Genomic DNA, 144179 nt, shown 5'->3' with positions numbered 1-144179 from the left:
GACTAAATAGACATAGTATATGTCCTCCTCAAGCCCTCCAAGCCTCCTATTTTCTTGCGCAGTTTTTCTTGGGGTCTAGTGAAGCCACATGTGTGAATTGGCCTCATCACACTCACAAACCTGAAGAAGTAACTACGCAATCCTCAAGGAAAGAATTCCTTCTGCATGCAAGGAATATTCATAATAGAATATTCTAGCAACTGATAGTACATTGCCCCTCCATCTGATCTCAACTGGGTCTCTGTCTGAACTGACATGCATGAGTTATTTATGAGAGAATATTCAGTTATCTGAAATGCAGCAGTTACATGCATGCAAGCATTAACTAACTAAACTTACATTAATTCAACAAATTGTTTTAATTAATCTAACTGGACTTCACTCAGTTAACTAAGCCGACTAATTACAACTCAATATTACAACTCATCCTTATCTCTTTAACTGATGGATAAATTCCTCAATTAATGGAGAAATTGTTGCATGTCCCCACATAGAATTCATGTTTGATTTTCCTTAACTAATTAACTCAATATGAATTAATTAATTATTTTACAAACAGCTGCTAAGATCAAATTCGAATTTTACTTCACTATTCCAGTTTAGGGACTAACTAAAATAGGAAGGTATCCCAAAATTCTATTTATAGAATGTTATTTTTAATACTTCCATTTTTCATTCCTTGTTGCTATGTTCAACACTGGTTGAACTGCTATTTATAGAAGTGTTATTTTTAGCATTTTTATTTTTATCATTTCTTGTTGTTATTTTCAACACTCCCTCTCAACAAGAAAGGGATTATTAGTAACCCCAATCCTGTCTTTGTGGAACTCAAACTTGCATTTTGACAATGCCTTTGTCAAAATATTTGCATCCTATTCCTCGGTCGAAACATACAGCAACAACATGATCCTCTTGACCACACAATCTCGAAGATGGTGATACTGAATATCAATGTGCTTGGACCTGTCATAAAAAACTGGATTCTCAGAGAGTTTGATACAACTCTAGTTATCGTAGTAGATCATTGTAGGATCCATCCTTTGACCAAACAATCCCACTAGAATCTTCTGCATCCAAATGGCCTCACATGTAGCCTGACTAGCAGCCATGTATTCAGCCTCTGCTGAGCTAAGTGCAACTGATCTCTGTTTCCTGTTGTACCAGGAAACTATAACGGAATCAAGGTTGAAGATTCCTCCAGAAGTGCTCTTCCGGTCTGATGGACTCCCTACCTAATCGCATCTGTGAAGTCTTGAAGCTTCACTCCCTCTATTCTTCTATACCACAATCCGAATTGAGATGTGCCTCTAAGGTATCTCAGCACATGCTTCGATGCCTTCCAAAACAGCTTGGTAGGCGGAACCATAGCTTGAATCAGTTGGTTCACTGCAAAGCATAAGTCGGGTCATGTGTTCACCATATACATAAGTGAACCCACCAGCTGCTGATAAACAGTAGTAGCTACTACCTCACCTGAAGTAGCATCCTCCTTCCTCCAGATCCCAGCTAGAGGAGTCTGCATGGGCTTGCACTTCTCCATGTGAAAGCGCCTGAGTATCTCATTGGCATACTTTCCTTGAGACACAAATACTTCACCATCTTTCTGCCACACCTCCATGCCTAGAAATTAGTGCATACGACCCATGTCTTTCATTTTGAACTCTCTTGCAAGGTCCTCCTTGCAAGACTATATCAGTTGATCATCACCTGTCAAAATCAGATCATCGACACAAAGAACAATGATCAATGGTTTACCTTCTACCATGATGTGGTAAAGGTTTGCATCTGCTTCACTCTTGGTGAAGCCCAACCCGGTGAAATAGTTGTCGATCCTGGTGTACCAAACACGTGGTGCTTACTTCAGCCCATACAAAGCCCTCTTGAGTTTGCACACATGTGACTCACAATCAAAGGTCTCGAAACCTTCTGGCTACTCAATGTACACCTCCTCCTCAATCTTCCCATTGAGGAATGTTGTCTTCACATCCATCTAGTGGATCTTCCACCCCATCTGAGCTGATAATGCCAACATCGATCTAATTGATGAGTACCTTACTACGGGAGCAAAGGTCTCATCATAGTCAATCCCCTCGACCCGTGAGAAACCCCGAGAAACAAACCTTGCCTTATGTTTCTCAACACTGCCATCAGCTACCTACTTTACCTTGTAAAGCCATCTGGAACTCACCACTGACTTGCCCTGAGGCCTTGGGACAACATCCCACACACTATTCCGAATGATAGAGTCGTACTCCTCTACCATTGCATCAACCCAGACTAGTTGCTGCACTGCGTCCTCGAATGAAGAAGGTTCGATATCTACACACTCCCCAACCAGGGCCATGTACTGAGTGTACCGCTCGGGCGACCTCCTCTGTCTACGCTGAGAAAATGGCTATCCCACATTCTCCCGCACATCTAGCATCAACCTTTCAACTTCCCTTGAGCGTTTCCGCCCATATTTGGAAGTATCAACATGAGTGGATGTCTCCACTCCCAAATCCTCTGCATGTGGCTGCTCCGCATCAATCTGAGGCTCCTCCTCCTTAGGAACTGAAAGTTCCTCCTCTACATGCAACTTGAGCTCCCTCTCAAGTGGCACTTGCATGGCTTTCTGCTCGTTGAACTTCAGATCCCTGCATACCATAGTCCTCTGAGTGGAAGGCAGGTACACCTGATGTTGTGGCGTGTATCCATGTACCCCACAAGTATTCCCAACTCAGCTGTTGGGTCTAGCTTCTTCCTGGCATCTTTGGTCACATGACAATAAACTGATGATCCAAAGATTCAAAAGTGACTTACGTCAGGTCGCTTCTTGGAATAGGCCTCCATAGATGTCTTCATTCCAAGTATACGGTGCAGGCTTTTGTTCTGCAAGTATATTGTTGTATTGCATGCCTCATCCCACAAATGCAATGGTAGGCTTTGGTCATGCAACATCACTCGAGCTACTCCCACAATCGACCTATTCTTCCTTTCGGCCACCCCATTCTGTTATGGGTTATGGGGTGTCGTCAATTCCCATTTAATACCTTCTGTAGCGCAGAAGTCTTTAAATTGTTGGGAGACATACTCTCCACCATTTTTGCTACACAAGGCTTTTATTTTCTTTCTAGATTCTTTCTCTACTAAGGATTTAAACTCACAAAACCTCAAGAAGTTATGATCCTTCTTTTGCATAAAGTAGATCCAGTGTCTACGAGAAAAATCATCAATAAAAATAACATAGTACCTTTGTTTAGCGATGGAGGCTGTAGAGAAAGGTCCACAAACATCTTAGTGAACTCAATCTAGGATTGCTCCAGCTCTACTGTCTCGATCCGGAAAGGAAGATTTTGTATATTTACCTAAGGTACAACCTTTACATGTAGTCATCTGCTCAATTTTTCCCTTGGGTAATCTGGTAGAAATTTGTTGCATGATCTTAAGGGCTCCATGGTGCAAGTGGCCCAGTCTTCTATGCCATAGGTCACCAACATCTTGGCTCTGCCATCTCTGATTTGGAACTCAAAACAGCGCAGTCATCTACCTCCAGCTTGTAGAGATTCTTAACTCGAATCCCTATTCGCTTTGTCTATCCAGTATTGATATGCCTCAGGAATACCTTTCCTTTACTAAAAGCTACATCATAGCCTTTATCTTCTAGCATAGCAACAGACACAAGATTCTTCTTAAGATCTAGTACATACTTTACATCAGTTAGGGTGAGGGGAGCTCCATGCTCCCTCTGAAACACAACTGTACCTTCACCTGAAACACGGTATTTTCAATCATCACCCATCTCGATCCGCATTTGGAGATCCTTCTCCTCCAAGGTACTGAAAAGATTCTTGTCACCTGACATGTGGAATGAAGCTCCACTATCCAAGTACCACACATATCCCACCATGGATGAAACCATGCATGAGATAAGCGAGAAATCCAGCTCAAACTATGAGGTCAGTGCCTCACCATCAGATCCCTTTGAGGAACCCTTCTTGGATTTCTTCTGCGGACAATTCGTAGCATAATGGCCCACTTCATGACAATGAAAGCATCACACTTTCAATTTGTCAATATTCTTCCCACCATGGGAAGAACTGGATTTGGGATGGGATGCCTTCCCTTTCCCTTTCCTCACCTTACTCGCTAAGGCTAGATTTTCCTCATCATCTTGCTTCAATGAGGATCCATCTCTGGTGCTTCTTCTTATTTCCCCCTGCATTAGATCCGACCAAAGTCGTTCTCAATCTGGAAATTTTTCTCTTCCATTAACCGAGTCTTGGTAGCTATGCTGGCTCTTAGGAAGACCAAGGAGTGCAAGACTCACCATGTCATCATCAGCGGTCTTGATCCCTACACTTCCAATCTCATCCCTGCAGGTGGTGAGCTTGTTTAGATATGTAGAGATCGTGTTGCCCTTTTCACACTTGATCTTATGAACCTTGTCTTTCGGTGCCAGCTTCCTCTGATCGCTGTTGTTCTGATATAGATCTTTCAATGTTTTCCACATCGAAAATGGTGTCTCCTTCCCATGGAGGCTCGAGAAAATGTGGTCTCGAACTCCCTCCAAGAGGATTCTCCTTGCTCTAGCCACACATTTCTTCCATTCTGCCAGTTGAGTAGCATCAATCAGCTTGGGTACTTCTTGATCAATGAAGTCCTTTAGACCGTTATCCTCTAATACTTCCTCCATGCTATCCTTCCAAGCTATATAATTCAAGCTGCCATCAAGGGCATACTCAAGTCTTAAACCATTGAACGCCATTGGTGAAATTAAGATGTGATAAGAACTCGATTTCTATATTCAAGAACCACAACCTTCGAACTCCTCCTTCTTGTATACTATTCTTCACCTTGATCACCTTTGCTCTAATACCATGCAGAAATTCCCACTGTAGATCAACAGATTACGTAATATACTTAAACACAATACGAGATCTACTTCTACAACACTTTGCGGAAGCTTAATCGAATTGAGCAAGATCAAGAGAACACATATAACTGAGAATGAGAAATAAATCACACATAACACAGAATAAATAACTCGGGAAAAGCCTCAGCCTAAAACCCCAATCTCTGTATTATCATACAAGTGGAAATCTTGTTCAAGTTACAAAAAGAATAAACTCTCAAGCTATCATAATCTCTCTGCAATCAGACAATACAACTCACAGACTGAATAGACATAATATAGGTCCTCCTCAAGCCCTCCAAGCCTCATATTTCCTTGCGTAGTTTTTCTTGGGATCTAGTGAAGCCACATGTGTGAATTTGCCTCATCACACTCACAAAACCTGAAGAAGTAACTATGCAATCCTCAAGGAAAGAATTCCTTCTGCATGCAAGGAATATTCATAATGGAATATTCTAGCAACTGATAGTACATTGCTCCCCCATCTGATCTCAATTGGTTCTCTGTCTGAACTAACATGCATGAGTTATTTATGAGAGAATATTCAGTTATCTGAAGTGCAACAGTTACATGCATGCAAGCATTAACTAACTGAACGTACACTAATTCAACAAACTGTTTTAATTAATCTAACTGGACTTGGCTCAGTTAACTGAGCCAACTAATTACAACTCAATATTACAACTCATCCTTATCTCTTTAACTGATGGATAAATTCCTCAATTAATGGAGAAACTGTTGCATGTCCCCACATAGACTTCATGTTTGATTTTCCTTAATTAATTAACTCAATATGAATTAATTAATGATTATACAAACAGCTGCTAAGATCAAATTCGAATTTTACTTCACTATTTCAGTTTAGGGACTGACTAAAATAGTAATGTATCACAAAATGCTATTTATATAATGTTATTTTTAGCACTTCCATTTTTCATTCCTTGTTGCTATGTTCAACACTGGTTGAACTGTTATTTATAGAAGTGCAATTTTTAGCATTTCTTGTTGCTATTTTCAACATCTCATATTATCCCTCAAGCATTTTCCTATTTGGTTTGTAACCTTTCTCTTCCCCCTGATGTAAATCACTCTCCATAATGGGAAAATTCTATAACCTCTTCTAGTTTTAGCATGATATGTGTTGGGATCAATAATTTCATCAATGGAAACCCTCATTCTCTCTGGATCCATCATTATAATATGAATGTGATGTGATTAGCACATTCGCATGTGAAAGATCAAATTATGAAAATTCAATGTGCTCTTCCTACCTGCCTTGAGCTTATAATTCTTCAACCACATTTTCCATCATGCAACTAGAATGAATCCAAGTGGCATATTGCCAGCTTCTCCACTCATACTTGGGAGGATGATCATTTCCATTGGTTTGCACCAGTGCATAGGGACACCCCCATCAAGGAATTAGTATCTTGTTAGAGAATATCCAAGAATTCTTGATGAATATGAAGCTCTAGGGAGGGGGTAATAGGGAACAACTAGTAAGGAAGCTTCTCCAACGCTTTCGAAACTAGCAAGATTGTCTCCAACTTTATTTTTTGATTTATGAACATGAAAGGTGAGGATGAATAGGATGCAAGGAAAGAAGGATTGAATGCATTTGAGATAATTTTCATAGGTTGTTAGATGACAAAAATTATGTTGGCATTTCCTCTGCTAATAAGATGCTTCATTTTGTTGATTAATAGAAGAAAAACCCCCCCTATTATTAATTTGGTGAAGGAGATTTGGATGGCATAGGAGAGGCCCATCTCTAAGGAGAAAAAATTCATTGCATTATTGGTATTGTAGCCCATGAGTTTATAATAAAAGAAGAGAGCATGTCCTTGACCATCTCTAAAAATGCCTGCATATCCATCTTCTCTTAGGTTGTCTTTCAAGGCACCATCAAAGTTGATTTTGATAAAAGCGGAATCAGGGGAATACCACAAAGAGGGAGAGGATTTTTGAGTGATAGGGGAGAGAGAAGAATAAGGGGAAGGTAAAGGAGAGGGGAAGAACTTTCTCAAAATACTTAATTTGGATGAGGGTGAATTCAAGGCGTTCAAGGGCCAAGGAATGGCTATAAGAAGTAGAAAGGTCTAAAAGCTTTCTTAAAGGCAAGCAAAGGTCCGAATATAAGGGAAGAGGCCAGAGATTTGGTTACCAATGTTCAACTTCCCTTTATCTAGGAGACCACTGACAAGATTGCTTGGATTCTTAAGAAGTACAAGGTCTCTTCCACCTTTAGGCCCCTAAACACCATTCAAATCTCTCTAAGATCTGTCAAAGACCTGGTGGATCCTAAAAACATGAAAGGTGTTTATGTAATCCCATGTTCCTATGGGATCCCCTACATTGGAGAAATTGACACTCCATAAAACAAAGGATTCAAGAGCACACAACTAACATCAAACATTATAGGACTCGCTCCTCAGCTTTGGCAGAACATGCTGAGAAGATAAAACACCACATATGTATATAAGAGTTCCAAATCATTGTCAAGATTGATCATTTCCATCACCAAAAGTTCAGGGAGGCCATCGAATTTGAAAGAAGGTCAAGTACTCTGAATAGAGACGATGGATGGAAAATCAACAGTTGTTGGATCCCTGCGCTTTCTTCTTAAGTGTTTTCATTTTTATTTACTTCCCCCTCCTTTCATTTCTTTGATTTGTTCCCTTCCTTTTATTTTATTTTGTGTTTAAATTCAATTGATTTATCACGCCTACTAATTATTTTATATTCTTTTTCACAATTCTTATAATTCATAATTAAATAACTTAGTATTATTCATATATACTATAAAAAGATATAAAATGATACTTATTCATAGTAATATATATATATATATATATATATATATATAATTATAATTATAATTATAATTATAATTCTTATTCTTATTGTTGTAGAGTCATATTTCATATATTGTGTTCTTTCTTACTTCTATCTTGTTTTATTTTTATTATTCTTTATTTTATTTTATTTAAATATAAATATATTTATTTTGGTCCTCTTTCTTATTTTTCATTAATTTTTATTGTAGATTTATTTTATTATTGTTTATTATTATATATAATATTTTTAATATTATTTCTTATTTAAAACTCTTTAATTTCTATTAGATATTTTAGTAATTAATACGTTCTTAGATGTTACATTAGAATAATAAAGTTTTAATACAAATAGAAATATTATTAAATGATATATTTTATTTTCTTTAGGATTTAACAGTTGGAATTCGTTTACCTTCTTTGCATACAAACATTATTTATTTGCATGCTTAGATCATATTCTCCATTTTAGTCATGATGATGAACCATATTGGGTGGTTTGAAACACGTCGACTAAATGTAAATGTGATTTTATCGGAAGAATTGTCTCGAAACAATATGAATCACATAAGCTTGAATTCAAAGCATTAAAAATATTGAACCAAACTATATGTTTAGGGAGATAATTACTTTTAAAAATGCAGTTGCTCCTTTCCTTTCAGATACCCCAAAGCAGAAGACCCCAACACTAAGGTCCAGGCACTATTCAATATGGGATTTTCAAATTGATATGAGCTCCAATTAGTGATGGTATTTTCAATGCTTTCATTATCTCTGTCAAAATGCTCAAAGAGGAGGGTCACTTGATCCTAAATCTCTTTAGAGTAGCTGCAAGTATTAAACAAGTGGCTGGAATCTTTTGAGTTATCATGACATAGATGGCAGAAGGAAGGACCTTTAAATCCATATTTAATTAGTCGATCCTGTGCGAGAGTTCTCTTCCTTATAAGGAGCCAAAGGAAGTGGGCTACTTTCAACCATAGGTTCAAATACCAAATATGCTTCTAGACTTCGTGAGTTGTTAATTCATTATGGCCAACCACAAGGGAGTAATCTTACTTGGTGGTGAACATGCCATTGGTATGATACACCCATCAAAGTTTATCTAGTCCTTCTTAAATCAATTTTTTTCTCTTTTGAAGATCTTCCCAAAATTGATTAAGATTGACTTCTTCTTTCGAGTACGGTCGTAGATCCCTATTTATTCAAGTTCTCCAAGAGGATGGGGGGGAATTATCTTGCCAATAATCAACTACGTTAATAAAATTGTGATCTTTCATGGATTATTTGACAACGGAGAGCAAGTCATATTGATTAGCTTGGGAAGTTTCCACCACAATTCCTCACAGAAGATGGTCTATCTCCATCTCTAATCTCCTAAAATTGTGCATTTGAATGAGATCCTTATTAGAATTAGTGTGGTTCTCTATATATGAGCCCTGAATTAGAGAGGTAGTCCTGATATACTATTGAAATGAGATCCCATGGTTGTTTTGTTTATTCCATATATGTTTCCATAGTTCTTTACCTCCATGTATCCATCTCCACCAAGCTTTTGCTCCAAAAACTCTATTAAGGATTTTTAGATCTCTAAGGCCAAGACCTTCTTTTGGACTTGGGTATGCATAGATTTTCCCAGCAAACTAGGTCCCATTTATTTTCCATGGTGGCACCTCCCCAAAGAAAGGAACGTTGAATATTTTTTATCACTTTTAAGATGCCTTTGGGGGTTTCCATGTCTGAAAAGAGAGATATTGGAAGGGATTGCAACACTTTTTGAGAAGGAAAATGCGTCGCAAAATATTGATGGATCTAAATGTCCAAAATTCAACTTTTCTTTGAGATTATGGAGAAACTTTTTCCAATGTTTGGATTTTAGAGTAGAATCCACCAGGGGAACTCTCAAGTATTTGTCTGGCGGGTGACTAATTCGTTACCCCACGATGCAAGTGATACTTCTATGGATGGCTAGAGGGTTAATTAAAAGGAATATTTTATATTTGGAGAGGTTGATGGAAGTGTCTTAGGCCAACAAAAAGTCTGCAAGAATTATTTTAAGCTTGTTGGTTTCTTTAATAGTTGGAGAACCCATTAGAAGGGTGTCATCCACAAACTATTGAAGCAAAAAAAGAAATCCATATCCCGTAATACTCATCCCCTTGATATATACTTGCAAGACAACTTGGTTTATGGAACTGCTAAGCCCTCTAGTAATTAAGATGAAAAGGAATGGGGAGAGAGGATCACCTTGTCGAATGACTCAAAAGGAGGAAAAAGTGTGTGTTGGGGAGCCATTAAGGAGGATGGAAAGAAGGGGAGGAAACAAGAGATCCCACCCAATTAGATCCAATAATATGATAATCCAAAATCTTGAAAAACTTGTTAAATATAGGACCAACTAAGTCGGTCAAAATATTTTGATAAGTTGAGTTTGATCAACATACCTAGTTTTTTTAACCTTTTCAAGGAGTGATTGACTTCATGGGCGACCACAATACCATCCAAGATTTGCATCCCTTCGACATAGCCTATTTTCTATGGAGAAGTTAACACAGGAAGGATGGGATTGAGATGATTGGTTATGACCTTTTTTTATTATTTTTTAGATGGCATTATAGAGAGAAATAGGACTTAAACCAAATGGATCATTAACTTTTTCTGACTTCGAGATTAGAGCGAGGAAAGTGACATTGAAGGCTGGAAGAATGGAAGAGGTCACTCTAGATTCTTCCAAGAGGGCATGCATTTCATGCTTTATGAATGGCCAACATAACTACAAGAACTCTAGTAAAGCCATCTGGGCCTGGGGCCTTGTTTTTTTGCATGCTCAGGACTGCTTCTTCCACTTCCTCTAGGGATATGTCTCACATTAGGGCTCCATTGCACTCATCCTTGATAGAGACAGGAATTGTGTTAGTTATTCATCTAATGGTGTTTGTCTTATAATCCTCGAGTTCTATAAGAAGATTTCATAGAATCTGATGAGTTCCCCTCCCAAGTCCTCATGATTTGTGAGCTTTCTGCTTATTTCATGTTGAAGAGAGAAAATCATGATATGATGGTGGTGTTTGATCATATATTTATGGAAGAATATGTTTTTTTTTTCCCTCCTTTAACCATAAAATTTGTTGTTTTTGTCTCCATAGGATTTCCTCCTAGGCTCAATGTTCTTCAAGTTAAGTGAGTATTTCCCCTTCGTCCTCAATCAGTTTGTTTGAGCACCCTTCGAAAAGAATGTGTTGTTGAAATTGTTCCATACATTCCTCCAGATCCTGTTTGGATTTATGGATGTTTCCAAAGTCATCTCAGTTCCATTTTTTTTATTTTTTCTTTTAGATCTTTAGCTTCTACTAAAATTTGTACATGATTGATCTTGGGTGATGGGTTGGTTCTTGCCACTAGTTCTTATCTTTTTGCAATAATAATGAGTCTTGAAGCTATAATATTTGACAGTGAAAGGGGTTATTTTTTGGGACATATTTGATATCATATTCCAAGAACATAAGCGATTGATAAGATCCACAATATGGGAGGATTGAGGCCTCTACAAATATGTCCTTATCCCAAAATGATTCCAATACTAAGATGTCTAATCTGGAGACGATTTTATGAAGACCTCCTCTCTGATTGTTCTAAGTGAATAAACCACTTGTAGAATCCACATTCATGACATGTATATTTATCATGAGATCTAGGAAGAGCCAAGCATCTGCATCAAGTCTTCTTAGGCCTCGTTTTTTGTCCTCCAAAGAGTTGATTAAGTTAAAATCTCCTCCAATAATCCAATTATCTTCATGATGAAGAGAATGGATATGTGCAAGATCTTGAAGAAAATTTATTTTTTCATTTAAGATAGTTGGGCCATAAATTGTGGCAATTATGCTTATGGTGTTGTATCCAATGAGCGAAAACTGACCTAAGAGAATGTGGGAAGTTGTGATCAAATCAATTATGTTGATTTCTATAGGGGTTCAATTTAGTGCAAGGCCTCCTGCTTATCTTGTTGTGTCCAAAGTTGTTGAGCCACATCCCTTCCAACACTTGCTAGCTAGTTCCTCCAATTGCCCACTTGAGCATTTTGTCTCTTAAAACATGATTATCGTATGGTTTTCCCTTTGTATTATGTCTTGTAATAGCCTTTGTTTTCCGCACGGGGGCTTCACTCAATGAACCTCTGACCTATCACATGCATTCGTGGCATATTAAACAATACCCCTAATTTGACTACATATTGGAAAATACCCCTAACAATCACATTATTTAACCCCCTACCAATACAAACCCAATACACCTTCCCAATTTAAAAAACCCCTACTTCCACTAGATATTGTGGGTATCCATTTTTTCATTAACATTTTTTATACCCCTTTATATTTTTTCATTGACTTTGAGCTCCATTTTTTATACCTACCAATATAAAAACCCTTTACCCCCTATATATCCCCCAATATATTATGCCATTTTTTCCTCAATATATATCCCCCAATATGAACCCACGTGGTATGGTATTGCTCCCCCAGTGAAGCCCCCATGGTTTTCTGTTGCAATTAAGGCCCCTAATATTCCATGTAATTAGTTTCAATGAGAGGGATGGGGAATGGAAGGACATATCTTCATCGTGAGAGTCACTTTACCTAATGTGGCTAACACTTCTCCCACTTCCTGAATGAAATTTTTGTTGGTATTCCTACCCTTCTTCTTTCCTTTCATGCAATTCTTTGTGGGTTCCTTGAAGTTATGTGTTTGAATGCCATAGCTTGACAATCTTGAACCTCGTGAGGTTGAACCCTTGCAATTATAGATATTCATATAGGCTTAATCAAGCATGTGTACCTTTTGTTCCATAATTGTTTGTGGGTCTTTTCCTTTCAACTCTTCTACCATGCTTGATAAGGTAGCTTCTTCCACATCCATTTATTCTGGTTCGTCTTGCTTGTCCTGAAGAGAAGCTTCCTTTGCTTCTCGGTTATCCTTCTACTGTTCCTCTTGGTTAGTTTTCGATCACGATTTTATTTTGATGGAGCCCCTTTCTAAGTTAGGATATCCAGATTGAGCTTTATGTTCTGGATTATCTGGCATTTCTTTGTCTTCATCAAGGGAGGTATTTTTTTTTTGGATTTTTAGTTTTCTTTTGGCTGAGGGGCCTCTCGTTTTCATTGATTCCTTCTACATGATGTAACTTTCTCAAAACTCTCTACATATTTTTGTTGTGCCTGCTCCTAGGGGATTTCTTTCCTATTCAAAGGGAAATCTCTAAATAAAGGGCCATATTCATAGCATCTCCAACAATGGAATGGGACATGCTCATAGTCTAGGGTTTCTCGTTGGAGCTCATCATGATAATACTTGTTTATGGAAGCTGGAAGTGATTCTAAAATGTTCATATATATGTAGATGTGAGCATATGATGTATATCTTCATCTCTTGGCTGCTTCAAAAACTTTGACAAAGATACCTATTGTATTTTTAATCCCTTCCATGAATTTCTTATTCTAGAATTCCCTAGGATGTAAACAAAGTTGAACCCATATAAGGGTCGCCAGGAAGTCTTCCCTTTCTAGGTTATATCGCTCCTTCCAAAAGCACTTATACAAGCTTGAGTTGTTGAAGAAGTACGGGCCATTTTCAAAAATCTTTGTTATGTCCTCCAAATTTCTAAAAATCACTGTGAAAAAGCCTTTAGCCTCAAGCTCAAGGTTTATTTGTCCCATAGTCTGCCATTTGTTTTAGATCCAAGTGATCAAGGTTTTTTTGGTTGGCCACATGTCTCTTTCATTAAAATACAAATTCTAACTTAAAAAATGTAAAAATATAAATAAAATAGTCAATAAAACTAAACCCATAATATCTCTATATCTTTGCCAATCTAAATCATATTTAAAATAATAATTTAAAACTAAATTATAATTAAATTTAAAAAAAATGATAAAATAATTTTATTCATAAAATAATAATAATAATAATAATAAAATTAATTAAACTAATTTTTACTAATAAATTTTAGCAATAAAAATCAATATAAATAAACAAATTAATTATTATAACTCTATTTACATGTCAGATTTACCAAATTTAAGTTATGTATTACCAAATTCTTTTTACTTATAATTAATGATGCCCGCACTATACTGTCTCATCACATATTTAAAGTTTTTCACCTTTCACATTACCAAATTCGTGCAAGGTCTTAAACTTTTGACTTTTTATTTAATTTTTGACCAAGCTATTCTCCACTCTGTGTATGAATATGTATCCAAATGAAATCAATACGTTCAAATGATTTAATCTAATTACCTTTCCTAACTATGAACTGTATTGAACATGAACCATGTGCAAAGGAATTGCCTAATGGTTTTTGGGTTTCGCTTTGTTCTTGTTCGCTTTTTTATTTTTTGCCGTTGTTTTGAACAACACCTGTCATTATTTTTCACCGTTGATTTGACTCCATTTAATGAATACATGGGCGGCCAGAATATTATGCAATCGACATCTGTCCATGATTGTTGAAGCTTCGTCGTTCCTGCCAGATGTCGGAGTCTAGGATATTGATCACCACATCAGAACCGTAATTGGATTCCGCCCATAGGCCTCTTCCATTCGGCATGTCAATGTCGAGGAAGCTTGGCGACTGCATTGTGTGCAGCTGGTGTGTACGATCTGAGATGAAGGTGAGAATGCCCGACGTTTTTTTCATATTAGAGATTCCCTGCTCTGTTAGCCTTGTCGAGAAGCGATGCAACACCGAGTTATAAACCTACAACAATGCGCAGTCTCCTTCTGCATCCATCTCAGTGCCCGATTTTGCGTCAAGAGTGTCCTTGGTAGCAACCGAAACTGTTGATTTGTACCAGTGGTCGGGAATCGAACTGTAATGAATGTCTTGCAGCCATTGCTAGGAGATCCCACCACTAATTCTTGACACAAACACAACACCAATAACAACAAGGACCTTGAGATTGCCCTTGAAACCATTACAGCATTCCTTTTTACTCAATGTAAAAATGGAAAATAATACAAATAATATTTAAGAAAATCCCACAGTAAAATTTCGCGTGTTAATATAAAAGTGTTGAAACTTCAGCCAAATCAAAAATGATACTTCCATATTGGACGAAATAACTAATCCTCATCCAAATTTGAATTAAATGTAATCTTTATAGCCGTTGGATTCTATCAGTTCTTTTATCTAAAGATTGAAGTTGAATTTTCTTGATCAAATTTGTATTGAATGTAATTTTATTGATCAGTGCTTTAGAATCTGAGGTGCAACATAATATTCCATCTATAAATTGATTGTCAAACTGACAAGAAATGTTATGGGTTGTTTTGGTTCAACATCTGCATGTCCTTTGTTATTTCTCTTTTCACAGCAGCGTGGACTTCATTGGCATTGTTTGTTATCTGTGCATGTTATTCTTTTTGTCATTAATTGTATGTGGTAATGTATGTTTATATGTTTGTGTGTGTCTCTCTGTGGGTGTGTATATGTTTGAGAGATGATCAGAGAAGTGGGAATGAAGGAGAGGAATATGTATATGTATACTTGGATGAGCAAACTCATGGAAAGGAAAGAAGAGTTCCTCATTTTGTTATCTTGGAATTATATGTGATTTACTTTCTCAAGATTTGAACCCACTTACCATCTAGAGCATCCATCTAAATCTACAGTAAGTTTTCCATATAAAACTGTGTTTCTGGAGGGTTGTAGATAAATCTGTAAATTGCATAAGGATGTTTTTATTTGGTTTTATCTCGAACTTAGTATGATATGAGATATGTGTCCTCAGATTTGAACATGCCCAAATTGCTTCTTCAAAACATATAGATTAAGCATCTATCTGAGGCTTGCCCATCAAAATCTACGGTATATGTTGTCTTTATAACTTTTCTTTTTCACCATCGTTCCGCTAGATCTATTTGTTTCCTTCTATTCACTTTTTCATAGAGTTTGTGCAATATTCGTTATTCCTCCATTGATCATAACGATTTTTTATGTTCATTAATTTTGGCAAGATCCAAAGGAATAATCTACCAGTAAGTGGGTATATCAAACATGGCGGAAGAACAAGAGAAGAATCTAGCTCAGGCATTTCTTCACGATGAACAGGTAGGTTTCTTCTCTTTTTCTAATTTAATTAATTCCGGAATAATCAATCTAGAATTGGTAGATTAGATTACCATGTTTGATTGTCTGTAAGAGCCTTCATAAATACATATCACAAAAGTTGTAAGGCAATAAGGTTTCATATCAATTTGGTTTTATATGAAATGTATCTGGTAAGAATTTGAACTTGCCCAAATCGTCGATGCGGGATGAATGGTTTTATATGAAATGTATCTCGTCAAAATTTGAACTTGCCCAAATCACTCAAGCAAGATGAATAGATTAGGCATCTACAAAGGTTTGCAAGTAATTAGATTTCTCAGTGCCCATCAAAATTTGTCGTATGTTTAGTATTTATACATTTTCTTTTTCATTCATCGATCTGCTGGATTTATTTTTTTCCTGGCCTTTCTTTTATTTATGTATGGTGTATGATGCAATATTTTTCATTCTTCCATTGTGGGACAGATATTTGATAATCAATTTTGGTTGGTTACTAGCATGCACAGTTATCACCCCAAGAAACTCTCCTAGGTTGTATCTCAGAGATGCTCGGGAACATTACAAACTCAACATAAATGTTGGAAATAGGTGGATGAATGGAAGGAATGATGCATATTCAAGCCAGATAACCACTTCTACTATGCTTAATCCCAGACATGAGTGAACACCCCCAGACTACAAGGCTTTAGACCACCAATCACTCATAGTTTCAGGAATAAGTGAAGATGGAGAATACTAACCACACCAGCAGATGCACAAGACCATGTGATGGCCGACTGCAACCAGTAAAGAGGTCTGCAAATATATTTCCTAATGCACAGACAGGATGACAGCTCTCTGGCACCAAGCAAACAGAAACCTGCATAGCATATTCAAAGATACATACTAGATTCTAACACAGAGGTGGGATGACAGCCCCTCTAATGCTAAACATCAATAGCACATGAAACATGCATAACAGGCACAACCTGGAACAAAGAAGAAGTGAAAAGGGAGAAATTAACAACAAAAGAAGCTTGTGTTAGCTAAAATGAAGACCAGACGTTGCAGGTATCACAGTGGTTACAGTCTCCAGAAGTTGAACTTTACATCAAAACAAATATCCATCAACCCTAATTACATCTGTGTTATGGGTATATATAGATTTTGATTACAAAAACACTCTGCTATGCTACACGAGGAGGGGTCATAATGGACCACCAACCACATTAATTCTTTGGAATGGACCTCTGCTATGATCTGCTACTTTAATGGATGAATTTGACATTCACTGGTGCTCTGTAGTCCTCCTTTGAGCAGGTGGCGTGAAATATGAATGAAACCCATAACCATTGAATGCTTTTAACTGCTCGAGAGTGGTCCTTTCCTTCTCGGCCATGTTGTTCCTTGAATGTGGTGGTTGAAGATTGAATGTGTCGGGTATAGGTAGTTGATCGTTGTTGTCCTTCAGGAGCTCAAGATAGTCAAAGGAGTTAAGATTTCATGGCGGAAGCATGAGTAGGCCAGGGATTATACATCAGCCGTTGGATCAAGTGAATGGGTGGCAGAGATCTATCGTCGAGAGGAAACAGGCGGAGACAATCGTCAGCCGTTGGATCACGAGCGGGTAGATCCGACGGTTATCGGGTGGAGGAGATGCGCTGTCGTTAACGAGCAGGGAACGGCAGGACAAGCGGTAAGCGGTTTCCCCGCGCCACTTACGGGAGGCAAGTGGTATCCGTATGTGGGGGCGTGATCCAATCTAACTGCGACACGTGGCTTCCACGACTGACGGGAAACCACTTTCCCCGCGCGTTAATGAGCGGGCAACTCACGTGATCGAGGCTTGTGACTACCGTCCAATCGTGCGATGAACGGTTGGATGGAGGGGAACGTGCACGCAGTTTAACGTGCGGTAAAAACAATGGAGACCGTCAGATCGGGTAATGTGCGATCGACGGTGGGGATGTGATTGTTATATCGCATTGGAGATAGACAGGGGGGCGGCTTATAATGATTTATACGATTTGTCGATTTGCGATGAGGGGAAAGGGGCTTAAGAAAGGCGCACGGTCACATGATCACAGTCATATGACCGTTTGAACTCGGCGCCTGGGGGCTAAGGAAATATGGTCTTTAATGAATTTCAGGGAGCTTTAAACGGGAAATGGAGAGGTTTTATGGAAGAAACATAGATAGCGGGGCTAGGAGAGTATGAGGAAATTGAAGGAGAATAAGGTAGATGACTGCTGCGAGCTCCCTTTCAGCATAAAACAACACGGCCAAGCTGTCTTTGACCTTCAAATGTCGAAATTTGTAGCATAGCTAACACTGGCTCCTTCTAGGGATGGGATCCTCCCTGTGAGGTCTCAAGAACTGCAGACCAATGCCTTCATACAAAACCCTGCTTAAAAACATTTCCTAGTATCCATTGGGCATGGAGTCAAACCAAGTCTTCACTAAAACCTGTAAAAGAAAATGCTTACAATCATTAAGGCCTGAGGACCTTAAACAACATAAATATTCAAAAAACTAGCCAACTGATGGGCCATCAAAACTGTTTCTCCTCCTTTCGACCGGTTCATCATAGATCAACAAAATTGGGTTGATTTGATCCTCTACCTCAAAGAGTTTAAGGCATTTGACCTTATCTGGTAGATATGGATCAAATTTCATCCCCTTTCTGTGTGTTCCCTTCCTTGGATGCTCTTCATGGGAGCCTTTGTACACCTGTTGAATAACCATTGTTGTTGTGTACTTATCTTTGTCACCTGTGGCCTGCACAATTAATATGAATGGTGTACCAATGTGTTCATGTGTGGAGGACACAAAGACATGATCTGCTCCTTTATTTTTCTTAGAACAGTCCACATCCAAGGAGGAGTTCCAAGACTGTGCACCCTCTTCCTTTGTCATCTGACAAGCTGCCCTTTCAAGCTGTGTGGAGGCCATCTGAGTAGGCAACAGGATATCAATATTGAGATGATCAGTCTCAGCCTTGGGCTTTGAATCATGGCCTACCTCAGTGTTCAAGGGGTAAATTTGAGGGATTGTCTTTTGAGCAAACAGAGAAACAAAAGATGATGGGGAGATTTCTTCTCCCTTATTGATCACTGGGCTAGGGACAAAAGCAGGCTGGTGAACTTGCAGATTTTCATAGTCATTAGAATACGAGCTAGCCTTGGGCTCATATTCTTCGAGGATGATGGGACCAGGTGCTGGTTTCTTCTGTTGATCAGCTTGTTGTTCTGCAGCTACAACAAACTCACAAGAGGTGCCATTGGATAATGCTTCTTCATAGGCAGCTTTGGTTAGGAAAGGGGAACTGCCCTTGTCTTCCAAACCATGGACCTCCTCCTCTTCTTCGGGCTGCTCTTCTTCCATGAATATATTCTGAAAAAGGGTCTTCACCCTTTGGTCTTCGTTTGCATCTTGATTTCTCTACAAAATCTGTAATTTCTCCTGTGCTCCTCTATATGGATTGGCTTTGGAAGAGAAAATTCACAAGAAACTCCTGCTTCTTTAGAATACTGCTTAGCTTGTAGTCTGGAAACTTCAGAGGCTAATGCCTCAATCATCCTGGCTAATATATCGATCTTAAGATCTGAGGATGATGAGGACTCACCTCCCTGTCTTCTCCTTTCAGCATCACCTTCGAGTGCTTCTGCAGCAATGATGTTTGCTTTTACTTCAAAGGCTGCATTTTGCATATCAGCCAAAGAAGCACATCTTCTTTCTCTTAACAGCAGGTAGAACTGAGAATCGAAGGCATTGGCATAAGTGATCATAGCAGAAGTAGGGGAAGGTTTTATTTTAATTGGTATTCTTCTGTACATATGGTTTAATCTCTTGTTGAAATTAGATAGCAGCTCACCATCTTCTCTCTGCAAGTCCCCAAACTCAATATAATAATAGAGCAGATCTTTATTATTCCCCCAGTGCTTTAGGAACACATCATCTAAAGCCTCAATGTCTGCAATAGACCTAGGGGGTAATTCTCTAAACCATTTTCTAGCTTCCCCATCTAGGCTTTGGACAAAAACCCTCATCCAGACATCCTCTTCATTGATATCCAGGTTATCAGCATAGCTATAAAAGGCCTCTAAATGCTCTTCAGCTATTACTCCTTCTGCACCAGTAAACTTAGGCATATATTCTTGATAATATCCTACATGCATGGCATTCAAAGGGACAGGCAAGACCAGGGGTCCATACCTAGCAACAACTATTCTTTCTATCTTTGTAAGAGCTTGTTGACCTGCCATGACTGGGGTATATGAAAGGATATTGGTAGACTGAGTGGTATGAATCAATGAAAAGAATGGTAGAGACAGAGGAATATGATGGACAGCATGGATGCTTCTTTGAACTAAGGTCCGAAAGGGAAATGAATGACTAAGGAGCTTTATGAATCTCTGAAGGTGACTTTCACTAGCAGAGATACATGGAATTTATAAGGCCTACCTGGTCCTGATGCTCCTTTCTACGATACTTTCTTCTGATTAACGATCTTCTCAGGATCAGGCACTGGTTTAGCTGGTGATTTCTGAAGATTTCTCCGAGCATACCTCACAAACTGAGCTAGGAATGCAATGTGGAGTCGCCAAAGGTTGGTCTTCCTCCAGTAGAGTCGCCAGATAGATGATTACAACTAGAATATGTGCCCAGACCTTGTCTATCATCAAAATCTAGAACTATGTCGTTCTCCCAGGGAAACTGAGCTTCAATCTCCTCTCCCCGGCAACGGCGCCAATTAATGTTATCACCCTAAGAAACTCTCCTAGGTTATATCTCAGAGATGCTCAGGAACATTACAAACTCAACAGAAATGTTGGAAATAGGTCGATGAATGGAAGGAATGATGCATATTCAAGCCAGATAACCACTTCTACTATGCTTAACCCCAGACATGGGTGAACACCCCCAGACTACAAGGCTTTAGACCACCAATCACTCACAGTTTCAGGAATAAGTGAAGATGAAGAATACTGACCACACCAGCAGATGCACAAGACCATGTGATGGCCGACTGCAACCAGTAAAGAGGTCTGCAAATCTATTTCCTAATGCACAGACAGGATGACAACTCTCTGGCACCAAGCAAACAAAACCTACATAGCATATTCAAAGATACATACTAGATTCTAACACAAAGGTGGGATGACAACCCCTCTAATGCTAAACATCAAGAGCACATGAAACATGCATAACAGGCACAACCTGGAACAAAGAAGAAGTGGAAAGTGAGCAATTAACAGCAAAAGAAGCTTGTATTAGCTGAAAATGAAGACCAGACGCTGCAGGTATCACAGTAGTTACAATCTCCAGAAGTTGAACTTTACATCAAAACAATATCCATCAACCCTGATTACATCTGTGTTCTGGGTATATATAGAGTTTGATTACAAAAACACTCTACTATGCTACACGAGGAGGGGTCATAATGGACGACCAACCACATTAATTCTTTGGAATGGACCTATGTTGTGATCTGCTACTTTAATGGATGAATTTGACATTCACTGGTGCTTTGCAGTCTTCCTCTGAGCAGGTGGCGTGAAATATGAATGAAACCCATAACCATTGAATGCTTTTAACTGCTCAAGAGTGGTCCTTTCCTTCTCGGCCATGTTGTTCCTTGAATGCGGTGGTTGAAGATTGAATGTGTTGGGTATAGGTAGCTGATCGTTGTTGTCCTTCGGGAGCTCAAGACAGTCAAAGGAGTTAAGATTTCATGGCGGAAGCATGAGCAAGCTGGGATTATACATCAGCCATTGGATCAAGTGAATGGGCAGCAGAGATCTATCGGCGGGAGGCGTCGGGAGGAAACGGGCGGAGACAATCGTCAGCCATCGGATCGCGGGCGGGCAGATCCAACGGCTATCGGGCGGAGGAGATGTGCTGTCATTAACGAGTGGGGAACGGCGGGACAGGTGGTAAGCGGTTTCCCCGCACCGCTTATGGGAGGCAGGTGGTATCCATATGCGGGGGCGCGATCCAATCTAACTGCGACGTGTGGCTTCCGCGACCGGCGGGAAACCACTTTCCCCACACGTTAACGAGCGGGCAACTCGTGCGATCGGGGCTTGCGACTACCGTCCAATCACACGACGGACGGTCGGATGGAGGGGAACGTGCACGCGGTTTAACGTGCGATAAAAACAACAGAGACCGTCAGATCAAGTAATGTGCGATCGACGGTGGGGATGTGATCGCGATATCGTGTCGGCGGTAGACAGGGGGTGGCTTATAACGATTTATGCGATTTGTCGATTTGAAATGAGGGAAAAAGGGCTTAAGAAAGGTGCATGGTCACACGATCACGGTTATATGACCATTTGAACTCAACACCCGAGGGCTAAGGAAATATGGTCTTTAATGAATTTCGGGGAGTTTTAAATGGGAAATGGAGAGGTTTTATGGAAGAAACAGAGATAACGGGGCTAGGAGAGTATGAGGAAATTGAAGGAGAAGAAGGTAGATGACTGCTGCGAGCTCCCTTTCAGCATAAAACAACACGGCCAAGCTGTCTTTGGCCTTCAAATGTCGAAATTTGTAGCAGAGCTAACACCCATCAAAATTTGTCGTATGTTTAATCTTTATACATTTTCTTTTTCATTCATCGATCTGCTAGATTTATTTTTTTCCTTGCCTTTCTTTTATTTATGTATGGTGTATGATGCAATATTTGTCATTCTTCCATTGTGGGATAGATATCTGATAATTAATTTTGGTTGGTTACTAGCATGCACAGTTAATATGGAAGAATAAAAAGAGAAAAACCACTTAAATTCAAAATTTTAATGAACATGTAATTTATTTATTTATTTTTTTAAATAACTAAAGTTCAACCCGATAGAAATGTAGATTCATATTTTTAATGAGCACGTAGGTTTTTTTTTCTAAAATAACTCAAGTTGAACGGGATAGAAATCTAAGTCTCTTTGTTTTATTTTCAAATTATTTGACCTTTAATAAAATAGAAAAAAATAAATGATACTTAGTTTATGATTGTTTGTAATAAATTTAGTAGCTTCTTTCCTCTTCAACAAAATACATAGTACAAAAGTCATAATAAGGTTACGACAATATTGTTCTCATATAGCCATCTTCATAGGAAATCTTGAATAGGTATCCTCTGCCATTTCTATATATAAATTGTATTGGATTACAATATTGTTCTCATATAACCATCCTCGTACGAAATCCTAAATGGGTATCCTCTTCCATTCCTATACATAAATCCTCATAAGAAATCTTGAATGGGTATCCTCTAGCATTCCTATACATAAACAGTATAAGATTGTTAATTATGGTAAGTAATCATAGAATAAGATTTCTAATGTTAACCCTATAGGCTAATTTCGAAGGAAGGACTCGATCCACGAGGTCCAATATCTTCATATGACTCTCATGACACTTTCAACTTGGGTTAAGGACCGACTTATGTCAACAGCCACAATAATTAATACGAGTAGAAATGCGAATATAAGGTACTGAGTATTAAGGTTAGGTAACCAATATTTAGCAGGTATAGGTCTATTAGCGGTTCGGATGTATATGTTTATTCGGTCATAGGTCCATTAATCTGGTCGAGTTGTATACCTTAAACTCTATATTTTGAATGTAAGATTTAGAATTTTTTTTATTACAAATTTTTACGCTAAAAATAAATATTTTTTTAAATCATTACTTTGAATGTAATTAAATTTATTGAGTTGTAAAATTTAAAAATAAAAATTTATGAGTATTTGTGTTATTAAAAGGATTTTTGAAATTATGTCACTGATTTCCAATCCTTCTTATGAACTTCGAATTTAGTTATGAACTTAAAATTTAGTTATGAGCATGCATTCAACAATGGGCTTTATTTTTTACAAGATGATCTTCCCAAATCTTCTATACCTTCGGTGTATCTTTGCACCTTTAGGGGCAATTACTGGTCTATGACTTGCAATTGGAACAAAGGAAACGACGAAGAATGCTAAGTATCATCGGGCAATCTAAACTAAATAGAATAGGATGGACTGGACTGGACTAGACTATCTATTTTTTCTCACACAAATGCTTAATACCATGGATTGCATATGTGGGTCATCGAGATAGACGTTTGTTCCTTCTCCCACATACTTAATCAGTGACAACATTTCTACCATACTTCTGGTTTTAGCGATTCAAACTGCATTAGAAATTAGATTATAAGGGGTGCAGATTTGGATGACCTACTACTGCTTGCTAAATTTGCAGAAAAATTGAATGAAAAAGATGTGAAAGACATCCCAAATTATCAGGTTAGGTTTTCTCTTTGTAATACTTATTTTCGAAGCAAGGGAATAAATGAATTAGAGTTCTTTATAGTGTTGTTTTGGTGTTCAAACTAAGGATTTCAAGGTGGTTTCTAAGGAAGATAAAAAAAAGTTAAAAATGAGGTCGTAGTAGAAATAAGGCACTAATCCAAGAAAAAGTAAACAACTAGTTAACTCGGGGAAAATCATGTAAGTGTTAGAAGCATTCTGCTTTTGATATCTTGAATCTTTAAGGAGTTTCTATGTAGTCATAATTATTGTAGTGAGTTACTAATTGTTTGTTATTGGGAGGTAGCTTGTTAGTCTCAAGAATTTCTTGGATTTTAATCCTTTTTTGGAAATTCAAGTTATATCATTTTTTTCTTATTAATGAAAGGATCTTTTACCTCACTTAAAAAAAGTAATATTTTTGTAATATTAGGGAGAGAATCAAAAGACTACATATAGAAAAAATTTCATTGAAAAATATTATATTTAAAAATAAAAATACCATATTTGCAAAAGAAGAAAAAAATTGCACTTAACATATTATGACAAAAAAATCCTAACAATTTGTATTTAAAAATTAGTGTGTTTAACACTATTGTCTACTAAACTATAAAATTGATTGCAAATGCTAAAATAAAATACTCCTTAAAAACATCTATAAAGAACAAAATTAATTTATTCGGTCACACTAAACAAATTTGATTGAAGAAATAAGGAAACCTTACTCTTATTGGATCTGCTCCAATTCTTATTGGATTTGAAATTACAATGATTTACTCTGATTCTCTCATGCTAGCACAGGAATCAAACTCACTATGAAATCCTTTGGGCTTACTTTGATGGAGCATGTGATGGACAAGGAAGATGTGGTGGAGGGATAGTTCCTCATCTCAACTGGTCACATCATCTCAAATCAACTATTGGTTTGGGAAGGGGGACCAACAACTATGCAGAAACTACTTATGTGTTGGGCTCTAGAGAAGGTTCCTTTTCTTTACAATTTTTTGGACATTCTCCAAATGTGATAAAATGGTTCAATGTTGTCTAGAGGTGTCACAATCATATTTTATTGCCTATTTTAGAAGAAATAATTCAATTAAAATCAGCCTTTAATTTTGATTCGTGCTGTCACATATATAGGGAACACAATGCAGATGCAGACACCCTATCTAAGGAGGGTGTTCGACACAATCAGGGCATTTGGAAGACAAGCGAATCCCTAGAAGAAACAATTCACCTTTATCAACATTGGTCTTTCCTAGACTTTTGATGGTTATGCACATTTCCTAGATCGGGTTTTTGTTGTTGGTCTGTTGTTTGCGCATTGGGGGACTTTTGTTGTTGTTGTTAGAATGGGTGACGCACAATACAAATTTCAATCCACCCATTCTAAAAAATTGGAGGAATAGGATGGGGTGCTAAAGACAATATTCTGAGAAATATATTTTTAACACATATATAGGGAATAGAATTGGATAGTAGACATGCTATTAAAGAGAGGGATGAAGAAACCAACTGGGAAATTTTTCTTCTCAGCATATGAACAAAGACAAATGATCAACTCAGAAAACATCAGTTATGCATAGTGTTAAAGCCAAAATGTGACTTCCACCCAAGAAAGAGAGGCATAAAGAGGATAGTGAATTTTTTTTTTTAATGATAATAATAATCTATTTTGTTTTCAGTTAATACTAGTATGTGGAATATGTAATTTTAATGTTACCAGTTACAGGTAACATAGATGATTAAGATAAAAAATGACTAAACAATCTTTTACTAAACAATTAATTACAAGCAACATAGATGATGAAGATCAAAAATGACTAAACAATCTTTTACTGAACAATTAATAACTGAGACCAATCAAATCAGTTTTTTTTGTACGTAAATGGAGAAAAAAAACCTATAACAATGTACTACTTTTTTTCTTAATACTTGTTTTGATTTATCATAATAAACTTACTTTGATTTATGATAATAAACGTATTTTGATTACACTTAAGAGGATCGCGATATCCCCCAAACCATGTAAATATTTTAATTACTGCAGTTTGAACAAACTATTTATTTTTTTAATTTAAAAAATACAATTTTGGAAGTTAACTCTTTTTTGAATGAAGATAGCAGTTATCAGTAAATATTATTTTACTTAATAATCAGTTAGTGAAATAGTTACATGTTCCTAACTAAGTTCTTGAAACTAATTTCTTGAGGATTTATTCAAGAGATCAAGAGGATAGAGGTATCTGAGATCAAGGAAAAGAAAAGAAAAAGTTACTAAGGAACATGTGCTGAAATGTCAGGCAGTCTTATAAGGCCATGTCTAGTTTGGACCAGAGGGCGGTGAGACTGTAAGTCTCAAGAAAAATAGAGAGTTCCTGTGATCAGGAACAACTCGGGGGGAGACTACTGAAGTAGTCTCAAGGTTGGGAGGAAAAGATACAGAGAATTTCAGGTCTGGTTGCAAGACTGAAATAGGGAAATTTCAAGCTAGACAACGGTTCAGATAAGTGATATTACCTGTTGCTTATTAGAATAGATTCTGCTCTGTTTATGATGAAAATACAATGATCATTCTCAGTGATTTAGGATGAGATAGCTTGATTAATGATGGTAAACTGTTATGTTAAATTTATTATGATAGTATGTGTATAGATAAATTCATGCAAAGGACAAATATACTAATATTAGTGAATCTCATGGTTTTCATAGAAACCGAACAAGTTATGCTATAAAGCTAAACATAGATATGAATATGAACATAATTATGAACCAGAGAACAAAACTTCATTTCATAGTCGAATTTTCTCAATAGAATTTACTAGCATGTTAAGACCAGATTACTAAACCCTCTGTTAGGAAAACAACGAAGAGATTTTTCACTATAAAGAAATCTATTTTGATAGATACTGCTTAAAATATACAACTGAGAAAACCTTTCAGAAACTCAGAGGAAAAGAGGGATATCCAAGCCACGGACATGCCCTAAATTGTAACTCATACTAAGAGCCTGGAAAGATAGAAATGAGGTTCCATTTCAAAATATTTAGGAATTAGTTAAATAAGTGAGGAAAGTTTTACAACAAGAACTTCCAATCGAGAGCGAAAACGAAGAGCTCGACTAAGATTCCCCAATATACATATAAGACATGAAATATAATCTCTGAGTTCTCTTAAAAACATTAAATTACATTGCAAAATAGAAACTGAGGTCTTATCCTTTCTAAACTTCAAAACCTTACCGCTGGAGGAAACAAAGTATATATATAAATCCTCTAAACAGTTAAATACACAGTAATGTGGAACCACTCGACCATTGAACGCAAGCAGAAAGCTAGCAAAAACAAACAGAAATGTTGTAGGGATAAATTCCATAAGAAAAACAAATAACATTGACGAATATTGCATCCCTTCTTAAAGACGTAAACAAGAGTATATATATTCATTCAAAAATCTTAGAACCAAAATTATAACCATTCCAGCCAAGGTTTGAATCGCTTCACCCTCGGCCTTAATTTTAAATATACAAATAACTAAACCTTATAAACAAGCCGGTATAACCTTGAAGGATGTTCATGGCCGAAAGGCTTCATAAACTTAAACTAAATTCAAATTAAAAAGGGTATTCGATATTGCAGTCACAACAAAAATAAGTGCCAAGCTCCCTATGAAGTCATAACCTTAACTTCTAGAATCAAGCCAGAAACCTTACATACCTGGAATGTAAATAAATCGGTTTTCAAGTCAACCAGGGAGCCGAACAACGGGCTTGACCAGCACCTTGTCCATTGTGCTGTCTCTGCAAAACCCTCCACCCCAATCGAGTGGGGAAAATAAGGATTAATAAGCTTCTCTAGCAATTTATATCGACAGAGAACGAAATAACAAACAAAATCTCGATTAAATTACCTTGTTAACTCAAAGGGGAGAATCGTCTGTTGATAAATTCACACCATGTATGCCAGCAGAACCCAATGGTCGAATAGTGAAACCCGGACATTCAAGTATTCCTAGCAACGAAAACAAGTAGTAAGAAGTCTCAGAGCTTAGTAAACATCTAGCAAGGGGTTCTCAAACCCTGAATACAAACCATCCCAGAAGATACCAGAAATATTAACTAAAGAGGAAAAATGAATGGCAAGCATACCCATTCGGAGGTTAGAAATCCCAAGAACCCTCTCCTTCATTCAATCCAATGGAGAAATTGATGTCGTTGATCTAGTGTGGATCCCAAAGTTATAATGAACAAGGTACTGCAGTAATGACTCCAGCGAACGCCACCTCCACCTAGGCCGAGCAATGGTTAGCCAAAGTTAATGTAGGATGGAGAACCATGAGGTAAGAATTAAATGCATGATAGAACCCAGACCTCCATCAATGGCGGTGTTAACATATAGTACCAGGTTCATTTAATTAGAAAAATTGCGAAAGGAACAAGTGGACTTGGTAAGCTGAGCCACCACAAGAGTCGAACAACAGTCCTCATCTTGACTTCATAATATTTGTGTAAATCTTTAGATTAAAGCTAGAGAGGTAACATTAATATAATTCTGGATTATAGATCTTATTCATAATACAGTTCGATATGCATTAATTTATGTGTAAAGGATTTCCTTGGAATGTTAATGCTCATGAGCTAAATAGGAATTCTAAGGTTGTCTTAGGGAATAAGATACTTTATATATATATGTAAATTGACTAATAGATGTGTGACATATGGTATCAGAGTGCTCAGGTTGCTAAACTGAGGCCTCTGGGATAACGAAATAACAACTTTGGTGATATGCATGTAGGAAGCAGGTAGCAGTCAACATGAGGAGAGCTGGGAACCCTCCACACTGGACAGTGATGGGAACAGGACCAACATCATTTCAAGAAGGTAATCCTGAAGTATGGGTACAGTTAGGAGATGAGCCACGAAATACTAATACAACTATCCTGGAAACTGTACAAGAACTAAAAGACGAGATGGCCCAGCTACAGGCAGATAATGAATGATTAATGCAGGAGCAAGAGAAAATTATGAAAAGTCTATCAGATAGACAGAACCATCGGCCACTAGCCCCTAGCCCTGAACACGGAAATATGACAAGAGAACAAGAGTATCGAACTGAGAATATGGAGACAGAAGGAGGTGAAGAAAATCATGAAGAAGAATCAGATAATGTGTCAAATCACAAGACACAAAAAAGACAGAAATCAGAACTTCAAGGAGAATTTCAAAAAATAAAACCTCCTCTCTACGATGGTGAATAGGAAGAGGCAGCAGAGGCATGGCTCATCAACATGAACAAGTATTTCCAGCTATACGAGTATGACCATAATCTAAAGGCTCAATTAGCCATTTTTCAACTACAAGGAAAAGCCACATTATGGTGGGAGGAAGTAAAAACAGTCTGAGGAGTTAATGAACAAAACATAACCTGGGAAAATTTTCAGAGATATTTTAAGGAGAAATATCTAACAGAAAGATTTTATGATGAAAAAGTGAAGGAGTTTCACGATCTCCAATTGGGTCAAATGACCATGGATGAATTCATAACCAAGTTCACATCACTACTTTGGTATGTCCCTTACATACACGAAGAAAAAGCAAAAGTGCAGTGGTTCATCAGCAGTCTTCCACTATTCATGAAAGAACAGCTGGAGTTTGACAACCCAAAAACCATGGACAAAGTTATTCATAAGGCACAGATCTGTTACCAGCAAAACAAACCAAAGGAAGATTTGAGCAAGAGGTGGGCTGATAAAAAGGGGAGTAAATTTGTTCCCAGCCACAAAGGGAACAAGGGTACAGGCAACAAAGGATCATTTAAAGGTCAAATTAACCGGAAACGAATGGAAATCAACCTAGATTTAAGGTACCAGGTGAAAACAGGATGAATGAACAAGCTGGTAGATATGAAATAGAATTAAATAACAGACCACATGTACAGTGTTGGGGGTGCGGAGGCCCGCATTATGTCAAAAACTCAATTAAATTACCTGGTTAACTCGAAGGGGCGAATCGTCTATTGATAAATTCACACCATGTATGCCAGTACGCCCTAATGGCCGAATAGTGAAACCCAGAAATTCAAGTATTCCTAGCAACGAACATGGGTAGTAAGAAGTCTCAGAGCTCAGTAAACATCTAGCAGGGGGTTCTCAAACCATGAATACAAACCATCCCAGAAGATACCAGAAACATTAACCGAAGAGGAAAAATGAATGGCGAGCATACCCATTCGGAGGTTAGAAACCCCAAGAACCCTCTCCTCCATCCGATCCAGTGGAGAAACTGATGTCGTTGATCTGGAGTGGATCCCAAAGTTACAGTGAACAAGGTACTACAGTAATGACTCCAGCGAAGCGCCACCTCCACCTAGGCTGAGCAACGGTCAGCCAGAGTTAATGCAGGATGGAGAACCATGAGGTAAGAATTAAATGCAAGACGAAACTCGAACATCCATCAACAATAGTGTTAACATATAGTACCAAGTTCATTTAATTAGAAAAACCACGAAAGGAACAAGTGGACTTGGTAAGCTGAGCCACCACGAGAGTCGGACAATTGTCCTCATCTCGACTTCATAATCTTTGTGTAAATATTTAGATTAAAGCTAGAGAGGTAACATTAATGTAATTCCAGATAATAGATCTTATTCATAATAAAGTTCGATATGCATTAATTTATGTGTAAAGGATTTCCTTGGAATGTTAATGCTCATGAGCTAAATAGGAATTCTAAGGTTGTCTTAGGGAATAAGATAATATATATATATATATATATATATATATATATATATATATATATATATATATATATGTAAATTGACTAATAGATGTGTGACATATGGTATCAGAGTTGGCCTGGTATGAAGAAGGAGGTAGTGGAATACCTAGTCAGATGTCTGAAATGCCAGAAAATAAAATATGAGCACCAACACCAACCAGGCTTACTCCACCCCTTACCTATTCTTGAATGGAAATGGGAAACCATATCCATCGATTTCATTACTGGATTGCCTAATCCAAAAAGGAAAAATGACTCTACCATGGTAGTGGTAGACAAACTGAGCAAATCTGCTCATTTCATACCAGTCCTATCAACTTATGAAGTGGTGCAAGTTGCTAACATTTTTATGCAACACATTTTCAAGCTACATGGAATACCCAAAATGATCATCTCAGATCGCGATGTGAAATTTACATCAGCCTTCTGGAAGGCCCTATTTGAAGGATTGGGCACACAACTACACTTCATCACTACCCATCATCCTCAAACTGATGGAAAGACGAAGCGAGTAAATCAAGTGGTTGAAGACATGTTGCGAACTTATGTTATGCAGTAGCCATTGAAATGGGAGGACTACCTACACTTGGTAGAATTTGCTTATAACAATGGATACCATACATCTCTACAAATGAGCCCTTTTGAAGTGTTATACGGACGTAAGTGCAGAACACCCTTGAGTTGGAGTGGACCAGAGGACAAGTTGATGTTAGGACCAGATATGTTGGAGGAAATGGAGGAAATGGTAAAAAGAGTACAAACCAACTTAAAAGCTGCTCAAGACCGGCAAAAGAACTTTGTTGATCGGAAAAGGAGCTTTCGGGAATTTCAAGTAGGGGACCATGTTTACATTAGAGTACGAGCTAAGAAAAGTACACTGCAATGGACCGGATGTGCTAAGCTAGCACCTCGGTTTTGCGGGCCATTTCAAATCGTATCTCGGATCGAGCTAGTGGCTTACCAACTTGCCTTACCCAGTCACATTCGTGTGAACAATGTCTTCCACATTAAGAAATACATTTATGATCCTAAACACATAATCAATTGGCAAAACATTCAGGTAAAATATTCAAGAACATTTTTCTTTAAATACAGATTTATTAAACAAGTTGGTTGATGACTTAAGTCGTTTTGTTGCTATGTAGGTTGAACCAGAAGGCGAGTTCTTGGTCGAACCTCTGGGTATACTAGATCAGAGAGAAGTAACGCTGTGGAAATGAGTTATCACCCAAGTTAAAGTGCAATGGCAGCACTATGAGCCGGAAGAGGCCACTTGGGAAGATGAGCAGGTTATGAAGGAGACCTTTACGAATTTGTTTTTAGAAGGAAAACATCGGGACGATGTTACATCTTGGGGGGGGAAGATGTGATATCCCCTAGACCATGTAAATATTTTAATTACTGCAGTTTGAACAAACTATTTATTTTCTTAATTTAAAAAATACTATTTTGGAAGTTAATTCTTTTTTGAATGAAGACAATAGTTATCAGTAAATATTATTTTACTTAATAATCAGTTAGTGAAACAATTACCTGTTCCTAACTAAGTTCTTGAAACTAATTTCTTGAGGATTTATTCAAGAGATCAAGAGGATAGAGGTATCGGAGATCAAGGAAAAGAAAAGAAAAAGTTACTAAGGAACATGTGCTGAAATGTCAGGCAGTCTTATCAGGCCATGTATGGTTTGGACTAGAGGGTGGTGAGACTGTAAGTCTCAGGAAAAATAGAGAGTTCTTGTGATCAGGAACATCTTGGGGGGAGACTACTGAAGTAGTCTCAAGATTGGGAGGCAAAGATACATAGAATTTCAGATCTGTTTGCAAGACTAAAATAGGGAAATTTCAAGCTTTACAACGGTTCAGATAAGTGATATTACATGTTGCTTATTTGAATATATTATTCTCTGTTTATGATGAAAATACAATGATCATTCTCAGTGATTTAGGATGAGATAGCTTAATTAATCATGGTAATCTGTTATGTTAAATTTATTATGATAGTATGTGTATATATAAATTCATGCAAAGGGAAGACACACTAATATTAGTGAATCTCATGGTTTTCATAGAAACCGAACAAGTTATGCTATAAAGCTAAACATAGATATGAATTTGAACATAATTATGAACTAGAGAACAAAACTTCATTTCATAGTCGGAATTTTCTCAATAGAATTTACCAGCATGTTAAGACTAGATTACTAAACCCTCTGTTAGGAAAACAACGAAGAGATTTTTCACTATAAAGAAATCTGTTTTGATAGGTACTGCTTAAAATATACAACTGAGCAAACCTTTCAGAAACTCAGAGGAAAAGAGGGATATTCGAGCCATGGACATGCCCTAAACCGTAACTCATACTAAGAGCCCGAAAAGATAGAAATGAGGTTCCATTTCGAAATATTTAGGAATTAGTTAAATAAGTAAGGAAAATTTTACAACAAGAACTTCCAATCGAGAGTGAAAACGAAGAGCTCGACTAAGATTCCCCAATATACATATAAGACATGAAATATAATCTCTGAGTTCTCTTAAAAACATTAAATTACATTGCAAAATAGAAACTGAGGTCTTATCCTTTCTAAACTTCAAACCCTTACTGCTGGAGACGACATAGTATATATATAAATCCTCTAAACAGTTAAATACACAGTAATGTGGAACCACTCGACCATTGAACGCAAGCAGAAAGATAGCAAAAACACACAAAAATGTTGTAGGGATAAATTCCATAAGAAAAACAAATAACAGTGACGAATATTGCATTCCAAAAATTGCTTAAAGACGTAAACATGAGTATATATATTCATTCAACAATCTTAGAACCAAAATTATAACCATTCCAGCCAGGGTTCGAATCGCTTCACCCTTGGCCTTAAGTATAAATATACAAATAACTAAACCCGGTCGACAAGCCGGTATAACCTTGAAGGATGTTCATGGCCGAAAGGCTTCATAAACTTAAACTAAATTCAAATTACAGAGGGTATTCGATATTGCAGTCATGGAAAAAATAAGTGCCAAGCTCCCTACGGAGTCATAACCTTAACTTCTAGAATCAAGCCAGAAACCTTGCATACCCGAAATGTAAATAAACCGGTTTTCAAGTCGACCAAGGAGCCGAACAATGGGCTTGACCAACATCTTGTCCATCGCGTTGTCTCTGCAAAACCCTCCACCCCGACTGGGTGGGGAAAACAAGGATTAATAAGCTTCTCTAGCAATTTATATCGACAGAGAATGAAACAACAAACAAAAACTCAATTAAATTACCTGGTTAACTCGAAGGGGCGAATCGTCTGTTGATAAATTCACACCATGTATGCCAGCAGACCCCAATGGCTGAATAGTGAAACCCAGACATTCAAGTATTCCTAGCAACGAACATGGGTAGTAAGAAGTCTCAGAGTTCAGTGAACATCTACCAGGGGGTTCTCAAACCCTGAATACAAACCATCCGAGAAGATACTAGAAACATTAACCGAAGAGGAAAGATGAATGGTGAGCATACCCTTTTGGAGGTTAGAAACCCCAAGAACCCTCTCCTCCGTTCGATCCAGTGGAGAAACTGATGTCCTTAATCCAGAGTGGATCCCAAAGTTACAGTGAACAAGGTACTGCAGTAATGATTCCAGCGAAATACCACCTCCACCTAGGCTGAGCAGCAGTGAGCCAGAGTTAATGCAGGATGGAGAACCATGAGGTAAGAATTAAATGCAGGATAGAACCCGGACCTCCATCAACGATGACGTTAACATATAGTACTAGGTTCATTTAATTAGAAAAATCGCAAAAAGAACAAGTGGACTTGGTAAGCTGAGCCACCACGAGAATCGGACAACTGTCCTCATCTCGACTTCATAATTTCTATGTAAATCTTTAGATTAAAGCTAGAGAGGTAACATTAATGTAATTCCAGATAATAGATGTTATTCATAATAAAGTTCGATATGCATTAATTTTTGTGTAAAGGATTTCTTTGGAATGTTAATGCTCGTGAGCTAAATAGGAATTCTAAAGCGAGTTGTCTTTAGTGTGACTTTTTGGAATCTTTTCTGGTGGGTTTTTTCGGTCTAATTTCTCTAAAATCAGGTAGAAATTTATTGAAATCACAAGTTTGATGGGTAATCCTAGATAATCGAAGTGCTCTAGGGGTTTTTGAGGGTGTTGAATCCATATATACAATCAAAAAACCAGTTTAAATAACACAAATCAAGATTTTACCTCAAAATTTTCTGCTAAATTCCAGCACCGAAAAGTCCAAAAAATCACACTAATGACAATTCCATTCTAAAATTGTTGTAAAGAATAAAAGATATATATAATAGATGTGTGATAAAGATAAAAGAGAGAAAGGTCGAGCATCAAATGCATAGCAAATTTTTATACCTTACACATGGATAAAACTAAAATATAACGCAAGAACACGGAATCTCGGCAGAAGGTTAATTATATAATTATATTTTGGATTACTTTATTTCCATAGCTTTTGTTTTTCATTTCCAGTGTTTTGACAATTAACTTGTGATTTCTTTTACGAAAACCAATTTATGAGTTCTTTAACTTTAAGATTATAAATTTATAGATGGTATAGAAGGTATCAACAGCGAAGCCGTAATATATATTTATATTATTTATATACACCCTATATATATATAATATGAAAGTTAAATATATCTCTGAATCTTGAAAGTTTTGCGTTTACAACTGTAATTTAAAAAACATTTATAAAAGTTTTATAATTAATAACATTAATAAATATTTAATACATAATTAATTAATAAATATTTGAAATATATTAATAATATTAAAGTTTAAAATATAATTTGTTAATAAACATTAATAAAATTTAATACATAATTTTAATATATTAATCTATTAATATTTAATAAATTATTAATATTTAATTATGTTTATATTTCGGGCATATATCAATCATATTTATTAATGTGGTTGTGCTAGTTGTCTAGCGCTTTACAATTTAATATAAGAGAGATGTGTAAATATTAGATGTAATGTAAGAAAGATTGCATGTCAACAATTTTTAAATAATTTAATTTTATAATATTTTTTAAATTAAATCTAAAAGCAAAAAGGTATTTGGGAGATGTAGTGGTGTAAAACAATGATTTCTATAGCCATATTTAATTTTAGTTAATAAGCCCCCGGATGCGGGTGACCATCGAGGCATTTAATGGAGAATCGACTGATCGACAGCGTTTGGACGAGCCAGATGGTGGCCAGCGCACCATCCTATGCTCACCTAAAACGAACTCAGGCGCGCCTGCAAGCTGCATTTAATGGTCGCTCAAGCCGAGACCTGGACATCATCTGCCTTGATATGGAGCCTCCCAACCCCTCAGTCTTCCCTCCTTCCCTCAGTATCTGCCCACCCCAAGCTGAAAATCCCTACAGTCGGACAGTTACCGGGAGCCGCTACTGGCTTCTGTGTTGTATTGACTTTGGAAACGGGCATCACTATTCCCACTCCAGGCTTTGCCCTCTGAATCCTGACCAGACGCCCTCTGTTCATCCTTTGCTCTCCTACCCGGCCTTTTGTCCTACTGAATTCCCTTCCCACCATATTAACATGGTTCGTCATCGAATGAGGAGTCACAGAGGTGGTATTCGTGGTGGCAACGCTCGCCCACAGGCAGTGCAAAGCTCCGAACCTGCCTCACCTTCTCCTCCCCATGAAAATCCTCCCCCTCCTAGCTTGCCTCACAGGCATTATCCTCACGCTCGCAGCAAATGGGGTCGTTTGTAGGCTTCATTTACTGAGCATAGCAATTTCAAGTTCCATACTGCTACTTTTCCTTTGGCCCCCAATTCGACCCTTCACTCGACGCAATTCAGGTTCTGGAGCAACCTTAACAGACCTATCATCACTTCCAACATAACCGTTGTATTCTCTGAAGAAAGTGAGTAACATGGGGCTCCATTGGGACGCTCTGAAATGCAGTATCAGGAGGAGTGCAGTCATGGAATAGGTCGTGACTCTGGGATGCTCCCGGAGGAAGAAGGCAGGGGAATACAGAGTGGCGGTCTGCGTGCAGAAGGTGGACGCACTGATGATAGTTAGCAACCAGGTGGCAGCGTAGCTGGAGCGTCTATTTTAACGGCTATGGTTGGCAGTACAAGTGGCACTCTTCCTACGAGGGAGCCACAAGGTGGCGTGGCAAAAGGCGGCGTGGCGGAAGCAGATGAGGTTTGGTATCATTATGCATGTCGCATAGTTGAGGAGACTCCAGGCCAGGATGAACCCAAATGAAGCCACGTGGCATCCGCTGCCACCCACGCGTCAACTAAGGTCTCAGCTGCTAATTGGTTTGGTCAAGTCACTTGCTGTGTCTATTTTTTGTCTATACAAAAGGCTATTCTGTCATTACTTCACCTGTGTCATTTTGTGTTATGTCAAAACTTCTTCTGAAGCTCTTCTGTTTTGGGTCAAGGTCACATGTTTGGTTTTTTCGCTATGGCAAACTGGTTTCCTCAAATATGGGGCAGTTTAGATACTCTTGATGAGCAATGTACAAAACGGCTAAGGTTGGGGCCTTATTGTAACTGTATTTTTTGCATCTTCTAATAGAATTAGTCTTACTTAAAAAATAAATAAATAAATTAGTTAATAAGCACATAAAAAAACCTAATTCTTACAGTAAATTTATAATATAACAAGATTCTTAACAATTATATTCACGCTCATTTTTACTATGCATATTATTAACTTGCAAATAGAATTTTTTACAATACCATGGGCCAATGTCATGGCTTATTAATACCACATGCCCAAAAACTATATCTCGTTTCAAAATCAAAATATTTTATTTTATTTTTATCTTATATCTTCTAAATTAAATCTTAAAACAAACATGTATGGGGGAGATGTTGGAATGTCCCTAAACATTTTGACTTGATCAAAATAAAATAAGATAAAAGTTAAATTAAATTTAAAAAAAAAAACAAAATAAAATAAAAAAAATTGATAATTATAATTATCAAGACAACATCTTGGCTCCACCAAAATAAAAAATGAATGAAAAAAAAAAAAGATTAACCAGTGTGGAAGAGATGGTATAATGTAATGTTTAACATTTTGACCAAGTCAAATTAGGTAAAAAAATAAAAATTAAATAAAATGATTAATATAATGTAATGTAAACATTTCAATTAGGTCAAAATAAAATTAAAAATAAAAATAAAAATGGCTCATGGTATTGAGAACCCATGTTTGGTAGATCCAAAGTTAAGATAGATCTAGATTAATTATATGTAAAACAAAAAAAATAAAAAGCTATATTTAATAAAATTAATAAAAAAATAATAACCCTTTCTTCACGCTAAAATAAACTACAACTCATTTCTATATATAGAATCCTATAAATATATAAGACTTAACTACCTAATTTTTATTAAAAAAGAATAATGCAACTCACCTCTTTCACAATAAAGTGAATGAAATAATGATCACTAAAATCACTAACTCCAAATAGCAAGAAATATTAGCATTTGATGATTTTAGAAATTGGAACTTTTAATTTATGAAAAAAAATGGCGTTGAAAGTTCTGAGTAGGTTCACACTGAGTTCACCACTGGTTCACCAGGAGTTGGCTATCAGAGATAATCGAAGAGACGCAGCAAGTAGCAAGCTTGTGACGGAAGCCCCTACTTAAAATTGGTATCAAAGCCAGTAACATCTGGTTCTTGAGGTCGGTATTCGATTCTTAAAACTCATATAGAATGGATACATTCCAGAAATCTGCCTCATTTCGTGAATTAGAAGAGAGAGAATCCATGGCTGAAGAAAATCCTTTAAGAGATATGTTTGCATCTAGTTCAAGTCGTGTCTTAAACCAAGCCGAGCTTGAATATGAAGAAACTCAGCCATCTACCCGTTGGGAATTACCTGTTATAGCTCCCTCAGAAGTATATAATGATATATCTATGTTTCATTTAAAAGCTGTTACTAGAATTAACATAAAAGAGTCAGTGAGCCAAATTCAAGAAAATTATGATGTAATCCAGACTATCCCCCTGTTGAATCCTAAGGCCTTACAAGCAAAGGCCAAGAGATTGAATACTAAATACCTACATTTAGGATGCATAAGAGTAGGAATCAGTGCTTTAGTCCACCAAGGACTAAATACTTTTGTGCTAGCTGCTGTTAGAGATCTTACGCACAATAAATATACTGATTCTTTGATTGGCAGAATTGTTGCTCCACTTTCTAATGGCCCAGTCTATTTTGACTGTTTTCCAAATTTCTCTATCTATGTTTTTGATGAAACCATTGACCAGATCCTCCAGCTTCATATTCAAATCACGGGTTTCAATATGCATCAAAAGAGAAATAATATAGCCATTCATAACAAAGGTTGTTTTCGCCATACTAATACACTATGGCCAACCATCCGCCATACACCCAGTCGAGACTCTAAGTCAAGTGTTGATGTTTTGATTGATGCTAAAAATAAGAAAATTGAGCATCAAACAATCAAATGGGAAGACTTGACATTTCCAGAACACTGGGTAGTACAAAACCCAAAGCCTCTGATTCCAAAAAGAATTACCTAAGCTGACATTAAAGAAACCCAATCATCTGCAATCTTATCCTTCCCCAGAAGATCTACTATCAACCGTCGAGGTATTGAACAAGCCTATAAAAGTTCTAAATATTACAGGGATCCTTCTACTGTAGATATTGCATGTTCCAGTTCTTCCTCTTGTAAACATATTTCTCTTTTTGAATTTGCACAGATTGTTAACTTTGCTTCCTCAGAAGTCAAATGCCTAGAGTGCCATAATCATGTCAATTTACTCACTCTTGTTGAAACTGCAATGCATGCAAATCATAATCCCAGATCTGGCATAGCTCCTCCATCTACCTCTGTAAATCCATGCCCAAATCCTAAATGCTCAGACATTCCTTTTCCTCATGATGAAGAATATGATCATGTCCTCATGATGCATGAGATAGTTACTTTAGAAGATGAAGATCCGAGATTCATTGAGATAATGAGTCCTATGAGACCAGCCAAGCCTAGACATGGTCTAGGTTATCTAGAGTAAGAAAAAGGCCTTATACCACCATGTAGATTTGATCCAGTTCCTGATGATTGCAAAAAGCCTGCTGTAATGGAGATGCACACATTCTTTTCTCTCATGGATGGGGTTTTGAAATCTGAGATCAGTGCTAAATGGATGAAAGCAATGCTTAATTGGGATTTGTTTACTAATCCCCAAGAAAAAGAATTTGATCAAACTTATACTCCTCAAGAGAAAAGGCAATTAGCTGAAGATTGGAAGCATTATATGGAAGTTAATAATACATGGATATCCTTTTACTCCTGGAAGGATAAAATTGCCCCCATAAATGTTTTGACTGGTTCATCATCAACCACTTCAGTTAATAAACATGCTTGGACTGCATTGGATGGAAACAAAGTAGAAACTCCATCAACTTTTCCTCCATTTAAAGGAATTGTTATTGGAGAAAATCAAAACATAGCCAAAGCAATCCCATTAGTACAGAAAGATGACAATGCCTTAGGCATTGATGGCAGAATACAAAAGGCAAGTGAGCAGATAAATTGGACAAACACAGCAATCAAAGGTTTAGAGATCAATACAACAAAGGCCACAGAAGTCAAAGAACAGATTGATACTATTCAAGTATCAATAAATGATGTAAATAAATGTTTGAATAATGTACAATATGATTCTTCTATCATCAGATCATATACTAGAGAATCTCTGTCAAAAATAGAAGGAGTGGAAGAAAAACTAATTGATCACTTAGATTCCACTGAAAATCTTATAACTAATTTGAAAAATAAAGTAGAAAGAATAAATTTGTCAAAAACAGAAAAACTAGTTCCAAACTCCTTTCTTTCCAAAAGAAGTATTAAAATGCAGGATCCTGTCAAACCTGTCAATAGGTTCCCTGCACTTTTCCCAAAGGAAGTAGCCACGTATTTAGAATCTAAGGCTACTGAGAAGATAACTATAGCATCCTTATTCAAGGGTGAAGAAGAAGAGAAAAAGGAAGAAAAAGATTCTGACACACAAATCTTCCCCATTTATGAACCTCTTTAGCATAGGTTCAGTAAATATCCAGCACCTAACATTGAAGGCAAAGGTAAGCTCCCTGAAGCTCATACCTTTTTCCCAGATTCTCACAGCAAATGGAATATAGACAACATGAGCGTTGGTCAAATCAGACAGCTCATAGACATGATGTATACTGAATACAAACTTATGTGTCTAAGGGGAAAGAGTGAGATTGATGCTTGCAGAACAATCATAAAATGCTTTACAGGCACACTTCTCAAGTGGTGGGAAACAGAGTCGAATCCAAAACTCATCGCAAAGATGGAAGAAGATGTTCTAAAAGATGAGAATGGAGATGTCATACACAATTCAAATGGTTCTACTACCAGTAATATGATAGGAGCATTAACATCAATGATCCTTGAACACTGGTGTGGTAGTGAGACAGAAATTGCAGATAGGAATGAAGTCATTCTTATGAATTTAAATTGTCATGAAATGTCTCAATTTGAAGACTTCCACAGAGATTGGATGCAAAGAATATATGAAGTCAAAGACTCAAAGAACTTGTTATGGAAACAAGTTTATCTTGCAGCACTGCCATCCAGGTTTGTAGACTATATCAGATTACAAGAAGTTTTTCAATTTCCATTTGAGTCTTATACATGGGGAGAAATATATGCTCATATCACAAAGACTCTGGTTAGTCTTTGTACCAGCTCCATAGTCAATAAATTTCTGGAAAAAATTTCCAGATTTCCAGACAAAAAGTCCATTTGTAGCAAATATGGACTTACAACAGATGATCCTCTAGTAAAAGGGAGAAAAGCAAAGAAGAGGGAAAAAAGAGAATACAAAGAAAAATTCTATAAAGACCGCAGAAAATATCCAAAGGATAGAAGAAAATATTCTAAAAAATCTAGAGGTCAATCCTCCAGAGGTAAGAAGGGATATTATAAATATGTTCCTCGAACACATTACTATAATCCCTCAGATATTCATCTGCACACTACAAAGCAAGAAAAGTGGAATAGCCTTACATGTTGGCTATGTGGAAAAACTGGACATACTTCTTCCAGATGTCCAGAAGGTGAAGATTCAAGAAGAAACAGAGGCAAGAAATCTCAAGCCTTTGTTCAAAGAGGCAAGCAAGTAAAACAAGAAGGAAGGGGAACAATGCAATGCATGAAATGTGGTTCCCATACTCATAAGACAGAACGTTGCCCCAATGTTGTGATCAGAGAAATAGCTCAGCAACATCAGATTGAAGAATCATCCTATGATTCTTTTAGTTCTTCTGCTACAGAAGAAATACATGCTCACATACAACAATGTTCAGATTTTGATTCTTCAAAATGCCCTTGCTTTGAATCAGAAGAATGTGCTTGCCAAGTTTACTATGACTCTGATTCAGAATTCTACAGTGAATTGAGCGGAGCAGAAGAAACTCTCAAGCCACAAAAAGAGAAGGTCATGATGGCTGCTACTGAAGAAGATGAGTTAAAAATTTTAGCTCAGATTTGCAGCATGGAAGAAGGAGAGATGAAGAACTGCCTGACTAAAGCATTCATGGACCAGCTCAAGTCCAGGACTGCAAAAGATTCAGGGAAGAAATCTTTGTTTATTGATGCTTCATTTGAAAGGAACACTAAATCATATCAAAAGCATCAAGAAAAACTTGATAGGGTCAGATCTCTCACTCTGGGAGAAGTAAGCAGTGAGATACACAATCTCAAAACAGAAATCTCTGCAATAAAGTCTCAGATTGCAGAAATGAAAAAAGGAAAGCAAGTGGCTAATAAAGAACAAGAAGAAAAATAAGATAAGCCCCGGGATATTGCTCAATACAACAGTAATAATCAAATTGAAATTGTTGAAGGATTCAAGGATCCAAATTTTGGCTTCAAAGAAATGAGGCTTATGACCATTTCTTACCAGCAACACCATATTAAGATAAATATATGTATTAAAGGTGAAGTGTTTGAGCTAATTTCACTTCTTGATTCAAGAGCAGATATTAATATTCTTAATATAAAGACCATCCCAGCAAAATATTGGGTTGCCGCAGAAAGAAAAGTGGTGGGCTTAGGCAACAAAAAGCTTAGTTATGAAGTACCCAAAGCATCTTTATGTTTTGAACACCATTGTATTAACTTAAAATTTGCAGTTGTAGACATTCTTTTTTATTGCATCCTTGGAAATGTCTTTTTGGCAGCAGTAGAGCCTCATGGCTCTATAAGATTGAAAAATGGAAAAGCCGGATATTTCATATCAGTTCCTACATCAAAAGGGACTAGAAAGAAAATTGAATTGCCATATATCTCAAACCAGAGAATATCCACAATGGTCCAGACTGTGCAGAATCTGGAGAAAGCTGAAGAAAGATTGTCAGATCTGAAAGATCTGAAATCTACTCTCAGAATTGAAGAACAACTCAAACAACCTCAGGTTAAAAGAAGGATTGAGGATTTGAGAAAAGAAATTGAAGAAGAATGCTGCTCTGAGGAACCTAATGCATTTTGGCATAGGAAGCAACATACAGTTGAGCTCCCTTACAAAGAAGGCTATGCTGGTAAGCCCTATAAGAGCAAAGCCATTCTGATGAATAAAGAGTACAGAGATCTCTGCGAGAAAGAGATCCAGCAGCTCCTTAACAGGAAATCTGACAGTCCTTGGAACTGTTATGGTTTCTATGTAAATAAGAGAGCTGAACAAATCAGAGGAATACCAAGATTGGTCATAAATTATAAGCCTCTGAATTCAGTCCTGGTTGATGACACCTATCCTATACCTCACAAAGGTGATCTGATCAAAAAAATAGCAGGTACCAAGATTTTTTCCAAATTTGACTTGAAGGCAGGATTGTAGAGAAAATACTTTAAGCTTGTCTTTCGATGATTAAATTTTATTTCCATGCTCTAACTTATATTTTTCTTATTCAAATTCTAGTAGGACCTTCCTTCGCCATTGCAAACTAAACATAGGTCAAAATGAAACTTTACCTCTTTGAATAATGGTTAAAGAATTGGATGGGAGTAAAGTTTAAATTACGTAAGGCAGGCATACACACCCCTATCATATGTCGTGAGCTTTATTAGTGTGTTCATGATGCTAAATCCCACTTTGGATCACCAAGTATCCTCTCAATAGAATTTTTACTTTACAAAGCTTAATAAAAGATTTATTAGCAATATATATAGAAGTTGTGATATACAGGATGTTGGTGAAAATTGAATTGAAATGAAATGATATTTTAATGTTCACGAGACTAATAATAGTTTATGGGATTATTAGTTCCTTGTTTTTAGTCTTCTGCAATTCAATTTTTTTCTTGTTCAAATTGATGGTGAGCTCGCCCAACTTTCCAACAATCCCCTCACTGAAAAGGCAATGCCAAGAAACCAATGCTAGCATATTCCCATAACTTTCTCTGAAGTCTTTAAATGCATCACATTCCAAAATGAATTATTTTTCCAATTCCAACCCAGATGTGCAAAATGTACACACCCGTTCTTCTCAAGCTTCTTTAGGCCTTTTCCACTGTCATGTTTCACACCGAAGTTGATGCAAGTTGATTCTTAATTGAGCAATAAGAACCTTTGCCCTCCACGGAATGCTAGCTCCATATTATGTATAAATTTATGTACAAAATGGTATGCATAATTAGAGATATCGACATAAATATAAATTTAAAAAAATTGTAATTAAAATATTTATATAAATTAAATGGTTGACAAATGTACATAAGCATGAAACTATATATTATTATTATTATTATTAAAATACTAATATATAAATTAAACATATATAAAGTAAAACTATGTTTTTAGATAAATCGTAATCTTTGATATGTTACTATATGTCTATAAATAAGAATATTCTAAAATATTTTGAGATTAAATTTTTACCATCCACTTAATAATGATTGATAATTAAATTAAAATTTTGGATTTTTATAAATATATCAGAGAGTTTTTTTCCTCAATTTTATTGAGAGTACTCTAATTTAATGTTTAAAAGTATGTGTTTTTTCTTACAAAAATATAAATTTTATGTAAATCTTTACAAATCCAAGTGAATCTCTAATCTCATAAGCAAAAAATGTGATCCACAAATTTAATATCTTAACTTTGCTATAACCTTAAAATAGTTTTTAAATGAAACATATTGTTTTAAGAAATATGTATTTGTTAGTTCGAGAGTTTTAGTAAAGATTGTAACTCCGATTTATTGGAGGTGATCAATGATTAACTTTGTTGATGACGTTTCCATTGGGGTAACACAATGTCTAGGTTGTCAATTGGGTGTATCTTAAGATCTTGCAAGGGTTTAATGATGATCTTCCCACCCAGGTTCAAGTCTTATTGACATGATGCTCTTTTGGGAGCCCTCTTTGTAATGCTTCCATTGGGAGTCATCTATATAATGTTTATATTAACTATTGGGAGTCGACTATGTTGAGATGTTTTTCCGACATTAAAGTTAGCCACATAGAATTTATATAGTGACTTTTAAAGCTAGTAGGGAACCACTATCTATGTAATGTTTATCTTGACTATATAGCTCGTCCTTGATTCTTGCTAACCAACCTAGATCCATCTTAACTTTGGATCTACCAAGCCCTAAGAGGGATCAAATATTTTTATTGGGAGTCTTCTATATAATGTTTATCTTAACTATTGGGAGTTGACTATGTTGAGATGTTTTTCGAACATTGAAGTTGGCCACATAGAATTTATATAGTGACTTTTAAAGCTAGTAGGAAACCACTATCTATGTAATGTTTATCTTTATGTAACTTGTCCTTGATTCTTGCTAACCAACCTAGATCCATCTTAACTTTGGATCTACCAAGCCCTAAGAAGGATCAAATATTTTTATTGGGAGTCATCTATATAATGTTTATCTTAACTATTGGGAGTTGACTATATTGAGATGTTTTTCCAACACTAAAGTTGGACACATAGAATTTATATAGTGACATTTAAAGCTAGTAGGAAACCACTATCTATGTAATGTTTATCTTGACTATGTAACTTGTCTTTGATTCTTGCTAACCAACATAGATCCATCTTAACTTTGGATCTACCAAGCCCTAAGAGGATCAAATATTTTTGCACTCTAAAAGAGGTTTGCAACTCAAGAGATCTGATCTCTCTCGGAGCTTTGTAGATCCAGAGTTAAGATGGATCTAGGTTGGTTTATATAAACAAATAAGATTGTTAGTTTTTAGTTTTATCATAAATACATAAACACATTAAAAAAAGATAACCAAGTTAAATGTTATTTATTCCAACTTTGAAGTTGCTTATAATTTACCACTAAATCATTCATCATATACACTATTGTGCACTCGCAACATGATTAACTAGCATCATAAACCTAATTTTCTATGTACATGTGTGTGAACATTACTATGTGTCCATGTAGTCTTTGTACAACTCTTGCTAGTGGTAATCATGTCACTTCACTTGAGGCTTGGATTGCTTAAGGCTCAAATAAATATATACTTTACATATTAAATTATCCTCTCTCTTCCCCCTTGTTATCACTCTAATAATTCCTTTGAAGTAATAAGAAGGAAAAACCAAAGGTAACCACTATCCGCTTTTGGAGACCACGACCTAGCCTTCCTGATGCTCAAAGAAGGCTCTCTTTAAATTTTAACTTTGTTTTAGTTAAGATGTTTTAGGCTAGCTATGATTGTCCAAGGGGTATTTGATTTTGTTTGAAATTGGGTGGTGGGATCTCTTAAACATATGGATAAATTTATGTCTTTTAGACCATTGGGCTATGGATTCAATTGATAAGGAACCAAGGCTAGATAAACTCACTAAAGGGGATGTTCCAAGGGCAAGATAGCAGAGTGTATTTCAGATGTTTGAGACAGAGGGGTGAAAGGGTTTCACTCGGGGTGAGAGAGCCGTTAAGAGTTCTCATACCTAGATAATGAATGAGGAAGGCAAGGGTAATCAAAATCAAAGGGCAATTAAGAATCCTTTAACCTGGATTATTTATTAAATCAATCCAAACCAAAGAGAAATTAAGAATTCTTTAATTTAAATATTATAAGAAAGCATTCAAATGCTTAACTGTTAAAACAGAGTGTGATTTAAACAAGCTCTGAAATATTATTCCAATTATATCATTTAGATTGAAACACATATAAGATTATGAATAACTTTGAGAAAATGACAAAAACACATGAAAATACTTGTCTGAAATTCGCTCAACACATGAATATTTGGAACAATATGATCTTTATTAATCAATCTAGATTGCTAGCTCATCAACCGATACAATAAACTTTTGGGTCCTCTTGATCAAAAAGTCTATAGAAATGTCTAATAGAATCCACACTAAATACTTCGAATTGTGAAGTATTTATACAAAAATTTATTACAAAATATCTCAAACTAATCTGAGATTTAATCTAGGAAATAAAAATATCTTCTTGCAAGAAGATAGAGACAACTATTGAATTGTTTCATGTTGTCCCTTTTATTTTGGTATTGCTGGCTTTTATGGTTTGATTTTAGCCCTTTATGCTACTTTGTTGTTTGATCTTTCATGATGGAAGCTTCATTTACTTCAGGCTTTCATCTGATACACTTTGACACTTATACACTTTGAATCTGTTGATCTGTCTTCATCCTTTTACCTAGTTGTTTTAGTTTTACTGTACTTTAACTTTTTTACCACACATTTCTTACCGTAAATCAGTTAATTTCTCCCTTGCTTCAGCATCAAGTAATTGGATTTTTAGCATCCTCCTATATATTTCATCTGCCTCGGTGTATTTGGCAAAATAGGCTTATTGATAAACAAGTGTTTTACCTCATGCTAGAGGTAAAACAAGTTTTCAAATGTCTGGTAGAGTACTTTGCCTGTTGGAAATGCCTTGATTGATGACGTATTGACTTGTTCTTTTGCTAGCTCTCTAATTTTGCTGTTGTAATCCTCCTGTGTCATGAGTTTGTCATTTATCACTAAGGGACTGGGTAACCCTTTTTCTCTCAAAATCTGAAACTTAGCCATAAATCTGTCAATGGCTACATGCATATTGTGACACTTGTCCTCCAAGTTTAACATTAAGTTTCTCTTAGAGAGGACCTTTCTCACCTCAAAAATTGTCTCTGTTCTGTCCTCTATTTCCAATTCTTGAAACTCATACTTATTCTTACTATTGAGGAACTGGATAATTCTGGTAGCTTCTTCTGGCATTTCTCCTAATTCTTCTTTTACTCTTTGGATGGCTTCTGCAACCATCTTTATCAAATCTATTTGCTAAAAAAGCACCTAAATAAATGGCCAAATATCATTGACAGAGTCAATGATATTGGCCCATAATAGTTCCTTAGCCTTCCCAAGGGGTTCCTTTAGTGTTAGGTCCTTCTCCATGGCTTTCAATCTCTCACTCATCCTGGCAGCTTTCTGCACTTCTTCTTTGTGCATGATTTTTGCAAGCTTGTAATCATTTTCCATGATTGTCACCTTTTCTTTGAGCTTATTCATCTATGTTTCTTGTATGGACATCTCTTCCATATCTTTAACCAACTTTGTTGCTTCTTCACTTGATGTACCTGCTGCTGATGTAGACTCTGTAGAAACTGGTTGTACTGTGGCCATAAGAGCTGTGGAAGCTAATGAGGTTTCCAATGTAGAAGGAACAATGGTGGTGACTGATGGGATGAGATTCACTGATGTAGTGGAAATATCAGTTTGCTTTAATTTGATCAAGCTATCCAATTCCTTTTCTATCTCCCTTAATTGATCATTTAGTTTAAGGACTAGGTCCATCAACTCTTCATGCCTTGTTTGATTTTCAAATACTTCCTGTGTCTGGGGATGTTGCAGTTGAGGTATCTTCAATTGCTTTTTGAGTGCTGCAATGTCATCATTATTTTTCTTGATTAGTTGTTCAATAGCTTTGATGTCTTTGGGATCATGTCCCAATTCAATCACTAAGTCTTCCAAAGACTTGATTCTGGTTTCTTTGGCCTGTGAGGAGGCCTTTTCCAATTGATACTGGGCTAAAATGTTGTTCACTGAATTCTGGAACTGATAGGAAGCTATGGCTTTTCTTATAAGGGTGGAGTAAATAATTTCTCCAGCCTGTTTGTGAAATTCAATTTGGTCAATGGGATGAATATCCCTTGCCAATACCTCAAAATCAATTTTCTTGAAATCTGCCTATGTTCTTGGTTGTTGCACAATTGTCTTTATGAAGGACATTTGCATCTTTCCTTCCTTGATGTCAAAAGCTTACATCAGCCTGGTTTGATTGGTAGGTGTAAGCTTGAGATACTGTGCATAAGATTGTGCCTTCAATTTCTCATTTCTCATTTTGATTTCTTTGAAACTGTCCTTAATATCTCCATCTTTATCAGTAGGCCTACTAAATGAGGAGACTTCTACATTGAGTTGCCTTTCTAACATTTGAGTCTGTGATGCAGATGGGTCCTGTGTTTCTCCAGATGGAGTTGTGCCCTTGCTCATGTCTAACTCAATATTAGTTATTTCTACTGAGCCTTATGTGTCTTCCTATTTTGAAACATGATTGAGCCTTGGCCTTTTGCTATGGTTGGCTTCATACTGCACATTTGAAGTGTCCATACCTGATCTGGAGGCTCCCTCTCTGTTCCTCTTGGGATTCTTTTCCTCATTCTGAGGAGTATGCAAAACAGCAGGGGTACTCATGGTTCCTTCTTGCTCTCATACCTGCAGGAATGAGTTTTCATTAAGTTGTCTCTCTAGATCAAACAAGGTATTTTCAACATCTACCTTTGTACTATCCCTGTCTATGAGGGTGTTTTCCAACCACTTAGATTGATTGGCATATCTCTCTGTCTCTGGTATGGGGTGATGAATGTAAGGTCCCAATTTGACCTTTTGTCTTAGCTTGGTCATGAACCCTTGGGAGTCATACCTCCACATGAAACTATTTTGGAACTTCATTTGTTGTAGAATCTTATCTGCTTCCTGCCCTACTTCTCTAGAATTGCAAATGAAAGGGCCTAACTGATTTTTGACTTTGAACTGAGTTCCTTTCTTGGCTGAGACAAAGTTGACTTCATCAGAGATCATTATTTGCCTATAATACTCTAGAGAAAATAACCTCATGGGGAGGTATTTGGGCAGTTTGTATGGTGCAAGCTGACAACCATAGATTCTTATTTCAGTGTGGTTTTGGTAAAAGTACCAATCTCCCACCTTAATTTGCTTAGACAATTGGAGAACTCTTTTGATTTCTTGAATTATTCTAGGTGGAGGGCTTCCTGTCAACATGGTCATGACTGGATGGACAAAAGAGTTAATGAAGTTTGTATAGGTGTATGGTGATTAATACTTGTGGAAAAGTGGTGTCCAAAATATAATAGACCTGAGATGGCCTTTGGTATCCAACTTCTGGAGGGTGAAGGAAAATCTGTCTGACTGATAATAGAAAAACATATGGTAAAGTACAGATGAGTATTTGAATACTCTTTCATTGTGCATTCTGGTAAACTGTTCATGCATCCTCTCAGCTATGAACTGGGCATAATTGTACAAAGTAGTAGGAAACTTTCTTGGGGTGAAAATGGACATGAAGGTCAGGATGAGTTCATCAACAAATTCATCGGTGGTACAACCCAAAATACATGATATCATAGTCACAATATGCTTTCCCCTTTCATAGAAAATGGCAGAAACATATGGAGGGGCATCTTTAGGAATGTGCTTCTCTTCTACAATGAAAGTTTGAAATATTTGGGCCAATTTTGATGGAATCAATTTGGTGTACATGTCTAACAAATCCCCAATGGAGAGTGGGATCAGGTTTGGACCTGGTTGGACTTGCAACATCTCATTGATTGACTCAACTGTGATGGTAAACAAGAATTTTTGGTTAGGGAACATTATAGTTCTCTGGCTGGGAATGTAACATGCATGGCACATATGGACAATTTCAGGAAAGATATGTACTTGGGGAAACTGGTATTTGGGAAAATTGGAGTCCCAAAGGCCAATGTCATCAGAATGGTTCAGATATTTGTCTTTACTCAAACAATGAATTTTGAGCAGGACTTCATATGCACTTGTGTCTCTGATTTGAAAATCCCTGTCCACCAGGGGGAGGTGGTCAAGGTCCAAATGGGGAGTTGTGATAGGTCTAACATCCATGGCGACGGGGGCAGCCATAATTCAGTTCTTGTGGATTTGAATTTGGAAATACAGGTTTATTCAGAGGTTTTGAAGGAAACTGGAAGCTTTTAGAAGGGTTTGGACACACAATTTATTTTTAAAGTAATTTCAATTAATTTTACTTAATTAAAACACTTTAAAGACTGAATTTTTTCAAATTTGAAAGAGTGTCTGGTAATTTGTATTCAAATACCTGGAATTTGGATGAATTGACTTCAAATTTTAGAGTTCACGACAACTGCAAAAGTTTGAATGGCTCTGGGAAGGTTTGAGAGCTTGAATGGGGTCTCTGCAACTTCTTCAGGAATGGAATTTGAGGCCAATTAGTGAATTCAACATTGCAGGTGTCACAATGGTTTGCAAAGGTTTGCAAAGAAAATGAGTGAAAAAAGACGAAATAGGGCTTCTCGACCTTTTTATTGAGTAACAATCATTTTTTGGCAGGAATTTTACACATGAGCAGTGGGCGATTTTTCAGGTTAAGCGGGGAGGCGGTTTCCCAAGCCATCGCACTTCTTTTATGGAGGAGGCGGTATTTAGGAGGGGTCACCCGATCTATGCTAGCGCTTGACACGTAGCAGAGATGGGCCCAGGCAAAACCACTTTATCGGGCGGGTAACTGTTGGACATCGGGTGAACCCGATATGGCTGTGGACCGTTGGATGTGGGCACTGATGATCGAACGACAGTTAGGCGAGGGATGTGCGCGGGTGTTATGAGCATAGGTTTCGGGGGGCCCAGGGCTTTAATTCTTGGTAGTTTGGGATTATTTAGGATTTAATCATGGGATTAAATGATCAGGAGGGGCTTAATGACAGGATTAGTTTAGTTTTACCACGCAGTGGTGTATTAAGTGGGTTTTGTCGGGAATATGGGGAAAGGTATAGTTTATAGCTAAACTGAGGGTTGGGCTATTATATAGGGTATTTAATTAAATACGGGAAAAGGTATATTGGGAGCTATAGTATTATGTTAAAAAATCAATATGAAATGAGCGGAGTGAACATACCCTTAAGTATAAATGTAATATTTGTACACTTTATTTACATACGCTTCATACTTAGGATAAAATCTTTTGTGGGTATTTTGAATGAAATGGAATTCAACATGGGGTTGTTTACTTTTCATAGGCAAATGAAGTTTAATCTTAGGAAAATGGGTTTTATTAGGGTAATGAAGGGAAATGAATTTTATGATGGAGAATTCTAACACTTAATGTCCATAAGTCATTAAGCCGAGGGTCTGGTCCCACCAAAAGTCAGAGAAATGCTCTGAGCCTTTATGACTTGAAAGATTTTTAGTACTAGAACTTACTTGTGGATGAGGAAATTAGTAAGTATAAAGATGAAATGAATGAAAGAGAGTGAATTAAATGAACTTGTAAACCATTGTTTTTGCTTTGCTAACTGTTCATGCACCTTGAAACATATAATTAAGCATAATAAATGTTATTTTATCCAATCAACTTTATACTTCAGCAACCTTTCTTCTACTTCCCCATTACTTACCCTACCATTTTTTCTTCATTTTATTTGGGTGCATTCAGGCTAGCAAACCTTTATCATTCATTTTTCTTTTGAAAAGTAAACTATCTAATTGTAACCTTATATCATCCAAAGGCTTAGATTAAACCGATGAGCTCCTTTTATTTTCTCTACCTATTTAATGATCTGCCAAGATTAAACTGTTTGGTTAGATTTCATTATCTAACTATAAACATAAAATTTAAAGTATGAAATAGTCAAGATTAAGCAGTTTGACTATCATGGGTTGTGGCATATATGACAAACTGCACACAACTATTATTTAAGACAATAAAGCAGTAAAATAGTAGTAGCATTTAGACTTGCACACTTTCATGATTTGTTTTTGTTTTTGGGGTTCATATATTTTCATTTTTTGATATTTTCTTATTCTTTTTGTCCTTTGATATTTCTTTTAGAACATACCCTCTTTACATTTTTTAAATTTTTAATATGGAAAACATTTGCAGAAAGCAAATGTATGTATAATATTACAAGGCTTAACCTTAGCCAATTCAAAATTATGAATCCTATCACTATAGGACTTTAACACCCTTCACTCTTTCTCCTTCTCTCTCACAAGTCGTCTCTCGCTTCCTTCCTCTTTCTTCTTTTTTGTCCCACCTCCACCCTCCCATCTCTCTCTCTCCATAGTAGTGACGAGGAAAAAGGGTTTAAGATATATGTCAAAAGTAACTTTTAGATTTAATTTTTAAAAATGTTTTAGAATTAAATTATTTTGATTGTGAAATGAGTTATGGATTTTTGGCATTTTGTATTGATAAGCCATGGTATTGGCCCTTGGTACTGTAACAAAGCCTATTTACAAGTGAATAATATCCATTGTAAAGTGAAGGTAAATATCCATGGTTAAATTTTTTGTTAAATAGTAATTTTAAGATTTTATGTGTTTATTAATTAAATTTAAATATAATATGAGCATCTAATATTGATAAACCATAATATTATAACAAAACCTATTTACAACTTAATAATATCTATTATAAAGCTAAGTGAATATACATAGTTAAAAATCTTACTTATTATAAGTATGTATAAATATTAAATTTTTATATACTTATTAATTAAATTTAAATATAATTAAAAAAATCATTATTTTAATTTATATAAATTTTACATTTTATATTTTAATTTTTACTTTCTTCCATTTATATATTTTGTGTTTTTTTCCATTTTATGTGTTTTTTATATATTTAATAAACTTACATTACACACCTCCCTGCACGGGGCTGAGGACGGCCTCTCCTCGATAACGGGAGAGGTAAAACATTTAAAAAAAACCATGGTGTCGAGGAGAGGTAAAACATTTTAAAAAACCATGGTGTCGAGGTCCAATTAGGATAGTCGTCACTCGTCCATGACGAGACTGAAGTTGGTCACAGACAACTTACATAGTGACTTGTAAAGCTGGGGAGAGCAGGAAGCCACTAGATTTTATAAAACTCTCGTCAGGTAGGTAAGTTAGTTGGTCTGAATTCTACTGACTTCATTCAGAGTAGTTAAACAATACGCCCGATACCGATTTTACCTGTTTTTTTTTTTGAACAAGCAGCTTTGTTTTTCTTCAATTTCTTCAAACTGAGACAGATTTCTTTGACTATTTTTCTTCAAGATTATGTATTCGATGAAATTGAGGCAGATTTCCTGAGTATTCTAAGCGATGAGACATGCTCCTTCCTTTAACGCTCCTTTCAACTGAATTATGGCGTGTCCCCACCCAGCAAAATAATTGTAGGGATGTCCTACTACCTGCCCATCATCAGCTGATTGCACTAACTAGTTGGGCGAGTATGTGTCAAAGAATGCCAATTTCATTCATGTCGTTCTGTGGAATTCCTGTGGTGCTTCTCCATTGCCTCCTGGCATTACTAATATGTTGTTGTGCATCGAGTAGAAAAGAATACTCATATGTAGAGAGAACAAGCAACAATAGCTTACACCCTGTTGTTATCGTGCCAGGCACAGGAGGAAGTCAGCTTGAAGCTAAACTCACAGACAAGTACAATGCCAGTAGCGCCCTGTGCAAGAGCTGGAGTTGGGAAAGAGATTGGTTCAGAATATGGTTTGATGTATCTGTCCTTGTGGCTCCACTCACCGAATGTTTTGCAGAGAGAGTTAGCCTAGTTTATGATCCCCATACAGATGAATTCCACAATGCTCCTGGGGTGGAAACTAGAGTGCCTTATTTCGGCACAACCAAAGGCATGCAGTACCTGGACCCTTCTCTCAAGTATGTTTAAATTCCTCATACCTTAATTTGTGTCAAAAAGACCATCCTAGGTTAGCAGTTGAAAAAATTTGTTATGCTTGGTTCAATTTTTCTGCATCACTACCAACGCTGTGAAAGGTTATCTTGTTTGTAGAATGCTTGGAATAATTGGAGTTTGGTCGATACAGTAGGTTATTGATTATATCCTCAAAATACTAGTTATTCGGTTCAGTCCTCATCGAGCTACCTAGGTTTAGGACGCTTCTCTCATGCAGGTAGGAGTCAGAGTCACAGGATACCGATCATCATGTCATTCTCCTACATGGTACTGTCTTTTCTTGTGAGATCACCTTGAATTTTTGGTCACAAAGAGTGAGCCATATTCTTCTTAATTCATTTGGTCCTTGTGATAAGGCTGGAGTAAGCTTCCCCACCCTTGTGGAGTCTCAGCTTTTGCTAGGTCATAAATTCCTGGTATATAATATCAAGCTTATGGGCTGTTGGATATACTCTTGTTGTTATAGTGGTAGCTACTAGGTTTCATCTTGGCCTAGCCCAGATTACTCCAATAAGTTATTAATTCACAATGGTTTAAAAAAGATAATTAAAGTTATGCTGGTGAAATCCTCTATAAAGCTCCAATTTTGATGGTGATATCTACCGTTTACCCACAATTTCTTTATGGTTTTAGAATTAGTATCCAAGCAATTAATCTAATGTAGAAGTAAAGAAGCATCTCGGGGGTTGCTCAAATAAAAAGCAAAGAGGTGATAGGAGAAACTGAGGAACTGAGAACACGCTCCCCCTGACTTTGGAGGTAGAGCAATAGAGCCTGTTTGTCATGTTCATTCAAGCTGGCTGTTTTAATCACTTCTTCACTGCTGATCATCCATCCTTGGCTAAAAGGAAACAGTAAGGGGAAGCTGAAGGATCGGTATTTTGTCCTTTATTTCAAGCTTATCACAAATCTTGGCTATGTCTACTTCTTGTGTGCTAGGTTATAACTGGGAAGTTAAATGTCTCTCTATTGATTAATCTCAAAGAGATTGTTATAGATATCTATAAATACAGTTTAGACACAAGAAACAGGGAAAATTGGGCTAGTTGATTACTGATGCATGGATCATGATACACTTGTATTGTCATTTTCTAGTATTTTGGCTTCACCAACGAGAACCCTTTTCTTCCTGGACATCTATACTGGATTCATATCTCGTATTTGAGGGCAGCTTTTAGTGATGGACAGGAAATTATTCTTTCAATTACGTTGGTGTCTTCCCTTTGACTTAGAAGAATGTCTGGTCGTAATGCACCTGTACCCAACAAGACATTAACACTGCAACCATAAGAGTAATTGAAACGAACAATAGAAGATACGATATTAGTAGAGCTGCAAAAACACAGTTTTGGGGCACCTACAAGCAACGGTTGAGTGCACCTGCAAATCCAGATTATGAAGGGAAACTTCTCTAAGAAACTTTGTTGATTGTATTTTTGAGATGATAAGAGTTAAGAAAGAGAATGGGGGACCCTGATTTATACAAAAAGAGAGAAAAACCTTTGCTTAAAGCCTATGTTACTCATAAAAATGATTAGGCCCATATTACATTAAATTGACATTTTAAAAATATTGAAATCTGAAAACATAAAGATCCAACACTTGAACATTATTACAAAACTATGAGATTCCATACAAGATAGACGGCTAGTGGTAAAAAAAATTCGAAATAACTGAAAGACAGATTCGCACTACAGTCCAATAAATATGCAGTATATTAGCTCAAAGAAGTGAAAATATGTCTCTCGATCTAAAGAAAACACTGGATTTGCAAAATTTGACAGTAAAATCAACCATTTGGATTTCAGAATGATTTTCAAGGTGACGTTGTGAAAGAAAGTATTGTCCCACTTAATAATTGGTTATTGCAGCAAAAGGGCACAAACTTTGAACCCAAAACTACTTTGTTGGCCAGAGTAGTATGTCATCTATTTATACTAAAGTCAATGATATATCTAAACTATGAAAAGAGAATTGGTACCTTTAGTATCAAGATTCATAAAGGAGTGAAAGGATTGAATGGAATTAACCTGCAAACCATGATTCATGCAATATACGAGAAGAAAAGAAGCATTCAAGGTCGGGAAACATAAGACCTAATAAGTGCACTAGAGTTGATTCACAAGTGTAATGCCCCACTCCACATTTACCCACTTTTACAAGCTCTGCAGGTGAAACATGAGTTGAGTGTCACTATGATATGACCCAACCTCCAAGTTACAATTATGGAAATGGGGCCGACTAATCGGAAGCAAACTGCCATCCGTCAGGGATTACAGACCACTCATGAGCCTGACAGCTACCCCAGGTAATCAATCCCTGAGTTGGAACTCAGTTTCACTAGCTTAATTCCACAACCGCACCCATAACACAACATCCATGCGGTTGGGAGGCTATAACCACACCCATAAGCCTGTCTCCATGCAGTTATGACCCAAAATCCTTCGTTCTGTGCCAGCGGTTGCGAGATCTATGCCACTTTTTCAGGCTAGCCTCTAGACCACTACCCAAAACTGCCTATAACTTTCTAGAAACATAACTACAATGATAACAATGCCAACCATTCAGAACTTGAGCAAGATCTTGACTTAGGCATGCCCAATACATGATATTCATTTCGTCAAACATATGATGAACATAGAAGCTGCAGGTCATGAATGCATATCTGATAATAAACTTCTGAACTTCATCTGAGAGTCACCAAGACGGCTATATGTCCTCTCAAGCTAGCTGCAACAACACTTGTTAGCCCATGCATTCATTAACCATTTGACAACTTAGCAAATCATGAACAAGATCCATAGCTAGAGCACATCATAGAACCATGCATATAACTAGAATAGAAACCATGACAAATCAGCTATAAGATCAACATAATGACTAGTACATGTGCTCATAGATCACAATAGAAAAATATCTTATATTAACATATGCAAAAACCAACCAAGTTAAGGACTTCCACGTATCACCCACCCATAGATTGGTTGAAGAAAAATCTCTCTTTCAACCAATCACCCCACACCATATTCCAAGCATGAATGTGGGATCATATGGGTTAAACCAAAACAAAACCAACCAGGGCTTCCAGAGGCCAAACCACCTCAACCCTCAACCACAATGATCTCACCTATATGGTCTCACCTATATGGTCTAGAAATCACTAATACCAACCAGATTGGTCTCTTCCCAAGTTGTCCAGAGCTCCAGGGTTCTATCTTCGCCCACAGCCTCCAGGGAACCCAAATTGTTTAAGGTCTCCAAAGATTCTATCCCAACCCACAACCATTAGGGAACCTGAGAACAAATAGAAAATCCAGATAGAGAACCCACTACATCATGGATATTCAGGAAATGGCAAGGCAAGGTTGAAACCACTGTCAGTCCAAGAAAATCTCCATGCTAATGACAACACACAACCAAGGAACCACATGCATATATCATGCATCCATAAACTAGCAAGGAGATCACACATGCAACTTGTTACCTGCAAAATAATCTTGTTGTAGTTGTTGATCCAACCGTCTCCTTGCGCTCCCTTACTTTCCTTTGGTTGCCCCTTTGCTTTCTTGCTTGCCTTCCTCCAAATCCAAGTGAATGCTAGAGTGCTCCACGAATTCTCTAAGTGTGAAAGAGCGTATGACAGAATGAGAGTGTGGAAGGAGAGAACCAAAGTTGAACTGACAAAAATTGCGAACTGTTTCTCTGATGCCTTTTCATTGTTGATGTCTAGTCTCTTCCTTTCCTTTTTCCTTTTTCTTTCATTTTCCTTCATTTTTTCTCTAATTTCCCTTGCATGCATATTCGTGTCTCTTCATCTCCCTTTTTTCCTATTTCCCTTTATTTCTCATAATTAAATGTCATTTATTGCCCCTTGCCTTTGCCAATGTCTTTGTTAATTTCCATAGCCATTATTAAACCACAAGTGATGCCCACTATAATGTTTTCCCATCATTCAGTTTGGAATACGTGTCCGTGACCTTGGTTTTATTTTATTTACATGGAAAATGAACCAGGGTTGTACTACAAGTGCACCAAAAAGAAGAATCATAAGTGCACTAGAGAGAAGATGCAAACCAGGAACAAAAGAGCGATCAAAAAGTTAATTGTGTTGGTAGGTTAAATCACTTGTGTTAGAGAGATCAGGAAGATCACATGTTGAACCTTACAAATGAGAATTGAGTGCGTATATATACACAACTCAAGAGGTAAGGCAACTTGGCAATGGTTAATTGCGAAAATTGAAAAAGGCTAAAGGTGTGGAGCTTCAGATGGTTGTCAAGAGAAGGTAGATTGGTCCTCATTAAATCAGTGTTGGAGACCATCCTGGTATATTGAGTGTCCTTATCATGGATTCCAAAAGGTCTTCTAAATAATATGCGCATACTCTACTCTCATTTTTTATGGGCAAGTTCAAAATATGAATATGTGCTTCCATGTGTGCAATGGGAAAAAATTGTAGTGCCCAAAGCTTTGGGTGGTTGGGGCATAAAAAACATTCCTTTATTTGTGAAAGCTCTTGCTACAAAGGTGGGTTGGAGGTTGATTTCTACAAGGAGCCTTTGGTCTTCGGTTGTACACAGAAAGTATATATATCCTAGTTCTGTTGAAGAATGGATCCATTCTCCAGATAAGAAAAAATCAAATATATTATTCATTTGGAAAGTTGTTTTGTCATCTTTCTCCGTGATTGAAGGAGGACTTGCTTGGAAGGTTGGTAGTGTTGAAAATATGAGGATTGATGTGGATCTGTGGGTTCGTTGTGGGGAAAATTTTTGTCTCCCTCGTGACTTGGTAAACTTTCTAAATACCAATGGAAGAGTAACTCTTAACCAGGTGGCAAACAATCTGCACACATCCATTTGGTCTAAAGTTTGGGATGATGCATTCTAGTTGAATCTTCTAGAAGCTTTTGTGGAACAATGGAAAAAATATATAGCTGGCCTAAATTTATTGCATGTGTGGCTCAGAGATAGAGAGGATACATTATGTTGGATCCACTCTCCCTTTGGGGAATACACACCCAAAACTGGTTATATTTATTTAATCAATGCTAACAAGTCAAAGGCCCAGGCATGGTGATGGAAGAAAATATGGAAACTAAGATGTCCAACAAAGGCTTGGGTTTTTATGTGGTGCCTTCTTGAAAACAAAATTTCAAACAATTTATAAAAGTGGCAGAAGGAAGGGCCTAGCTGGTGCACTCTCTGTAAAAATGTTGAAGAATCTGTGGCCCACCTTTTTTTGACATGCCCATTCACATTAGGGGTGTTATTTTTTGTAGCATCAGATGTGTTCTAGTCACGAAATTTTGTGGAGAGGCTAGAATACATGAGATCTCCAAAACCCAGAAATCTTTTATAGAAATTCCGCCTAGAAATGACGTAGATTATTAACCAGTTTTTAAATATTTCCTAAGTCTAAACTTAGGGAATATGGTTAATTAATTAGAATTAATTAAGTCAAGCCGTGAATGATCTAGAAACTCACACGGATCGACTTCAAGTTAATCCTAGGCATCGATTAAGGTTTAATCTTTGTCGTTGGAGTCCCAACATAGGATTATAAGATGAAGTCAATGGGCACTTGGAGAAGACACTTGAGCAGTTTGATCTCATGGTAGATCAATTTCCTGAGTAGTAGCGGTCAGTTGCCAGAGAGAGACTCAGAGATCGAAGCAGTGAAATAGGGGCATGGACAGTGAAGCCAGAGGAAGGATTCCAGTTCCAGTCAGTGCATTTGCTGAGAGGCAAGTGAGCCACAGTGAGGCTAACACAGAGTAGCTTAGTAGCCTCTAGAGGCAATTTCAAATCTGTTGGGGAAAAGCAGAGTTTCAGTGCCGAAAACCAGGCAAAGATTCCAGAGGCTAGGAGAGACATTTTCTCAGACAACAACAGACTAAACAACTTGGTTCGAGTTGAGTGCAGTAGTGATTGCGCTAGGGTGACGTAGTAGCTGCGCAGAGCCAGTTTGGACGACTCAATTTGAGTTGAGGTCAGAGCTTGGATTTGACTATGGAGTGAGGATATTTCCTCACTAGATTTTTCTTGCCAGTATTTCTCTGTAGGATTTCCAGTTACGGAATCCAGTTGTACTCTGATTATTTCACTGTTGCTTAATATTAAAACCCTCAACTGTTGCATTAGTTTTCCCAAGTTGAGTTTTTTCGGGGACATTTGTCCAAAAATAACTGTGTTATTTATGTCTGTGTCTAGCATTTCTTCCAGCGTTTATTCTTCCATAGTTTTATTTGTATAGGTTGTAGTGTGAGTTATTTAGTATTTACTGTAGGAAATAGTAAATAAATTGTTAAATTTAATTAACAATTGGGAGAATAATTTCCTGTTGCTACAATAGGATTCTTGTTGTGGAATTTTCACATGGTATCAGAGAGCAGTTGATTAGCCGGAGAGCTCAGTAGCGAAGAAATAAGGAATTTTGTTGTTCAAGTGTGGGCAGCAGATCGAAACCCCAGAGGTAGCGTAGTCACTTTATCAAAATGCCGAGTTACTTGAAGAGCTTCGATTTTTCTAAGTGAGCGACAAAAAAAATTGATCTGTCCAGATCGACTGATTCTAGAGGTAGAGGGAGAAGCAGAGTATTTTCGTAGAGAAGATCTCTATTTGGACACAGTAGTTTTGCAACAGTTTGCTAGAGCAGTGCTAGCGTCTATTGGAAGAAGAGCACACACTGAGGGAAAAATTTCCTTAGGGAACTTCTAGTCTCAAGAAGTTCATTTTCCCTTGCAGATCCACATTCGTTGTGAGCAGAGTTTCTCACTCCAGAAGGGAGTGCGAATAGCTAAGCAATAGTTGAGCAGAAGGGAAGAGGAGATTTTCGACATTTATTGAGATGGCCACCGTTGGGCTTCGTGATCAGGACATGTTGGATGGAGCTTCCAACTATGTCATCTCGAAGGCAAGGATGTCCTTCCTTCTAGATGAATATGCCCTGAAACCATATATTGATGCAATGGTAGCAGTACCCCAGGATGCATGTCAGCTGAAGGAGTATAGAAAGGAGATGGTGCGGACAAAGAGATTGATCCTAGATGGTGTTCGGGATCATGTTCTATCACATATAGTGGCCAAGGGTACGACCAAAGAGATGTGGGATACACTTTCCACGATGTACCAGGGAACTTCCTAGCAATGGAAGATGTACTTGAGGAGAAGCTGAGATGCATCAGGATGCAGAATGGGGAAAGCATAGATCCCTTCCACACTAGGATTTAGGAGGTTTGAGACCTGTTATCAGCGATTGGGGCAGTGCCTCAACCCACAGAGCTAGTGTGATTGGCACTAAACAGTGTCTCCGAGGAGTGGCAGGCATTCGTTCAAAGTATCTTGGGCAGAGATACCTTGCCAAGGTGGGACAGGATGTGGGTCGATTTGCAGTAGAGGAGTTGAGATGAGCTCTATTGAAGAGCTCCATCAGTGGCAGCAGTAGTGGATTGAAGCAGGTGAAGGAGGAGGAGAATGTGGCCCTCGCATCTAAGGGTCCCAGTCAGGGGGAGTAGAGAAAGAAGAACAAGGACCTGTTAAAGGTCAAATGCTTCAGATGTTGTGAGTTTGGTCATTACAGTACAAGGAAGAAGGACAAGGAGGAGAAGCAGGACGAGTAGGCAACTTCAACAGAGGTAGATAGGTTTTCCTCCAAGTTGGAGGAAGACTTCGCCATGTTTGTTGATATACCTCCAGGAGTGAGGTGGGGTGACTTGGTGCTGTAGCCCCAGAGTGCTACAGATGGGTAGGATCCTTGAGGATTCCGCTTCTTGGATCAATACCTTGCTACGGGGGCCCACAGCATTCAGTAGCAGGATGGATCAGTGATAGTTGATGCAATCAGATGCCCGAGTGACAGTTGCAGAGACCAGTAGCAGTCAGATGCCTGGGAGCGCAATGTAGAGTTGGCAGTAGTGCAGAGTCCACAGTAGCACAGGTTCTTCAGTGACAGTGCAGATACTAGCAGCAATTAGAGACTCGGTTGACATATGCATCATACTGATCATAGTTCATTCAATATTTAGGATGCTTCTCAGTGGCAGCTGTTGCAGTTGCAGCAACAATAGATGAGAGGGGGTTGCAGTGCAGATGCAGTTTTTTGGCAGCAGTACAGCAAGGTCACCAGCAGCACAGATGCAACATATATCAGAGCAGCCAAACATCAGCAGCGTGACAGGAGATGATGCAAAAACAGGGTGTTGCTACAAGATGTGCAGTAGAGCACTAGACACATTCCTCGCTAAGAGGGAGTGTTAGTTTTTGTAGCATCGAATGTGTTCTAGCCACGAAATTTTGTGGAGAGGCTAGAATACATGAGATCTCCAAAACTCAGAAATCGTTTCTAGAAATTCCGCCTAGAAATGACTTAATTAGATTATTAGCCATTTTTTAAATATTTCCTAAGTCTAAACTTAGGGAATATGGTTAATTAATCATAATTAGTTAATTCAAGGCGTTAATGATCTAGAAACTACTCAGATCGAATTCAAGTTAATACTAGCCATCAATTAAGATTTAATCTTGGTTGTCGGAGTTCTAAAAAAGGATTATAAGAAGAAGTCGATGGGCACTTGGAGAAGACACTTGAGCAGTTCGATTTCTTAGCAGATCGGTTTCCTAAGTAGCAGTAGTCAATTGTCAGAGAGAGAGTCAGAGATCGAAGTAGTGACAGAGGGGCAGGGACAATTAAGCCGGAGGAAGGATTCCAATCTAGGGAGTGCATTTGCAGAGAGGCAAGTGAGCCACAGTGAGGCTGACGCAGAGCAGTGCAGTAACCTCTAGAGGCAATTTTGAATATGCCGGGGAAAAGCAGAGTTTCAGTGCCAGAATTTGGGCAGATATTCTAGAGGCCAGGAGAGACATTTTCCCAAACAACAGCAGACCAGACAGCTTGAGGAGAAGTTGGTTCAAGCTGAGTGCAGAAGTGACTGTGCTAAGGTGATGCAGTAGCTGTGCAGAGCAAGTTTGGACTACTCAATTTTAGTTGAGGTAAGAGCTTGCATTTGCCTGTGGAGTGAGGAGATTTCCTCACTAGATTTTTCTTGCTAGTATTTCTCTGTAGGATTTCCAATTACGACATCCAGTTTACTCAGATTATTTCACTTCTACTTAATATTAAAACTCTTAGTTGTTGCACCAATTTTCCCAAGTTGGGTTTTTTTCGGGGACATTTGTTCAAAAATAATTGTTATTTTATGTTTGTGTGCTAGCATTTCTTCTAGCGTTTATTCTTCTGCAATTTTGTTTGTGTACGTTGCAGTGTGAGTTATTCAGTATTTACCATAGGAAACAGTAAATAAATTGTTAAATTTATTTAACTATTAGGAGAATAATTTCTAGTTGCTGCAATAGGATTCTTGTGGAATTTTCACAAGGGGTATGGGTGGCTTTCAGAAATAAGATTAGCTTTGGAAAAATCCAGCAAGGGGGGTATTTTCTTGAAGCATGGAGGCTCTAGTGGGAGTAGTTAAGTGTAACGCAGTACAAGAACATCCCCCCACTTATCTGTTGGGGAGTGTGGATTGCCATAAACAAATATATTCCAGGATGAGTTATCATCCCTCAATAGGGTAGTTGCTCAGGGCCTTTCCATTTTCTCCCTTCAACCTTCTTTAGAAGTTGCACATGCTCCTTGAATTATAACAGCTGAAGCAATCAATACTTCCTCTCCTTGGGCTTATTTTATTGGGGTATCCCTCGCTAGTGGAGAATGTGGGAAAGGGGCAGTGCTTTATCTTTAGGAACATCACACTTTCAAACTTCTGATTGGTCTGGGAAGAGGATCAAACAACTATGCAGAGTTGTTAGCTCTAAAGTGCCTCCTATTGTTTGTTATTGAAAAAGAATGTTGATCCTTACAGATTTTTGGAGACTCCATGGTTGTCATTAACTAGTTCTATGAGACTCAGAGAATCACAGTCACACATTGTTGCCTATATTAGAAGAGATTCTACACACAAAAAATGTGTTTTTTTCTCATGTTTCTTGTTATCACATTTATAGGGAGCACAACACAGCCACAGAGACTTTACCTAAGGTGTTGCTCAGTGTAATGATGCTAAGTAGGAATACAAGTGATATTAAGCAGATAAACTTTGCAACAAATTACAAAAACGAGATACACATTAAACATTCTCAGAAATGCTGCAAATATGGAAATGCCAAGTCATTTTATTAATTTTATGAAGGTCAAATACAATGGATGACAAGATGGTGCACCTGGGCTTGTCTCAATGGACAAGCATGATCAAACCTAGGTGGGAAAATGGTTGAACTGAAGGTTGTCCAACTGCTGCACCAATCTGCACTGCGCTGCCTAGAAAACTACACTGTTGCCTAGAAAGGGACTGCAAGAAACTCCACCTCTGATGCTTAGAAAATGCTGCAAATTTAACTTTAAGCTCCTTGACCAAAACCCACAAAAACCCAAAAAGGGTTTGGCCTATCTTCGAGCCAAAGTCGAACCCACAAAATGGTGAGAATTCCCCTATTATAATAATTAGGATTTAAAGCCCTAATAGCGTCCGGAAAATTTTGAAATTTTAACCATGAACTTCTCTCGGAAAATCCAGAAAAACCCACGAAGGAATTTAGCTGGTTTAGACTTCTAATATTCGACCCCCCTTGGAGCCTAGCTTCAGCTGCAACTGCAAAACTCGGCCTGCTGGAATCTGCTTGTAAATCCTCCCGAAAATGGACCCAAAGTGCTGGGCTGACCTCTGCTATCAATCCCCTCACTTCCCTAATGGACTTCCGGCCTATGGCACCTACTCCTTAGCTCCCTGAAATCGCTGGACTGGCCCTCTGTGTTGTCCCCAAGCCAAGTAATTCGAACTGCTGCAATGTTGGCTCTGCTGGCTCCAAAACTCACAAGAAAGACTGGCCCTTTGCTGCTCTCCCAATCCTCCAACTCTCCTGATAGCTCCAAACTCCCCCTGCGTATTCTCTAGCTAGCCAGAAATACGCACTCCTTGTTGTGGCTAAATGGTATTGTTGTAACACACTCTTGAAACTCCTAAAATACTTATGGAATTGCCTCTCTAGGGCGGACACGGATGGTCCCCCGAAGTAGAGGTTGAATCTCTCGCTTGAGAGATTAGTGGCTAAATAGATGGTTGACTCGGCTAAACAACAGAGCGAATAGTCAAGTAATTTTGATTGCAAGTTGTATGAATGAATCCAAATGAGAGCTCTCTCCTCCTTTTATCTTTGTGGGCCTTCCTTGCCTCATGTGGGCCCCTCCATCCAGCACTTCGAATTCCCTCCAAGCCATTCGAGTGGCCTAGTTCGAATTCCCACATGGGTGGTCTCCACCTTCGGCTAGCAACCAAATTAAGTCGAATTTCCTCCTAAGTCCCTAAGTCAAAAATGTTGGGTTCTTTCCCTTAGCCAAAATTGTGCAAAAATGTGTGGAAACACCTTGTTACAAATGTGTTTGAGAAGGGACATGACAATCCTCCCCTCCCAAATGTTGCTTGCCCTCAAGCAACCTCAAAGTTGGGTGCTCCAAAATGTGCTCACCCTCCCAGGTCGTATCCTCACCCGACAAGCTCCTCTAATGCACCAAAAATCGCTTGTCCTCAAGAAATGCCTGAGCAAGCATCCTATCTAGCTGTTGCTCCCCACTGTCACTGCAAAATGTGCCAGGGTCCCAGATGTGCCAATGGATCGTGCTTGACCTTTGCACTATCCTGATATGAAAGAATCCTTCAATACTAGGATCCCAGGCAATCCTGTCCAACATGAAGCTCCCCTCGCTCCATTCACTATCTTGCCCGGTGAAAGTACCGGAAGTCCCCTACTCGATTAGTGACTCGCTAAAGCCCAATGGAAGATCTATATGATCTCCCCCTAAAGTAGCCAATGCATCCCTAAAGGTTATTGAGTCGTGATGCCCCAGTTCCCTGCTAGTCCCAGAGTGGTGCCACCATGCTGATGTTGTGCTACTCTGACTATGTCATACTCCCCATCGTGCGCAGTCAGTATCCTCCTCTCCTGGAACTCGATGGCGGAATACTGTAAGAGGCGAGACACATCCTGCCTGGGAATCTCCATGGCACCAAGGCCTACCCATCCAAATCTAACTCCGAACCTGTGCAACAACAGAGAATGTTTGTCTCCCCATATGATGAAACCCTCTGTGAACCCCGATGTGTCATCCCAAGAGCGAACAATATCACTCTCTTCCACAACTCTGCTCATCACGAGTGATCTATCGATCAACTGAATCCCTACATCCCATAGCCAGACCTGTTGTGGTATCGCCCTGTCAATCGATGGAATCCCTCTGGCCCTCATCTCTAGTCCATGCATGTGATCACTATATAGGCTCCATATATCGTGGGCTAATCTGATGCATGCTAATTTTCCCTGTGCCTGCCACTGTGTAGTCCCGATGATCGTTGGAAGCCACGTGTTTCAAAGAGCTACCCCCTGAATGAAACGAAAAGATGGGTATCTGATACTCGTAATCAACTCAAGGTATGTGGATCCCTCCTGTCCTTGCCAACCATCTCCCCTGGGTTTGCCATCCGCCCTCTCGATAATGTGCCAATATAAGGTCTGAAGTCTGGACACATATTGGGAAACTACCTCAGTCGTAACTGCTATCCTCTGCTCATGCTCGATCCCGACATGCCCTGAGAAAAGAATGACACATCTCTCCCTCGGGACTAGCTCCCTAGACATAGGCTCGGTGATGAATGATATGCCATCCCTGTAGATGATCATCTCATTCCCCAACCTGTGGTTGTCAACTGACGCACCACTCTAATGCCACTGCTGAAAAGTCTCCCCCTAGTGCGCTAAGTGTCACCCAAATATCTCGGGTGAGCTCCTCATCCCCTGCTGCTCATGCATAGAGTGCAAGAAGTCAATAGAAAAATCAACTGCGCCCGGGAGGGATGTAGAAGATGGTCAAGCGTGCGAGTCCCCGCGGATACCATCAAGTATTCGCTCATCTGTGCCCCCGTCGATCCTAGGTGAACTATGCCCAAAGGTATGCCTAGTGTTTCCGTCCAACGGTCTCCCTGGAGGCAACACTCCAAGACCTCGCTGTAGTACTATACACCCCTGCATACCACCGATCATCCCAATACTCCTGGACATGCCACTGTACACCACGGCCTACCCCGTTGGATACCCTCAGCTACGGCTATGCCATCCTGTATCGTCTTGTGTCCCGCCTGTGTCACTGTACTTGTCACTCCCGCATGTACTCAATGCGATGTGAGGCACTCCCACTCCACAGCGCAGTCCAACATACTACGACACACCCCCATGCGTCTCCATGCCCATCTGCAGACCACTACTCTACGCTAGATGCTCCTACCCATCCTTGAATGAGATGGCCTAAAGCTGTGTCCATATGCGTCGGCCCACATCCAACCCAGATCATCACCTCCATTGTCGCATCACCATGCTCTCCGATGAGGGGACCTCCCCTCCAAGTCCTCCCTAAGGGATCCAAGAAGTGAACCTCCCCAGGTGTCAGCAACGATGCCACCATTGCTTTGCTCCTCTGTGTCTCACACAAATGTGAAGAATCCCCAGCTCCATACAAGGCACTATCTGGTGGCCTGCCAATGCCACCTCCTCCAACAAACTCCTGCCAGAGTATGTTGATCATCATGAGACCCCGTGTACAATTATCATACCAAGACAACCCAAGGAGTCTGCCCAAAAACTGGTTGGCCACTGGTGTTGATCGAAACTCTCCTAGCGGAGGTGCACGCTCGACTGCTAAGTCAACTATACCCTCTAGGTCGTAGTCAACAGGTATACCTAGAAAATGATGGGTGGTCCCTCCCGGATCCCAATGCCAGTCAAGGCTTCCAGCATCCCTTGTGCTTGGAAACTCCTGCTAAGTTCCACCTAGGTCCACTACCATCATCTCCATAGTCCACTCCACCGGGTACTAACTCAGAATCGCTCGCCATCCAAACCCAAGAGAGGGATCAAATGCACGAACTCCTACACATAGAACAACCCCAACATTCGAGTGTTGCACCATGTGCAACTTAGGTCGTCTCATCTCACTATCCTGATGAATACATGAAATCTGACTAGGTAGCTTTGTCTCTCTCTGTCTAATGGGCCAAGGTAACCTAACAGTGCTGCCAACCCCATCTCTCACGCCCCAACGTGCACTCTAGATGCACCAGTATGGAATCCAACCGCTCCCCAATGTGAGTCAATTTGGCCGTGGACTCGGCACAAACTGCTCTCATGCCCTCCAGCTCCTCGTTCTACTGCAGAATAGCCTCACGTACTAACACGACCTTCCTTTGTAATGCTAGAAGTTCAGCCTGAAACTGGTGGAACTATCGTGGGCATCTATCACATGTAAACTCAGTCACAGCTCCAGATACCTCAGCAATTGTTGGAATCTCATCCATGGGTGGCACCCCCTCAACAGATGGTTCTATGTGTGTAGGCTCTATCCTCTCCACCAAGGTTTCAACTGAGGCTATCAAAGAGGTCCCTAATAAAGGTGACTCCCGTGCCACACCGAGTATATCGATGTGCTCCTCACCATCCTATGGGCTCTCCTCACCATCCTGTGGGCTCTCTGCATCATGTTCAACCTCCTCCTCAGGCTACTGATATCTAAATCTAGGTCTCCACCAGCAAAAGCGCCCGCTGTTCTCACCCTCTAACCGTCTCTGTCCTACCTGATCCTTTTCAGGAGATTTGGTGCCCTTATCTAGTCGACTTTCCCCACATGATGCAGATGGTTGCACCCCCACGGCTTGCTCACCTCTAACGTCTCTGTTGTAAGGGTGAGGATGGGTTTGGTTTGTCACCCTCCTCAACTGAGCCAACCTCTCATCGCCCCAATGAATTCTACCCCAAAATTTCTGCATACTAGATTTCCCTTGAGCCATGGGTTTGTCTCCGGTTTCACTTGTCACTGTGCACTTATACCCAAAGCTTCCATAATCTTCTGGCTAATTTCCCATGGTTGGGCCAAGATCATGCTCTGATACCACTGTAATGATCCTAAATAGGAATACAAGTGATATTAAGCAAATAAATTGTGTAGCAAATTACAAAAACGAAATACACATTAAACATTCTCAGAAATGCTGCAAATATGGCACTGTTGAGCCATTTTATTAATTTTCTGAAGGCCAAATACAATGGATGACAAGATGGTGCACCCGGGCTTGTCTCAATGGACAAGCATGACCAAACCCAGGTGGGAAAATGGCTGAATTGAAGGTTGTCCAACTGCTGCACCAATCTTCACTGGGTTGCCCAGAAAACTACACTGCTGGCTGGAAAGGGGCTGCAAGAAACTCCATCTCCGATGCTCAGAAAATGCTGCAAATTTAACCTCAAGCTCCTTGACCAAAACCCACAAAAACCCATAAAGTGTTTGGCCTATCTCCAAGCCAAAGTTGAACCACAAAATGGTGCGAATTCCCCCAGCTAGCTAGCAATTTGCCCTATTATAAGAATTAGGATTTCATGCTCGAATAGCGTCTGGAAAATTCTGAAATTTCAATCACGAACTCCTCTCAGAAAACCCACGAAGGAATTTGGTTGGTTTAGACTTCTAAAATTCGACCCGCCTTGGAGCCCAGCTTCGACTGCAACTACAAAACTCGGCCTGTTGGAATCTACCTGTAAATCCTCTTGGAAATGGACCCAAAGTGTTGCGCTGACCTCTGTTATCAATCCCCTGACTTCCCGGATATTTGTAGCTTACAAATTAGGATAATGTTGCAACTCACGGTGCTACAACTCTGTGATTAACATTATAGTACTCTAATATGCAGGTTTAACTAATTGATCTATTTTCAAATTTAATCTTCGCCTTGCCTTGTTTCCAAAAATTGCGATTTCCTTTGTGGTGTGATTCTTTCTAGCACAATTTGTGTTGAATCTCTCACAATTGTCACTTGCTATATATTGGTTAGCTATTGCATTTCATGTGCATTTCTATTACAGAATTCAAGATCATCTAAAACACTTGAACAAGTCCCCTTCTACTTCCATTGTGTTTACTTTTCTACAAGTGTGTTTACTTTCTTGCAAGTGTGTTTAATTTTCTACGAAGCTTCCTCTTTACTTTCCTGCAAGATTGGTTTTGATTGCAAATGTGGTGTGGATTTCTTTTGGTGACTTGTAAAAGCATCTCAATATCTTGACCTGTGACATTCATTTGGAATACTACAACTACATATTGTACAATTCAAATTCCATACAAACAATATACGATGCACGACAATTCAAATTCCATATAAACCTTGGTTGATTATTAAATGCACAGACTTTTGGTTGCCTTTCTGAACAATTAGAAAGATAAGTAAAAGGGCCATCACATATAATATCAAATTTTGGGATTTAACTTTAGATAACAAACGTGCAGGAAAAGAAGGAAAAAAAGGGTAATAAAAGACCCGTGGTTGCTCAGGCATGTGTAGAACAACTTATTATGCTCAAAGATCAAGGGAAATTGGCTCAAAACTAAATTAAAGCAGAAATAAAGGACATGACGACAATTTGAAAAAAGGATAACAGGATGGAAATGAAAAGAGAGTGAAACAAAATGGTAATAAATGATGAAACCTACCCTACAAGACCCCCAAAACTCACTTTTTTATTTTTTATTTTTTAAACTTTTTCTTGCTTTTTTTATTTTTTATTTTACTTTAACTTGGCATGAACCCAAAGCTTCTACTAAAATTTTTTCAAATCTGCCATGATCTATCAACATACCCAAATGACCAATACAACCATTCAGAAAAGTGATTTATCTTGTGGGAAAGATCAACATAATGAACCCTCTAGTGCAATGTATCATGAAATCTCTTAAGACGGAAAGATATATTCATGTGTTTGTTGGTTGGTCACTGGATGAATCTTGGAGGATGATCCCTTACCAATGATCAAGAAGAAATTAGAAGAGCCAAAATTCTTCAACTTTGCGTATTGAAACACCTCCATCTTTCTCAACTCAAATGGATCATGACTAATTTGATATTCAACCAATGATCAGCTTGAGAATATCCCTGAAGAACTAAATTTGATTGCGGCATCATTGGAAAACTACGAGGAAGATCATCTTCTGGTTTAACCAAAAGTTGCTCCCCTTACTACAAAAGTATCTCATTGAACTGTTCTTGGATGACCATTGGGATATGCATAGACAAACTCTCATACTGATTCAATTCTACATGGCTGATTTGTTGCGCTTCTTTTTGAAATTTATCATGATTATTGGAAGGAATCAATGAACCCACTTATAACCTCGGCCCTTCATCTTCATCTTTATGACGCTTTGCATATGGCTCAAGTGGTGCAACTATTGGTTCAAGATCATTCAAGCATGAGTTATCTTCATTCCCTTCATCACTAGCAACTATATCACATGCACGGTTTCTAGTATTATGTTCCTTTTCAATAGTAATAAATTCTTGCACTCTTAGGGTAGCATAAAAAGCCTTCCCTAAATTTGTTGGGTTCTCAGTCCATAGGAGGGAATGAAACTATGAATCACAGGAAAAGGCATAATCCACTAAAATGTTTCTTGGTTGAAATGAGGTTATATCTTATGCAATGCTTTTACAATTCTGCCATGAAACTCAATAATAGTTTCATCTTCTTCCTTCTTAATGTGAGAAAATTTGTAAACTAGGGAGAAATTATTATGCACCCATCGTATCTATTCAACATCCATGATCAATCGCGAACCTTCTGCAATGGGGTTGCCAAGGGACGTTTGGGAGGTGATCTGTTGAAGTTTCTAAGTCTAATTAGTTAGAAACCCTCCATGCACTTTATCTGATTTATTCCTACCTACTTGTTCCGTTACTTAACAAGTTATTTACAATGTAAATACTAAAAATAAACACTAGTGCATGCTCAACATATTATAGATCAACAACTGAAGGAAACAGAAACAATCACACCAAATGACATCGTTATTTTTGGACCAATGTCCCCGGAAAAACCCAATGTGGGAAAATCGGTGCAGCTATTTGAGGATTTTCTTAATAAGCAATATCAGAGTACAATCTGGGTGCCCAAACTGGCCTACCCAACAGAGAATTTCCTTGGCAGTAATACCTCTCAGTTTGAGACAAATTTCCCGGTTAAAACCCTGGATAATCCTTCCAGCAGCTCCTCAGCTACAATCTGCCCCAGAAACCCCAACGTCTGCCTTTCTGAACTGCGTCAGCCCCTCTCTGCCCAGTGTTGGCCCTGCGTCACCCTAGATGGGTCTACATCAGCCTTAGGAGGCAACGCATCAGCCTTCTGGTCCTCTGTGTCAGCAACGCTGGCCTCTCTAAGGCTCTGCGCAACTCCCGGCTATCTTTGCGTGGCCTTGCGTGAGCTCTGGCTGCTACTGGTCACTCTCCCTGACTACTGCACTGCTCTCCTGGCACTATCTATGCTTCTCTATCTCTTTGTACTCAATGCCCCTCAGTTGCAACTCCGATATCTCTCTTAACAAACCCGGCTCTAGAGAATAGAATGACTGATCACTCTGGTGTACTCTCCAAGTAACCCTCAAGCCTCCTCTTATACTTTTCTCGTTGACATATCAACGGCCGAGATTAAGTCCCTAATCAACGGCTAAGATTAGATCTGACTTGGTCCATGTCTTTTGGACCATTCTAACACAATTTCATATTAATTCACATTAATATTTTAATTTCCCTAAGTTTAGACTTAGGGACTCCATTAAAAATATTAATTATTTTAATATCTCCTGAACTGTTTAGAATCTGCCCAAACCCTTTCTGGGTATTGGAGATCTCATGTGCCCCAACCTCTCCACCAAATTTTGTGGCTAGATCCGATGCTACCCCAAATCAGCACTCCCTCTTAGCGAGGACTGTGCTCTAGCAATACTCCTCACTGAGTATTACTCTGATCATCCAGAATCAGTCCTTGTGCTGATGCTAAGCCTGCTGCCCACCATCTTCTGCACTACTGTATCCTGTACTGCTGCCCATGATTTTGCCACTGCCATTGTTGCATCTATATGACAACTCCCTCTACATTCGTGTTGTTGTTGGTCCTTTCTCCCAGCACTGCATCTGCATTGCACCTCCTCTCATCATGTTGCATCGTGCTGCCCACTGCTGCACTGCAACTCAGTTACTGAGAAGTAAGTAACTGATCTCCCAACTCTGACCTCTCTGTTGGGCTAGAGACCCTCCTGATGCTGAAGCTCCCTCTGCCACTGACAAGTGCTCCCTCTCTGACCTCTGTGTTGTTGCAACAACTCCCTGCATCTCGCACCATTGCACACCTCTCTGTGCCATCCTGCATTGGTGCAACACTCCTGTGCCTCTCGCACTGCTGCAGCCTGCTAGCCTCACACTGTCTCGGGACTCCTACACTGTAGCTCTCTCTGCTGCTCCATCCGCATCCATCTCTACCCGACTCAGCCAGTCCTGCTACTCCTCTTCGGGGCTCCCGTAGCAAGGTCTAATCCAAGAGGCTGGGTACCTCGAGGATCCTGCCCCTCATCACCTGTAGTTTGCCTGAGTATAGTTCGATGTCTCCCCACTTCCCCTCAAGTGGTGTGTGTGCACTCATGGTACAATCATCATCTGTCAACACTTCCTTCTCTACCCTTGCTGGCATTGCCTTAGTCTCGGAAGACTCTCCCTTACTCTTCTTCCTTGGACACTGGGTCGCATAATGACCCAGCTCCCCACAGTGGAAGCACTTGATCTTGGAGAGATCCTTCTTCTTCCGCTTTTCTTGCTTTCCCTCAAATGCTAGGGCAACATCTTCCTCCTCCTGCTTAACTTCGATCCCCTTGCTACTGCTACCCGTCTTTGACTGCCGTCTGATCTCTTCTTGGCGAAGAGCTGCCCACATCTCATCCCAAGGTGGAAGTGTCCCTCTGCCCAGTGTACTCTAGACAAATACCTCCCAATCTTCTGAGACAACATTCAGGGCTATCCTCACCATCAATTCTTGATCCAGCTTGGCTTCTATAGCAGTCAACTGATCTCGGATCTCATTCAGTCCTTCGAGGAAGGTGTCAATCGGTTCTCCCTTCTTCATCTGATACAACCTCAACTGATTCTCTAGTAACATTCTTCTCTGCACAGAAGTATGCTAGTACAATTTCTTGAGGGCCTCCCACATCTCATATGTTGTTTCCTTCTTGGCAATGTGTGGTACTACATGGTCCTTGACCCCATCAAGGATGGTGCTCTTGGCCCTCGCCATTGCCTTCTCGTACTTGTCGTTATCATTTGGGTCGACTAGGATAACTATAACCTTCAAGGTGAAGTTCTTGACACGATTTTTGTCCAATACGGATAAGATTCTGGCCTTCCAGACTGCGAAGTTCGACACTTTGTCCAGTCTGTCCTAGTCTCTTACTCCGTGTAGTGCCATGATTCTCTTCTACTTCCCTCTTGGAAGTTCTCGATCTGACTCTCTCTGAGTCCCGATTTCCCTCTTGGAAATCCTTCTGCTGATGTCGAGATGCCCCCTACTTTGATCGTATGTGCAACCGCACCATTGATCCGGGTTTCTCGGCTAGAAACCCTCGGTAACAACTCCCTCCTCTTGGCCTTGCTCTGTCAGGTATTGTTCTGACTACAGTACCTCACCAGCTCCACTATGCAATGTTCCCACAGCCTTCTAAACCCCAGCAACCTGAAAGTGTGAGCTCTTAGGCTCTGCGCAATCCTAACACCAGCAACTCGGCCTCCTCAGCCAACTGCGTTAGACCTCCTAGCTTCTGCGTGGCTCTGCGTGAGGCTCCCTTTACCTTCCTTAGCCTCTGCACTGCCTCTTCCTGGCTCACCCTTGATGATGCAGGCACTGTGTCACCCTTCCCTTGTTGCTACTCTGCCAGAAACAACTTCTGTCACCTCGAGACAACTGTTTTCTGCTGCCATTGCTCCGCTTGGCTAATGTCCTCAGTCCTCCTGTGATCTGCAATCACGCTCTGATACCATGTTGAAGTTTATAAGTCTACTTAGTTAGAAACCCTCCATGCACTTTATCTGATTTATTCCTCCCTACTTGTTCCGTTACTTAACAAGTTATTTACAATGTAAATACTGAAAATAAACACTAGTGCATGCTCAACATATTATAGATCAACAACTTAAGGAAACAAAAACAATCACACCAAATGACACTGTTATATTTGGACCAATGTCCCCGAAAAAACCCAATGTGGGAAAAACGATGCAGCTATCTGAGGGTTTTCTTATTAAGCAATATCAGAGTACAATCTGGGTGCTGAAACCGGCCTACCCAACAGATAATTTCCTTGGCAGTAATACCTCTCAGTTTGAGACAAATTTCCAAGCTGAAACCCCAGATAATACTTCCAGTAGCTCAGCTACAATCTGCCCCAGAAACCCCAGCCTGCCTTTCTGGACTGTGTCAACCCCTCTCTGCCCAGTGTTGGCCCTGCGTCACCCTTAGGAGGCCGCGCGTCAGCCTTCTGACCCTCTGCGTCAGCAACGTTGGCCTCTCTAAGGCTCTGCGTGGCCCTGCGTGAACTCTGGCTGCTACTGCATCACTCTCCCCGGCTACTGCGTTGCTCTCCCAACACTATCTCTGCCTCTTTGTCTCTTTGTACTCAATGCCCCTCAGCTGCAACTCTGATCACTAATTCTGCCTCTCTTAGCAAACCCCGCTCTAGAGAATAGAATGACTGATGATTCTGGTGTACTCTCCAAGTGACCATCAAGCCTCATCTTATACTTTTCTCGTTGACATATCAACAACCGAGATTAAGTCCCTAATCAACGGTTAAGATTAGATCTGGCTTGATCCATGTCTTTTGGACCATTCTAACACAGTTTCATATTAATTCACATTAATATTTTAATTTTCCTAAGTTTAGACTTAGGGACTCCATTAAAAATATTAATTATTTTAATATCTCCTGAACTATATAGAATCTGCCCAAACCCTTTCTGGGTATTGGAGATCTCATGTGCCCCAACCTCTCCACCAAATTTTGTGGCTAGAGCACATCCAATGCTACCCCAAATCAACATGATCTACCCTTGTGTTTTAGAATATATGTTCAGGGTCACTAAGGCTCAGAATTGTGCCTTGTGTAGGGTTAAAACAAGATTTCTTAGGTTGTCTAGTGTGATAAAGACCTATGCCAATGAAGTCGCTAGGTGAGATGGAAAATATAAAATAAATAAAGAAACCCTCACTTATGTTGTTATAAATATTCAAGGATTGATGAATTTCCCTACAATGGTGCCAATTTGTTATCACACAAATATGTAACGAAAGACCTGCCTAATAATTATATACAGCCAACCTTGTCACCGTTGGAAGCCTCTCTGTTTGGAGTCTGGACTGGTGCTTTTCCAATCTCAAAGGGGTGCGCCCTAGGGTTTCTATGTTGCTTTTAACTCAATGAATCTACGTTAACAATCCAATAAGTCAGAACACAAGAAACTTGCCCTTGAGGTGCCCATAAGTAGTCAAGAGTAGGGAAGAAGTCTGGTTAAATCAAGATGGTTGAGATCAGATGCCTAATATTACAACAGTAAAATGAAAGAAATATTTTAATGAAGAGAATGTGTGCCTTGAGTGACTAAGAATTCAAAAAAAGTGCATGAAAACTAAACGCAATGCTACAATGCTATTAAACTACTACCCAACCAAGAGATTCCAAGAGCTAGAGACAAAGCATAGTTAAACCAAATGAACGTGCTAATCAAGGGATCAGATTATATCATAGTGACAACACATAGCAAGCTTCTGTAGGTCCAGTAGCTTACTGTGGTGGAAGTGGTTTGTGGAATCCTGAAGGTGGAACAATGATGACTCAACTGTTGTGATCTGCTCAAAGAATATTATCTAGTTCCCTAAACTCCTCTGAAGCCTGTATATGTAGAAGCCACCACTAAAGGAATCAATTTGCCCTAACTTCTTGTGGTGGAAAGCAAGGAAAACAATGCCAATATCTGTCATACTCTGGATGGCTTCCAACTGCATGATTTGTTGTTTATGTGAGCTTTCAATGGCATAGGAAAGTCAATATTTTATGTCAAATTTCCAAGAAAAAAGATGCTATAAAGCAGTCACTTCAATACTGACCTTGATCACCCTACTCCAACAGGAATATGGCTGCTAGAAGGCAGATAGTCAAGGCAATAAAGACCCCATGAATCAGACTTTGAAAGCAATATTTCCAGGTCTGTCCAAGACTGCTGTAATATCACCCTCTTGCTGTTCTGGAAACTCTGAGATCTATGATTGAAAATGCTATGTTTGTCTGGGCATGTTTCCTGTAGCTGCAATATTCAAACTTGCTGTTTACAAACCCTACTACTGTTAGCTGAGGTAACAACCATATGCTGCATGGAATACATGCTACTACAGTGATCCTGCAAAACTAAAAGCGTGCACTGATCCTTTTAGCATTATTTCCAGAATCATGCCACAGTTTTTTGCTGTTACTGGCAGGTTTGTACCTTTCTTTCCTGAATAATGAGGTTGAACTCATTTTTTTATTTTTCAAAATCAACATAGATTTTCTGTTTGGCACACTTAGCAACAACAGTTATGATTTGATGCATGCACTGATCCTTTTAGCATTTTTTTTGTCAAGTTGTTTGTGTTCCTCCAGGCTTAACCTGTGGCTTGAGAAACCGCGACCCAGGGGCATCTAAGTTGTCAAAATCACCCGGGGATCGCACCTGGCCTGGGCCACACCAGCCCTAAGCTAACTGGATTTTAGCGTGTCTCCTCCCCCTAGCACGGGCACAACAACCTCTGTGAGGTTTGATCCTGGGTTGCCTTGCTAATGAGGCCCATCCTCAACCGGTTATGCTAGTGGGACTTGCCGATCCTTTTAGCATTATTTCCATAATCATGCCACTGTTTTTTGATGTTGCTGGCAGGCTTGTATCTTTCTTTCCTGAATAATGAGGTTGAAATCATGTTTTTATTTCACAAAATCAACATAGATTTTCTGTTTGGCACACTTAGCAACAACAGTTATGATATGATGCGTATTTAGAAAGACTAATCACTCCTTTAAACCTGCCAAGCTACCCCTCTAGAGAATTCTCTATTGGAGGATAAAGCTACCAAACTTATCTCATACTATTATTAAACAAGGAGGTTGAACTAGCCTGTAAGGCTATTCACGCAAGGATTGTAAACCCAGTTCATGGCCTTTAAAGCTTGATAGACTCAGCAAACTTGCTAATTACTAAAAAGAATCGAATTAGTTCTTGTTTGATATACTTGGCGACGAGAAACCTGCTTCAAGGCTTTTCTAGCTCGGTGAATTAGCAATGTTACCAAGTATGGATGCCCATATGAACTATGGTTTTGGCTTGGTCAAAATTGGCAACTTAAACTAAGGCTTTGTAAATTCAAACTAAGCAAAAATGGCAGCTAAGAAAAAGACTTCAAATTAGGGTTTCTGAAAGAAAATATGGTAAGGTGCATTAGGTTTTTGAAAAGTCAAACTAGCACACATTAGGGTCTCAGGATTAGACGCCCTTTGGAATCTGATGTTATGGATACCCTCCAACATAACTACCACGTGTTATATTGGGAGAATAATTAACCTGCTAAACATTTCTCATGACTCATCATTCTTCACTCACTAGTTTCGATGATCTATCTCCAGCATCACATGTTACTAGATTTATGGTATCTCATCATGTGTTGTCACTATGATGTAATCAATGTCTCTTGATCAGTACATTGATTTGGTTTGATTATGCCTTCTCTTTGGCTTCTAGAATCTCTTGGTTGGACATTAATTTGATAGTATTCAGTGATTTGTTTTGCTTTTTCATGCACTTACTTTGATTTCTTTGTCACTTAAGGTGCATATTGTCGTGATCTTTTTCATTTTGTTCACTGTTGCAGTTGGTTTAGAAATCTGATCTGAACCACCTTGATTTATTGAGAATTTACCCTTGCTCTTGACTGCCTACGTGCATCTCAATAGTGAGTTTTATGTGTGCTTATCAGTTGGATTACTTTATGTAGATCTATTAGATTAATGACAACATACAACCCCTAGGGACACCACCTTGGGACTGCAGTAGTGAGTTTTATGTATGCTGAGCAGTTGGATTACTTTATGCAGATCTATTAGTTTAATGACAACATACAACCCCTAGGGACACCTTCTTGAGACTAGAAAAGTACCAGTCTGGATGGAGAGGCATCTAACAGTGATAGGGCTAGATGGCCTATAATTATTAGGTAGGTCTTTTGGTGCAACTTTGTGTTATAACAATCTGTAGGGGGGAAAGGAGCAGTTTGACTCTATGGAGGTTGATGTGGTAGCCTCGGCACCACCTTCTACATAAATTGATACACCTACACCCTCTAGTGGTTGTTATATGGATGATTGAGGACCTTCTAGTGGCAAATGAGCTATGGTAAAAGGAGAGACTCGAGAGGGAATTAATAGCTAGCTGCTAGATTTGTCATTGTAGAAACCAGATGACTCACTGTGTTGATATATATATATATATATATTTGATGTCATTTTGTATTGGTTGTCAACTTTTGAGTCTTTGATTGGATAGCTATCAAGATTCAGTATCACCTTTGATGTATCATTTTTTATTTGGAAACCAAGATATATATATATATATATAAGTGTTGAAAATATCGGTGTCGGCAAAATATCGGCGAGGGTCCTGAAAACATCTTATTGGCAATGTCGGCGAAAATATCAGCAAACATAAAAAATCACTATTTTCAGATTTTTAAACATAGCCGATATTTTCAAAATATGGCGATATTTAGCCGATATTTACTCGGAAATATATCGTTTTGCTGAAAATATTGCAATATTTTCAAATATCGGCGATATTATCAACACTAATATATGTCTGTGTATGTGGGTTTTTTTTCATATTATGTGCCATTGTGTTTATTTGATGTTGCTGTTGGTTTATATGTTTGAAAAATTAGACAATTAGAATTTATTTTGTATTTTTTTAGTGCTTCTTGTGATTTGCAGATTTTTGTAAATTTTTTCAGTGATTTTTCCGATGTCCTTACCCTCCACAATTTTTTTCCGATATGGATGTTTTCATCAAGGGTTTAAACTTTAAGACAAACCCTAGGAACACCCTAAAAAGAAGGTGCTGACCTAAAAAAATTGTGCCATTTGCAAATGATCTCAGACCTTGGTCCTGCAGTCACAAAATAGCAGTGATGCCACAAACCAAAAGCCTCAAATTAGCTGCTAAAAAAGGAGTTAAAGAAGACGATATGAAATCCTGGTTCCGCAGTCACATCAACAATGATACCACCAGCCAAAAACCTCAAAGAAGCCACAAAAAAATGACTGAAATAAATCACCTAATAAACCCTCAAGCTTCGTGCTCCAACCCTATGCACGGGATCTCCAAATAGGTGCATAAAATAGGCTTGAAGAGCCTCAACAAGTTTCCCTTTTGTAGCTAATAACACCATGAAAAAACAGGCCCCAAAACTCCTCAATGTAGGCACACTGCATGCAAAGTCTGATCACAACTAATATCAGTGCAAACAGCTAAGAAGAAAGCCCTAACCAGCAACAAAATGAGTAAGGGAGGTTCACACCTGCTCTAACATGAGATTGAGATTCATAAGAGAGTGAAAGAATCAGATGGAACCAACTTGCAAACCCTCAATCCTGCGATAAATGAGAAAACAGCACTGGAGAAGCACAACATAAAACCCTAATAATTGTGTTAGAGTTGATTTGTAAATGTGCTAGAGAGAAGATGCAAACCAAGATCAAGAGAGCAAACAAAGATTTTATCGTGCTTGTAGACTAAATCACATGTTATGTACTAAATAAATGCGTTAAAATATCATAAGCACCACTTATCTTTTTAAAGGAATCACCGAGTGGTTCTAGACCTCAGTGGTTCCACCCAACTGTAGACCACACTGCATTAAAATATTAAAACAGTGGGAAGGCATTCAAGGTAGGAGTCTAAGTTTGGTTGCACTTGAACAAAGAAAGATTACAGTGCCCTAGTAAGAAGATTAAGGCTCTATTGCATGGTCATTTTCAAGTGTGGAGCAGAGCAAACAAATGATAATTTCCTAAAACTCAGTGTACCTTTGTATATGTGCATTTACTTAGTAGTGAATGTGGAAAACCTAAAACTCTATGAGCCTTCCATGTTAAATTAGGAAAATGATGGGCAAGACTTATCTACCATAGAGGACTTAGACTGGAAGCTCAAGGAGAGTTAGCAAAGGATATAGTTTTGGAGAAGTCTACAACAACTAAATGGGAGCAGCAAGAACTCTGGCAGATTGGGTTAAAAGGACAATTTTTGGGTAAGGCTAAATTGTACTCCGAGGAGAAATTAGAGGAAAACTTTCCTCCTCCCCTTTAGTAAATACTTTTGGGGACCAAAAGCCTCCCAATTGGGAAGGTGTGATCCAAAGTGGATCATTATATGATTTGCATCTATTTTGGTACCTTTAGCCATGTACTTTAGAGACCATTTTAAGGCAAGTCCTAATTTGGTGATTTAGAGTCCTGAAACTTTCAAAACTTGATTGTGTCATTAAATGACCTTTTTCCTAGGAAAAATGTTACAAAAAAAGTTTGGCATGTCAATAGCTTTCCAATGGCACAAAGATCACCTCAATTAGAGTCCATATGAGGAAATTATGCTTCTTGCAAATTGACCTATGCATTGACGATTGACCACCAGAGTATCAAGGGGATGTAATGTAGCTCCTATTACTTGACCCATTTGGAGCTAGTCATCTATGGATTTTCAAAAATATTCAAGAGGGTTTGTTACCCACCCCCTGTGGGTGAAACCCATAGGATAATTTTTTTCTCCTAGACAGTCTTCAGCCAACAGCCCTTTGCAGCCACTAGATAGCTCAATGTGCCATCATCTCCACCACTTGAGCTAGCCATTATGCACCCTCGCCCATCCGTCATGATCGTATGTATGAAGATGGTTCTTCCAACCCCGAAGGTATGGTTTTCATTATGTAGTTGGATATTTTTGCTTGCTTATCATGGACACTTTTGGGCATGGATTAGTGGGGAGATTCAGCATAAAGGATGGGCTTGGTTTTTACTCTTGTCCCCCCTTATCCAACTTGGTGGTTAACCTTGTATCCTAGCCCCGTTGGATCTCCTTTATTGGCCACCAGCTTTACGAGTGGCACTACATGGGAAATCCTGATTTTGGTTGCATGGTCCCGCTTCCTGACACCACATACATCACTCCCCTCTGCTCATTATAACCCATTTTCACATGTTTCCCATCCGGGTCCACATTTTTCCATCGGGTCCACAAGGAATTAGCCTCCTCCACCCCTTGTCCACACTTTGGGTCGGGCTTGGAACAATGCCCCGGAGGTTGATGTAACTAAAAAGAAAGTAAAAAAGCATAATTTGGCCACTCTCAATAGGAAATGTACTATAAAATGCAAAATATGGCGGAGACATACAAATTTAGCACTTGGGCAAAACCCACCATGAGCCCTACCCCCTATCATTATAGCCATCACTCTTGTTCCTAAGGACATTACATTGGCCCCCTACATCATTAAGGAACCCATGATTGTCCCAAACCTTGGTGGGCAATGAACTGCCCAACCTTAAGGGGGTATTCACTACTATATCATTCACATCATGCTCTCATCCCCTAGAGCCCTGAGCAGTTATAAAAGAAAAATCAACAAAAAGGCAAAACACATATGAAGAAGGGTGGAAAAACAAAGTTCAGACTCACTCATGTACCACGATTGCTCCCTCCTACATCTATACACCCAAGTGTGGGCTTCCCTCATCATAGCTATCCTTGTACCATGGAATGTCGCTTGGAGCCTTCCCCTGATGCTCCATTCTGTTCCATCATTATATCACATGACACCTGCCACATGATGGATGTACCATGGACCTGTCACTCCCTTATAGGTTGAAACTACCTAATATTGTCCTTGATTAACGTCCTTCTTGAACTTGGAGACACCTGTACACCCTAAAGCTCATTATGGAAGGGTATGCCACTATGAAGTGCCCACTTGGTTCCATGATTTGTAAGCTCGTTTGCTCAATTACACTAATGATTTGTTGTACCGGAAGGTGACGGGACGCATTTGATCTTATACAAGATTGCAAGTGGGTCTTCATCTTGGAATTTGGTCTCCCAATACGGGATCCAAGCCCTCCAGAGAATCATATTAGCATTTGTAGGGTGTGCATTGAGAGCCATGGGTCTCCACTATTGCAGGCAACAGATAGCCATGTCATGGGTTTCTTTAGCAACATCCATTGCTTGCTCGTGTCCCACTTATTTGATGATGATGATGCACCTGGCCCACCTTGCCTAGTCGGCCACACACTTGGTAGTTGATCCAAGGCCCATATGGGGTTGTGTCTTACCATAAGAGACATAGGGAAGGCTTGCATCATAATTCTAGCCCTTGCAGATGGGATACATGCTTGTTTGATTCAGTTGGAGACCCATGAGGATGTTTTTGTGCCCCCACAGCCACTTGGGGGCACCACGGGTCATTTGCTTAGTGGCCATCCCCTTCATCACTATTTTTGGAGCCCTTCCACTCATTTTGGCACATGAGGGACTTCACTAGGCCTTTCAATGGCCCTCCTAGCTATTATATTACCATTTTGACCCTCTCAGGAGGCTTATTTTATATATCATGGAGCTATTTGGTGGGTTTGTCGCCAAAAGGATGTTATTTTGCACATTATTTTTATTGTGGGGGCATCATTAGGCATGATTATGCCATTTGAATCCCTTGGAGGATCATATAAATATAAGAGAGGTTCAATTGATCTCTCATCATCACTTGGATTTGGGATATATCTTTCTAAATATTTTGGATCTACACTTTGTGGAATGATTTAGATGATTAAATGCATTTTGATGCGTGGAATATTTTCGCTATCTCTCTTGGAGCTTCTATTTGGCAAGTTTAGGGATGGATATACTATTTTTCTCATGTAAGTGCTATTTCATGCAAATTTCATAATGTTTCATGTCTAATGTATGGAATTCTATGTCATAATTTTACTTGTGCCCTAAAAATTAATGTGAATCCATGAAACACTTGTAATCTTGGCTAGTTGCGTATGTTATTCATCTTGGCAAGAAGAACGAATTTTCCTAGAGGTAGGTTGTGCACCTTTTACATTGAAACTCCATCAAATCTTGTATATCGAATTATAAAAGTCTAAAGTTGTTGTGAAGTTGCATCCATAGAGAGCGTAGCTGCTTCTTTAGGCCTCCTTGAAGAGTGAAGTTCCTAAATGTTGATCATTTTGACTACAATCTTCCCAATAGGCAGGCATTGGTCCTAGATCCTTGGTGATCACATTAACTTAACGAAATATCATTCTTTCACCTCTTTTCTTCGTCCCCTAAGGATAAAGAGATTTTTTAGGGCTTGGTGCAAAATTTTAGGGAGGAGAAATTTTAGGATTCTGTTTGGACAAGTTTCTTCTTTTATGTCTCCTCTAGGCATCCTCCAGTTTTGAATGAATTCCGACAGTGGAATTTCAAATAAATTGATGCCCTAGCTATCACACCAAGAGGGAACCATTGAAGCTGCTTTGACTTGGGAATTTATTGAAGGTTTGCACTTTGTAGCTCATCATTCAAAACCTTTTCTCTCAACTATAGGTGATGATTGGATGAGCCTTTACCACGGTATATCTCTCAACCTTTGGTCTCTTATAATATTTCTCTCAAGGGGCTTTTCATGGAATGTCACCCTAGCTTCTCCCAAAGCTCACACTTTAATTGAATCTTTCCATTGAATGAGCCATTCTTGCCTCACTTGGAACCCTAGTATAAATGCATCAATCACAAGTGAGGGATTTTGGAAGTTTGGATCTTAAGCATTCATCATTTTTAATACTCCTAAGCCTGAGGTCATCCCTTGAGCCTTTCTTAGAGAGTCCTTCACTTTGCTTCTAAAGCGAATAGGACCTATTATTTGAGTCTCTCTTGTGAATGGGCCCTTGAAATCTCTACCGATCTTATCATTGATTCATCATTCCTAGGGATTTCGTTATACCGAGACTCCTCCCATTGGTGAAAGTCTGTAAAGAGCAGGGGACATCAAGTGGGGTGACAGTGGGTCTTGTCACTTGGTTTAGTAATAGTCCCTTTGGAACCCCTGCTAGATTGAGCAGTAACATTTTTGGTGTTGTTGTCGAGGACACGAGACATGTGTCTCATTCTCTTTTGAAATCATTGATATATCTTTTGGTGACTCCATTGGAAAAATGAAGCCCTAGTTCTTCATTGAAATTTAATGTCAATGCTTGTAGGGTAAAGAAAGCATCTCTCTAGGCATCTCTAATTTCACCATGGCAACTCCTACATGATTTACATGTGTATCCTAATAGGATGTCTTTCTTTGATGATTTCCCTGCTTTGGACATCATTCGCATTCTTGGATGCCCTAAGCATCTCACCTAGACTATCATATGTGGGGTCCCCAAGTTTGATGGTGATCCACAATTTGCAATTGATCATGTGTCAAGATTTTCCACATATGCCTCAAAAGCTGAATTGGTTTGTCATAATGTCCTAATGATGTTGTTCATGAGATCCCTCCATGGTGATAATTCATGGTTGCGTAATCACGAACCTAGGAGCATCTCATCTATTGAGGAATTCTTTGATGGATTTCTTAGACATTTTCAAGTATGCCCTGCACTAAACATTCAAGAGGAAGCCTTCATTAAGCATCATGATGACCTTGGGAATCTAGATGATGAGCAGGGAGGAGGATCCTCCCTGGGTCCACATGACAAAAAAGGTGATGAAGATAATTTTCAGAACATGTGTGATAGGGAGGATGAGTCTATGGAAAGTGAAGTTGAGGTTAACCCTACCTTTTCCAAGGATACTATTTCCAATAATCCACTCTTTGAAGACCTTGGAGAAGGTGATCCCGTAACCCCTTAAAACATTGACATCAGTGATTACTTACATGTTGAAGAGGGAAAATGGGAAGTTCATGAGCATCGTTTTGACTAGGACCCTATCTATGACACCGATGATGATGACATCAATAGGACCCTTGTCTTTCCTCACAATCCTAGGAGTGTAATTGAGTCGTATGTGGACCCTTTCCTCAACCCTTCGTACACTATCAATGAAACCTTTCTCTCGTGTGAATATGATCATCATGAGCAACTTGCTTGTGTCTCCCCATGTCATCTGTCTCACTTTCCTTCCAATCATGACCCTAGGTTGGCCATAAAGCGCGATATGAATGATAAGAACCATGATGGGGATGGCATGCCTGAGGTTGCCATCCATCGAAGGTTTATGAGCTTGATTGTTAAGATCTCTATCTTTTGGTTGGAAGAAAGGAGCCTATGGAGTAGATTACATCCCTTTGTTCCCTCTTCCCCCGTGATTCTACGTGTTTGTTCATCTTATTTTCCCACCTCCCACCCTTGTGACCTTCCATGTATCCTTTCTTGCCCTTGCATTTGGATCTATTGCATGAGTAAACAAAGGGGCATTCATTCTCATATTGACTGGATGATATGTTGGTTGCATTGGCTCTATGACTACACTACTTGTATTATACATGCATGTTAGAGTAGGGTGCATTGCATATTGTTTTTTGCATTAGAACTAACATCATCTTATGTTATCATGCTAGGTTAGGTGCATTTAGATTGGGATTGCATCTAGAATAAATTTTATTTCTTGTTGATTTTTACAGCCTAATATAAGCATGGGCAATCATGAGATGCCACAAAAACATGCTACCGTGTGTGCTTAGTCTTTGATGTGCAAGTAATAGGTCTACAATCCCAAGAGATTGTTGGTGTTCTCATGACCTCCCCGCTTGAGTATGTTTGCGCACTCTATTGAGAGATCATGTGCCAGTTGGAGCCAGAGGATGTTACCCACCACCTGTGGGTGACATCCATAGGAGAATTTTTTTCTCCTAGACGGCCCTTAACCGGCAGCCAGCAACCCCTTGCATCCACCAGATAGCTCAATGTGCCATCATCTCCGCCACCTGAGCCAGCCATTATGCACACTCATCCATTCATCATGATTGTATGTTTGAAGATGCACCTTCCAACCCCGAAGGCATGGTTTTCATTATGTAGTCGGATATTTTTGCTTGCTTATCATGGACACTTATGGGCATGGATTAGTGGGGGGATTCGATAGAAAGGAGGGGCTTGATTTGTAGTCTTGTCTCCTTGTCCAACTTGGTCGTTAACCTTGTATCCTAGTCCATGGGATATCCTTTATTGGCCACCAGCTTTACGAGTGGCACTACATGGGAAATCTCGATCTTGGTCAAGTGGTCCCTCTTCCCGACACCACATACATCACTCCCCTTTGCTCATTATAACCCCTTTCCACATGTTTCCCATTCGGGTCCACATTTGTCCATCGGGTCCACAAGGAGTTAGCCTCCCCCCCACCTTGTCCACACTTTGGGTTGGGCTTGGAACAATGCCTCGGAAGTTGATGCAGCTAAAACGAAAGTAAAAATCATAATTTGGCCACTCTCAATAGGAAATGTACCATAAAATGCAAAAGATGGCCAGAACATACAAATTTAGCATGTGGGCAAAAGCCAACATGAGCTCTACCCCTTATCATTATGGCCATCACCCTGGTTCCTAGGGCCCTTACATTGGCCCCCTGCATCATTAAGGAACCCATGATTGTTCCAATCACTAGTGGGCAATGAACTGCCCAACCTTAATTGAGTATTCACTTCTATATCATTCACATCATGCTCTCATCCCTTGGAGGCCCAAGCAGTTATAAAAAAAAAAACAACAAAAGGCAAAAGGCATATGAAGAAGGGTGGAAAAACAAAGGTTGGGGTAACTCATGTACCATGATTGCTTCCTCCTACATCTATACACCCAAGTGTGGGATTTCATCATTGTAGCTACCCTTGTACCATGGCATGTGGCTTGGAGCCTTCCCCTGATGCCCCAAACTGTTCCATCATTATAAATTTATATCACATGACACCTACGACGTGACAGATGTACCATGGACCTGTCACTCCCTTAGAGGTTGAAACCACCTAATAGGGTCCTTGATTAACCTTTTTCTTGAAATTGGAGACACCTATACATCTAAAGCTTATTATGGAAGGGCATGCCACTATGAAGTGCCCACTTGGTTCCTAGATTTGTAAGCTCATTTGCTAAATTACACTAATGATTTGTTGTACTAAAAGGTGACGAGACACATTGGATCTTATACAGGATTGTAGGTGGGTCTTCATCTTGGGGTTTGGTCTCCCTATACAGGATCCAAGCCCTCCAGAAGATCATATTGGCATTTGTAGGGTGTGCATTGAGAGCCATGGGCATCCACTATAGCACGTAGTAGAGGTATGTCATGGAACCCTTCAACACCATCCATTTCTCGTTCGTGTCCCACTTATTTGATGATGATGATGCACCTTGACCACCTTGCCCAGAAGGCCACACACTTGCACCACAAACTTGGCAGTTGATCTAGGGCCCAGATGGGGTTGTGTCTTACCATGGGAGACATAGGGAGGATTTGCATTGCCCTTCCAGCCCTTGCAGATGGGATACACACTTGTTCGATTCAGTTGGAGACCCATGATGATGCTTTTGTGCCCCCACATCCACTTGGGGGCACCACAGGTCATTTGCTTGGAGATCAAGGGGCCATCCCCTTTGTTGTTGCATAGAATGTCTAGGCACCATGACAACGACTCAGATCAGGGGCTGTCACCCTGATCCCTAATCTCTCTGTTTAAGTTGTCTCCCTACAATAGGCTAAGTGGGGTAGACCTTACGAAAATAGAATGACGGAGAACTAGTTGGAAACCAGCCAGTTTGGGAGACACAGTGAAGCGACCAAGTACTTGATTTAGATTTAGCAAGATTTATAGGATTTGATTAGCTTTCAAGTAATTGATGCCAGTTCCTTATGGAGTCAACTATCTTGTTAGGAAATTTAGGACCAAGTAATTGATTTGCAATTGCTGCTTGGATGAATGACTATCTTATATGAAATGCAGATCCTAAAGCTAATATGAGATGCAAGAATCTTGGTTAATTTTAGTTAAATGTCTATCTAAGTTTTAACCCTTCGATCATTTCTATATTGAGCCTGATTTCGTAATAATTGGCAGAAAGAAGATAAGATGAAGTACACTAAGGTGTGATTAATGATACCTCTCCTGAAAATATAACATACCCGGGGCCTCCGGCGCTGTAGAGAGTTGTGGCTCTGATGACTGCAAGGTCACTGTTTTAAGTACTATTAAAAGCAGGCTTCTCAAGCAAAGATGGATGGATACCTATCTCTCTATCGACCAAGCTTATGCTTGGAAGTAAATTTTAGTTACGCAGAACTAACTTAATATGCAAATGCACAAGATGATTAGAAGATGAGATGTAGTTAGATTCAAAGATGAAAAGTGCTTATGCTACAATCTGATTCAGAGTTATATATCAAATCCCTTAATTGTCAAAATGAATGTTCACTTCACTAGACAAAGATTGAAAGATAAACTTCTTAGCAATATCATAATTAGACCACAAGCTTACTTCAAATCTTCTAGATTCTTTCAAATAGAATTATAGCTCAAAGAGAACAAAAGCATCTTGACAAATTAATATGAGATGCTCGAAAAATACTCAGTTTATGAGAGTACTTAATTTTCAGAAATTAGTTTTTAGGACAGCAGTAAGAAAAACTTTATGACAGCAGTAATATGACAATGAAAACAGTAAGCTATCAATGATATCTTTATGCCAAAAATTTACCGAAATTTTTCCAAACTTGCCCACATGAATTATCAAAAATTTTCAGTCTGTTATGATGTGATTTCCATAATTATATCAGATTTGATATACTTATTACAGCCAGCAATTAAAACATGAAATAAACCTAATGATGAATGCCCAACTCAAGAAATTAATTCCTTAATATATTAGACAACTTAAGAACTGATTTTAGGCTAACCCACATGAAATTTTGCCACTGTTATATTTCAGACTTCAGAAACAGAATTATTCAGAGATAACAGTCACCCAAAATGTAGATCTAGGCCAAATTTTTGATACACATCAAACATAAATGACTTATTAATGTATTTAGCAATTTTTTTAGTTAATTTCAAACCACTTAGATGTGTTTTTCACCACTATTAGAAATGTATATGATTGTTGTAGCAAACAGTGATGAAAAAGATGGTTTAAAGATCAAACCACTAGGCCTTAGGCCTTGAAGATCACTTGTCCAAGTTGCCAAAATAATTTCAACACCTGAAACAAATTTTTTTACTAAATTTTCTGCAAAAAACCACCAATGATTAACTTCAAAAAATCAAATATTCAAATCAGAAATGGAGCAAGGAGAATCTAGGGCCAATGAGAACTAGCACTAGGCCCAATAGAACTAGCATTGGGCTAGGAGAAGGCAAATCTGGGCTTAGGAGCCCCAAAACTTGAAACCTTTGTTCTGAAAAAAAAATTATTTTGCTTCAGATCTTCAGATCTATTGCAAAATCTTTAATGGCTGGCCTTGCAAAAATATTTGGGATAAGATATTGCCTTCCAAGGCCTAGATCTGTCTCAAAATCCCTAGATTTGCTTGAAAAAATCTCAAATCTGAAGATTTACTTGGCTAAACTCCCAAATCTATTCCTACAAATAATCTTTGAGCTTAGATCTTGCCCTCCAGGGTTTAGAATTAGCTCAAATCTGAAGGTTTTCTTGGCTGATTTCTCAGATCTATTCTTGCAAACAATCTTTGAGCCCAGATGTTGCCCTCCAAGGTTTAGATCTAGCTCAGATCTGAAGATTTTCTTGGCTAATTTCTCATATCTATTCCTGCATGAGTGAAAAGAGAAAACCCAATACCCAATATGTACAAAAATAGAGAAAATCCCAAAAACCCAAATGTTAACATTCAAAATTATGTTACAAAATTTTAGATGTACACAAGTAAATAACAGATCTAAACAAATAATTTACAGATCTATCAGATCTGAAGAGTGAGTCCCACTCTGCTCCCAGATCTGATAATCTAAGGCTCTTAATAGCTAGATCTATCAAAATTTCCACGAAATATTCAAAAGATTTTGAAATTTTAGAGAGGTACTAGCCCAAAAACACCCCGTAGAAAAAAGATTATCGTTAGATAAATCTTGAGGCTTATATGAAGTAGGCTCTTTAGAAAATATATGTTGAGAGTTGGTTGGTCCAACCGAAGACTATCCCCATATGCTCAATGAGAACCTGAGAGATCTTCTGCAAACACTAGATCAACCATCAAATCAAGTAGAGAAATAGAACAACAATAAAATTTTGAAGAAATAGAGATACATGCTACTTCAATCAAAATTAAAAATGTTACCCTAGATCCAACAAACTGAATAAAATACCTGTATTTAGATTATTCTAAGAGAGCTATTGTTTGATAGTTTTCACATAATATTAAGTAGAAATAAAAAAAAAGTTACCATAAATTCATGAAGAGAACACTACAACACGTTGAAACCCCAAATACTTTTGCATTAATTCAAAAAAAGTATACAAGAGAGTTTGAGAGCTTAGTACACGATCCAAAGACCAGATGAATTGACTAACAAATGACTTCCTATTTAAAGATAAATCTTCCAACGACTAGTTCGAATGATCCTCGTCAAAGCAATTTTGATCGTTGATGAGGATCAAAATTTCTTTTAATCTCATCCGTTGAAATTTTAAATTCTTGGGGAAATTCAAAATTTTCAATTAAATGCATTTTAATTAATTCAAAAATTAAATTTTTGAATTAATTTCCTCAAAATTTTGACTTTGACTTAACCCTAGGGACCAAAGGCTTAAAATATAGCAAAATAATTAATTTACATTAGTCCTGGGAGTTTCAAAAATTTGATTTTTTAAGGACCGACGAATTTTACCTTTAAAGAATTTAAATTTATCTAGGACCTAGAAATAATTAAATTTCTGGCTTAGGATTTTAATTAAATTTTGGCCAAAAAATTTAACTAATTAACTTGAGGGGATAAATAAATTTTCCAACGCTCAAGGCACTTTACATCATGATTTTCATATTTTTTACATCTCAAGGGGGAAATCCCATTTGTAAAAGACCCTCACAGACTACCCATTTCTGCGACACAAATATAATCCAGTAGATCAAGCAATTTGTAATAAAATAACTTAACCAAATAGTCAGGATTATTCTCAAATCACTTTTACATAGACTCGATCTAGAACACTAGGACTCGCCTAAGATCCTAGTGACAAAATCCATTATGCCTTTGGGGTAAGGTTGAAGGAAAACTCTGCCGACCATTCGAGAATGGATCAGTGAGACAAAAAACCTCCCAGAATGTAGATCATCACCAGAAAAGTAGGTTTACCTAGGCAATTACATATACGTTACGGATGTGTTGCGATTATTTACACTATACACATGCAGAATGGGTTTACATTATAACATGATAATTAGGCTAATGATGATAGCTGAACGACACAGACATGTCGATCAAGCGCTATCCATTTTGCGAAAAAAGGGGGTGTACTGCTATGGGTGTTGACACTAGTGGTCAACATCTGGCTCTACTTGGGGACACGCTGCTGCACCAAAGGAATGTGAGAATCCAGAATCTGCATCCATGCAACACACAACATAACATAAGTAGCATCCATCCAAAAATCATCATATAACGTTAAACACATAAAAGATATAAACTCTTCATTTATTAACTATCCTAATAACATGAAAAATACAAATCTAACTACAAAATGAAATACTGAAATAACAGGGTATAAGGTTAGAAATACAATACAAAGATGCCCCATGGCATCAGGTGCATTCAGTATAGTGCATACTGAGCATTTGCCTGCTTTCAGGAAAACCTGTTTGTTGTTTCTCAGATGTGCCATGTGCAATCCTGCATACGATAGGACCTTTTCTTATCTGAAAATCAAGCTACTCGCGACCATCTGATGCATCAAACCGCTTTCTCATTCTCTTTCTCTCACTTTTTCTTTGTGGCAGACTGTATCACTAATGATGTGGAATATTCTTCTTCAAAACTCTTAGATGAAGTATGTAAGATATGCATGACATGTCTTTCTTCATTCTACATCTTCTTTGTCAAGAATGATGGATCAGTCTCACAGGTGTCATGAGTTATAACTTGATCTTTTATGGCCGGTGGATCAAACATGCAAGCATCAATCTGATTCTTATTAATTTCCATTTTATCTGAGTCACCTTCAGTTAGCCACTTTTCAATGGAACAAATGATCTCATAATAAGATGGAGCTTGCTGCAGCAAATAGGGAGGCTTATGATCTGTTGACGTTTCCTTGTTTCTTTCATCCTCTGACTGATGATGAAGTTTTTGTACCTGTATTGTTATGGCATCCATCTGGGTACAGTGTTCATCCTTCATAGCACTGACTTCCTTGGCATGGTTTTCCTTCATGGTCAATAACTTAATCTGAAGACATATGTGACCAGCTTCCATATTTTTTATTACTTTGTCATTATCTGCTTTTATGGTCATCAAACAATGTTGCATAGAGTTTATCTCTTTCTCATGATTTTCTTGTATGATATCTAACTGATTATTATAATCGAATCTCATAATGGTCATTTCTTCATCCATAGTTGACAATTTGTTCTGAATCAAACTTATTTCTTCTTGATAACTTGTTTCCCATGGCAGTCACGTGATTTGAATGATTAAATTCCATGATCGTCATATTTTCCTCTAGGGCTAATAACTTTCTTTGCATAGAATTAATTTCCCTATCATGATTAGCTTTCATGGTTTCCATTTCCTTAGCATGCTGACTCTGCATGTCAGTCCCCATATCCTCTATATTCTGAACACACTTTTCTACTACGGTGGCTACGTGATCGGAGTGTTTAATTTTCATGGTTTCCATCTCCTCGTCACGTTTTTTCAATTGAGTGTACAAAGTTCTCATATCCTTGACATAATCAATTATAAATTTTTCTTGATTAAGCTCCATATTTTTTACCAGTTGTGTTTGACTGAATTGCATGTCTTTAACCAACTGCTTTAGTTCTTCTATAAGATGTTATCATTCTCCCTTTCATTGTTGACACTGATTTGATAACTTGTTCCTACTTTTTCACTATCATGGATTTGTCTTGCAACAGTGCAAGTGGATGGCACATTCTGATATGGAGAATTGTCTTGAAATCTTTCATTGACAGTTGGATCCTTTACAAGATCAATTTTATTCTGTTGCATAATGTTAGGGGCACAAGGCGAGCTACCTTGATCACCATATCTATGTGAAATCATTGACGATGTCTTGTAAAGAAGCGAAAGAATCTTCAGGACAATTATGAAACCAATTCAAAGCATCACCCTCTAAAGAAAAGGCAAATAGATGCATTTTGACATCTTCATGTTTATATTGGGGAGAACCACAATATTTGATTATGGTATGAGTAAACCTGCATATATGCTTTCTAACAGCGATTGAATCACCACCCTAGAACAAAGGCAATTTATGAATGGCCTCTTCTGGCATATCATGGAGAAAAGTAGTAAAATGACACAGGGTAAACAAGTCATCCATGATGACTTGCTTATGAGGATGGACCAAATGGATGCTAGAGAGAGACCCCTGCTCAAGAAAATCAAGAGATCCACAAGAAGCGAGCTTCTAATAGAAATTTTTGTAAGAAATGAAAGAAGTGGATTCGCCACTTGAACATGAATCTAGCTCTAAGATTCAAAAGGAAAAAACAACTGGATATAAGGGAGGGCTTTTTGTCTGAGAAATAATGGATGAATAAGTGGAGTCGCCACCCAAACAAGAAACGAACAGAAATGTCCAGGTGCTAAAAGTGCAGATGAAACGATTAATGAGATGACAAAAAATAAGGCGATGAAAAGATCAAATGACGCTAGGAAATGTTGTGCCGCTTGACAGGCTAATGAATGGCGGAAAAGATGAGATGATTAAAATGATGTCGAGGAAACCAAGGACAGAAAAACTCTATCCCCAGCAACGGCGCCAAAAAATGTTGTCGTTGCCAGCTCAAATGAAAAGATGAGAAATGAGAAGAATGATGAGGAAATGTCGTTGAAACACCAAGAATAAAATGTCCCTGGCAACGACGCCAAAAAATGTTAGCGTTGTCGGTAAAAATGATAAAGATGATATGAGGAGAATGAAGATAAAATGTCATTGAAGCGTCGAGAATAAATATCCCTAGTAACGGCACCAAAAATTGTTGGCGTTTCTGGCTAAAATGAATGATAAAAAGATGAAAGATGAATGTCATAGAGCGAAGGCCCAATAAATCGGTCCTCGGCAATGGCGCCAAAAATGTTGGCGTTGCTGGTAAAAATGATAAAGATGATATGAGGGCAATGAAGATAACATGTTGTTGAAGCGCCGAGAATAAAATGTCCCCGGCAATGGTGCCAAAAAATGTTGTTGCACAGAATGTCTAGGAACCACGACAATGGCTCAAATCAGGGCTATCACCCTGATCCCGAATCTCTCCATTTAAGTTGTCTCCCTACAGCAAGCTAAGGGGGGTAGACCTTACGAAAATGGAATGACGGAGAACTAGTTGGAAACCAGCCAGTTTAGGAGACATAGTGAAGCGACCAAGTATTTGGTTTAGGTTTAGCAAGATTTATAAGATTTAATTAGATTTTAAGAAATTGATGCCAGTGCCTTATGGAGTCAACTATCTTGCTAGGAAATTTAGGACCAAGTAATTGATTTGCAACTGCTGCTTGGATGAATGACTATCTTATATGGAGTGCAGATCCTAAAGCTAATATGAAATGCAAGAATCTTGGTTAATTTTAGTTAAATGCCTATCTAAGTTTTAACCCTTCGATCCTTTTTATATTGAGTCTAATTTCGTAGCAATTGGCAAAAAGAAGATAAGGTGAAGCACACTAAGGTGTGATTAATGATACTTCTCTTGAAAATCTAACATACCTGGGGCCTCTGGCGCTGCAGAGAGCTGTGGCTCTGGCGACTACAAGGTCACCGTTTTAAGTACTATTAAAGGCAGGCTTCTCAAGCAAAGATGGATGGATACCTATCTCTTTATCGACCAAGCTTATGCTTGGAAATAAATTTTAGTTATGCAGAACTAATTTAATATGCAAACGCACGAGATGATTAGAAGATGAGATGAAGTTAGATTTAAGGATGAAAAGTGTTTATGCTACAATTTGATTCAAAGTTATATATCAAAGCCCTTAATTGTCAAAATGAATGTTCACTTCACTAGACAAAGATTGAAAGATAAACTTCTTAGCAATATCATAATTAGACCACAAGCTTACTTCAAATTTTCTAGATTCTTTCAAATGCAATTATAGCTCAAAGAGAACAAAAGCGTCTTCACAAATTAATATCAGATGCTTGAAAAATACTTAGTTTATGAAACAAAAGATATGCATTTTATCACAATTCCATGACAGAGTACTTAATTTTCAAAAATTAGTTTTTAGGATAGCAATAAGAAAAACTTTATGACAACAACAATATGACAATGAAAATAGTAAGCTATCAATGATATTTTTATGCCAAAAATTTACCGAAATTTTTCCAAACTTGCCCACATGAATTATCAAAAAAATTTAGCTTGTTATGATGTGATTTCCAGAATTATATCAGATCTGATATACTTATTACAGCCATTAATTAAAACATGAAATAAGCCTAATGATGAATGCCCAACTCAATAAATTAATTCCTTAATGTATTAGACAACTTAGGAACTGATTTTGGGCTAACCCACATGAAATTTTGCCACTGTTATATTTCAGACTTCAGAAACAGAATTATTTAGAGATAACAGTCACCTAAAATGTAGACCTAGGCCAAATTTTTGATACACATCAAACATAAATGACTTACTAATGTATTTATCAATTTTTTTTTAATTAATTTCAAACCACTTAGATGTGTTTTTCATCACTATTAGAAAGGTATATGATTGTTGTAGCAAACAGTGAGGAAAAAGATGGTTTAAAGATCAAACCCTTAGGTCGTAGGCCTTGAAGATCACTTGCCCAAGTTGCCAAAAAAAATTCAATACCTGAAACACAATTTTGTACCAAATTTTTTTCAAAAGCCCACCAATGATTAGCTTCAGAAAAATCAAATATTCAAATAAGAAATGGAGCAAGGGGAATCTAAGGCCAATGAAAGCTAGCACTAGGCCCAATAGAACTAGCGTTGGGCTAGGAGAAGGCAGACCTGGGCTTAGGAGCCCCAAAACTTAAAACCCTTGTTCTGAAAAAATATTATTTTGCTTCAGATCTTCAGATTTATTGCAAAATCTTTAATGGCTGGCCTTGCAAAAATATTTGGGACAAGATATTGCTCTCTAGGGCCTAGATCTGTCTCAAAACCCTCAGATCTGCTTGAAAAAATCTCAGGTTTAAAGATTTACTTGGCTGATTTCCCAGATTTATTCCTGCAAACAATCTTTGAGCCCAGATCTTGCCCTCCAAGTTCTAGAATTAGCTCAGATCTGAAGATTTTCTTGGCTAATTTCTCAGATCTATTCTTGCAAACAATCTTTGAGCCCAGATGTTGCCCTCCAGGGTCTAGATCTAGCTCAGGTCTGAAGATTTTCTTGGCTGATTTCTCAGATCTATTTCTGCACAAGTGAAGAGAAATACCCAATACCCAATATGTAAAAAAATAGAGAAAATCCCAAAAACCCAAGTGTTAAAATTCAAATTATGTTACAAAATTTCAGATCTACACAAGTAAATAACAGATCTATACAAATAATTTACAAACCCATGCAAATAATTTATAGATCTCTACAAATAATTTATAGATCTATCAGATCTGAAGAGTGTGAGTCCAACTGTGCTCCCAGATCTGATAATCTAAGGCTCATAATAGCCAGATCTATCAAAATTTCCACAAAATATTAAAAGATTTTGATATTTTAGAGAGGTACTAGCCGAAAAACACCCTGCAAGAAAAAGATTATTATTAGATAAATCCTGAGGCTTATATGAAGTAGGCTTTTCAGAAAATATATGTTGAGAATTGGCTGGTCCAACCGAAGATTATCCCCAAACGCTCAATGAGAACCTGAGAGATCTTCTGCAAACACTAGATCAACCATCAAATCAAGTAGAGAAATAGAACAACAATAAAATTATGAAGAAATAGAGATGCCTGTTACTTCAATCAAAATTAAAAATGTTACCCTAGATCCAACAAACTGAATAAGATACCTGTATTCAGATTATTCTAAGAGAGCTATTGATTGATAGTTTTCACATAATATTAAGCAGAAATTAAAACAATGTTACCATAAATTCATGAAGAGGAACACTACAACACGTTGAAACCCCAAAGACTTTTGCATTAATTCAAAAAAGTATACGAGAGAGCTTGAGAGCTTAGTACATGATCTAAAGATCAGATGAATTGACTGACAAATGACTTCCTATTTAAAGAAAAATCTTCCAATGGCTAGTTCAAGTGATCCTTGTCAAAGCAATCTCGATCGTTGATGAGGATCAAAATTTCTTTTAATCTCATCGGTCGAAATTTTAAATTCTTGAGGAAATTCGAATTTTTCAATTAAATGCATTTTAATTAATTCTAAAATTAAAAGTTTGAATTAATTTCCACAAAATTTGGACTTTGACTTAACCCCAGGGACCAAAGGCTTAAAATTTAGTAAAATAATTAATTCACCTTAGTCCCGGGACCTTCAAAAATTTGATTTTTTAAGGACCGACGAATTTTATCTTTGGAGAATTTAAATTTATCTAGGACCTAGAAATAATTAAATTTCTGGCATAAGATTTTAATTAAATTTTGGCCAAAAAATTTAATTAATTAACCTATGAGGGGATAAATTAATTTTCCAACCCTCAAGGCACTCTACATCTTGATTTTCATATTTTTACATTTCAAGGGGGAAAACCCATTTGTAAAAGACCCTCACAGACTACCCATTTCTGCGACACAAATATAATCCAGAAGACCAAGCAATTTGTAATAAAATAACCTAACCAAATAGTCAAGATCATTCCCAAATCACTTTTACATAGACTTGATCTAGAACACTAGGACTCGCCTAAGATCCTAGTGACAAAATCCATTCCGGCTTTGGGGTAAGGCTGAAGGAAAACTTTGCCGACCATTCGAGAATGGATCGATGAAACAAAAAACCTCCCAGAATGTAGATCATCACCAGAAAAGTAGGTTTACCTAGGCAATTGCATACACAACACGGATCTGTTGAGATTGCTTACATTATACTCATGCAGAATGGGTTTACATTATAACATGATAATCAGGCTGATGATGATAGCTGAATGTCACGGACACGTTGATCAGGCGTTATCCCTTTTGCGAAAAAAGAGGGTGTACTACTATGGGTCGTTGACACGTAGTGGTCAACACCCTTCATCACTATTTTTGGAGTCCTTCCACTCATTTTGGCACATGGACTTCACTAGGCCTTCCAATGGCCCTACTGGCTATTGTATTACCATTTCGGCCCCCTTGAGAAGATTATTTTTCATATTATGTGTCTATTTGGTGGGCTTTTCCCCAAAAGGATGTTATTTTGAAAATTATTTTTATTGTAGGGGCATTATTAGGCATAATTAGGCCATTAGAATCCCTTGGAGGATCATATAAATATAGGAGGTTCATTCGATCTCTCATCATCGCTTGGAATTAGGATATATCTTTCTAGAGATTTCGGACCCGTAATTTGTGGAATGATTTGGATGATTAAATGCATTTTGATGTGTGGAAATTTTCGCTATCTCTCTTGGAGCTTCTATTTGGCAAGTTTATGGATGGATATACTCTTTTTGTCATGTAAGTGCTCTTTCATGCGAATTTCATAATGTTTCATGTCTAATGTATGGAATGCTATGTCAAGATTTTACTTGTGTCCTAAAAATTAACACAAATCTATGAAACACTTGTAAAGTTGGCTCGTTCCATATGTTACTCATCTTGGCAAGAAGAACGAATTTTCCTAGGGGTAGGTTGTGCACCTTTTACCCTGAAAATCCATCAAATCTTGCATATCGGAGTATAAAAGTCTAAAGTTGTTGTGAAGCTGCATCCATAAAGAGTGTAGCTGCTTTTTTAGGTCTCCTTCAAGAGCAAATGTAATATCCCCATTTCTGATTTTTTATTTGAGGGGATTAATGGAGTTTATTGGGGAGGTGATAAGCATAGCACAATTTTGTAATTTGGGCATTGGAGGCATTTTTGGCATATGGTACTTAGGAGAAATAGAAAATTATAGCTCTAGTGGAATGTGGGGACCAATGGAGCAATTCGCACTAGTGTGAAGAGAGAGAGAAAGGAAAGGATGTGAATTAGTGGAAGGTGGGGACCACCAAGGGAGAGAGGGCCAACAATTATAAATAGATCTTGGAGGTCTCCATTTGGTACTTTTGATAATTTGACAATTTAACATTAGTTCTCTTGAGCTACTTAACCAAGACAACCGTGTTGTTCAGCACAAGGAATTCTCGAGCGGGAATTCCACCCTCATTTCGGAGAACTTTGAGTGTCTCCCTAGTGAGGAAATTGGGGAGCTCAGTTCAGAGTTTCCATTGGGCACATTTATGGTCATTTCCTTTAGTTGGAGCAAGTTTCCCTTGGATGCAGAAGAGAAATTGTGGCTCTTGGGAGGGCCAGAAAAGAGGGGAATTTGGGCTAGCCAATTAGCAAAGAATCTTTCCACAAAGAGGGCTGGAGTTTCTTGTAAATTTGCAGGTTTTTTGGTGAGGCGTTTGGGAGAGCTGAGTTGCTCCAATTCTTGCCCTACGTAGGGGCTCACTGGGCATTGTTATGCAATCACTTGGGCAAGGAGAGTCTATGGTGTGGCTATAGAGGAATAAGGGAAAATTTGGGAAGGAGATTTTCTAGGAGAGATTTGGAGCATTTTGTAGCAGATTTCATCTACAACCAATTTTGCTAGCCAGTTAGAGGTCCATGCACAAATTGGGGTCACCGGGGCACGTTGGACTTAGCCCAAACCCTTTCTGGTTTTTTGGATGTTTTATGAAAGGAGGTTAGGATTAATTTTGTAGAATTTTCTGAGCACTCCTAAGGGAAAAATTCCTAGTTGCATTCAGCAGTCAGCCGCAGAAATTATTGGAGGACATAGTTATTTCGGGGACCATTTCTACCACTTACGTTCATGAGATATTTTTGGGTTTTGTTGAGCTTGTGGAGTAGTGCTTGTGGCTAATTTCTAAGAATTTTTGGAGTAGTTTGGAGGGCTAAATCAACAGTTCCTTTCCATAGGTAGCAATAGTTTTCTGGGTGGACGTAGATTTGGTAGTAGAGTCATTTATAGCATTTGGGTATGATCATATTCACCTGGAATCTTCCCTTGCTTGTTGTAGCAAGCCCGGGTTCTTTTGTTCCTACTCATTGTACTCCATCTGATTAATTTAATATAAAGGCTCAACATTTTGGGTGTTATTTCTGGTGTAACCTGGTATTTCTGCTTGTGTACAATTTTTTATTGTATGTTTATGATTTCACCACTGTTATCACTTAATATTTCCATTAGGAATATTACAGCAAAGTTCCTAAATCTTGAGCATTTTGACTCCAATCCTCTCAATAGCCAGGCACTAGTCCTAAATCCTTGGTGATCAAATTAACTAAACAAAATATTAGTCTTTAACCTCTTTTCTTCCTCTTTTCTTCGTCCATAAGGATAAGGATATTTTCTAGGGCTTGGTGCGAAATTTTAGGGAGGAATTTTAAGATTTCATCCAAACAAGTTTCTTCATTTATGTCTCCTCTGGGTATCCTCCAGTTTTGAACAAATTCCCACAGTGGAGTTTCAAATAAATTGATGCCCTAGCTATCCAACCAAGAGGGAAACCTTGAAGCTGCTTTGACTTGGGGATCTCTTGAAGGTCTACACTTTGTAGTTCATCATTCAAAACCTTTTCTCTTAACTATAGGTGATCAATGGATGAGCCTTTACCATGGTATATGTCTCAACTCTTGGTCTCTTATAGTATTTCTCTCAAGGGACTTTTCGTGGAAAGTCACCCTAGCTTCTCCCAAAGCTCACACTTTAATTGAATCTTTCTATTGAATGAGCCATCCTTGCCTCACTTGGAACCCTAGTATAAACGCATAAATCACAAGTGAGGGATTTTGGAACTTTTGATCTTAGGCATTCATCATTTTTGAATATTCCTAAGCCCGAGGTCATCCCTTGAGCCTTTCTTAGAGAACCCTTCACTTTGCTTCTAAAGCCAGCAAGCCCTATTATTTGAGTCTCTCTTGTGAATGGGCCCTTGAAATATCTACCCATCTTATCATTGAATCATCATTCCTAGGGATTTCCTTATACCGAGACTCCTCCCATCGGTGAAATTTTGTAAAGAGCAGGGAACATCGACTGAGGTGACAGTGGGTCCTTGTCCCATTGTTGTCACTAGGTCTAGTAGTAGTCCCTTTGGAACCCCACCTAGGACCCCTGCTAGATTGAGCGGTAACATGGTCCAAAACCTTAACCCTAACTAGGAGTCTAGGCATGCCAAAACACTAAAACTAACCCTGGACAACTATCAAAACATGTTAAACATTGGGCTTCTAGGAGAGGAAGGGGTTTTGTTTCTTTTGTATTGATTTGTTGTTCCATAGATGAGCAAAGCAATGGAATACTTTGAGTAGAGCAAAGGAAGTAAAAGACCCTATAGCAAACTTTCAGGTCCTAGTATCTATTGTAACTCCATAGTATGTCCATCTTTCTTTGTAATTTTATTTGACAGTTGAGAAGAAAAGAGCCAGCCATAGTCATCACCTTATGGCTGGGTTTTTTGTTATTGGGTTTCCTAGGGTACAACTTGTGTTCAATGTGTGGATGGTGTGAAATTTGTTGTTTTAGCTTCTTTTATTATGTTATCATTTTATCTTAGTCATTTGTGCACTGCACTTGTAATATTAACTTATAACAATACGTAAGCATTGCATAATAGAGATTTTATAGAAACTTGTAAGCTCAATTGCGATGAATTATTCTAGTGCAATAGCCATGCTTGTATAGATCTTGTGTGAGGCCATGTTTATGGCCAAAGAAGCTATGAAATCTCTCTATGAGAAAAGATACCCTAGGATGATGGATTTGACAAACAAGTGATGCTCTAGGAGATAACAAATGGAATGGGACATTCCATCATCACATTCAAGTAGCAACACTTGTCCTCAACCCCACCTTTTCTTCCTTGTGTAAATTTAAATTTCAATGGCAATTTCGTGGTAGGGTTTGATAAATGTCTTCAGAGTATGGTACCCCTTGCAAATGACTACATGATATTAATAGAGAGATGGGGTTGTATAGGAATGCCACTGGACTATTTGGCTTTGAATGTGCTATCTAAAAAGGGAATACTTTAATGCCAAGTAAGCAATCCTAACTTTGAATTTTTGTTACAACTTCTATTTGTTTTATCACTTGTGTTTGCATTTTACTGGATTGAAATGCAATTCAAGTTCTTTTCTCTCTTTTTTCTTTTTCTTTTTTTCAGATATCTATTGGAGAAATTATTGTGGAAAAACATTAAATTTATAGAAATTTGGCATTTGTATGCTTAACCAGTTGTGGCACTTCAGACTGTGAGTGCAATTAAAGTGTAATTGGAAAAATACATACAAAGGCACAACATGTTAACAATTATGATTTTAATAACTTATGACCCTCTAACTTCTGTCATGTCCTTCGAGAGGTAAGATTCATTAAATTTATTATGACACCCTCTTGCAAGTTAAGTATCAACACTAGCCGGATTTGGTGTATGCCCACTATAATTTCTGGCTATGGGTGAAGTAGATTGATCACCCCCTTGTCATGGACAACAATTCCTTAGAAAACATTGACATCTTGATTGATTGGAGGGTGGAGTTTGAAAGGCCTATTTTTTGGTTAGAGCTAGAGGAGCAACCCAAGCATGTGCATGGGGCAGGTGAGGATCTGACCCTCCCCTGTTGAAGGAGTTGGTCTAGTAGGACATTGGGACCAAGGAGACTTATGAGACAGCCTCATCACCAGCCTAAGTTGCATGAAACATGGAAACATGTACAAGTTTCTGAAAAGGGAATGCTTTAAAACATGCCCCCCCCATAATGGGGATGTAGGAGAAACACAGTTAATAAAAAATAAAAAAATAAAAATATACTGCTGCTTTTTTTTAAATATCACATTATCTTGCATGAAAATAAGCGAGAAAACAAGAATGATATGCAAAACTGACATTTTAGAGGGAGACCCATGTCCATATTAACTCTCATAGATGATTACATGATGCAAAATCCCATAGCTTGGTGTTCTTGACTAATGCCAATCCCATGCCCTCATACATGATAGAATCCTGTGGAGACATTGCAATCCCGCAAATCCAAAATCCTAAAAGAATCCAGTGGAAACACTGCAATCCTGCAAAGCCAAAATCCTAAAAGAATCTAGTGGAAACAATGCAATCCTGCAAAATCCAAAATCTTGAAATTGCAAAGTTAGTCGAATTTTGAATGGGATATGAAATTATACTTTCTACGTAGGAAGTCCAATGAGATTGGAGACACTCTCAAACATCCTGAAACAATAAGCTAAAAATTCAAGAAAAAGGGGAATGCCAACTTTTACTTTAAGAATTTAATATTACCATTAATTACCAAGGTCACAAAGTCCTCTAAGTTTAACCCCCTCTCTTTCTTTTGTCTTAAAAGGTCATTGTCATGGACAGAGCGATATTTTCCTATGGGTGCCACACCCTTCTTGAGCACTTAGGTTAGCCTGGGAGCTTCCACAACATTGCCCAAATGTCATTGGAAATGGATGAAATGCCACGCGCCGTAGTGTATGGGGTTTCCAGATTTAGCAACATTGTACAATACAATTGGTGACATTTCCAAGGCATTGTTCTAGGCATTTCAGGAGCTGATATGTGGCCAAACTATGCATTTTCTGCAACTTAGTCACCAACGTATACATAGGTTCATACTCAGGCATCCACCAATGATCATTAGACTAATGCTGTAGGGCTCTCTAATGGCAAATGAGCCCTTACCTTTTTGGGTAAAGGGGAAGAGCGAATAACTAGCTCGCTGCTAGATTATGTTTGCCGATGTTTGATTGTGACGAGGTAAATATTTTATATATTTGATGCCATTTTGTATTGGTTATTCAATTTTGTGTCCTTTAGGTTTAGTGTGGACTTTGATGTATCATTTGGCAGTTAGAAAGAAAAAAGAAAGAAATTATTTTAATGTCCACGAGGCTAAAGATAGCATATGGGACAGATTTCTTCTTCATTTGCTTGATGTATTCGGCCCTTTTTCTGTGAAGCTTCAAAATAAATGCTCCCAACTTCTCGACAAACCCCTCGCTAAATAGATTATCCAAAGAGCTAGTTGTCAACATATCTGCATAACTTTCCCTGTTGTCTTTGAAGGCCTCACATTCTAAAATGAAATGTTTTTCTGTTTCCACTTTTCCAGAAGAACAAAAAATGCATACCCTTTCCTCCCACACTTCCTTTGGCCTTTTCCAGTGCCTTGTTTCATAACGGAGTTGATGAGAATTAGTCCTTAACTAAGCAATAAGAATTTTGGCTCTCCAAGAGATATTGGCCTCTATGTATGCTTTTGGTTGATGATTATGAGTGGGATTAAACACTTCAATATAGTAATTTTTCTTTCTTTCTAGCTCCTTATCCCAAGTATGTTTGTGGAACTTTTCCATAACAAAAGGTTTTATCTCTTTGTTGTTTATGGGACATGCGTTCAAGCAAATACCCCATTTACTAAACCATTTGTTATTTTGTTGCATCCAAGTTTTTTTCTCTTGCACAATCTATCATTAAAGACAACCTTTGGCCATCTACCCTCTTCCATTTGCTAATTTTTTTTAAATACCTTATGACTTGCACCATAGCAATTGCTTCAATAGGAGCAACCCCTGTTTCACTTAACAAGATATCATAAGGCACTGCACTTTTAATATTAAATTTGTTTGCAATCAAATGCTTCTGAATTTTCTCAATTTGTCTCCACTGCACATCGGAGGTACTGCTAGCTCACAGTTCACAACCATAGAGAATCACCGGAATCACTAGAAGCCCAAAAAGAGTTTGAGTGATTTTCCAGTCCCAAAACTTTGCCTCTCTACACCTATTTTGAAAAGCACAAAATGCTTTCCAACCCCCCAAAATTCTTTTCTTTCTACAACCATTCTAGCTTAGATTTTTGTTGAAGTCAATTCCGAGGTATTTGTAATCCGCAACTTCTTCTAGAATGTTGCCTTCAAAGTAGAACTTATGTTGGTTATGTTTTCTTTTCTTAGAGAAGACCACTACTTTCATTTCGCTAATATTGACTTGCATCCCCACACTTCTACAAAAATGCTTAAGGGATAGTAGGTGCTCTTGCAAACCAAGAGCCGATTTAGCAATCAGAATAAGGTCATCTGCATACAAAAGAAACCTTATAACAAACTTGCACAAATAGATACCATCACCCCGTTACGAATTTAACGACTCCTCAAGCTTATCGATATACAAACCAAAAAGGGTAGGAGACAGTGGGCAACCTTGCTTGACCCCGATATCGCTTCTAAAACTTTCAGAAATGCCTGCTGAAGTTCTAATTTTGACTTTTACCTCTTCATATAGCGGATGCACAACTGCTCTCAAATTTTTAGGAACCCCAAGTTCCTCCATTCTGTGCCAAAGTTTATCCCTAGGAACTGAGTCAAACGCTTTTCTGAAATCAACAAAGCAACAAAAGATTTCTTCCTTTTTCTTCCAAACTTTTTCAATGATGTGCCTTAAAGTTATGCAATGATGAACTGTGGAATGTTTAGGTCTAAAACCTGCTTGCCCTTTAGCACGCTTATCTCTTTCTTTTGCCCACTTGCTAATTTTGTTTTCTAGCATGCTTCCAAATAGCTTTGCAAACAAAGGGTTTATCATGATGGTCCTATAATTGGAGGGATTATTGACGTCACCGCTCTTGAAAAGAGGTATTGCCAGACTAGTTGTCCAATCTGTGGGGAGCCCTTGTTGTATGATGTTGTTGAAAATTTTTGTAATGTGAGGTGCAAAAATCTTTGAGCCCCACTTTAGATATTCTGCTTGGAGTTCAGCTAAGTCTTTTGCTTTTCCAACACCCAACTTCTTGATACCAATCTCTACCTCTTGTACCATGAAGAGTTCAGTGTCAGTGCTAACCAAGGGGGGAGGGTCAACCTTGGGAACCTGCTCATAGAGTTGTCTTGCATAGTCAAACCATTTAGAAGCTGTAATATTATTTCCAATTTGTATCTTTTTCGGTTGGAGCTCCTTCCAAAATAATTTGGAATTATTTTTCCCAAGGAAGATTAGTTCTTCCCTCCTTGAAACCATGAAATCGACATTTTTCTTGTTTAATAACTGGCAACTGCTTGTAAGATTTGAGTTTTATGTTATCCTTGTTTAACTCTTTCCACATTCTCCTTGCCTTTTTGCATTCCTCGTCAAACCAAGCATTAACCAGAAAGCAATTTGTTTCAGACTTCTTAATTTTTGTTCTTTTGGACTTTGCAAGTGCGCATTGAATTAAATGTGTTAATTCATGACTATGAATGCTGTGAATTGTAATTTTCTCCTTCTCGAAGAGCCTCTCTAACGTCATTTTGAAGGTATTACAATTTTTTGGGGTCAAAAGAATTCTGCCCAGTGGGAGATTTTGTTGGACATGCTGAATTTTTGAGTCTAATTGTTTCTTTCCAATCCAAGAGAAACATAAATAAATTGTCTTGTGATCTGATTTCAAATCCCACAGTTGATCTCCAACCAAAACTTCTTCCATTTTCTCACACAAACCATGCGAGCAAATTACATAATATACCACACTTGCTCCATTGTAAGTATTGCAAGTGAAATTACCGGACTTTGCCCATCTAGTCAAGCCAATACAAATGACTAAATCAAAGGCCCCACATAGAGTAAGCAATTGTTCACCAAAGAGATTGCAGCCCTTGTCCTTTAAAATTCTTTCCCACTGATGATTACTTTCTTCTGTAAGCCAAATAAGGTCAACATCATCTTTACAACAAAGAATGTTGGCTTGCTCACTTGCAGTCCTAGCATTGAAATCCCCCACTATAAGGACTTCAACTAGCTGCGAATATGTTGCAATATCTGCTTTTAAAGCCGCAAATGGATCTTTGTGGTCAAGCCCTCTACTTTTGTAGATTTTTGAAACATGCAGCGCAAAATAGCATGCTGCAATTCTGATGTGGTTTCCATTTTCTGATATTTTAAACCAAATGAATTACTTATTTGAGTCTTCTTTTTCTAACTGAATGAGACGACCTTCTTTCTCCCTTACTAAAACCATGATACCCCTGTGCCCTTTGCCATTCCCTACTGCCTTGTTCACAACTGTCATCTTCCAGTATCCTTCAAACAAAGGTGTTTTGCACCCTTCATGCTCATGTGTTTCTATGAGGCAAATTATGTCTCTATTTTCCGCAATAGGCCCTAACCCAGGTCCTCATCTCTATGGGTAACGTTTGCAGTTCCAACAAACTAATCTTAAGGAAACCTGGGTATGACTTGATTGCTATTTATTTTGACATGCAAGACTCACATTTGAGTCTTTGTCCGTGTTTTCCCATACGGACCTTGCTTTCTGATTTCTTGTTGAAGAGTTTGTTGCCTCTTCTTTATTACCATCTGGCCGCTTTGTTTTGGAAGGAGGTCCAAATCACGCTATCACAGCTTTGCCTTTATAAATCCATGCTCTCTTTCCTTCATCTCTTACTGCCCTAACCTTTAAAATTTGCTCCCTTCTTTCTTCCTGTTGTTTTACAGTTAAATCTTCTTCTAGGAAAAAACGAGAACCCATCAAGAGATGTTTCTTACTTAGAATGATATATTTATCACGTAAGCTAGGCATAATGATTTTTATGGGCCTGGCTCTCTCCCCGTTAAACTTACCCACTCTCCATGCTTGGCATATTTGTCCTTGCCATAGCAAATTGTCTTTCAAGAAGTCTCTTGCAAGGTCAAGAGTACATTCATTTTTCCCATAGTCTTTCACCTCTTCAATAATTATGTTTGTTGCCCTATTTTGTTTTTCCTTGCCTTCACTATCTTGCATGTCATCAACTTGAATATTTGTTTCTCCTTCCTTATTAGCAGAATTGCTAATAACTTGAGCCCAAGTTTTGGAAACTTTGGGAGAATCTCCTTTTGTTTATTCTCTTGCATTCTCTTCATGGTTGTTTATTTGGGCAATCATTTTTCCTTTGTCCTGGGATGATTTCACATTCACCACCTCTGTACTTTCCACTACAAATTTCTTTATGTTTTGCACATCCGCCTTCATGCGTTGCCATTCTGTCTTCCCTATCAAGAGAGCTTCATGTAGCAATGCCACTTGTTCTTTTAAAATTTTATTGCTTTTTGCTAACACCTTGTTCTCCGTTATTATTATATGAATTTTATGATCTCTTTCCTGCGCTTTAGCTTCTAAAATCTCCAACCTTTGTTTTGCATTTAACAATTCTTTCACATAAAGATTAGATGACTAGGTGAGAGGTGTGGATGTGGGACTATATAAGGCAGAATCATCAATGACTTTTCCTTTGGACTTCTTGTTGTCACGTGCTTGTGGAGGAGACTTGATTGAGTGCTTTTTGCGAAGGGCTTGATTACTTTTCTTTTTAGACCGTTTCTTCTTTGTTTGCTCTCATTTTAGATGGGTTATTCTTCGTTTTAAAATGCCCCAATATTGTTTGGCATTGACCCAAACCCACTTCCTAGCTTTGGTGGATGAGGCAATTTTCACTTGTCCTAAATCATTTGTCTCCACATGTTTTGAAATTTCTAGTTCATTTGTCATGTTTGAATGCATTTGTTGCTGCTTGTTCACTGCTCGATACTTCTGCTGCATAAAAACTCCCTGCTCTCACACTGTTCACTGTTCATTGCTCGCTGCTCACACTGCGGCCCACACTGCTCAGCGCATACTGCTGACCACACTGCTCACCACGCTGCTGTGCTCATAAATGCCCTGAAAATTTCAACTGCATTTTTTTGCTTCTGTGCCAGCGTCTCCCTTTGAAAGCTGCTGCGAGATCTGCTTCACTGTTTTAAAAATCACTGAATCATGAAAGTATCTGATTTCTGCCCCGATTCTAAGTTCTACTTCAAAGAGTCCAAGAAAATAACCGGGGCGGCAGCGAACTCCCTCAAGACCTTCGAGCTGGTAAATTTAACAAAAAAGGCCGCGTAGGTATTTTACTACAGACATTTCTTAAAATATTTATCCTGGAAAGAGCAGATATGGTCCCTTGCTCTTCAGACTCTGTAATCTAATATTACATCTTTTAATCTAATATTGATGTTGGTTTATATTTAAAAATTGATAAAAATAAATATTTTTGTATATTTTAATGCCTGAACCTTGCTAATTACCCATTCTGATTATTTCACCTATGATTGCATGTGTCAAATTTCAATACTAGTTCAGTGTTTTTCTCACATTTCTCGTTTTTTCCCACATTTTTTATATGTTTGGTTTTGTAGGTCTGCTACTGCCTATATGTCATCCTTGGTGATGTCTATTGAGGAAATGGGGTACGTTGATGGAAAATCTCTATTTGGTGCACCCTATGATTTCCGTTATGGTCCTGGCAAAAAACTATTTTCGGTTGGTAGCAGATTTGTGAAAGCCCTGAGAGAACTAGTTGAGAAGGCTTACATGTTGAATGGAGACAAGCAAGTCATTATTGTTTCCCATAGTTTAGGAGGATTGTGGGTTCTGTATTTCCTGAATCAGCAACCTCTGACATGGCGGCAGAAATACATCAAGCACTTCATTCCCATTGCCACACCATGGGGAGGAACATTGCAAAGCATGAGATCATTTTCATCTGGGTATTCTTTGGGGATTCCTCTAGTAAATCCCATAAGAATTAGAAGCCAACAGAGGACCTCTCAGAGTAGCATATGGCTTTTACCAGTGCCCGAAGTGTTTGGAAATAGGACTCTTGTTGTTACCCCTCATAAAAACTATTCAGCTTCAGATATAGCACCGTTTCTCAGGGACATTGGTTTTCCTAAAGCTATTGCTCCCTATCAGTCTCGAATTCGTCCTTTGACGAAACATCTAATGGCTCCAATGGTGCCTGTAACATTAATATTCAGCTCAGGAATTTTGACCCCCGAGACTCTCATTTATGGAGAGCATGGGTTCGATGAACAGCCTGAAATTATTGAAGGTGATGGTGATGGAACCGTCAACTTATGCAGCCTCACAGCTGTTATAACAGATTGGACTGCAATACCAGGTCAACATGTGAAGCTTGTTATGATTCCTCAGATGACACATAACGCCATTCTCAGCAATGATGTTTCAATTAAAATGATTGTGGACGAGATTTTGAGGGCAAGTTCACACAATTGAGTATTCTTTGCGGTAATGACCAAGGACTCGAACCCAAATATTTTAATTCTTATGTAGTATGTGCGTAAGCGACTGTGATTTCAAAATCTAAGATATTTTGTAAAGAGAGAAAGACAGGCTTAAAATTACACTTGCTATTTGCTAAGGTGTCATGTATAAATTTGTACATGGTCTTTTAGGTATGCTTGTGAGTTTAAATTTAATATAAGTGTATAGAATTAAGTTACATATAAATTTGCTTTGAGCTCCATATAAGTTAGCACGTGTCATTTGATGGACTTTGTTTTGATTCGTACATGGTTTGCTTTGGTTTTATTTTAAGAATGAAAAAGATGTCAATATTTTAAAATGTGTGGGAAGGCTGTGTAAATATTAATAATGTGGAGGATGCGTTTTTTATAAATATTTGGGATCTGTTTTGATTTGTATATGGTTTGGGTTGGCTTTATTTTAAGAATGAAAAAGATTTCACTATTTTAAAATGTGTGGGAAGGGGTGAATATTAATAATTTGGAGAATGTGATTTTATAAATATTAGGGATTTGATATTCATTGTAAGTTAAATGAAATTATAATATTGAAAAATGATATAGGGTAGAAAGTTAATTATTTAAATATGATTTTGAAAGTAAATGTAAATTAGTGGAATTTTAGTTATATACGTGAAAACTTTGTTTTTGAGGTTTCTATTATATTTATTATATGGGTGTAAAATTTGGATATGCAATATTTTTAAAGAATTTTGGAAAAAGATTAAGTAAATTCAAAAGATTTTTATAATCCATGATCTAAATTAAAAGTAATATACTTTATCCTTTCCTCTTTATAGAAATGAGTCTCTTCCATTAAGAGTATGGAAATGATTTAGTACTTGATGTACAAAAACACAAGAAATAATATGGATAACAAGAGGTTCCTTCAAACTCTAGTAGAAACCACATGTGGTTCAAGCTAGGATGGCATAAAGATGCTAAGTCTTGAATAAATCGCTTGGAAGTAAAGAAGTCATTTTGCAGATAATATTTAGATGCTATTACATATAAATTGGTGAGTTAAAGAATTAGAGGATAAAGGAAATTAAGATATTATAAGGAGGTGGTAAAATATATCTTTATTTTGATTGGCATAAAGAAGATAAACAACATTGCTAAAATAAGAATAAACTCTTGTGATGTGTATAGTGAAGTTGGGTATTAAACAACTCCCAAAACATTATTGGATAAAGTAATTTACCATATTTATGACATCAAGAGAATTGAATATGAAAAGTACTTTCTCTTAAAGTATATACCCATATTAAATCATAATTTTAATGTATTTATCAATAAACACCTTACTCACATTCTAAATAATAAAATTATACTAATTTTGGAACATTTTTCTAAATATCTTTTAAACAAAAAAATAATTAATTAATTAAAAATTCCAAATAATCCATTACCTTAAATTAATATCATCATCATATTTATTATAAAGAAAATAATTATTTAAACGAAATACATTTATAATATATTTTCTATTAAATTTTGTCTACACCTTATAATTTTTATAAGATTTTGTATACATGTTATAAGAATTTCTATCATGAATCTTATACATTTTGTATAAGATTTTTTTAAGGAAATTATTTACACTGTAATATATAAATTATATTTTTGAATTAAATGTATTTATAATATAATATTTATTTTAATAGTTTTTAATGTTAAAAGTTTAGATTTTGTTATATATATATATATATATATATATATATAATTGTGAGACATTGTGGTTTTTATGTATATTAGTATTCATTTTATTGAAAAATTATATTTTTCTCTCTTATGTCGTGGTTTACAATTATTGTCTTCTTACTTCCATGAATATTGTAACATAGTACTGAAACCACAATAAACAAGTGTTCAAGAAAGAAGTACATGAAATGCATAAACACAAGGCAATGTTAATATTGGATAGAAGAAGGCACACTCACATATGTTAAATTTCGATTAGATATATATGAGATAAGTTGTGATAATTTTAAAGGTTGAATTAATACTTGTATGTTTATAAAGTCTAGAAATTTCCATAAACATATAATATATGTTCGATTTATAAAAGCAGAAAGAATGCAAACTAGGTAGGAATTCAAAATGGTAGTTTGTTAATGAGGCCTTACGAATCAAACCACATAGATGCATTTCGCATGTATTTATTTTATCACACAATAGACGGGAGAAAATGTTATAGGTGCACACATTATTTATGCAAACTCAAGCATGTGAGGTGATTGTGTGCTTATGAGAAGAGAGTTTCTACATTAAGATGTTGTGAGGGGAACAATTGACGAGTGTAGGAGTTTGTAGTAGGTTCCACACACATAAGAAAAATGGATTGATGGTGAAATGTAAATCATCCTTCCCTGTGAGGTACAAATTGAATTAGGATACACAACAATTAACCAATCTATGCACAAAATTGCAGTTATTTATTCCTTCCCACCATTGTCTCAATAGTCATTTATTAACACACTAAGCTATAATTTCACTAACGATTATTCAAAACTCATTTTGATAAACCCAATTTCCCTTGTTAGTCATATCAGTTTCTTACATTTCTCCAACATTTGCAGAATTGCTCAGTGATAGCAAACTTTCAAATTACGCAGTCGACCATCCCTATCAGTCAGCAAGTTATTGGGTATTTTTAAATTCCCTATTCTCTTTTTATTTTCGAAATGGCTAGACAGAAAGGGAAATCTAAGATATCTGTTAAAAATCATATGCTATCCTTAATTTAGATGAATTCCCCCTTCTAGACACCCAGTTCAAAATCATAGAAAATAAGTGTGAATTTGACCTGTATGAGTTACATAATTGGGCATTTTAGAAGTTTGAAGATGCTAGTGATGAACTCAACCTCTGGGAATCCATGTTACCCCAATTCATCTTCCCCCAAACTCATCATTTCCCTGAATTCATTACCTAGTGTCAAAGTGGGTATCTACCAAGTCAAAGAGCCATAGTTTCCCGAAATAATGAAGTTTTGTTGTCCATAAATCCATAATCCATTTGTTAGGCCCTGCAGATAAGCCCTCAAGATTCTCTTCACCCCTTCTCAGTTGATTCCCTGATGGAAATTTATCAAAAACTTACTTTTTAACAGCAAGCCCATATCTTTGAGTTATTTTTGCCTGAAGGTTCAAAATTTGCTTGAAGCAATCCACCATATTCTTCAGCAATCTTTCCTGAAATGTCAAGACAGAACATTTCTATGGTTTTTTGTCTCTTGGGTTACCAAAGTGATCAATGGGTTGATTAAATTCATCCTAGGATTTATGTCAGTATTTTCATTTGGTAAAAAACCCTCTGTCATTTTTAATTTTAGCCAATTTATTTCAGATATTATCCATGAACAATTCCTAAAATTTAGTGCAGAGGGGTCTTTCAAGCATCAATCAGTATTGGTGTATTTATTTTTGTACCAATAGTCTGAAAGATTCAAAATGCCTCTCCAAAAGCTTGATTCACAAGGAAAGTCACAGTCTGTCATCCACTGGGCTTCATTGGTTAGGAAAAATTCAGAAGAATATTCTTTTAGTGATTTTGTAGACCAGTTTTTATATCTGTCGTTGTGTCTCCTTAGTAGTGACGTAGTTCCAAGAATATATGCAAACATTAAAAGGATTTTGTATCTTAGTGAAATGATATATTCCTCTTTAACTTATATATATCAGTGACAAACTGGAGAAATGATATATTCCTCTTTAACAAGTTCTGTTATGTCAGCCTCAAAGCTGCAGGTTTCTCTAAATAATATTCATTCTCAACTTAAATTAAAAAAGATGTCATCATTAGCTAAAGATACAAAGATAAAGTTCTTAGAAGATATTGTAATCAAGTTAGGATTAGATCCTAGTGATATTAATGATGTTGAAGAAATTATTAAGAGTAGGAATGAAGGTATTCAAGCATTAAGAAAATAGCTAAAGTTACCAACAACAAAGCATCTTCAAGCGCAAGAAGTTGGGAAATTAGAGAAAGAGAAGGAAAATATGCCACATATGATTGTTGAGCATAACATTCAGATACAAAATATGGAAGAAGATATGGAAAAACACTTAAAAGATAAAGAACAACAAATTATTCCAGGAACTTCTATAGTAGAGATAGAATCAGCCAACCAAGAAGTCACTGAATAGTTGTTAAAAACTATGGGAGATTTGTCATTAATAAATGTTGAAATTGAGAAATTAAAGGCATCACTGCAAAGAATGGAAGACAATAAAATTAAGGCAGATAATGCATACATCTCATAAGTACAGAAGAATTTCAAGCTTACTAAACAACTTGAAAAATATATGGATGAGTCAATCAGTGCACAGACATTATCAGAAGCCAAGGAGAAAATTTGGATTGATATCAATTCAACCATTTCAGAATTGTGGACATCTATTGAAATTATTTTTGAACAAGAACAATTGGTACATAAAGAAAAAGCAACCATAGCAAAGATTAAAGAATAACTGGACCACAAACTTGGAGAGGTAACAAGGATCATCAAAGTGTTAAACTCAAAAACTAAAGATGAGTTTGAATACGTGGGGATTGAAGACAAATCATATGCAGTCCTAGAAGTCATAAAGGTGTTAACAAAAGGAATTTGATTTTGCAACTAGAAAACAAATGCCAGAACTTAGAATCTCAAATCAAAAAGTTCCATAGAAAGTTTTCTATCCTTCAGCAAAAAGGACTCCCATCCTTTAGATATTCTTGTGGTCAATTGATTCCACGGGAAAATTACAAGTAGAAGTTACATGACATAGCAAAACCACTTCAACCCTCAACCATTGATTCCACCTCACGGTGGGACATCACTAACATCAACCAGATCGATCTCTACCCAAGTTGTTTAGGGCTCCAGGTACTAGTAACTGAACTCACAAGCTTTCAGTGCTCTAGATCGTTTGTCCAACCCGGCTCCAGGGATTAGTAACTCAACCCGCCAAGGTTCTAGAGTGTTTTTCCCAACCTAGGCTCCAAGACTGGTAACTCAACACAAGTTGTTATAGGGCTTCTAGAGTGTTTGTTCCAACCCACAGTCATAAGGAATTATGAGCATTAATCATAAAACAACCAAGTGGAAAAACCACAACACCATGGCTCTCCAGGAAATGGAAAGGAAAAACTAAAACCATTGGCAATCCAAGCAAATATTCATGCTAATGACAACACATAACTAGAAAATCACATGCATATACCATGCATCCATAAATTAGCAAGGAAATCACACATGCAACCTATTACCTGCCATATATCCCTACTGAATTTGTTGATCCAACCTTTTCCTTTGCTTGGTTATCCAAGTGATTTCTCCTCATGGTGCTCTTTTCTCTTTGAAACTAATTCCAAAACCAAACTAACAAAAGGATGTTAATTGATCCTTAGAATCCTTTTTATCATTGAGGCCTCTATTTTCTTCATTAATTGGAAAATATGTGTCTTTTCATCTCCCTTTTCTATTGTTTTCCTTTATTTTCATAAATAAATTCCAATTAATGCCCCTTTGCCTTTTCCAAAGCCTTTGCAATTTCCTTATCCATAAATAAACTAAAAGTGATACCCACTAGGATGTTTTTCCAACCATTCATCTTGGAATACATGTCCCATGACCTTGATCTTATATTTTTTACATGGAAAATCAACTAGGGGTTGTTACAAACCCCTTCCCCTTGGGGGAACACCATCCTCGGTGTTCTATGACACATATGACCAAAAAACCGTTGAAAATAAAATATATTTCCCATGGATCTTTATAACTTAGCTCGATGTATTATTTACAATGACCGTGGCTGAAAATAGGATAAACATACTGCTTACTAGATCTTTATAACACAACTCGTTATGATATTTACAATAACAACCACATATATAATCATGCACATTTCCTTCAACCAACAAATAACCATATTGTTTATGGAGCTTTATAAATCTAGCTTGATACAATATTTACAATAAAATACACATAGATACACATATGCACATTTTCTTAACCAACAAATAGAAGGACACGATGCCCACATCAGCAAGAAGGGAATCCAAAGGCTCACACCTCCATCCTCAAAATTAGTGACAAGATTCACCTCCTTCCCAGGAAGTCCATAATCCACTGCCAAAGTCAAACCTATGTCCAATGCCTAACACTATGATCATTGTGTTACTTGTTCTCTTAGTGAACAGTTATCGACTTATTGTTTAGGGGCACACTCCCAATGTGCTTCTGGTTCTGTCTGGAAATTATAATGACCAAAACAAATTCATTATTCGACCTTCCCTTATCTGCTACGCAGTCCCTCGAGAAATCCACCCACCCCCTTTTGTGTAGTCACTCACCTTCCAAGTTCCCCGACATCCCCTTCTTTGCTACACAGTCCCTTGAGCGATCCATCCCTTAGCAAGGTCTCCTCGCATTGGAAGGTCCAAAAACCAAGGCATATCCTTGCCTCAAAACCATCATAGGGATCATAGCATGCTCATGGAAATCAATGGACACTATTGGGTACTAGTGTCCCACAATGGCCCTACTCCCGAAGTTCTTTACCAGCATATTGTTGCATATTCCAATTCCTTTCATTGTTGCTACTAACATTCTTGCAGCCAGTTCAACCACCCAAACCAATAATTTTCCATGCTTTCATGTACCAAGCACATAATTGTCATTAGATTTAAAACGAATTTAAATAAATTCAAATCATATCTCACTAGTGACCCATCAATAAGGTGCCCTTTCAATTATGTTTACTTCATGTCACAACAAGTCAAAATAGTTGTCTGATCAAATCATCATGTATAGACATATCACATCTAGTTAGCTCAAAACACAACCATCATAAATCAGAATCATAGATCACATGTAACCATCATAAATCAGAGTCATAGATCACATGTAACCATCATAAAGCAGAGTCATAGATCACATGGATAATTAATACTAAAATAAAATATTGATACTTATATTCCAATCAGTTCTTTGCTTCTAACTTTGTTCTTTTCCTTTCCGTGCACACACTGGATTGGTGGCCACACCCGAAAACCACCTAATTCCTTCTCTTCTCTTCATCATGTACACATACACATAGTATACATCACACGCATACATCCACACATGATGTACCACAAAATACATACACCTACATCCGGTGTACAACACAACACATGAACTTACCCCTAATGTACAACACAACACATATACCTACACCCAGTATACAACACAACACATACATTTGCACCCAATGTATAACACAACACAAATACATACATAGAGTACAAAACAATGAGTACACATTTCATGATACAACAACTACACAATACATGTAACGCATTACCACATGTACGCAACACAACCTATACACAACACCACCTATACAATGTGTACACAACACCACCTGCACACTGTGTACACAACACCACATGTACATAGAACCACCTGCACAATGTGCACATAGCACCACATTTACATAGAACCACCTGCACAATGTGCACACAGCACCACATGTACACAGTACCGCATGTAAAACATGTACACAACACCGCCTATACATTATGTACACAACATTGTATATGAAACATGCAAACAACACCATATGTACATAGTACTGCATATGAAACATGTACACAACACCAATACTGCACATCTAGAGACCACAATGTCTCTACCAAGCCACCTTGCTTCTAGTTTCTTTTTACTGTCCATGTGTGTCCCAACATGTCGTAGATTGCATTGCTTTCATTCCGTTGATGTATCCTTCAGCATTACCTGTCCATAACATAAACATATTCATATTTATAAGCACATAATATCAATTCATATCCACGTGATACTAACCTCATAAATCTGTCAAGGCTACTCTGGCCACTTGATTTTGCATAAACTAGGAATCTCTTCATGCCATTCACCTACAAAAAACAATCATTCCTCCACAAGAATGATTCATGATGACCCTATCAGACAAAAACATACATACATACATACATATATAAAGATCAACATAATCATTGTCACAAAATAATTACTAGATATCATAAGGTCAATGTTAAGAGAATTCCCTTTATCTTTGAACGACATGCACAACATTGAAAACAATAGTTCCCAACATAGCCAAGCTATCTGACACCTCAAATCCATTTACTTTACCGTTCATGTTACATTTCTCATGACTATCCTGCCATCGTCCATTTATCCCAGTGGACCCAACCAATCCAACTGACTGTCATATTCTTTCCTTCAGCTTCCCTTTACATGTACCAACTTCATCCAGGTCTTATATTACTTGTTAGGTTTCATCTAGCTCTCTCGAGCTCCATTAAATCTCCTCTTTCCCAACCAATTCCCAAGACCCTCAAAACATAAAAGGCAAGAAAAAGAAACAAACAAGAAGAAAACCATGAAACCCCAATAGTGATACGGCACCCTAAACAAAGTGGCATGGTCGTGCACCAAACGTAAACAAAACCACAAGTCAAACACAAACAAATCACAAAAGACCAAAAGCATAAAACTAGCAATAGACACCATGGTTCCCCAATGCTTCCAAGGGAAAGCTCAACCTGAGCCTTCTTCAATATTTCATGACAGTCTCTTTTCCCATTTGATCCCCTACATCATACTACCATAAACACATAATTGTCAGTGCATAAATAAATGTAACAATATACAAGTTACCTTACCTTGTTGTACCCAACACATTGACTTGTAATTGAACGTGTACATATATCATCTCTTAAGGGACCCCAATTCCTTGACGATTCTAACCATAACTGGAAATCAGTTGTTATACATGTCAAATACATGTTCATGAATATAGCACATATAATTTCAGACAAATCAAGGTTAAGAAGACTTCATGTATGCAAAGCACTCATTCATTTTGAATTTTGGTTTCCAAACATAGCTAAAGGAATCCTCACCCAATTCCTTTATTTTACTTTTTATGTTACTGCAATTGAGTCTTATTAGGTGTTATCACATCACCCAACTATTAGTTATATAAACAAATCAACTGTTACCTTCTCACACTAATGCTAAGAATGTTTCCCTGTAACTATTCACACATGTCAGTCACATGTTCCAAAGATCGAGACATCATGTATATTAATTTGAAATCAGCATTTACCAGGACTAACAGCCCTATCATAATCAACAGTCAACTTACAGTCATTAGTCATAATCCTACAACTAGCACCCTCGTGCATTCAAGTACATATCAGTTGTCTCAACACAAATTGTGTTAGTACAACCATCTTAAAACAAGATCATTCCTTCATGCAATCTTATAGACACATACTCATATCATGCAATTAATTAAACATTCAGACAACCTGTAAACATACCATGTTAAATAAACCAAATAGACAACATAATCAAACTCATACCTCAATGTATCTCAAGGGAGGCTATCAAATCTGCACAAGTCAGTCTCGATTACTACAATGCAATATCACAAATATATTGAATCATACCTTAATATCATAACCATAACCATCTGCACAGACCCATCCAGATTAGCGCGATACATATAGCATCAAGATCTTAGTTTCAATGTCCATAATCATCATATGTATATCTGCAATGCATATAACAACAAGTTAACTACCAAGAATGACTAACCGATGTATGTACATATGACTGCACTAAACAACTAGCATCTATCATGCATGTAACCACAACATCAATAGAATGACAAGTATATGCATAACCAAAATTTATATAACAACCATTAACCATCATACATGCATGTCAAACATACAATACATGTATGATAATTTACTCTTACCCCAAGGTCTAGTGTTGCAACCTCACTCCGATGATCTGCATCTCTTGCTTCATCTCAGCCAACATATCAACATCATGACATGCCAACAACATCATGATGAATCAATACCACAACAGTAACCATCACAATACATGCATAGCAAAACATAGACAACTAACATGCATGCATGAAAAACACATTCTGCCCATCTAATCCAAGAATTTAAACCTGGAAGCTCTGACACCACCCTCTGGTATGAGATATCACACAAAGAGAACGAAAACCCACTCTAATACCAACATGTAACTGCCTCCTCCCACATTTACCCAGTTCCATCGACCTGCTAGGGTAAACATGGGACAAAGAGTTACTATGACATGACTCGACCTCCAAGTTCCAATTATGAAAGTGGGTCTTATAAACTGACACAATGAAAACTCGCAGACATCCCTAAGGACACTAGGTCACCCAAAAGTTATTCCACTACCTCTGATGACAAAATCTGGAGCTGGAACTAATTTTTCATTAACCTAACCCCCAATTGCACCCACAACAAGGCATGCATGTGGTTGTGAGCCTCCAACCAGACTCACAAGCATAGATGCCAACGGTTGTGACCTAAAATCTTCATTTCAAAGCATGCAGTCCTGGGATCAGTGCCACCTTTTCAGGCCAGCCTCCAGACCACTACCTAGAACTTCCTGAAACTTTCTAGAAGCATAAGCTACATTATGACAATACCAAACATACAAACATTAACAAGATCTTGACTTAGATATGCCTAGTACTTAGCAAACATTTAGTAAAACACATGGTAAACATGTAATCTACAGGTCATAAATGTGTCTTTGATCCTAAACTGATAGTCTTTGCCTGAGAATCATCGAGAAGGATATAGTCACTCTCTAGCTAGCTGCAATAGCACTTATCATTCAATGCATTCATCAACCATTCATATATTTGTCAAACATGTCAAGAGCCATAGAAAATATACATCATATAACCATAATATAACCAACATAGAAGCCATGGAAACTCAGCCATAATATCACCAACATAGTCAATACATATAATCATAGATCACAAGGAAAATACCTTATATTAACATATGAAAATGCCAATCAAGTCAGGGACTTCCACGTACTACCTGACCATTGATTGGGTTGAACCAAATATTTCTTTCAACTAATCACCCTCGCACCATATTCCAAGCATGAATGTGGGATCCCATGGAATATACAGGACAAAACCAAACCAGGGCTTCCAGAGGCAAAACCACCTCAACCCTCAACTAGTGATTCCACATCACGGTCAGACATCACTAACACCAACCAAATCAGTCTCTACCAAAGTTGTCCAAGGCTCCAAGAACTAGTAACTCAACCCACAACCTTCCAAGGCTCTAGAGCGTTTATCCAACCCAACTCTAAGGACTAGTAGCTCAACCCGCCAAGGGATCTAGGGCATTTGTCCCAACCTAGGCTCCATGACTAGTAACTCAACCCATGTTGTTCCATGGCTTCTAGAGTGTTTGTTACAGCCCACAACCATAAGGAATTATGAGCACCAATTAGAAAATAATCAAGTGGAAAAGCCCACAACACCATGACTATCTAGGAAATGGCAAGGCAAGGCTAAAACCACTATCAATCCAATCAAATATCCATGCCAATAATAGTACACAACTAGAAAATCATATGCATATACCATGCATCCATAAATCAGCAAGGAAATCACACATGCAACATGTTACCTACCAGATCTTCCTATTGAAGTTGTTGATCCAACATTTTCCTTGTTTTCCTTGCTTTCATTTTTTTTCCTTTGCTTGTTCCTTGCTTGCATGTCCAATTGCTTTCTCCTCTTAGTGATCTTCTCTCTCTGAAACTAATTCCAAAACCAAACTGAAAAAAGGCTATGAACTGATCCTCAGAAGCCTTTTTATCATTGAGGTCTCTATTTTCTACATTTTCCTCTATTTTTCCTCTTATGCAAATTTGTGTGTTTTCATCTCCTCTTTCTCCTATTTTCCTTTATTTTCATAATTAAATTCTAATTAATGCCTCTTTTCCTTTGCCAATTTCCTTAACCATAAATAAACTAAAAGTGACACCCACTAGGATGTTTTACCCGCCATTTAGCTTGGAATACGTGTCCCATGACCTTGGTATTATGTTTTTTACATGGAAAACCAACCAAGGGTTGTTACAATAAAGTTGCATGGGGAAATGATAGTTAGTAAAAAGGGGCATAAATAGATTGTAGTTTGTGATAGTAAAGTCGACCAAGTGCATAGCCTAGTGTCAACCAAAATTATGATAGGAAGACTAATGTTGATTTATGAAGGGACACAAGGCAAGATTTTAGGAGGTTGTGCACTAGAGGCTTAATTACTAGGAAGGGCCAACATACTACATAATATGGTTGACATAAACACATTAACATAGGTTGATGTGTGCAAGTTTGACTTGTAAATTCAATAAACTTATTAAATTTAAGTCAAAATCATTTTTTTTTTCCCGACAAATTTTGAGGAGATCAAAGCTTAAATTTTAATCTCTTTTAAGAATGTATAGAGTTAGAATTTAAAATTAGTGAAAATGTCACTTTGGAGTAAATTTGGGTATGATCACAATCATAAGTATAAAATTTATGAATAAGTAAAGTGTTACATTCAGAGACAATGCTAGATATCAAAGACTTTGATGCCAATGTATTTTTCCATGAAAAATATGCGCAATGTTGCTTTCTACATATTTCACTTCTATCTAGGTTTGAGAGGGTTGCTGACCTACATGATATTGAGAAGACAAAAGGATGGTGGTGTATAACATGTTTGGTAGGAAAGAAACACAAATAAGTTCTAACAATTACACCATCCTTACCAAGGTTAAGGTATTTTTGCCTAGTCAACAATGAATTTTCATAGAAGTTATGAGTCTTATTTTTATATGCTTTTAATAGTTTTATTGTAGAAGAAGAATAACAAGTTCTACAATTTTATAACAGAGAACAAGTTGATATGTTCATTGGTTTATATAAGAAATTTCATAGGTAAATAAGTAAGGGTGAAAGGTAGAGTAATATAAGTTGTTGCAAGGAAATAGAGTGTTGATGAAAAATTCATTGGTTGTTTACTAATTAGGCAATATTATATCACGTTTGGCTTCAGATTGGATTGGTTTGCACCCTTAAATATTGAAAATAAAATATTTATTCTCCTCATATGCTCTCCTTCATCTTCATTGTTAGGTACAAGAATCTCTCACCTTTGCAATGGTTTTACAATTGCTCAGGCATTATGATGATTGACATGCCCCCCCAACTCTCCTATATCAACTTGTTGTGTATTCTTGCATCAATCTAGGATATTCCAAAGTCAAGGATTTGACCAAAAAAAACATTAAAAAATAAGAATTTGGCCAAGACATGTAAAATATGCCTTGTGGAAGGAATCTACAATGAAGATACATTGGGTAGAAACAAATACAATGTCATAAGAATATGTGTTTGTTGCATCTAGAAATGATTTTTCCCCACTAACTAAGAAGTGTGATGTATACAAGGGTATATTGATGGCTCAAATGCCAATCTCTCTAGTACTAAACTCCTTGCTTGGTTTATCCTTTGAGAAAGAGAAGAGGAGGTATGGTTTGGGTAACTTGCACTTTTTTTACCTCATTGGATGATGGAAAGCAATTGTTACTGTTATAATCTCCATAAATATCCAATAACTTTGGTGGTTAAATTAAAATGAGGAAAGAAGAAAGGAAAAAAAAAGGCAGTTTATTAATTTGCATAATCCTTATACAAGGTTTATAAGAGTTGTGTCATGTAATTATACTAGGGGTAGAAATATATTGGGTTATTAAAAATTCACGAAAAAAATGGATACTTAAGATATATAGTGAAATTATGAGGGTTTTAATTTGAGATATGTAATAAGAGGGGGTTCAAAAAAATAATTTTGGGATGTATTATTTAATATCTAGTGAAATCAATGGTATTCCTTAACATCCCATGATTGCATGTGATATACAATAGGTTCATTGAGGTGAATCCCCTATGTGAAAAATTTAGTCCCCATGATATAAGCCACATACAAGGAGGCTTGGATTAGTGTAAAATTAAAGGTAAACCATCCTAAATGGTTTCAATTAATTAAAGTTGGTAACACCACAAGTAAAAAGTTGTTTGTTGGATATGAGGACAAGGCCATAACATATAGGCTCTTGGATCCTTGTGCAAATAATGCTACTGTGAACAAAGATACTAGAATTGAAGAAATTTTAGTTTTGAATCATTTTGATTATATTGTTTGAGACTAGAAAATGGTTTGATTTGCATGACAGACAATTGCAACAGTTTAGTAGTGACAATTTAATCTCTTGTTAGTAGCACAGATGGTAAATGGTACCAATATTGCTTCAAGAGACATACAAAATCTTGTTGGTTCAATAGTTAAGAAACGAAGAAAGGATTGAAAATGTGAAAAAATAAGGGATCCCATAATGTAATGATGGAAGTAAATGTGGAAGACTTAAAGAATTAAAGAAAGAAGAGCTCCCATAGTGCAATAATAGAGGAGAAGGTTGACATATTCAAGAAGTGAAGAAAGAGAAGTTTCCACATTCCAACCATGGAGGAAAAGATGGAACACTAAATAGTGGAGGTAAGAAATATGTTTCAATAGTGTTTTCATTTGGTTTGGTGTGGATTTGTTTGCTTCTTCATATAATGTTGAATCTTAAGGAAACAAAGAAGAAGAATGTAAGAAGGAACTAATAGTTTCTACAATGAAGCTAAAGGCTTTTATGATGTAGTTGGATGTACTCAAATTAGTGCTAGCTATAGCAGAGTGGTATGGTTCATGGATGGATATATGGGGCCATATGATCAAACACATGAGGATGTGGATTAGTCATAATGCGTTGTGGATTAACCATAAAAGTACAATTTCTAGGTGTTGATAAGGATCTTTACAAGTTATAGTAGGCTTTAAAAGCCTAGTTTTGTCTATTTTGAAACATTTTGGTTTATGGGAGTTAAGGACAACTTTTTGAAGTTCAAATTAGCTTCCACACCCATGCTAAAAAATATCCAACATAGACTCTCATTGGACTAAAAGTTAGTAGTTATTGATGTGTTTTACATTGCATCATCCATGTTAGTGATAAGTCACGCAATCAATTTTACTTCTTCTTTTTTAATTATAAATTTAATGATAGTTATAAAATTGTATGTTTGAAGAGTGTTTGAGAGGTAGGTTGCAAACATATTTAGCACAATTGGTCAAGATAAATTTGTATTTCAAACATTTTTTTCCTCCATGTGATCATTAAGGGAGGGTTTTATAATTATTTTTATTATAATGGCCATGTTATCTAGTATTAGGAACTAAATTGTAATGTTATCTTGTAATAAAGTGAATTAAAGTATCTATGTCACATGTCATAGTTAATAGAATGTCATAAATGGTATTGCTTAAGTAATCAAGTGATTGCATAGGAATTGTATTATGGGACAATGCCTTCCCTTCATGTAGTGTCATTCGCCATATTGAAGTATGATTCAATATGTATGAAGTATTTCCTTCTCTCTTAGTTGTCTCTTGAGTTTATTATCCATGTGGTCTCCAAACTTATTCCTTTATGAATTCAAGTCTCTAAAAGCACTTAGAGTTTTTGATCATTGGGATTAGCCAAATATTAAGAAAACATTTGAGGGAATAATTCCCCCACCCCCCACACCATACCCCCCCCCCCTCCCCCCTTATTTTTTAAAAGGTGATGCTCATCTTTAATGTGTAAAAATGGATTTCAAAAGAAAGATAAAGAAAGAAGCCTGAGATAGGACTAGGCCTCAGAAATTCATAGAACTGCAATACACATAAATAAAATTACAATAATGTATAAATTAGCATTATCTCACATTGATGATTTAATAAATTTTTTAAGTGGTGTTAAATACTTTTCCAAAATATATTTGAAAAGTGGGTATCATCAAATTAGAGTCAGAGAAGGAGATGAATGGAACAAATCTTTCAAAAATAATAATTAATTGTATGAATGGTTGTTAATGCCTTTTAGGCTCATAAAATACCTTAGCACTTTCAGGAAATTGATAAATGAAGTTTTAAAATAGTTCATAGGTAAATGTACTATTATTTACCTTGATGATATATTAATTTGTAGGCAGTCAAAAGAAGAACATTTGAGGCATCTTAGGATGATTCTAAGAAAGAGAAATTACTCATTAATTTAAAGAAATGTAATTTAATGAAGACAAAAGTATTGTACATGGGTTTTTTGGTATTGAAAGATGGCTTGAAGATGGATCAAGAAAATGTCAAGGCCATGCCTAACTAGCCTAACCCAAGGAGTGTTTTTGAGGTAAGAATCTTGAATGGTTTGGCAAGGTTTTATATAAAATTCATCAAAAAATTTAGTGGTATTTGTGCTCTAGTTGTGGAGACTATCAAAGAAAACAAGAAACCATTTCATTAGACAAAATTCGTTGATAAAATATTTAAGTTGTTAAAGAAAAAAAATATATATAACAACCTATTTCATTTTTACTATATTTTAACAAACTTTTTTAGGTTGAGACTAATGCTAGTGGGACTACAATAGGAGTTGTTTTAAGCCAGAAAATAAATCCAATTTCTTATTTTAGTGAAAAAATCAATGAAACAAAAATAAATTATTCTTGATACGATAAGGAGGTTTATGTCGTGATTCAAACACTAAAGAAATGGAGACACTACTTATGCCTAAAATATTTGTTCTTTATATTGTTAATCATGCTTTACAATTTATCAACAACTAAACAAAATTGAATTAGAGGCATGTTAAATGGATTAATTTTTTCCAAAATTTTAAATTCGTTATCAAACATAAAAGTGGTCAATCAAATAAGGTAGTAGATGCATTGAGTAGGGTTAATTTAATCTTACATGAATTTCAATGAAATGTTTTAGGGTTTTATAATTTGAAAGACATGTATAAATTTGATGTAGACTTTAAAGAAGACTATGCAACTTGTGAAAATCGAGTAAGTAGAGACAAAACTCCATGGCTAGAATATATGATACAAGAGGGATTGTTGTTCAAATGTGGTCGATTATGTATTCCAAAATGTTCAATGAGGGAAAATTTATTAAAAGAAAAGCATAGTGGAAGATTAGTAGGGAAGTTTGGATAACACGAATTTTTCATAATTACATGCATTCTACTTTTGGACAAGTATGTAGTAAAAATATTTGTTGAGAGATGTAGAGTATGTCAATATGCAAACCGAAGGAGTTAGCATGTTGGGTTATATTAACCATTACTTATTCCAAAAAGAGCATGGGATTGTGTAACTATGGAATTTGTGTTAGGATTACCAATAACTTAGAGAGGTAATGACTCAATCAATGTTGTTATTCATAGATTCTAAAAAATGGCACACTTTATAGCTTGCAAAAAAATGAGAGATGCAACTAATATCACAAATTTGTTCCTTAAGAAGTAGTTAGACTACATGGATTGTCGAAAAGTATTATTTCTGACATAGATACCAAATTTGTGGGTCATGTTTAGGATGACTTTATTAAAAAATTTAGGAACCATCCTTAATTTCAATTTAACATATCATCCACAAGATCATGGGAAAATAAAAGTGGTAAATAAAAGTATGAGAAATATCTTGAGAAGGCTAGTAAGTGAATGTCCCAAGCAGTGGGATTAGGTACTTGCATGGGCCAAATTTTCATATAATGATTCACCTAATAGGAGTGCAGAGTTAAGTCCAATTCAAATTTTATATGGAATGCACCCAATGGGAATGTATGAATTAAGAAAGCTTGGGAAACCAGAATTAAGAACTATTGATAGTGAAGATTTTGTAGTTAGTATGTAGGAATTACAAGAAAGAGTCAAGCAACAACTACAAAAGGGAACAATATGTACAAATAAAGAGTTGGCTCAAATAGAAGACAGTTGGATTTTGAAGTAGGGGACTTGGGTATGACACACCTTCGAAAGGAAAGATTTCCTAAAGGGGAGTATAATAAATTAAAGCTTAAGAAGATTGGACCATGCAAAGTATTGAGGAAATTTTCCTCGAATGATTATGAAATAGGACTTCCTAAAAACATTGGAATTTCTCCAATCTTTAATGTTCATATCTATACCCCTTCAAGGAGCCAACATATATCTCAACATATGCTCCTATCATAATTGAAATTCAAACCATTGAATGGGAGAATAGCTACCTTCAACACCAAAAAAGAAAATTGACTCAATATTAGATAAAAGGACCAGAGACAAGGATTAGTTCCAATACATGATCAAGTGGAAGAATCAACCACTCGAGAATGCCACTTCGATGACAACAACAAAATTTTCCAAGTATGGTACGAGTATTAAAGAGATCCAAAAACAAAGTCCATGAACATGACTTTTCCTTCCCTGGGAGTCTAATGTAAGAGCATCACATGTTTATTTTAATTTCCTTGAGTTATAGAATAAGAAACTTCTTTTATAATAGTTCTAGAAATTATAGATTATATGTAGAAATAAAACCTGATCTTTGAAGCATGTAACCAAAACTATTTGTACTAGTTTGGCATATAGTTAGGATAGATCTCTACATTCAATGGAGTTAATATAAACTTCTTCCAAAATTATTGGAAATGGATCTATCTCTTGAGAATTGGATACTTTCCATCCTCAAGTATAATTAAGGTCGTAAAATGCATGTTTGGATAGGCAGGAAAGGTCTTAATCTTCATAAATATATAAAATTTTGTGTGCGTTGATAATTGTTTTCTCGGATTTTAATAAGAGTTGAAGGATGATTTATGGAGCTCTTGCGAGGCAACGACTAGGGTTTGTCCCTATCCAACCCTTCCCTCCTTCCTCTTGTGTCTAGTAGCAATTATGGCATTCAGATTTTGGTTTTAATATCTTTCTCTTCAACCCTCGGATGGTTTTCTTTTAAAATGGGGAAAATATCACTATGTCACCCATTTGTCTTGTCGTCTTTGGCATCTGATTCACATACCATGGTCTCGGTTGTGCTTCCTCCTGTAGCGGTTGATTCTTCCTCAAATTTTGTTGATATTGTGAATGGTTGGTTGAGTTCCTCTGACCCTTTAGAGCCTAAATTGTTGGCAGTTTCTAGTGTGTTTGCCTTTAATTATGATGTTGCCTTTACTTCCTCTTTGTTGGACTCCATACAAGCCCCATCAAAGTCCTTTCGGGATATTGTTAAAGTGATTGATAGAAGTTTCTCTTATGTTATTAAACTAATCCCCATTAGCGAGGCACCAATGGTTGAAGCTCTATGGGAGAATAAGCTCTCAGTGAATCTATTTTTTTCTAAAGCGAGCTTAATATGCAAGTTCGTTGGGATTTGGCTAAAGCTAGTTGATCTCCATTCCTGGGTTAACAAGCATTTGACGTCCCTCATTTCTACAGAACTCAAAATTTATTCTCTAGCGCAAGGCTTCTTCATCATTGCCTTCAATAAGATTCGTGATCAGGCGCAGATTCTTGATGGTGGTCTTTGGTTTTGGGATTGTGCTTCCCTTTCTTTGCAGTCATGGTTACCCTCTGTCGATCTGCTTTCGGCTTCGATATCCACTGCTCTTGTATGGGTAAGGCTCATTAATGTCCCTTTGTATTTGTGGAACCCTACTTCCTTAACTTCAATTTAGGAAGATTTCACTAACATAGCGAAGACACCAGGCTTTATCTCAAACCCACGTATGCCCATGTATGTGTGCATATGGACTTCAACAAAGGGTTCCTAGCTAAAACTAAGTGCATTGGCCCCGAATTAACTTCAATTTAGGAATATTTCACTATCATAATGAAGACACGAGGCTTTATCTCAAACCCAAGTATGCCCATGTATTCCCACGTATGTGTGGATATGGACTTCAAAAAAGGGTTCCTTGCTAAAATTAAGCTCATTGGCCCTAAATTTTCCTGGGTCTAGCCATTGGATTATGAAAATGTCTCATTTAGTTGTAGAGCTTGCTATGAGATAGGTCATTCCCTTAAAACCTACCCTAATCTAGGGAAATCAATGTTAAAATTCTCTTCCCACAAGCCAAAGTGGTGGATGGGTACCACCTTCGACCATTACTCAATCTCCTCTGATGCTCCATTGCCTTCTTCTCACAAACATATCAATGCTCAGATGGATTTGGAAATTTTTGAACCACCGAGAGACTCGTCTCAAGCAACCCCTGTATGTACCAAAACTCTGGTTAACGCAGTTAATTTTGAAGTGAACTTGGATGACGCGAAGACAAAAGTGGCTCCCTTCACTTCCTCTGATACTAAAAAAAAATTACAGACTACAACATGCAATCCTCATTTAATGGACAAAGGTAAAAACGTAGTTGATCCAATGGGGCTTACTCCTTCACCAATCAACAATAGGAAATTGATAACATGGGCAGATCAAGTGGAGACAACTCTTATTTCTCCAGAACACAAGATGGATAACAAGAGTTTGGAATGCAAGATGGATAAAAAGAGTTAGGATCCATTAAGCATGGGGTACATTGTAGAAATAGTAAAAAATGGGGCATGGAAACATATCAAAATAAAGACAAAAACTTATCTAGGAAAGGTGAAAATACAGTCACAAAAAAAAATCACAAATAGGAATGCATTGTAATTTTATACGGATACTAGGAGTTTTTTGGAAAATTTACAAATGGAATAGTTTTATCCCTCAAGTAGAAATTGACTATCATTTAAGTTTTTGGGTTGTTCCTATGTGTTCTAACCAGAATCTTCAAAATTTCCTAGATTATCTAACCAGAATCTTAAAAATTTCCTAGATTATCTACTCCTTGAAAATGTAATGTTTTTTGGCCTTTCTTTTATTAATATAAAATACTAGTCGTTCCTTTTAAAAAATAATAATAATTATTTTCTCTCATTTTCTTTCAGTTGTATTAGTGTGACTACTCTTTCTATTTGAAATTATCTCCAATGACATGAGACCTCTCAAGGATAAACCCTGGCTGGTTTCCATCACCACCATCTCCAACAGTATCGCTAACTTTATTTTATAGCTCCCTCACTTGAGGTTGACCTTTTGAGGCGGAGGTGCTCTTCTACAAATTTTGAGGAGTGGAACCAGTGCTTGTAACTGAGTTTCTCTATTGCTTCTTCAGAAATTTAGTGCTAAACAAGGCATTATCGTCTTCATGAAAAGGTTGTGAAAGTATTAGACAAGATTTGATTATCTCTAGCACCTTCAACTTGATTTACTTGAAATTTAATATCATAGCCAATAGAATCAGGATGAAGAGAAAATATAAATTGAGGGTCAAAACTTTTTATTTCTTACAACTCATTCAACTTGGATACATCTAGGTGGGTTGCATACTCATCAATTCTAGAAGTGTCTTTGACTTTAAGACTTCCCAACGTAATTGGTATAGGTATGAATTAGTTATTCCTCTTTTCATTAAAAAAATGATCCCATGACTTACATTGTCAATTTTTTTTTGATAATTAAGATTTTTCACAAACATATACTAGGAGCATTAAGGGATTTCCTTCAAATCTCAATAATATGATATAAGAAAATTATTCTTTCATTTGAAAATCCCTTTTCCTTCCAAGAAAGTAAGAGCTTCTCAAGAGCATCTTTCAACAATAAGACTAACAAACATTGTTCTACACTTTAACAAGAAGGAATTTTGTACAAAATAAAAATGAAATAGAGTCTTCTGTCTCCAAAAGGACAGGTACTAGAATTGAACAAGGACAATGTAAAAATTGGAGTTTCATGTTCTTATAATGCCTTCAAAGATTGTATAGTAGACAATGGCATACCTCATGTATAAATTCATAAAAAAAAATTGATTGTTTGAAATTTCTTGGTTGATAACAAATTTACACAGAAATGGCATGAGCCTAGTCAAATACCTCTCCTTCATGCACATAATAATGTAAAACATATAAAAAAAATTGAGAACATACTCTATTGATTTGGGACCAAGAAACAGAGCAAATAACCAAGCAATTTCTCTATATGGGTTGTTATGTGTACATACCTGGATTTTGTTGGCATTCACCACCTCTTTGGTAGGGTTCTACAAAAAATGCTTTAGTAAGGTCTAGCATCCATTTAAATTTTCCAAAAAGGCATCAACTTTAGCCACCATGAAAATTTAGTCATATTTTGATAAGCTAGGCATTTTCTTAAAGTCACTTAGATTAAGAGGAATATGGGTACTAGAAGAAGCAACAAGCAATATGTGTCGTTTCCTCTAGTTAAATCTCTCTACACACCATGAAATTAGTTCTGGAAAAACAAATACCTTGGGCATACACCCAACATGCACAATTCCTGAATTCCAAGTCTTTTTGCTATTCTATTCTTTTAGATTAAGGCTTGAATACCACCTATAAGTTGTCAACCATTGAAAATCTCAGTCTTGTCATCCGAGAGCATTAAGGGTGTCTCCGCAAAAATCCTCTCTTGTTTTATTTGTTGTGTTTACTTTATACTTATCAACACTTGTTAAATGAGTAAATTATCATAAGTGGATAATTTGAATTGTATTTATTTATTATGCATAATATTTATTTATACGAACGAATTCATGCAAAAGATTTGGGTCATAAATAAAAGATAGTGATATAATGCAGAAATGTAACAAAATATTAATGAAAAATACACCATATTTAATACTAGAAAGAAGTTAAATCATGTGATGGATCTACCGGAACCTGTGATTAGTATGTCTCAAAAGTAACAATAATGGATGAATAGGAATGCGGGATGTGGGATGCAAGACATGAGAATGGAAGTTTCACGGAGGAGTGACTCTTGCATCCACATGCAAAGGAAAAGTCATGCTTAAATGACTATGAAGCCATGTAGGAGTGATTGATGTCAAAGTGAGATGGGATTATGGAGGTTATTCAACCTACATAAGGAAGAATTGGATAAGTCTAAAAATATTTAAGAGTTTCATGCAAGATGAAAGGTAAAGAAAAGTCATTTTAGAACCCACATGCGAGAGAAAAATGAATAAGTATAGAAAAGGTGCAATTTGTGTGATGCAAAAGTATTGGTGAAAATTGCAAAATGTGGAATACATGTACGAGATAATTTGTAGAAATAAAGAGTCGAAACCCACATACAAAGAATGCATAAAGAAGAATGACTATTATGGGGTAAAGGGAGACGATGAAGAGAGATGCTTTACCACCTACAATCATAAAAATGGTTGAGTATGGGCCCAAATAGGGGAACTTCTAAGTTAAAACAAGCATGATGGTTTACAAGGTAGTTGATCAAGAAATTTGTTCAACATTCCACTCCAACTTTGGGACAGTGACCCCTTGTGGGTTATTGAGAATTTAGAGGATATCCATTGGGTAGATGGAGTCATAAAAATGAAGAAATATTTACAAGTTATTTCAATAATGTGGAAATATGTACATAGAATAAGGAAGAATGTATCGGAAGGGATGAAATTTCAAAATAAGAAGTGTTTAAAATGTGTCCCATTTACAAACAACCTCTAAACAACACCATTCATGTATTTGAGAAGGTAGGAGTTAAATCCTTAGACTTTCTTTATTTGATATGGTCTGAGCCAAAGAGCTTCAAATTTTTTATGCAAGGATTATTTTTCTATTGGATATAGCACCAACTAATTCTTTCAAAGTTTCTTCAAGATATTGCTTTGATTGAAATATTTCTTTATTGTTCGTTGTATTTTCTGCATATTTTTCATTGCTTGATTACATTGTTCTTCCAGGTGAAGAAGATGATAAAACCTTGTAAGAAATGAATTGATGTCTTCTTCATCATCAATTCTCATATAAATAGATAAAGCATTTAATTCTACATGTATGGGAAGTCAGGTGTCTTTTCCATATACCGACATGTAAGATGATTTCCATTTGTTTTTCTTTGGGGTAAAATTTTGTTTTCTCATAGTGCATCTAATGAATTCTTATGCTAATTTCTATAATTTGAAGAAATTATTTTCTTCAAAATTTGTATTAATGATTTATTGGTTGATTAATCCAAACCATTTTGTTGTTGTTAGTAGTTTAATGACTATCCCATCAATATTCCATATTCTCCACATATTTGTCTAAACCTAGATCCAATAAATATGGATCCATTATTTGTTATAAACTTTTTTGGGATACTAAATCAGGACATAATATTTCCTTTAAGAATTATATCAATTGTTCAGATCCAATATTGTTTAGTGCCAAAAATTCTTGTCATTTTGTAAAATAGTTAGTGGTGGTCAAGATATAAGAATGTCTCTTACTAGATTTCAGATTATTTGTCCAATTATCTAAGACCCATTGTGAAAATGGAATTTCAGATGTAATTGGTTTCAATTTCATATCTCTTCTTTTCATTTCCTCCGATAATGGTTATTACATAAGCATCTTTAAATAATCTCGTCAAATAATAACCAACTCTAATCATTTTATGAGCAATTGTTATAGGAGTGAAGTGTCCACCGCAAATTTCCTCATGGATTCCATGAAGATCTTCCTGACATCTTTATGGATTTAGGAATCTTAATAAAATTCTATCAAAATTCTTTTTAAATAAAACCCTAGAGATTAGAACATTTTGAATAGGAGCTATCCAGAATTTAAATATAAAATAATATCCTTATATTAGTCACATCTTGAAATGGCAGGATCATCTTGGTCATCAGTAGGATTGATACTTATAGCTTCAATATTGGTGATTAACTTGCACAATCCATGTCCTTTGTTACTTTTAAGGTTTTGACTTCAATATTGTATTCTTTTAATTATGGGATCCAATTTTCCCATTTTCCTTCCCTTAGTTGTTGACTAAGCATGGTTTTAACAAGAGGATTTGGTACATAGGCAATAACATGATCCAAGATGATATAAGTTCTGAAGTGAGCTATGATTTCTTTGACTAAGGTGAGAGTATTCTTTCCTATTATAAATACTTTAATTCATAGTCATGTAAAGTTTTTCTCATAAGTGAAATATGAAGCTCTTCTCCTTTCACATTTTTCTAAGGAAAAAAAAAATAGTTTCATTGGAAGCAAAAGAATAGAGTATGAAATATTACTCAAAATATAGACTTATTAGGATTGGGGCTATGGTAATTTCCTACTTAATATTTTTTAAAGCCATATTCATTCCTAGCATCCATTCAAATATTTAATCCCTTTTTAATAGTTTTTTGATTGGGCTTATTATTGACACATAGTTTGGTATAAATCTTCATATGAAATTTACCTTTCCAAAGAACGATTGCACCACTTTTTTGGAACTTGGAGGTTGCAAGTCATTTATAACTTTTATTCTATCTAGGTTGATGTACATTCCTTCTTAGTTATAAAATTTTCCTCTAAGACTACAAATAGGCATTTCCTAAGATTGAGGTATGTACCATAGGATCTACAATACTGAAACACTTGTTTGATATGTCCAATATATCGTTCTCTTAATTTTGGATGAATAATGAGATCATATTGATAATTTTCCATAAACATGTCTATCATATCTTTAAACACATAATATGTGGCTCTTTGAAATGTTACTCTGACATTTTTCAATCCAAATGGGATCCTTGTATATTCAAGTGTTCCCCATGCTGTGACAAAGGAAATCTTATGTTGATCATATCTATTTACTAATGCTTGATTATATCCAAAAAATTCATTGAGCACTAACATCAAAGTTGAATTTGTGACTTGCTAGAGAATAAATTCCATATTTGGTATTATATAGTTGTCTTTTACAGATATTTTGTTAAGATCACAAAAATCAATATAAAGATGGATTTCATCATTTTTCTTCCTGACTATTTCCATATTGGACATCCATTCAAAATATCTTATTGGAAAAATAATACCAACCTTTTTCATCTTCTGTAATTCAGGCTTGACCAATTGTTTCAATTTTGGATTAATTATTCTAGTCTTCTATCTAAAAGACTTAATACCTTATTTAATTGTTGTAGTATACTCGAAAATAGATTTATCATATTCTTTCAATTCATAATACATCCATCCAAATACATCATGAAACTAATCGAACAACATAAAATATTGTTGTGCTTCTTCTTCAGTGCAATTTGTTCCCAAATTCAAGTACTTAGGATTTTCCATTGTATCAATATTAATATTGCATGTATGTTGGACCATTCTTAATGAATATTCTTCTTTCAAATTTGATCAAGAGATTTATCATTTCTTGTAAATAAGGATTCAAGGGTAACATATTTATTAAGAAGAGAAACTCATCTCTTCCTAAAACTTATACTATTTTTGTTGACATATTTTTAGGGGTCACTGGACATGGTTGTTAATTTGGAAACTTAGTGACAAATTCCAACCATTGGACGAGATTCCTCTTTTCGAGAGGACCAATTCTGACTATTGAAGTGCTCAAGTTGGACAAGGGAAAGTGTCTTTTTGAATTAAAGCCTACATGTGCACATTTGATTAGGTTGGCCCTAAAGAAAATAAAAGTGACCTCAACCCCATTTGGACATCATCATGGATCATTCTTCTATTTTCTTCTTTGGTTTGGCTCGTATAGTTATGAGGCAAGTTCTTAGAGATTGGTTGGAATAGGTCCGAAATTACAGGGTCTGAAGCTCACATCTCTATTTTTTAGGTTTTCTATCTCAACTGCAGGCATGTCATGGAGAAATTTCGATTGTAGTCACATGTATGTCATGGAATTTTTTTACCAAAGTCTTAAAGCTTGAATTTTTCAGTTGACTGAAGATTTTTCAAGTTGACCGCAGAGTTTGGCAGCTGGCTTCCACTAGTAATAGTTGATCACATGCTTATGAATCAAGGTTTTGGAATATTGGCATTATTGGATTCATCTCATGGATATTGTCTAGTTTATTTTGTTGGATGGGTTTGTGGTTGTTGATATGGATAATTGTACTCTCCCTTGCTAAATCATTCAATGACAATCTAATAAGAAGAAGAATTTGAAAGGGTTTCCCCATAGTGGGTTTTTCCCTAGTCTTCGACCAATCCTAGTGTCCCTATGTGTGAATTATTTTCTCTATTATTCCTTTATGTTCCACTACATTGATGATGATGTTCTTTCTATATAGTTGAATATGTTGTTGAATATTTTTGTAAATCTAAATAATGTTATGATGTTATGGGGTGAATTATATATGTAAATGATGAAATTCAATTATGAAAGCAAAGAATGATATATCCCTAAGAAAAATTAACATTGGTTGGGCTAATGATATTTCTCCAATGCTAGAAATAAATTCTTTAATATGTTCATCATTTTCAAATATTTTTAGTGGTATCCATTATAAGGTAGGGAAGGATAGGAGATTATTTCTACATGAAATGAGCTTTGAGATGCATGGTCTTTTGGATTTAAGAGTGATGTTGCAATTGCCAAGGAATTAACTTCTTGATTTTTTTCTTATGGAATAAAGATTATATTGAAAGAATTAAAATTTTCAAGAATTTCCTAGACCCTTGTGGCGTATGCCTTTAATCATTCCTTCTTGATCTTGTATTTTGTCTTGATATTATTTATTATCAAATTTTAAGCTCCTTTAATGCTTCATATTCTACTTCATTTTTTATGTAAAGAAATTCCAATATGAAAGCATGAGTATAGATTTGAGAATCACGACCTTGAAATGTTATTTGAACCTTAGCTTTATATATTAGCTTTGGTCTGGCACCTAAAGTTTGATAAGATGACTTAGTTGATTTGATTTCATAGTATTCATTTGTGTAAGGTTGAGCATATTGGTTTGGTCAAGTGTTATGTTTGCAGAAAGCATTATATGAAGCAAGCTCCCCGAGCCTGGTATGTCTGCATTGTTAGTTGCCCCATGAAGCTAGGAAGATGTGTAAATCCAAAATTCGACTTCAAAAGTTGTCCAAGGTATGGCTTTGATTTTGGTTTTATATTTCGATGGTCTATTCTTAACAGGTAATGAACCTCAGATGATCAAAGTGAGAGGGGGTTGGCCTCTGAAGTTAAAAATGACAAATATTGTCATGATAAATTACTTTTTGAAGTTTATCTATATTGTGAAGCTATTGCATAGTTTTTGGAAAGTGGAAATGCAAATCCTTGGTCACTCCGATTGAATTTCAAGAATTTATGAATATATGTTATTGAACATGACTTGGAAACTAACATTAGATTGAAGCATTGATGTCCCATGTGAAGACCTGTCTTTATACAGATCATGGATATTGTCTAGTTGCTTTTGTTGGATAGGTTTATGGTTGTTGATATGGATCGGTATACTCTCTCTTACTGAATCATTCAATGACAATCTAATAAGAAGAATAATTTGAAAGGGTTTTCCCCATAATTGGTTTTTCCCTAGTCTTCAACCAATCCTGGTGTCTCTATGTGTGGATGTTTTTTTTTCTATTGTTCCTTTATGTTTTGTTGCATTGATCATGATGTTGTTATTTCTATATAATTTCATATGTTGCTGAATAATGTTGTAAATATAAATAATGTTATGATGTTATGGGGTGAATTCTATATGTAAATGATGAAATGCAATTATAAAATAAAAGAACAATATAGCCCTAAGAAAAATTAACATGGCTTCCGAGTTGGGCTGAAGAAAAGTCATTGAAGATCACCCCCATGAAGACACCTTTGATGGAAGCATGAGAAGAAGGAGGAGACCTAAAATAATTCTAGGGTTTGAAGGAAACCCTAGGAAATTTTGTTATTATGGTTTGATGGATATTATGAGGTTAGGTTTTATGATAAATCATGGTTTATGGCAAAGATTTGAGATATGTAATCTAGAAACCCAAGCATGATCAATGTGGAATGTTCAAGAACTTGTGAGAGATTTGATGAAGCCCAAGATGGGATAGTTTGAATTAGGCCTTGGTTATTGATGAAGTCAATGAAAATATTTAAGGAAACAATGTTATATGGATGATGGACACTCACAACTCTTGTAGACTAGTTCAAGAGGGATATGATTATTTCTCGTTAAAAGATAAGTTCCTTTTAGATTTATGTTATCTTCGTGTGATTATATTCCTGTTTGAATTTATTGCTTTGATTATTACTTATACTTCCTGCATGTATATGTGAGTATTTGGATACTTCTAACCTCTTTATGAGATGTGATAAGTGGATCCTTCTTGAGGATCATCTGAGATGCAGAAAATATGGCTAGTTCAGGAAGAGAAGAGCTATAATTTCCCATGACAAAGAAGTTTACAAAGTGATCTCACTGCCAATATCAAATAAAGAGATGCACAAGTATTTGAATACTACAAGGTATGATGTATTGTTTCAATATTAGATCTCAGCTGCAATATTGGATGGCAAGGTAATCCCTAAGGTATGATGAGAATATCACCTTCACAAATGGTTCATGCATGCATATGAAAGTAAGTTTGATTATTGATACTTATGATGAGATGGTGCACTTGGTATTGAACAAGTATCTTACTTTTTAGACATGATGAATTTCTTGATTCTATGAAGCTACGTAGAAATATTGATTTTTGATATATTGGTATACACTTTATACTTGGCTAACATCTATCATTTTTAGACATGATGGATATCCTAATCCCATAAAGTAGGCTAGCACATCGATTCTTATGTATGGTAGCTTGATACTATTGATAGTGTTTGTAACAAGCATGATGATAGAAGTGTAACAATAAGATTGATATTTAGGATCTTCTTGTTGACCTTGGTTAGCTTAGTAATTATGACATATGGTAAAATTGGGTTCCCTATTTTGATGATTGAATGAATAAGTGATGAAGTGCTTATAATCTTTGAAGTATGATGAACACATGTCAGCTTTCCTAATCGTATGACTCTAACTCTTGATGAAAAATTTATGTCATGTTCATATGAGGTGATGAAGTAGTTGATATTGACATGTTATGACCATGATGAATATATGTGTTAAAACATAATATAGCTTGATTTTATTACCTAACAATTCTACTGATGCATGATAGTATTATAGGTAGGTTGATGACTTGAATAATAATGGTTGAAGGGGTTGCTCATTAAGATGTAGAAACTCTCCACAAGATCCATACACCTATTATCATTTGCATTATAGATTCTTTATTGTTGAATTTTTCTGTCATAAATAGAAAAATATTCGATGTTGTTATTCTACAACAAGTTCTAGTATGAGAAAATAGGGTTTCTCTTAGTTTAAGACTCAACGACACAGAAGAAAGCTTAAGAGTGTGATTGTAGCCTCTCAATGACATATAAGAAATCCTATGGGTGCAATTATACATGTAGGTCACAAATCTGAAGCTTTATGCATAAAATTAGGAATTCACCTAGAGTATGACATTCCTACAGATTTGGAGTAGACAACAGAAAGTTCTATGAGCAGGGAAGTTTGAATATTTGACTTACTAGAGAGATTGTGAATGTGTTAACTAAACATTTTTTTGCAGGTGTTCGAAATATGCATATCAATATGCCATTATGATTTAACCATTGAAGCTAGTATATTACAACATTTGATAACTATTGCAAGGGTTTGATAAGATTTGGTTGATTGGTATAGATGAGCAATGTTTGGAGTTTTGACATGATGCTTGATAGTTAAAAATATGCTTTAAAACATTAACATTATTCTTCATATGATTTTGGCTTATGGATTGATTGAATTCACAGAGATGACAAATTAGGGTTTTGACTTGATGACTAATTATTTGACTTGATCTCTGATGAATTGCCTTGATGACAGTGCTATGTGGGAATAGTAACTTTCAGTGACTAATATTGGTATTCAATAATGATTTTGTATTGGTCTCATTGTCCTCGGCATATTGGTTGAATTACAATAAACAATTGTGAATCAATATGCAGTAATCTCACAATGAATGGATGGAACTTAAATGACTTATTCTTGGTATATGCATGAAACTTATATGACTTGTCCCTGATGTATCCATTCATATTTAGTGATTATGATAATAAATATGGCCTGATTTTATATTTCTTAATAACAACTTATTGACATGACCATAGATGAGGTCATGACTTGATATTTCGATGCGAGCTCTACCTGATATTTGGATTGAAGAATTTATCACAGGGATATTGGTATAAACTTTTATAATTTTCATATTAGCTTTGATATGGAATCTAAAGTTTAATAATATGACTTAGTTGATTTGATTTCACATTATTGATTTGTGTATGGTTGAACATATTGTTTTGGTCAAGTGTTATGTTCCCTGAGCCTGGTATGTCTGCATTGTCAGTTGCCCCGTGAAGCCAAGAAGATGTGCAAGTCAAAACATCTACTTCAAAAGTGGTCCAAGTTATGGCTTTGATTTTTTTTTTATATGATGATGGTTTATTCTTGATAGGTAATGAGCCTCGGATGATCAAAGTAAGAAGGGATTGGCCTCTGAAGTTTGAAAAGACAAATGATGGCATGATGAATTACTTTTTGAAGTTTATCTGTATTGTGAAGCTATTGAAGAGTTTTTTGAAAGTGGAAATGAAAATCCTTGGACACTTCAATTGAATTTCAAGAAGTTATGAAGAGATTTTATCGAACCTGACTTGGCAACTGATAGCCGATTGAAGCATTGATGTTTTGTGTGAACACCCATTCGTATACATATGTTTTGCATAGAAAAAACTAAGTGAATTCATGATTGAGCCGCTTCATACACATTGAGCTGTCGTCGAGAACACTTTGAGATATTTTCATGGGACAATTAAATTTTGGTTTGAGATATTCTTCCTATGTTATGTAACTACATGGATGTATTGATGTTGTTTGGGATCGTTATTGATAATATAAACACATATGGGTTCTACCTTAGTATGAGATATGCCATGATGAAAAAATTTGTAGCATCAAGCATGACTGAGGTTGATTATGATGATGTTGGCAAGGCTAGCTATGAGTTAGGTTAAATAAGATCTTTAGAGAGTTGTTTGAGTAGATTTTAGATATGAAA

General features: G+C 37.1%; 1 protein-coding gene across 3 annotated transcripts; it reads left to right on the top strand.

Annotated features, from left to right (window-relative positions):
- Positions 1 to 53970: 53970 nt before the first annotated feature.
- On the top strand, positions 53971 to 112595 carry LOC149192103 (lecithin-cholesterol acyltransferase-like 1). Of its 3 annotated transcripts, none has more exons than XM_089406310.1 (3): positions 53971 to 54115; positions 54623 to 54893; positions 111513 to 112595. In XM_089406310.1, the coding sequence occupies exons 2-3, from the start codon at positions 54868 to 54870 to the stop codon at positions 112390 to 112392; spliced, it is 906 nt and encodes a 301-aa protein (XP_089262436.1). In that variant the 5' UTR covers positions 53971 to 54115; positions 54623 to 54867; the 3' UTR covers positions 112393 to 112595. The 3 variants fall into 3 exon arrangements, with proteins under 3 accessions (XP_089262436.1, XP_089262435.1, XP_089262434.1); XM_089406309.1 differs by lacking the exon at positions 53971 to 54115 and adding an exon at positions 54226 to 54451; XM_089406308.1 differs by lacking the exon at positions 53971 to 54115 and having other exon boundaries at positions 54226 to 54893.
- The last annotated feature ends 31584 nt before the right edge of the window (positions 112596 to 144179 follow it).

Source organism: Pinus tabuliformis, chromosome 2_2, assembly GCF_031772625.1.
Source record: "Pinus tabuliformis cultivar Carrire ecotype Pingquan chromosome 2_2, CPIR1, whole genome shotgun sequence".
Taxonomy (NCBI): Eukaryota; Viridiplantae; Streptophyta; class Pinopsida; order Pinales; family Pinaceae; genus Pinus; species Pinus tabuliformis.
The sequence above is the reverse complement of the archived record's forward strand: the minus strand, read 5'-3'. Positions and strand labels throughout refer to the sequence as shown.

Excerpts from the sequence above, each read along its gene's own strand:
- LOC149192103 (XM_089406308.1), top strand. The coding sequence starts at position 54,331 with ATGCTCCTTCCTTTAACGCTCCTTTCAACTGAATTATGGCGTGTCCCC. Across the intron at positions 54,894-111,512 it reads TACCTGGACCCTTCTCTCAA|GTCTGCTACTGCCTATATGT; the intron begins GTATGTTTAAAT and ends TTGGTTTTGTAG.